Source organism: Equus quagga, chromosome 7 (assembly GCF_021613505.1).
Source record: "Equus quagga isolate Etosha38 chromosome 7, UCLA_HA_Equagga_1.0, whole genome shotgun sequence".
NCBI lineage: Eukaryota > Metazoa > Chordata > Mammalia > Perissodactyla > Equidae > Equus > Equus quagga.
Genome location: NC_060273.1, coordinates 83,267,030 through 83,411,208, shown reverse-complemented (window position 1 = coordinate 83,411,208; position 144,179 = coordinate 83,267,030). Strand labels below are relative to the sequence as shown.

The 144,179-nt window shown below is 37.9% G+C and overlaps 3 protein-coding genes across 7 annotated transcripts in view; 1 reads left to right on the top strand and 2 right to left on the bottom strand.

The window, feature by feature from the left end:
• The window catches only part of PPP2CA (protein phosphatase 2 catalytic subunit alpha), a 22,364-nt gene extending 4,836 nt beyond the window's left edge, over positions 1-17,528 (bottom strand). Inside the window, exons 1-3 of the mRNA XM_046666975.1 lie at positions 17,199-17,528; positions 3,178-3,387; positions 112-285 (exon numbers count right to left, since the gene is read on the bottom strand). Of these exons, the coding sequence (XP_046522931.1) occupies positions 112-285; positions 3,178-3,387; positions 17,199-17,300 (486 nt within the window). The 5' untranslated portion in view covers positions 17,301-17,528. The remainder of the gene's footprint in view (positions 1-111; positions 286-3,177; positions 3,388-17,198) is intronic.
• A 6,993-nt stretch (positions 17,529-24,521) lies between these two features.
• CDKL3 (cyclin dependent kinase like 3) lies at positions 24,522-125,190 on the bottom strand. Of its 5 annotated transcripts, XM_046665506.1 has the most exons (13): positions 125,054-125,190; positions 124,469-124,651; positions 120,582-120,776; positions 111,638-111,816; positions 97,029-97,141; positions 95,519-95,658; positions 90,312-90,400; positions 88,243-88,396; positions 87,807-88,135; positions 86,581-86,674; positions 85,133-85,295; positions 84,253-84,350; positions 24,522-24,921 (listed from the first exon to the last, which is right to left on the bottom strand). In XM_046665506.1, the coding sequence occupies exons 2-13, from the start codon at positions 124,631-124,633 to the stop codon at positions 24,889-24,891; spliced, it is 1,752 nt and encodes a 583-aa protein (XP_046521462.1). In that variant the 5' UTR covers positions 124,634-124,651; positions 125,054-125,190; the 3' UTR covers positions 24,522-24,888. The 5 variants fall into 5 exon arrangements, with proteins under 5 accessions (XP_046521462.1, XP_046521461.1, XP_046521466.1 ...); XM_046665505.1 differs by lacking the exon at positions 125,054-125,190 and having other exon boundaries at positions 124,469-125,044; XM_046665510.1 differs by lacking the exons at positions 124,469-124,651; positions 125,054-125,190 and adding an exon at positions 122,602-122,645.
• Positions 125,191-125,444: 254 nt separating this feature from the next.
• Positions 125,445-142,592, top strand: UBE2B (ubiquitin conjugating enzyme E2 B). The gene is made up of 7 exons (XM_046665661.1): positions 125,445-125,463; positions 128,554-128,622; positions 130,732-130,812; positions 132,104-132,129; positions 135,893-135,982; positions 139,796-139,884; positions 141,266-142,592. The coding sequence occupies exons 2-7, from the start codon at positions 128,579-128,581 to the stop codon at positions 141,392-141,394; spliced, it is 459 nt and encodes a 152-aa protein (XP_046521617.1). The 5' UTR covers positions 125,445-125,463; positions 128,554-128,578; the 3' UTR covers positions 141,395-142,592.
• Positions 142,593-144,179: the final 1,587 nt, after the last annotated feature.

The following is a 144,179-nucleotide window of genomic DNA, read 5'->3' as shown; positions in this document are numbered from 1 at the left end:
AGCAACGGATGTTAGCTCAGAGTGAATTTCCTCACCAAAAAAAAAAGAAAGAAAAAGAAAGCAGATTCTTGAAAATAATTAGTAATATAAGTTTTAAGAAGACCTACATACCTGCCCATCCACCAAGGCAGTGAGAGGAAGATAGTCAAAAAGATCTGTAAAATATTTCCAAACATTTGCATTTCCATATTTCCTTAAACACTCATCATAGAAACCATACACTTGTGTGATCTGTCTGCTCTCATGATTTCCTCGAAGAATGGTGATGCGTTCACGGTAACGAACCTGAAAAAAACAGAAAACAACATGAACAGCTGGCTCCTTCAAAAACCAAATGACAATCCAGCAAACATTCTATAGGGAAATCCACAGTTCCAATTTTGTTGGAAAAAACATCCTACACTTCCACATCATACCAAACTGAAACCATGCATCTACAAACATTTGTCCATGGAGTATCTGCCAACCCCATCTCAACTAAAATCAAACTCTTGCTACCACCTTTATAAGCATAATCATCAAATGTAAAACTCCATCTATGACTTTTTTTTTTAGATTTCAATGATTTTTGGTAGATTCTTAGTTATGCAACAACCATCACAATCCAGTTTTAGAACCTTTCCATTACCCCAAAAAAGACCTCTCGTGCCTGTCTGCAGTCACCCCTGACTCCCACTCCCAGCAACTGATGAATTGTTTCTGTCTCTTGAAATTTGCTTTTTCTAGAAATTTCATATAAATGGAATCATACAATATGTAGTCTTTTGTGTATGGCTTCTTTCACTTAGCAGAACACTTTTGAGACTCATTCATGTATAGATGAGCAGTCTGTTCCTTTTCTTGCTGCACAGTACTCCACTGTAAGGCTATACCACATTTTGATTCTTTACTCACCAGTAGTATGAACATTTGGATTGTTTGCAGTTTCTGGCTATTAAGCATAATGTTGCTATATCATTTGCATGTTAAGTTTTTATATGGATATATGTTTTCATTTCTCTTGGGTAGAGTCCTAGTCAAGGATAATTGCTGGTCATATGGTAGGAACAGGTTTAACTTTTTGAGAAACTGCCAAACTTCTTCAAAGTGGCTGGACCATTTTACATTCCCACCAACAATGTATGAAGGTTCTAATCTCTCCATAAACTCACTAACACTTGGTATTATCAGCCTTATTGATGATAGCCATTCTAATGGGTGTGTGACTTTAATTTGCATTCCCTTGATGATTAATGATTTTGAGCATCTTTTCGTGTGCTCACTAACCATTCATATATCTTCTTGGGTGAAATATCTAATCAAATATTTTGTCGCTTTTAAAATTATTTATTGTCTTACTGAGTTATAATAGGTTTTAAAAAATATATGAATACTTTTTTCTTAGTGATGTCTTTTGAAGAACAAAAAAAATCTTAATTTTGATGAAGTTCAACTTATCAATTTTTTAATGGATCATGCTTGTGGTAGCTAGGGTATCTAAGAAATCTTTGCCTAACCCAAGGTTACAAAGATTTTCTCCTATGCTTTATTCTAGAAGTTTCATAGCTTTAGCTCTTACATTTAGGTCTATGATCCATTTTGACCATTTGTATGGTATGAAGGATCTAAGCTCATTTTTTACATGTAGATATCTAACTGTTTCAGTACTATCTGCTGAAGTTTCCTCCCCCGACTGTATTAGTCTGCTGAGGCTGCCAGAACAAAGTACCACCAACTGGGTGGCTTAAACAACAGAAATTTATTTCCTCACAGTTCTAGAGGCTAGAAGTCCAAGATCAAGGTGTCAGTAGGGTTGGTTTCTTCTCAAGGCCTCTCTCCTTGGCTAGTAAATGGCCATCTTCTTCATGAGTCTTCTCATCATCTTCCCTCTTCATCTGTGTCCTAGTCTCTTATAAGGACACCAGTCATACTGCGTTAGGGCTCACCTCTATGATCTCATTTTACCTTAATTACCCTTTAAAGGCCCTATCTCCAAATACAGTCACATTCTGAGGTATTGGGGATTAGGACTTCAACTTATTGGGGGGGGGGGGGCGCACAATTCAGCCTATTAACACCTTCAAACATGAATTCTTAAAGGTAGCATATTCATTCCTCCTCTGAGCACTGGGATGCTTACTGGACTTTAAGTACAGGTTAGCCTGCAAAGCTGCTTTCACTGTATCTAGAGTCACAGCAGAAACATTCCATCATTTAATCCAACTCCTTCATTTTACAGATGCAGAACATAATAACCTGCAAAAGTATTTTGTAGCACTTTGCATGATTCAGACTAGTAGCTTCATGAGCACATACATTATATTGCCTAAAACATTAACTGCCTAAAATTTAGCTCTTGCCAAAACCACATCTCACTGCTTCTCCAATCTTAGAAGTCTCTGGCAGCCATTTTATCATTCTGCATATTCTTTAGTAAAATCTTCTCCCCAAAATGTAAAGTCAAGCAATTTCTTTTAAGGGAAAGGCAGAAGCCTGCCATCCTAAAAGCTGTTTACCTTTTTTTGTTTCACCTTCAGATCTTTCTATACTTCCCAAAGCTACAACTGGTATAAAAAACAACTTGCTTTCCTTATCATTTCTATTGTTTTACATTATCATGTAATGTTTAATGGCTGCAAACTAGTCCATCAAGATAAATCATAATTTGATATTCACTTACTGTTCAATATTTAGACCAATTCTTTTTCTGATATTAAAGATAATGCTGCAATTCATGTTTTTATATAAAGTCCTTTTCCTCTTGACTTTCTTCCTCAGTAAAATTTTAAGTATATGATTACTATGTCAAAGGATATAAATATTCTGACATTTGCTATGTTTTGTTCCTTTATAATACTCAAAAGTATCTAGAAAGGTAATTATATTACCTCTCCACACCCCATTTATTGAACTAAAACTTCTATTTGACCAGCCTCTAACGTTTTTCAAATAATCTGACTGAGGCATTCTCTTCCTTAGAAAATAACCTTTTTGTTTTTATTCTATTCCATCCTCTCACTGAGAATGAAGGCAGACATTTATAAGTCCCAGCCCTGAATATCTGCATTCCTAAACGTGGAGTTTTATTCTAAAAACCTAACACTCAGATGGAGAAAATCACAAATCAGCGGGAAGAAAGAACATTCAAGAGGTCTGTCTTACCCAGTTCAAAATGCCCAAACATAAAATTAAAATTACCTTAAGAGCTACAAGCAGTGTAACTGTTTCAACTGAATAATATCCTCTGTCAACATAATCTCCCATAAACAAGTAATTTGTATCTGGTGATTTGCCACCAATTCTAAACAGTTCCATGAGATCATGAAATTGCCCATGCACATCTCCACAGACGGTGACTGGACATCGAACTTCTTGCACGTTGGATTCCTTTGTCAGGATTTCTTTAGCCTACGGATGGAGAAAAACCAATACATTTGGCGTTAAACAACATTGACAAAGATATGTTGACTCACACTTAATGTAGCTTAAGGAGCAGACTCAGTATAAGATGAAATTGCAGGAAATTATGATCCTACTAAACAAGAGGGCAAGATATGGCTGGGTTCTAGCCACTGGCTATCTTAACCCCTGATACCTAGAAAAAAGTGCATCAAAATGCATAACCCCATTTCTCTCTTCAGTATCAGGAGGTTTTAGGCCTATCAGCTGCCATCTAATAAATAAATGCTAAAGAGATTATTATTAGCAGCCATATAAGATCAATGAAAATAGAACAAGACATTCAGGTACCTAGTTTCTTAGCTTTAGAGTTCTATAATGCAGGTACTCCAGGATTCCAGGCTATGAGGCAAGCTTTCTTAGTTTTGCTTGACTTTTAATTTTTGGAAAACATTAAAATTTTATCTGTATTTTGATGTATTTTTTACACTCTATCCCTAAATGCAAATTTCTTGTTTTACAATTGTGGCTATATGGTTGGGTTTTATGTTGCTTTTAGAAAATTGCTTGGCAGCATATGCATTCCCCCATGTAATCACAAATCCAAAGATACTTTTAAGGGTAATATAACAGTTCACTCAGTAGAAACCATATCATTCATTCAATATACACTTATTGATCATTTACTGTGTGCCAGATACTGTAAAGTGCACTGGGAGATAATCATTCATGTGCTCAACCATCCAAGTGGTGTGTGTGCCAGGCCCTGTGTTAGGCACTGGAGGTAGAGAGAACAGGATAGGTAATTCCCATGCAGGTGGGGAGATTTACAAGTAACCAAATACAGACTGTGTTAAGTGCCACGAGAGAAAGGGAGAGAGTAACTGGTGGAGACCACTTTAAATAAGATATCACAACAAAGAAGACAGTTCATAAAAGCACAATGGAGCAGGAGAGCCAGACAATAAAACGATCATTACGAAAGAAGGGCCAACTGCTAAGACACGCTAGAGTAAGCAGCAGTGTTCCAGGATCACAAACAGTGGAACGGCCAGGAAAACTGCTTGAGATCCAAAGAATGGGCAAGACGGGAAATGGGAGGAGGTCTAATACAGACAGATGCAATTATATGTAAAAAGTCCCAGTAGTTAAGAGGAAAAGGCTAACATGGCTGAAGCACAGCATACAAGAGTGGAGAATAGGGGGGGACCTGCCCAGTGGTGTAGTGGTTAAGTTTGGCATGCTCTGCTTCAACAGCCCAGGTTCACGGGTTTGGATCCCAGGCACAGACCTACACCACTCATCAGCCATGCTGTGGCAGCGACCCACAAACAAAGTGGAGGAAGACTAGCACAGACGTTAGCTCAGGGCTAATCTTCCTCAGCAAAAACAAACAAACAAACAAACAAAAAACAAACAAAGCCCCAAAAAGAGTAGAGAAGAGGGTAGACTGGGGTGGGAATAGGGTGACTGACTACTCTGATTTTAGCACTGAAAATCCCACATGCTAGGAAAGGCCTCAGGTGTGCCCAGACAAACCATGATAGTTGGTCACCCCAGGCAGGAAATGCAGGGGGAGAAAGGGGCATGGTTATGAACTGAAGAACAAGTCCAATCAAAGTAGTATTAGAATAGAGATCCACTGGCAGAAAATATAAGTGAATTTAGGATTTCAGAGGTAGGACTATGGATGTGGATTTCTGAGATGGAGCAGAGCTTAAAGGCTACTAGTATTCAGTGACCAATCCATCAACAAGTCTTGCCTAGTCTCCTTCTAAAACATAGCTCAAATCCATCTGCTTCTATCTTTTTTGCCACTACCCTGGACCACCATGATCATTTCACCTGGATTTCTGTGCTAGCCTCCACATTGAACTCCATTTCCATGCTTCCTGCCTTCAATCTTCATGCAACAAAGTGACACTTTATAAAAGATTCACCAGATTCATTTTATTTAGCACTGCGTATACAGCATCTCACCAGAATAATGCCTGAGACGCAGAAGGCACTTAACACAGATTTGTTGAGTGAGTCAAGAACTTAAACTGAAATACTGACTAGGTCATCTTCAGAGGCAGCCATGGATATCACCCAGGACAACAGCAGAAGTACAGGCCTAGAAACTGGTACCGAGTTCTCTGGAGAATGAAGAAACAATAGGTAACAGCGGTAAAGAAAGATGCCTAGGAATCTAGGTAAAGGACAGAAGCCTGAAAAACACAGGGAATTTTATCCTTCAGTAGAGGGAAGCAGCTGGGAGGACTATTAGAGAAGGTACATGACATCCTTAGGATAGCCAGATTTCAGTTAAGCCAAGGTAAAAGAAACTTCTGAGAATGGGTTAAAGGTATTTACTTCACATACTCTATCAACTTTATTGAGCATCTCCAATGTGCGACCAGAATGGTGTTCCAGAATGTACAGTGAAAGGCTGGGTCAGGAGAAGGCAACACATTGCAACATGAGGGTGAAACTATCATAGAGAATTATTGCTAATGAGCCATTGTTCATTACATTTTGAGCGACAACCAAGATGTCAAGCACTAGTTTTAAGGCAGTGGAATGCAATCTTAGCTGCACGTTAAAAATCACTTGGGGGGCTGGCCCAGCGGCACAGCGGTTGGGTTCACACGTTCCGCTTTGGCAGCCCGGGGTTTGCTGGTTCGGATCCTGGGTGCCGACATGGCACCGCTTGGCAGGCCATGCTGTGGCAGGTGTCCCAGATATAAAGTAGAAGAAGATGGGCACGGATGTTAGTTCAGGACCAGTCTTCCTCAACAAAAAGAGGAGGACTGGCAGGAGATGTTAGATCAGGGTTAATCTTCCTCAAAAAAAAAAAAAAAAAAAAAAATCACTTGGGACGCCCTTTAAGAAAAAATCCAGATGCCTAGGCTACTCCTCTCCCAATTAAGTCAGAATCTTCAGGGGTGGGATCCAAGCATCAACAATTTATTTAAAGTTTCCCTTCCCCACCTCACACTGGTGCTTTCTTGGGTACAGCCAAGTTTAAGAACCACTATTTCAAGTTGGCCAACATTTTGGGCAGCCTATTTCAGGACACTCATCAATCACTGACATCCCAAAATTAATTATTAATTTGACCTAACATTTTTAAGTTACGAAAAAATTTCCACCGTGTCTCAAAAAGAGCAATTTCTTAAGAAATATAAGCCATCTCTGCAGAGTAATTCCAATCTCTTCTGATTTATTATTACTAAAAAGCACAAGTTCATTAGGCATATTCCACTACTCAGTCTTTTTGGCATTAATACCATGTCTAGTGTTTTTAGCACCTAGTACATACTAATGAAAATAGCTGTAAATGAAATATAGGTCCTACTTCAAAGAAATTTGCAAAAGTTATTCAGAAGTTTTCAAAGGACAACGATATAAGAAAACAGATGGTCACATACCATGTAAATCTTGCCATGATGTTATTACCACATCTAATTCTATCAGAAGCTAAATTTCCTTACCTGCAAGGCTATTCTCTGTAAGTGATAAAAGGTTGCCATTCATGACTGCCTGAAGTTCCTTATTACAATCTGCACACAATTTCTATTAACATCATGGAAGGGAAAATTAAGGCTAAATGCTATTTGTTCCCTTTATTTTGATTTACACAAATCATAATGATAAACACAGTATCTATCTTTAGTTTTATTTTTAAAACTATACTAGTTAGGGGCTGGCCCCGTGGCCGAGTGGTTAAGTTCGCGCGCTCTGCTGCAGGCGGCCCAGTGTTTCGTTGGTTCGAATCCTGGGCGCGGACATGGCACTGCTCATCAAACCACGCTGAGGCAGCGTCCCACATGCCACAACTAAAAGGACCCACAACGAAAAATATACAACTATGTACTGGGGGGCTTCGGGGAGAAAAAGGAAAAAAAAAAATCTTAAAAAAAAAAAAAACTATATTAGTGAAAGTAATACATTCTTGTAAAAAGAATTTTAGCAGCAGATAAAACTAAATATCTCTTTTGACCATTCTCCACAATCCCACTCCCCCTGGGCAAAGTAACTGCCAATAGCGTTCTGATGCATATCCTTTCAGAACCTTGTTTACAAATTTTACATACATTATAATATGCCCACAGAAACATAAGTTTTCCTTTGCATTTTTAAACTAGAAACAATATTGTTCAGCAGTCTGCTTTTCTAACAATATATCTTGGAGTTCAAAACATACATATAGACCTGCGGTTAATTTCTCATAGTGGATGTACAGTATTCCTTGAGGGCTGACAATACTTTAGGGGGTAAAAACACTGCAATGCATATCCTAGTATTTGCTCCCTCATATACACACGCAGGCACATTTCCTGAAAGAAGATACTTTGAAGTGGACCTATTGGTATAAGCAGTAGTTTGCATTTTTTTTATGTCAACACTATCAAACTGTCCTCCAAAAGGGAAAGGACACTGTATATATAAACAGAACATTTTTAACTTCGAAACCTGGGAAAGACAAAGCTCTTTCTTCCCTTCCTGCCAAATTTCAGATCAGAACAACTGTAGTTAAATCCTAGAGAAAACAGTAATATGTATCAGATGCAATCAACCCAACTATTAAGTATATTTCAACAACAAAAATTCAAGCTTACAAAGGATCGATATTTTAAACATAATTTTTGTTTCTTTGTCTCAAGTTAGTAGCTCTCAGGTGATCACTATACGAAAATACACTACCCCAGAACACCAGAATAATAAGCCAGTAGATGTCCTTACTAAAGATTCTTTTACCATCAGGAAAACTAATCATAGAAAAAGAGAAGTCTGAGAGAAGCTGTACTGTCACAAGAAGTCAGGCCTTCTAAGTTCCCAAAGCACCTAACAGAACACCTCTATGGGTCACCCAAGAACCTCTAGACCTTCATCAACCACCAGTCTCAAGGAGAGCTATACAACCTCAACTCTCTAGTTTAAAAATAAATGGTAAAACCTGACTTTCAAAGTAATTTAATTGACAGAGATTTTAAATTTTTTTGGGGGGGGGAGGGGAGATTAGCCCTGAGCTAACTACTGCCAATCCTCCTCTTTTTGCTGAGGAAGACTGGTCCTGAGCTAACATCCATGCCCATCTTCCTCTACTTTATATGTGGGATGCCTACCACAGCACGGCTTTTTGCCAAGCGGTGCCATGTCCACACCTGGGATCCGAACCGGCGAACCCCGGGCCACCAAGCGGAATGTGCAAACTTAACCACTGTGCCACGGGGCCAGCCCCTAGAGATTTTAAAAATTTTAATAACTACCTTTTCCTCTATGGTATTCTACTCCTATAATTTAAGGCCTTATGTTACCTGAATTATGCACAAAAGCAAAACACACAAACCCCAAATTTTTTCAGCTTACCCTAAAACATTTTTCCACACCTTCAGATGTCTCAGCTAATATATTTAACATTTGAAAAAAAATTAAGATCAAGTTTTTAAAAACAGTGTAATTAGTACATTTATTTTTTATTTATTAGGACCCTACTGAAATTCAGTCAAATCGTACAAACTGACATGAATGAATTCAAGGAAAAAAGATTTGATATAAAACTTCAGAGAACAAGGTTAAAACTGAAATAGGCTATTCCATTAATAAGAGCTTATCACAAGTAACAATGGAAAGTTAAAATTTCATACCATCCTAAAATCTAAACAATTTGGTGATCCTACTTGAAGGAAAGCAACCTTTAGGGACATTAATTTATTATCAATGTGATCACAGCATTCTGAGTTCTAACTCAGAAATCTCACAATTTTATTTTTCAACCTACTATAAAACAATCAGATATAAAGTGAATGATTTGTTTGATAGATATGGGCCATCCCTAACCACCGTAATAACATGAAATTACAAACAGGGCAGACTTACATTAGACCTCATACAGCATCCAAGCCAATAGTTTTCAAGGAAGACAAAAAAACATGAACCAACAACAGATTCACCAACTACTTATCTATTAATTTCCTTAAGGGCACACAACAGCAGTATCATTTCTACGTAACCTGTGCTGTAGAAAAAGCCATGCAACACATTCATACATTTTTATTATTAAATCAAGCAACACCTAAAACACCAAATGATTACAACCATGTAAAAATTCTTTGTATAAAAAGACTGGAAAGCATTAAAATGTTAAAAGATGGTTTATTTCAGCAGTGAAACTGTAGGAATATGGCTGTCTTAATCCTACCACCCAACAAAAACTACTCTCACACTTGTTTGTATTCCCTTTCAGTTTTTATCTACATACGTACAGACCCCTCATGTTTAAAATTGGTCAACGTCCCATTTTATGTCCTAACATTTCATATTCACTAACCCAATTCCCTAGAGCATTATAGTAATCATTTTAAACTGCTGTATAGTATCCTCTTGAACAGATCTATACACATATTATCGTTTATTTGAATTATCCCCTTTCAAGAAATTTTCAATTGTGGGATTACAGAGCAAAAACAGTATGAACATTTTTTTTGGTTTCCTACATACTATTAAACTGGATTATGCCAACTTGTTATGCAATAATAAGTGGAAGAAGGTACCCATTCTCAGCTATTTCAGATATAAAATGTTATGTCCTGATTTAACTCGCACTTTTTATTTTGAAGTTCTTTTTATTCTATGCTTCTTTGCTATCAGTTATTTCTCCTCTTATACAAATTGTCCACACATGTTCTTTGAACATCTATTCATAGACAGCTGATGTTCTTAAATGTTTTCTATTAAAAATCAGGTGAAGGGCTGGCCCCATGGCCGAGTGGTTAAGTTCGCGGGCTCCACTTAGGCGGCCCAGGGTTTTGCTGGTTCGGATCCTGGGCGTGGACGTGGCACTGCTCATCAAGCCATGCTGGGGCGGTGTCCCACATGCCACAACTAGAAGGACCCACAACTAAAATATACAACTATGTACTGGGGGGATTTGGGGAGAAAAAGCAGGGGGGAAAAAAAAGGATTGGCAACAGCTGTTAGCTCAGGTGCCAATCCTAAAAATCAGGTGATTATTAATTCTAATGTTCACAGGAACTCTAGTTCAAGTAAATTTAACATTTCATACTCTAACCATAGTTGAATACATTTTCTACTAATATAGCCAAAAAAGACATAAAAGAAGGCTGAAAAATGCAATAATTAATTTTTGAATTTTACTTTTCATTTTAAGCAGAACTGAAGACATCTGAAGTTTTTTCAAAAGCATAATAAATTTGCAAGCAAGGATAATTTTTCTTCAATATCCTAAGAGACACTGAATTCATACTGCTTTTATGAAAGATAAAAGGTAGGTTTCCTTTGACTTTCATAACTGCAAAAAAAAATTAAGGTTCATGATATATTAGTCTATATGGCTAGATTTTTATTTTGGTGATAGATAAGGTAGGACATATGTATCATAGGACATATGTACACATATGCATCTGGCGTATTACTAGCCCCAAAAGCAAATGAATCTCGAGCTAATTATCTTCAAGTATCAAACCTTTCTTCATTCTACTTGTCTTTCATTAATTATAATTAATAGATGCCTCTAATATTTTAGAAAACATTTTAGTCTTCTTTAAAACCTGTATGATTATACTTTAGGGTCTAACTGAAAGAAAAAGGTCAGTGATGAAGGACAATTCTAAAATATATTAAAGTAAAATACATAATTTGATGTCTTTCCAACTGTTTCTGTCAAATCATCATCCTCACCTCCGACCAAAACGAATGCCCATTTTCTTTAAAGCCATATGTCTCTCATGCAACAGACTGGCCTCAATCTTTACCAATCAACCTACACATGTGCATGAATTAAACATTTCCAATCATTCCTGAATAGGAAAAAAAATGTTAATCTACTAAACTGAGAAATGTTGCTATATACATAGTTTAAAAAATCTCACCACAACAATCCACCATGAATGAGATTCAACCACTCTGGGTCACAGTTTCCTCTCTCATCTGTAAAGAGCGACTTAGCCTAAATGGTCTTTAAGGTTCCTTCCATCACTAAAATTCTACTCCATCCTAAAGCACTTCTTAAGCCTTCTTATTAAAAGTCAGAGCCACCCAAGAGAAACAGATAGTGCGCCTTACTGCTATTTTACAGATGATGGGTTGCAGAGAAATAAAATTCACTTGATCACCACTAGCATAAACATTCTAAAATCTTTCCTATCTAGAGTCTACTACAAGGCCAACCTCCTGACTAATCTGAAGCCCTGTTATTAGAGCAGAAAACAAACAAGTCCCTATGATAATGTTATTTAGACAAAACTAAACAGTGAAAACTAATAATGCATATAATGGGAGCTTAATAAATTTTGGTTGAATGAATTCCAAAAACAAATGTACACTGCCACATACTTAATACCATCACGGACACTCTGACCTTTGTGAACTACACTTTGCATACGACTCCAGCTAGGTAAACAAACTGTCTCCCAGCGGCATTCTAAAAGAAAGGTTCTCAACCTTCTTCCAGCCCCCTCAACGACAGAAGGGTTAAAAATTCTCATCTGTAGTAATAACTAAATGACTAAGGCAGAGGTGAGGACAGAGTGCCAGAATGACTGGCCAGCCGGTCATGTACAGATTAGAAAATACTCAGATTCACATACACAAGTCTCTGTTACTGCTTTGTTCACCCATTCCAAACCACAATACCAATAAACAAACAGGCAATAACAACTTGGCATTGTGAAGAATTTACGCAGTTAATCCCAGATTGTTCTTTACACTTCTTTTAGACCCAATCCCCCAGCCATTTATTGGCAGCCAGACCTCTACTTCAGCCTCTTCTATCACTTTTGCTCCGGAAAAAATGGGGGAAAAAGCTATTTAAAACAACAAAAAATAAAATCTTTCCCCTTCCTAGTTCTAGTCCAATTCAGACCTCACATGTATAGGAGAATGTAGGTTGAGGGTTTTTTTAGACAAAGATGGCAATGAGAAATGAGTAAAGAAGAAAAGTGGAAATAAAAGAGTCAAAGCAGAAGAGAGTGGAAAAAAGGTTTAGGGGCCAGCCTGGTGGCGCAGTGGTTAAGTTAGTACACTCCGCTTTGGTGGCCTAGGGTTTGCCAGTTCAGATCCCGGGTGCAGACCTACACACTGCTTGGCAAGCCATGCTGTGGTAGGCGCCCCACATATAAAGTAGAGGAAGTTGGGCACAGATGTGAGCTCAGGGCCAGGCTTCCTCAGCAAAAAGAGGAGGATTGGTGGTGGATGTTAGCTCAGGGCTAATCTTCCTCAAAAAAAAAAAAAAAAAAAAAAAGAAGAAGGAGGTTTATCTGCCACACATGTTCTCAGCACCCTCAGTAAAGACCCCCTCCCCACCACTACCTCAACCCTAACCGAATGTCTCCTGGTTTTCCTAGCTTATCTCCTCCAAACTAAACAAAGAATACTTCACAGGTAACTGAAAAACTTGACTCACAATGAGATACGGGAAGTTAAAAGGGGGAACACCATACTGGCGATATTAATGTGTTCCCATGCACTCCTCCATGGCCCATCATTCTTTCTACAGCATGAGTTTCACCTTAGCCTTATTGCCAATCTTTGCAGACACAGAACTCTAGGCTCTGACGGAGAAAATAAAGGGAGAGTCGGGGACCTGTGTGTCTGAATAGTAGGACTGTGCACCTTCTCAGTATTTCCTCATTAAGTCAACCCAAAGCCAAACGCATTACTGCTTCATACTTGGGAGATCATGAAACACACATAGGCACAAATAGGTTTAACTGTGAAAGCTATGAGGATAAAAAGAAAGGCATTTTACAAGCTGTAATAAACAATATAAATGCCAGTTATTCTTTACTAGAATATTTTAGAGCTCAGTCTCTGGATCATGATTTACACTATCTAGTTCATTTTCTATGTATTCTCAAAGTTTTCATCTCACCGATCTGAGTGGCAAATGCAGTTAGCCATATCCAAAATTATGGAATAATTATTGTTTCCCCCTCTAGGACAAAATGAGACAACCATATGTGACATGAATAGAAAACTTTCAAGCAATCAGAATAAAAATAAAGCTTTATTTTACAGAACTGTTGATTCTACAATTAAGTTTGGCCCCAACTCACCTACATCCTTCATTATTAACACTACCTCAGAAAAGAGAAAGGGGGGGCTCTGAAGCAAGACTAGAACATTGGATTTAGAATCCATAAACCTAGGTAATCTCAGTTTAGCCCCTGTAGTCACGTCATTTTACCTTTCTGAGTCTCTGGTTTATATCTATAACTGAGAACAGTAACTGTCTCATAAACTTGTTAAGGCAACTGTGTATGCGAAAGTATGATGAAAATAATATTCTGCATCATGATTTCCCTCCAACTGTTTATTCTCAATATTCAAACTAGTTTTATGGAAAAGAGCCAAACAATCTTTTAAATCAAACACACAGACAGACTCACAAAATGTATTATCCACTTCATATAGGAAGTTAACCTTGGTCAAATATCTTGCAGCTCATCCAATTAGAAAAAAGGTTTGTTTTTTCCATAGTCATGTAACAAATGTTCAAACTAAGTGAAGCCTTAATGACTGCATTTTATTTATAGTGCTTGTAGAGCAATGGAAAACAGCAGCATACCTACGTAAAGAACTGCTTTGAAAAAAAACCTGGCTATCAAACAACATTCTCCACAAGTTTGGTAAGACCTGAAAGCACAAAGCCAAAAACCATACCTAAATCAAACCACTGCTGAAATCACATAATAAAAGACTGTTTACTGTAGTTAATGCAAAACCAAATTGATACTATTTACTTCTTTCAATCTGTAGATGGAAACATAGATGTGGCAACGCTACTGACTATAGAACTGTGCCTGAGACAAAAACTGCATTCGCTCATAGCAAATTTTTCAACAATCAAGAAATTATGATCCCCAAAATGATAAGGTATACTGCACACACAATAACCTCGGTTTGGATATAAACCTTAATTACATCTTGGGGGGAAAAAAAGCTTAAGTAGTTAATAACATAAAAACCATATTCACCCCTGTCTATAAATACACACTTGGATTCTCTGCATTTTGAACCCCTACCACTGTTAATTGTTGATGGGATCCCAAATTAATGACCTCTGAATTTTTTAATCACATGACCTCTTATGGTATATTTCTATCTTTACTATTTAACTTTAAATATTTCATTCAGATTCGGCATCTTCAGGTGGATAGAGGGAAGGTTTTTATATTATTCCTTCTTATAATCAAAGAAATGGCCAACTTTTACCAAATAGCTATCCCTAACAAGTATCTTTTCTTTAAAAAGAAGAAAGAAAAAACTACTATTATACTAATGAAAAAAAGTTTTCCCTCAAGATTTTCAGAATATGTAGTAGCTTTCACCAGATGTGCTATTGACCACACAAACATTAACAGGGAAAAGAGAAGTTTTATTTTACTAGAAAAACTTGGACAAAAGATCATTTCAAGTCATGCATCCTAAATTCATCCCACATACCTAAAAAGCTGCCTTCACAGTAATTTAGTTGAGCAGGTTGAATATAGTTCCAAAAGTTGAAATACTTACAAGTTAAAAACAGTATGAAAACAGTGTGATATCCTCCCCAAAGGAGCCACTTCTTGGAAACCTAACTTCAAATACTATTTCCATCTTTTTGGCTCTAAAAACTAAAATCTGGACACATTGGATGAGCAACGGAGATCTACGCATAAACTGATTAATCTCACTACACCTTAATTTTACAAAGACGTGGAAAAGGGTGAACATTTACCAGAAGCATCAAGCTTCAGCCACCCCACCTTAACATCCAAAATTATCTTCTATAGTCTCCAACACAAACCCTCTACTTCTGTGGTCCATCTACTATTGATTTCCAACTAGATTCGGTCATCTTGAGACTAAGTATGATTATTCTTCATTGCTTTTCATTCCTAAGAGTAAGCAATCTTGGATAGTCAATAGATGTTCAATATTTATACACAAAGTACTAATTTAAAATGGAACTGCATAATCTCAGAAGATTAGAAAAGACCCTAGAACATCATCCGTTTTAACTATTTTACAGACAGGAAAGTGTGGAGCAAGTGAAGTGGTTGCCTGAAGGTCAGTCACAATTACTCACTCTACAGCAGAAAAAGAACTAGTGTCCAGGTCTAACGTGAAGTTCACTGGTCTTCCAATTACATCATTACCTCTCTTCTTTTTCCTACACAAATGACTCGTCATCCAGCCAACTGCTGGCTCAGTGTCTTTATATAAAGTGCTAAACTCACTTACAATACCTAGAAATTAAGACCCGACAATATACATTAAACAATTTTTAAAAGCCTATTTCTAAACCTTTAAAACAAATACCATCCTCATTTGATGCAAAAGAATTAAGGGTCAAGAAGCAACACAGTACATGCTACCACTAAAATTCAGCTCAGGAGATGATGTGCCACCTCATCCACTAGTAGGAGAGTTTTATTCAGGCTTGGGATAAATAAATCTGAATTTGACTCACTTAAGTTGCAATTATTCACAGCATAGTTTCTGAAAAAGCCTGTTTCAGGAGCATATACATCAAACTCGTGAACGTAATTTTCACATCAAACCACAAACGAGTCAGCAGAATCGCTAATAACTCTCTTCACTAATACGAAATGCTGATATCCCACAATTCTGTACTAGGAAGAAATGTTGCAAAGTTAATTTTTGAAAAGGGAAGTCAAAATATTCATAGTGGAGATGGCACATTCTATACTTTAGAAAACTGAGTTATGATTTCATAGCTAATAGCTAAATACACTACCTGTTTGCCCCACTCCTAGGGAAAAACAGAACGGAATTAAGATAACTTAAAATGGACTTATTAAATGGACAACATTCCATTTTCAATGTCTGTGAGTTAAAGTTATTTAAACACTAAGCACAACGTCTGGAATACAGTAAAGGTCAACAGACAGCTATTATTACTACTACTACTGCGAGCCACAAAAATACAAACAAGTAACTTTTCCAACACAGAGCCAGGATACAAAATTTACTACTCTTAGTTTATGTTGCTCATTTACAAATAAATGGCAAAATGCCAAATACGTTAAGCTTAGAGAAGGGTTTCACACTACCCAATTTGAGTCAGCATAGATTAAACCGGCACTTGATTTCCAATCCCAAAGCTCCTTATGAAGTATGACTCACCAAATTCTCCATTTCTTCCAACTACGAAAAATAAGTTATACTCTTCCTCTATAACTACCACCATGACCCTCGTAGAAATCAGGTTAGAGATTTATTTTTAAATTCTCTAAAAAACACGTTTTAAATAAGTCTCTCGAAAAGACTGGTCGGTGAACTTAACACAAACCACCCAGGACAGTGCTAAAGCTGTGTGACCTTTAGCTAGGTCCTGGGATCCGGCCTACAAGCCCGCCTTTGGGGGACCCACTGGACAGCTTCGGACCTAAAAATCAGGCCTGAGCACAAGTAGAAAGCCTCTCATCCATCTCACAGGAGAGTCCCAGGCCCGATTCCCAGGCCGTGGAACCCAAGCACCCTTACCGGACCTCATAACCGTCCCCGACCCTGACACGCAGGGTCCCCGCTCCCCCGCCACCTCACCCGGCGCCAAGGCCGGGAGGCTCCGAAGCCCCGGAATCGGGGGAGCGGCGCCATTTTAGGCGGCGGTGGCGGCGACAACCAATCCCTGCGCGGGAGGCAGGGGGCGCCGGGTGGCCCGGGAGCCGCGCCGGGCGCCGGTCTGGGCGGCTGGGGGGCCCGGGCCGGCGCCTCCGCCATGTTGCACCGCCCCACGGCCGCCGCCTCCTCCTCCTCCTCCTCGGCGGGCTCGGCCGCGGGGCGCCCGCAGCCGGAGCGCAGCTCACCTTCTCGCAGAGGCTCTTGACCTGGGACTCGGACAGCTGCTTGCACTCGTTCAGCTGCTCGATCCACTGGTCCAGCTCCTTGGTGAACACCTTCTCGTCCATGATGCCACCCACCCGAACCGGCTGCCGCTCCGCGCTATTCCCGCGCCGCCGCCCGCACACGGGCCACACGCACACGCCGCCGCCGGGTCCCGGGGTACTTGAGTGGTTGCTGGCGGCTGCTCGGCGCTAGCGCTGGCCCACTGGCTCCCCCCGCAGTGCTCGGCCACCGGCCGCTGCCCTCCTCGGCTCGCTCTAGTCCCAGAGCTCGATCTCTGTAATGGCGGCCGCCGGCGTGGTGACGTCACGCCCGGCGTCAGGAGGCGGCGGGGCGCGGAGCGGCAGAAGGGCCGAGACACCGGCTGCGCAACTGCGGAGCCAACCCTGGTCGTCCGCCAGACCCGAGAGGGGGCGGGAACTAGGGGCCAAGGCGCAGGCGCAACGGAGCCGGCTGGTAACAGGCACGGTCGCTTTTAGGGCGTGGTCCCCCAGAAGGGAGGGGTCGAGGGGGAAGGGAAGACCGAGCCCGAGCAAGCGCGGTGCTCGCACCCAGGAAGCCGGCTGATTCCAGGGCACTACGTCCTGCTTGGCGCGGGCGCGGGCGCGGGCCTGACGCAGGCGCGGCCCGGGTGGGAGGGATCTCCTCGCAGCCGGAGACTTTTCCCCTAAGGTTGTAGGCGTCGGTTCTTCATCCGGCGATTGCAGCCAGGTCACGGAAGCGGGGATTGCGACCCCATGAACCCTCCGTGATGCAACAGCGCTGGAATTGCGTGGGATTCCCGCATCTTTGGGGGCAGGAACCGGCGCCGAGTGGTTGGAGCGGCCACCTCCGCCTCTGGGCGCGGCCCGCGCCTTGTAATTAGGTCACTCGTAGGCGGAGGAGGGTGTACCTGCCCCGGGAGTGCCGCGCAGTGCACCTGACTCCCCCGGCACACACCTGTCCCCGGGCCTAGGTGTCTGGTCGGGCGCGATGGCTGAACCTTGGGCTTTTCTCTGGGCCTCGGACCTCGCCTGGCTTCTACACGCCCCGCGCAGCCTCGCCCGTTGTTGCCTTCCGACTAAGGTGTGCGCCTTCCTCCCACTCCGGTTCCTCCTGGGAATGAGAGACCCCGACCCCCAACCCCTGCCCTCCCTGGCCTACTTCCTGGAGGAAAGGCCGCAAGGAGATGGTCGCACCCGTCCTGACCGCGACCAGGTGGTGTTCGAATCGGCTACGATCAGCGCTTTAAAGAACGCTCGGATACCCTAGGATCGGCCCTCGGTCTGGCTATGAATCTGTTTGGAGTTTGCGAAATGTTTTCACATTCCACTGTCTCTGCATTCACAGAAATATTTGGCTCCTTTGAGCGCCGACTATGTGCTAAAGCCCATGCCCGGGAGAGAGATCATCCAGCCAAGGTTCCCTGCCCTGGTGGAGCTTGTATTCTGCCAACAGTATTGCTTAAAAACGGTCTGGGGATAGATAGGCAGAAGAGAGATTATGATGTCTGCAGGACCTGAGAGAGAGAAGCTTTCCAAATGACATTTAACCTTAAAGAGCAAGGCGAGAGCCGAACCTGGTCCCCTGTCTTCTAGACTCCCTACCCGGAAAGCAGGCGACCCTTCCACACGCAAGCACTCAGCGATGTACAGGAGAAGAGTGCTCGCTGCAGCTCTCAGGGCGTTATCCCGACCAACAGGCTGAAGAAGGCCCTGCAGGTCCAGATCAGCCAGTGGCGGAACTGAAAATTGTCTTATTCAAGACAACTAGCTTGGCGAGGCCGACTGGCTTGGCCTTCCCCAGCTGGAAGTTGCAATTTTGCCTTCCCTTCGTCCTTATCAGTGGCGTGCCCACAAGAAAGCACCTCAGATCTAATCCCCAAAAGGATTATACCTAATTTACCGGGCTGGGAAAAAGTTCTTTTAGCCCAAATTCTGGCCATGTTTTGTGGTTGACATCCCCAAGTAATAAAGGAGTAAGAGTTGAGATCATGTAGAATGAATGAGGAAAAAAATCATCACTCAGTGCGGTGACTATAAAGCCACGTCCAGTGTGCTTTCTTGTCTTGTTCTTCACTGTTGCCCTGTACCTGTGTGAGAACTGGTCCTGTCTCATAGGGCAAGAAGCACTCAGACACTTAGAAGAGAGAGCGACTTGCGCAAGGTAGTGGTCAGGATTTAAAACTTCAAACTTCCCAGTGCAAGGTGTCAGTCACATTCACACAACTGACCTCCAAGGACTCAAATATGGAAGATGGTCAATATAATTTCCCTTTGCCTCAATTCTCTTATCTAGAAAGGTGGGGATGATGTTAGTTTGGTATATTAAAAATATTGAGCACTATATATAATGCCATATATATATATGCACCACGTATATATCGCATTATATAATATAATGCTAAGATTATAATGAGCGGGTTTTTCCAAAGTGCTGTGAGCTCCTTGTTGGTGGCATTAATGTAGGTATTATTTATTTTCTCTTGATGCAGATTACTTGGCTCACCACCACTACAAAATGGAGGGAAGATATAATTATATATACTTAAGCCATCCTGCTAAATAATTAGATGCCATGACTTCTTAAGGAATGAGTTCTAGGAAGTGCTTATTAGCATTCAAGCAGTGAAGTAAAGCATACATGATTATAAATAATACAGAACTAAATCAGAATGTCTTTTCCTTTAGATGAAATCTAAAATGTTTCCTTACTCTCTAGAACTCAAAATAGCCAATGGATCTGAAAAATCGGTTTGATTAATCTGGTCTAAACTAATTGGACCTGACTGTCTCAATTCTAATACTTGGAACAAAAAGTTAAAAGCAAACCAAAAGAACTGTCCTTTTAATTTCTTGGCAAATACCAGAGAGTGAATACAGCAAGTAGGCTTTGAGGAAGAATCTTTGCTCAGATGGCAAATTCAGTATACAGTGAGTCTGAGTGTTGCCTATGATGTTCAAACATAGCTATAAATAAAAATCATCTGATGATGGGGGCGGGGTAGGAGGAAGGCAACCTTGAGCAAATAGCTTTATAATAGGCACTCTCGGCCAAGGTATAAAAATTGACATTAAACATGGAGAAGGAATGAGATGTGTCTTGTCAACAATTCTCTTGGCCTTGTGTTGGGTTTATTTTGTTGTTGTTGTTCCTTCTAGTTCCCTGACTTCTAAACTTACGGAGATGGGAAGCAGAGCCATGCAGGTAAGAAATGACTCTAGAGTCAGATGGACCTGGTTTGAATTCTGGTTCTGCAACTGCCTAGTTGTGTGAAGTTTGGCAAATTACCTAACTTCTGAGTCTCAGTTTTCACATCTATAAAATGGGGATAATTTTAATAGCCAAATAATAAGGTTCTTCTGAGAATTAAATGAAATTATGAATATAAAACATCAAACAGTATATAATAAACTTCCAGTAAGTAATAGATATTACAATTATTATTATTTCTAAGTGGTCTCTGATCCTAAGTGGTCTCTAATGCCATTTGGAGCCTCTCAATAACATAATAGTCTTTGGAAACAGAATATAACGGTATCTAAAACATCATATAGACACAAAGCCATTTGATGAAGTGGGGATGGAGGAGGAAATTCAAGGAAAGAGAGGGAAAGATGGAACAAAAAGACACCTGTCCTCTTCCCTTGCCATCAAGCAAATATTCAGAAGGCTTGTGTAGAGAGAAAGTCACTTAGGAATAAGTCCAAGAATTTATACAGTTGGTCAGTCTTATGCTCCTATTGGCTCAGGACCTTATATCTGAAAAGGATGCCTTATCTGATAACATGCTCTTTGCACCAAGGCCTTTTAAGCCCTTGAAGCCCCCAAACAAAGACCTGATTAGTCAACATCTTAGTGGTTCTACCCATGAGAAGCCTGCCAGGCTCTGGCCAACTGGGCCTGCCCAACACCAGAAGATTTCTGCACCCAGGAAATGCAATGAGGCTTGCAACTCATTGGTATCTATCCCTGTTCCTCTCCTTTGTGGCTGTCAGAAAAATTAAACTTACATTGCCCTTTCACCTGGAATTAGAATTTTATAGATGTGGCCAAGATTTTGTGGCTAGGAACTTTGCCACAGATATAATACAGGTTCTTCACCCAGCTATTGCAGTTTGGCTAAAGAAAAAAAGAGAGAGATGGCCACATCCCTTGGTAATGTCAGTGCCATCCAGATACCATTCTCAGTTACAGTAGAAATGTTTTTCTCTGTTACAGAAAAAAAAAAAAATCTCTGAAATGGAAGGCAAAGTTCATCACTCCAGAACACCAGGTAAACCTTAAGAATACTGTCACCAACTTTGCAGCTGTTAAAAATCTTATCATAGAAGTACGTTTATTGACATAGGACACTATTCTCAATATATTATTAAGTGAAAAAAGTACCTTATAAAACAGCAAGTATGATATAACCCTAATTTTATTCAATATACACTATAAATACATGCTTATAAGAGACTTCAGAAAGATTCACAGTGAGGTCTTAACAGCAATTGCACCTGGTGAGTGAGATTGTTTTTTATTTTCTTCTTTTTATTTATTGATTTTTCTGTAATGAAAACATATTGCTTTTATAATTGTGAAAAGAAAATCTTTATAATATCTGAGTAAACATGACAAGGCACTTCTTAGAGGAATCACAGGCTCAAAGAACATGTAGCCAATACTTCTGCTTAATATTCCACTATGCCCTGGAATATTACTCAAGGGCCCCCACTTTCCTGTGAAAAGAAGTCTCACCTCTCCTGTGGCCTTCTCATCTGGCCTCCTCACCCAGCATTTCAATATGGCCTGTTCTCCTGCCTTCCATCTCGGTAAAAGCTCCTCCCCTCAGCTCAGCAGGCCCTCTCACTCTCGCAGACCAATGCCATGCTCATCCATTCCATTCCTACTTTCACTTCCTTGCTCAGCCTGTCACTGCTCCCCAGATAGCCCCTTGTATTTATGTGAACCCTACTTGTCATGCAAGACCAGTTCAAGCCCCACACCCTCTGAAGAGTCTTCTCTGATGACTCTAGGTCTCTGTTGATTGGGAGTGCCCAGAAGACTAGCAGGAGCCCCCCAGAGTCTGATGGATCAGCACAGAGAACTCGCACCTGTCAGAGCAGAGGGGTGTGAATTGGAGGACTTGTTGGTGAGCTCATGTGAGGTGTTCCCTAGAGACTCCCAGAAACGCTGCGGAGGAGGGGGGCATTTTGCAGGGAGCCAGACGGAAAATCTGTTTATGTTTTGTTCTTTATTTTCCAGAGCAACCAGTTCACCAACCTTCTAGCTTGTGACTCCAGGCAAGATTTAGAAATCAGATTCCCCAAAGCAAGTGAATTTGTAAGCACAGAGGGATCTAAGTTTAGTGCTTTGAAATTCATTTGCAAACATAGAAAGATAGGGCCATTCTGCTCTCCTGTCTTATGGAAAGAAACAGACTGTCTCCCACAGGAGTGTTTGTTCCCTAAGCAGTTAGAGGGAATACCAGGCAGGGAGACCCCTCGAATACCAGGTACTTATGTGCTCATCTTTAAATTCTGATTGTTGTGGATGGTAATGGAGTTGAGTCCACAAACAAAAGAAGGAACAAAGAGTGTGTGCAGAAAAGAGAAAACTGATGGGTAATTTAGTGCCTACAGCTTGGTGGTTGGTTCTTAGAGGAAGGATGCTAATCAGTTTTCTCCATCTTTGGAAGAACAAGCAAGAGGAAATGAGGTTCTGTCAAGTAGTAACGATTATAAGGCCTGCATTTCTTTTTTTTTTGAGGAAGATTTGCCCTGAGCTAACTGCTGCCAATCCTGCTCTTTTTGCTGAGGAAGGCTGGCCCTGAGCTAACATCCATGCCCATCTTCCTCTACTTTATATGTGGGACGCCTACCACAGCATGGCGTGCCAAATGCTGCCATGTCCGCACCCGGGATCTGAACCGGCGAGCCCTGGGCCACCGAAGCGGAACGTGCGTACTTAACTGCTGTGCCACTGGGCCAGCCCCAAGGCCTGCATTTATTAAGCACTTACTATGTGTCAGGTACTCTTCTAAGTGCCTTACATATATTACATCATTCCTCACAACTTATGAGGCAGGTACTATTATTATCCTCATTTTACAGATGATGAAACTGAGGCACAAAGGGATTAAGTAACTTGTCTAAGGTAAAATAACTAGTAAGTAGAGGAGCTGGGATTCAAACTTAGACAGTCTGGCTTCAGGCCCAAACTGTTAACTACTGGAAAGCATTTAGCATCAGATGACAAGTGATTTTCATGAAAGGAAGATCTTGACCATTGGACCATCTGATGCTTTCAATGCCAGCAGTCTCCAAGGATAGAGCAATAACTGGTGTCCTTAAAGTTTGCAGCTTAGTAAGCAGCCTGTGGTCCAGCCCAACTCATCATCCTACTCCCTAAATGCATCCATCCCATCCCCTCCACTGTCTTCACCTTGTACCATGCCCCTCTGCTCTCTTTCTCTGGATGTAACCTCTTTCTTTTTCTTCTCTTTCTTTCTCTCCTAATCCTCCATTTGTCCAGCCTGCTGGGATAACCCATAGGCATGGTTTGGCTCCTCTTTTGGCACTCAGAATCAAAAAGGTTGCTGGTCCCTGAGCTACACCTTCCCAATCCACCTTCCTTGGAAATGAGATCTTTCCCAATCCATAGGCTGAGCACATGCAGCCTAGGAAGCAGTGAGAAGAAAAAAAGACCAAACAATTCTGAAAATGAATTGCCCTGCCCTCCCCCCACATCAGGGAATATCAGTTTCTCTGATTGGTTTGTCTTGCCTTTAAATCAAGTAAACAACACAATGTGGATAGCACGCTCTTCCTCCCAGCAACCAGTTTTAGTGTAAAGAAAAAAGAGCTGGGCTCATCCCCACTTCTGCCACCAACAATCTGTATGATTTTGAGCACATCCTTTCCCATCAGTTTCCCCATCCAGCAATGTAGAGATTGGGCTATATTGGGGAGTTCTCAAATTAGGATTCATGGGTAGATTCAGGGGGATCCATCAACACCCAAAGGATAATGTATAGGAATTTTCTTTTTTTTATTGAAATTTTTATTGAGATAATTTTAAATTCACATGCAGTTGTAAGAAATAATACAGAGAGATTCCAGTTTCCCAATGGTAACATCTTGCAAAACTATAGTACAATATCACAACTAGGATATTGATATTGATACCGTCCACCTATCTTATTCAGATTTCTCCAGTTTTACATGCACTCATTCGTAAGTGTTGTGTGTGTGGGGGGGTGTATTTACGGCTGTACAGATGGGAATTTTATTTTGAATGTGCTTTTTTTCTGGGGAAAGGTTCTTAGCTTTCATCAGATTCTCTCAAGTATCAGAGAAGCAAAAAGGGGTTTGATCACCAGCTCTGGGAATTCTAGAAGACCACACACCAAACCTCTATAGCTCTCTGTTCCAATAGCAACATTTAATTAGCACTTACCATAAGGCAGGCATAGGGATGCATGTGGGAGAGAGGTGATGAGAAGAAATGCAGGCAAAGCAGCAAAAACCTAAAGGTATATAAAACACAGTCCAGTGAGCTTATGCTCCAGCAGGGGAAGACAGACAGTCCGACAGGTAAACACATCATTTATTAAACATGTACAGAAGAGGGGTGGCCTTGTTGCTTGGGACAGCTCGGGAAGTATTTCCACAGAAGCTGATGCTTGAGCTACATCTTGAAGGATAATCCAGAATTCTTCAGCTGAGAAGAGAACAAGTAACTGTTAAGTCATTCCTTCTTAAATTATATCTATTCTAGATGTTTTGAAGAAAACATGGCAAACCCTGCCTACATTTGTTTATTCTACAATGTTAAGGTGTCGAATTCTCCAACTCCCTTGTGTTGGTGTTTAGGCCAAGGGATTTTTTCCTCCTGAGTCTACTTTCCACTGTCTGGTCCAAATTGGATACCAGATCCTGCCTGTTTAGCTTGAGAAAGGCATTTTATCTCTGGCACCTTGATCACATCAGAGCTTATATTTAAAGCATGAGTGATGAGAAGAAACCGCAGCTAAGTCCCTGGCTCTGTCCCATCCCTAGGGCATCCTCCTCCTCTCCACTGAAGCTCTGGATGCCAATCCTACAGTGGTGGTGGAGTCAGAGCTGGCCAGAGCCATAAGTAAAACATCTCTGCTCTCCAATCAGTTCTCTAATCACCAGGATCTCCTTTTCCATAAGGACTCATCAGGAACCCTCAGAGGCTGGGCGCACTGGCCCGCCCATGTCTGCCCTCCCCATGTTCAATGGTTGGCTTGAACCATTGAACCACCTTGTGTGGGCTCTGGCTCTGACCCCCCTTGGTGGCCTCTTTTCTCTGTGTGGATTGGAGGTTCCACATCAGGCTGCTGTTCAGTTCCCAGTACTGTTCTCAGGGAGATCCTTCTCTCTGGGGCAGCCATCCCTACATTAGGGAGAACAAGACCCTACTATCGGGCCCACCCTTTGAAGAGCCCTCTGGAAGCTCGATTCAAGGCGCTACTTCTCATGACCTGTGTCCTCATGTAAGTTATTTAACCCCCTAAACCTCAGTATCTTCATCTGTAAGATGGGAATCATAATAGTACCATCCTCATAGGGTTATTTTAGACTTTAAATAAATTAATCCATACAAAGCTCTTAGCACATAACAAGTATTCCATCTACATTAGCTATTATTATTAACATTTTTATAATAAAATTATTTCTGATTATAAAAGAATTAATGATCACTATAGAAAATTTGCAAGCTACTGACAAGTTTACGGGAGAAACAATCATAACATCCAGGGATGAGTGCTATCATCATTTTGATGTACAGTCTTCCCAGCTTTTTGTGTGTGTGCATATATATACTTACGGGAAATAAAAACTGGGTTTATATTGTGTATGTCTATTCTATAGCCTGTTTTATTCAACTGATATATCATGAGTATTTTCCCATAAACTTAAATACTCTTAGAAAATAATATTTTTAAAAGACTACCTAGTTTTCAAGCATATTGATGTAACTCAATTTATGTAACACACCCCTTAGTTTGGTACTTAGATTATTTCCTATTTTTATGTGTATAAATACCATGATAAATGTCCTTGTTCACAGTTTTTTTATGGAACTCTGTTTATCCCTTAAGATAAACGCTTAGAAGTGGAAAGACTTCACCACTGTTGGTGGTGAAGAACACCACTTCTGTTTTTGTTTTTTGTTTTGTTTTGTTTTAATGTCAGGTACACAGAATTGGATTAACCATAATCCTTGGTTCATGAGTCACTCTCATAATTGGTACTGGATGACCAGATTTTGTTAATTTAGGTGGTAATTCAGTAGTTTTAATAACATAATCAGTACCTGTGAATCCACAACCTGAAACAAAAGCTAGGACCTCAACAATAACCGGTATTTAACCATAAAGCCTTCCACCCCAGCTCCCTGTGCTCCCCACCCAAGGGAAGCATCCTGAATCGTACATCATTTCCGTGCTTTTCTTTTTATATGTATCTGTATATTTTCCTAAGGACTAATGTTTAAAATCTGGTCTTAGCTTTGTAAAAAGGATATCTTGCTGTATGTAATCTTTCAGGACTTGTCTTTTTTACTTAATATTACTTTCCTAAAATTCATCAATATCATTGCATTTCACTGTAGTCATTTTAACTGGTGTAAAATACCCCAATATAAATACACCGTGGTTTATTATGCACTCTTCCACTGATGGGCAAGTGCATTGTTTCTAGGATTTAGCTCTTGCTCACACTGCTGCTATGCACATTACTTCCCCTGTTGTACACGTGCTAGAGTTTGTCTAAGGAACCACTTTACACTCCCACCAGCTGTAGATGAGAGATCCTCCGGATCCACATCCTCTAGTAAACCATGGATCCACATTGTAGGCTGCTCTCCATCTGACTGGATCAGTCTATTTCCCTCCAGCAATGTATGAGAATGCCAATTTCTCCAAACTCTTTCAAACCCTAGGGATCATTTAAAATTTTTGACCATTTGATAGGAAAAGATAATATCTCCCTGCTGTTTAACTTTGTGGCAAGGTACTGACTTCTCTAAAAGCTGAGAGAGAAGGAGTTTGGCTCAGAGAATTGTTCTCAGTCTAACTTCAGTGACATTTCTGGTTGATTCCCTAGGGGCTGAGCTGCTTTCCCATGTCCTAAAAGAGGTGATATGTTTGGAAGGAGGCGGGGGGGGGGGGGGGGGGGGGGATGCAGGATGGGAAACAAGCCCAACTCATCACAGTGTAAGCTTGTCTCCTGGTCCCAGCCCCTGCCAGTGTCAGATCACTCCTTCTCCTTGATGAAGCAGGCATTATTTCTCCCCTACCCGGGAAAAGCCAGTATAAGGCTACCCTTTGTTATTTGACTTGATAAATTTAAACCTCTTTCCCTGCTCTGCAGTAAAAGAACTTTCTATTTTGGGCTTAGTGACATAGACAAAACCAAGAAGAGAGCAGCAGGCTGCAGCATGAGTTAACAGTCTTTCTTCAAGGGAGAGAACCCACAACCAAACAGAGGACCTTCCAAAATACACTGTCTGCATAGCAACATGCAGCCTATTTGCCTATCTTTCTGCTGACAAATATAGTTCAAGGTTCAAAACTGAACACTACCTGAGCTTCAGAGGAAGCTGAAGAATTAATCCTGAACAATCAGGTTTCTTAATTCAAATCAATTCTCCAGAAATTTATGGATGCCCCTGTGTGTACCTAGTACTGGACTAGGTATTGTCAGGGAGCAGAATTCTACCTTGAAGGGGAATTCTAGCCACTAAGAATTATACTGATTTGAGGAGTGCCTAAAACATTTGCCTAAGAGTATGCTTTCCTCTGCTAGTCCGTTTCTTTGCCTGAAATCCCCACATTGGTGCAGGGTCCTGGGTCTCAAGAAGCCTGCAAGAGTACATAGAGGTCATGTTTATAAAAGGAGCAATCTATTTAAACCATTGGCACCTGTTAGCACATACCTATGACTTGAAAAAATGGGACGGAGGACAAGTAAGTCACTCTACTCTCTCTTCTGTCAAATTTTTTCTTATAGAGAGTTTCAAATATGCACAAAAGTAGAGATAATAATATAATAAACCTCCACGTACCTATCACCTGGTTTCAACAATTATCAACACATGGCAATCTTGTTTTATCTGTACTCCACCCTTCCCTCATCTCCATTTTACAGCCAATTTAGAACAAATCACAGATACTTTCATATTTAAATATTCTCTATGTATCTGTAATAATTAAGGACTCTTTTATCAATAACCACTGTATCACATCTTAAAAATTAACAATTCCTTAATATCATCTAGTATCCAGTCAGAAGTCAAATTGCCCTGATTTTCTTAAGTGTCTTTCTGTAATGGTTTATTCTAATCAGGAGCCAAACAATGTCATTTGTATTTGTTGATATATCTTTTCTATCTCTTTTAGTTTATAATTTAAAAAAAATTTTATTTATAACAGTTTCTCCCTTTTTTATAGCTCCCCTTTTTGGTGGTGGTGTGGATAATGGGTCTTTTAGTTACCATTGCTGTATAACAAACCATCCCAGACTTAGTGGCATAAAACAAGCTCCAGGTTATTGTGCTCATGGATTCTATGTGGCAGGAATTCAAAAAGTACACAGTGGGGCTGGCTTCTCTCTGCTCCAACCTGTCTGGGGCCTCAGATTCAAAGTCTCGTGATAAGTTCACGACTGGGAGCTACACGCAACTAAGACTTGTTTAATCACATATCTGATGTCTGGTGTCTGGAGCACTCAAAAACTAGGACAGCAGAACAGAGCACTACACATGGCCTCTCCATGGCTTCCTCACAGCATGGTGGGCTCAGGATAGTCAGACTTCTTACATGGCAGCTTAGGGCTCCAAGTGCAAGTGTTCCAGCTTACAAGGTGGATGCTGTATCACGTTTTATGTCCTAACTTCAGAAATTACATTATCGCTTTTGCTGTGTTCTGTTGGTTGCAAGCAATTCACAAGCTCACTCAGACTCAAGGAGAGTGGAATCCGACTCCACCTTTACAGGGGCAGGGACAAAGTCTCAGAAGAGCATGTGGGATGGGATGAATTGAGGGTTTTCTTTCCTTCTTTGCAGTCCCTACTTTTCATTAACATAGCTTTTATACTTTGATCAAATCCCCAGGGAAGTAAATGCTTTTGTGTCTGTTTATGGCTATCAAGAAAATAATATAGATAAAGCAAGATAATTTCCAAGGATTTTAAGGACCAGGATAGCATCAGACATCCTTGAGTTTGATAAAGGCAGGCATATTACAGGGCAGTTCACTCAAGTCTAGATAGAAATCTCTGTCAATGAGATTATTAAAAAGCTGTGATCATGCTGATCAAGCCATACTGGTGGTCAACAGCTGGACTGAGGAAAGCCTCAATTGGCAAGGCTCAGGGCACTTAATATATACATATAGTTCTTATTAGGCCTCAGGTGTGGAGTGTTAAATTAATCACACTTTTCAGTTCCTGGCACATTATACTATAGTTGGTCCATACAAGGCTGCTCCTTTGTTTTATGCATGGGTGCATGTATTTCCTCCTATTCCCACTCCTCACTCCTGTCCTTCCGCCACCACAAGCAACCATTCTAATGTGTTTAATTATATTTTTTGGCTTGTATATATTCATGTGGAGTGTATGTTGTAGTCTGGTTTGCATCAACAGCATTGTGTTATAGATCTCATTCTGTCTTACTTTTCCACTCCATACTTTGTTTTTAAGACCTATCCATGTTGCTACGTGCTCATCCAGTCCGTCATTGCTGACTGCTGCAGAGTACCCCACTATGTGCACCCAACACATTTGGCCTCTCTGTTCCCCAGTAATGGGCACCCCTTGTGCTTCCAACTTTCTACTACCCAAAACAATGCTGCCATGAGCAGCCTCATGCGTGACCTATTTTGGACTTGCGTGGCAATCTCTTTAGACAACTTCTCGCCCATATGGTGTCTTTATGCACATTAGAAAAGGCACCTCTTCAGCAAGGCAAAGGGCCTAGGCATTTCACTCGCTCACATCGTTGTGGAGATGACAGAGAAACATCTTTTCCCTTTATGTTGCTGTCACAGGACACAGGTAAAGTGATTGGCCTCATATCCACAAGGCAGCAGCTCTGAGCGGCTTTGCCACAAATGGTGGACATCTGGCACTGAACCATCCTCCCTTTGCCCCTTGGTGAGCATCCTGTGATAGACAAATAGAAGAACTGACAATCCTCATTCAAGGTCACCTGGACAGGCTTGGATTCAACCATCTAGGACAACTCCTTTAAACAGGTCAGGTTTAAAATCCATCAGAAATTCTTAGTGACCATTCAGATACATCTAAACCCTCCTAAAATAACTGAATGTGGAGCTAAGTGAAACACCTAAGGTATAAAGAAAGCGCTATTTTCATGCTGTTTTCTCAGCTGTCAAATGAGGATAATCACAAGAACTTCTATAAGGAGACAGAAGACAATTTTATTTTTTAGGAAAAAAATCAATGGCATTTTCACGAGATTTCTGGAAGAAAGATGATCCCAGAAGTCAAACTATTACTATGTTTCTGGATTGTACTCGTGAAGTTAGAACTAAGCTTCAGTACTTATAATAAGGGTGGATAATAGCCAATCATGCAACAATGCGAGCCACACTGAATACCATAGTTGTTATCATTATTGTGTGCAATTGTCAGTAAGCAAGGAGGTGGGCTTTGAAACAATGCAGAGGAACAAAAGTACAAATCAGTCGTGTGCATTAACAAACATCAGGGTCTGGAGAATATTGACCATTAGTGGGCCTGTGACATAAAAACCATAACATAAGCTTAGCATTCAGAAAGAGGATTACAAGTTAAAACCTGGAGATGATAAGAAGGATCCAGAGATTCACAAACAGCCTGGCTTGTTCACCCAGAACGAGGAATCCACCATCCAGTGGGGCCTGACTTATTCTTCTCAGTTGGCTCCATCATGGCTTCACCTCCTTCCATCCCTTGCACCAGAAATTCATCGTCCCTTCAGGGTCCTCAAGCCTGCCTGTTCCCACAGTGTCTCGTTAGATCCTCATTCCTATATCCTAGACATCACTAACTCACATCATTGGCTTGTTGATGTTCCCTTTAAAAAGGTCTGAGGTGGCTTCTACTCCATGTGAATCCGGAGTCAGCAGCTCTCCCTGCTGTGGCAGCTCAGGCTCCTGTTCATTTATCATTAAGATGATAGAGACCAAGAGAAGATTTTAAATGTTCTCACCACGAAAAAGAAATGGTAATTATGTGACATGATGCAGGTGGTTAGCTAACTCTATGGTGGTCATCATTTTTGCAATATTTAAGTATAACAAATTGACACATTGTACACCTTAAACTTATACAATGTTATATGTCAATTGTATATCAATAAAGCTGGGTGGGAAAAAAGAATGCTAAAGACCAGAATTGGCTCCTGTGGCTCACTGCAAGGTCTCAGGTTGGATTTGGATTCTCAGGCTACTCTTCCTACTCTCTTCCCTACTTTATTCCAAGTCTAAGGTATGCCATGTTTGCGTATTTATGTATTTGTTTATTGGATTTAAAAGTATCTTTCTTCTGAGAGGATCAAAGCTCATAAAAAAATTTCAAGGGGCAGCTACTTAATAATGATCAAGAAGTTGTTGTGTCACCAGATGAATAATCAAGAAATGGGCCCAAATTAAGGCAAGGAAGATTTGAGTTGGCTCCTAATGAAGTATTTGACAAAAGAGGAAACAGACTGGACTAGGCCATGGGCAGGAGGATGGGAACTTCTCAGTCCAGAGCCCTTCAAGGAGCACAGAGCAGATGACCTTGCAGAGTCTGACCTTGGGGCATACTTGCCTGCAAGGAGGGAAAGGCCAAGGTTCCTTTTAGATCTGGTAACACTTCAGAAGAGTAGCTAAATGCTCTAGCAAGCTGAAGTTTTCTTCTTTTTTTTTTTTTAAAGACTTTTTTATTTTTCCTTTTTCTCCCCAAAGTGCCCCTGGTACATAGTTGTATGTTTTTAGTTGTGGGGCCTTCTAGCTGTGGCATGTGGGATACCGCCTCAGCATGGCTTGATGAGCGGTGCCATGTCCGCACCCAGGATCCAAACCGGTGAAACCCTGGACCGCTGAAGCAGAGCACGCAATCTTAACCACTCGGCTGCGGGGCCGGCCCTGAATTTTTATTCTTTTTTTTTAAAGATTTTTATTTTTTCCTTTTTCTCCCCAAAGCCCCCCAGTACATAGTTGTATATTCTTCTTCTTTTTTTTTTTTAAAGATTTATTTGTTTCCTTTTTTTTCCCAAAGCCCCCCAGTACACAGTTACATATTCCTCGTTGTGGGTCCTTCTAGTTGTGGCATGTGGGACGCTGCCTCAGCGTGGTTTGATGAGCAGTGCCATATCTGCACCCAGGATTCGAACCAACGAAACACTGGGCCGCCTGCAGCAGAGCACACGAACTTAACCACTCGGCCATGGGGCCAGCCCCTGTATATTCTTCGTTGTGGGTCCTTCTAGTTGTGGCATGTGGGACGCTGCCTCAGCATGGTTTGATGAGCAGTGCCATGTCCGCGCCCAGGATTTGAAGCAACGAAACACTGGGCCGCCCGCACGAACTTAACCACTCGGCCATGGGGCCAGCCCTCTGAATTTTTATTCTTAACAACTGAACAAGTTCTTTCTAGAGGGAAAAGGAGGGTTGAAAGCCTGTCTAGGATTCCAAGAGCTCAGATTACCTGCCCTGGCTGCCCTCCTGAGCCCCTGGAGCGTGAGCCTGTTCACTACTCATTTTCTTAACCACTTTTAAGTGGCTAAGGGAAGAGGAATCTTAAATGCTAATATCCATTTAGTGGAAGAACCTTTCAAGTAGACGAATCTTACCTGTTGTATCAAAGCCACTTTGGCTAATTATCTATGCAGAAGTGCTATAAAAGGTTTCTCCCGGGGCCAGCTCCGTGGCCGAGTGGTTAAGTTCATGCGCTCCGCTGCGGCGGCCCAAGGTTCGGATCCTGGGCGTGGACATGGCACCGCTCGTCAGGTCACGTTGAGGCGGCATCCCACATCCCACAACTAGAAGGACGTGCAACTAAGATATACAACTGTGTACGGGGGGGTTTGGGGAGATAAAGCAGAAAAAAAAAAAAAAAAAAAGATTGGCAACAGTTGTTAGCCCAGGTGCCAATCTTTGGGAAAAAAAAGAAAAAGGTTTCTCCCAAAGAAAACTTCCCAAAGGTTTTGAACAATGCCAGACAGAGAAGACAGGTGATCACTGTGGTTCTTGGGGAGCTCCTCAGAGAACTTAAGTGTACAGTCCATCCCAACAACTAGCAGCTCCCCAGCCCTTCTTAGCTGGGGCCCAGCACATGCATGAGAAAGTTTCCTTCTGTTCCCTCAACCAACAGTTAGGGAATCCTAGCTCTGCATACCAGGCTCCTTAGGCAATGATAAATCTGCTTGACTTCCTCCTCTATTTCCTAACCAAGAGCATAGTTCCAGTTTCAGTGTGGAGGCCAGAAAGGGTTGACGACATCACCTCCTCCCCACAGTGGGTCACTTAGCCATCTTAGCAGGTTGCTTAACAGGTAAACCACCCCCCCCCCCCAAACTTCCTTTTGAAAGCCAAAACTAGATATTACAGTTCTTAAACAGGGCACTCAGCATATCCCTTGATTCCTATCAGACTAAAATTTTCAAAACAAACCTCCAAAGTACATCTCTAGGACATTGGTGGAGGTGGGGAATTGGCCTGTAGTACTGAGACCTGGCTTTTAGTATGAGCCCTACTGCATAACTGTATGACCTGGAGCGAGTCCCTGCACATTCAGGGCCTTTGGATAACCTTTAAAATGATGCTATGACCTTTCTCAGCAATGACATTTTCTAGAACTCTAAGCTAAAAGAGGAAAAGGGCCTGCAGTTGCCACAGAAGACTTCTGGCAGCAATTTCACCTACTCAGAAGAATTAGAGCTGTGTTGGAGCCACACTGCTAAGACTCAGACCTAGGGTTGTGGGCATAGCCCCCTGAGGACAGGTCCACAGTCCCTACTACTTGGGAACAAATTTTGGAACAACCACTGGGTCACTGGAGAACATGGCTACCATTCTCATCCCTGTTTCCCTCCTTTTTTCCTCCTCTCCCTTCTCCCTCCACACTGAGACTAGATCATTTCTGTTTTACAGGAAGAAAAAGTATGATGTATTCCCCCTAGCTTCAGAGGGAATCACTGTTGGTGATTGAATTGAACTCAGATGATAATCAGCATCCCTTTGCAAGCCTTTTGAAAAATATTGGCTTATACTGTTTGAGCTCCTATCTTATTGTTAACATTTTATCATTCTTGAGAAACCATAGTCCTCAGGGCCCTGGAATGAAGAGCTGGTTACATGGGAAGTCCTGCCATGATGAGATTCCTAATCTAATGGAAGAGACAAGCCAGAGGTGAGAAAGCTCTAGGAAAACAGATAAAAGGCCCAGGCAAATGCACAGGAAACTAACCACAGTTCTACAAAGTTAGTGTAGGCTTGGAGACAGTGATGGACTGGACAGTGTTCTGCACATTAAGAAGAGAAATTATCAGACATGCACATTTTTCAAGAAACAATCCATCAGTATTTCTCCTTTTTCACTGCAATACTCAACTTAAAATCTAAACATTGCTAATTCTGCCCTCTACCTTAAAAATGATCATTTTGGGGGCTGGGCCCATGGCCAAGTGGTTAAGTTCACACACTCCGCTTTGGCAGCCCAGGGTTTCACTGGTTCGGATCCTGGGCACGGACCTAGCACCAGTCATCAAGCCATACTGAGGCGGTGTCCCATATAGAAGAAGTAGAAGGACCTACAACTAGAATATACAACTATGTACTGGGGGGCTTTGGGGAGAAGGAAAAAAAAAGATTGGCAACAGATGCTAGCTCAAGGCCAATCTTAAAAACAAAAAGATCATTTAAAAATTACATATAATTTCAAACATACACAAAAGTAGACCTTTCAAAAAGCTGATAATTATTAATTAATTTATATAGTGAATAGTAAATGATCCCCCATGCACTCACTCATTATCTAGCTTCAAAAATCTTCAACTCATGGCCATTATTATTCTACCTGCACCCCCACTTACCTCCCCCATCCTGTGCTATTTTGAAGCAAATCCTAGGTATCATATAATTTCATCTATAAATATTCAATATGTATCTCTAAAAGATAAGAACTCATTTTTAACATAATCACTCCTGCACTTGAAAATAATAACTCCATAGTATCTGGGTGATCATGTTTTAGGCAGCAAATGAAAGATATTGACCAGTGGAGAAATGTGAAATCCTGGCATTCCCATGGTTCTGTGGCTCAACAGGACATGTTTCTGATAAGACCTCAGAAACTAGGTGGTGAGAACTGTCAACCTAATTCTTATTATTTGTTTATTTGAAACTTCAGGTTGGGGAATCATGGGGTGAAATCCCCCTGAAAGGAAAATTAGAGAGCCTGCCTCCTCATGAGTGACTCTCTTTGGACAAGCGGAGACTCCATGTAATTAGCCAATGCCATGGTATCACTCATTGCCTCAGAGCTACACTCACAGCTCAGGAATGAGAGCGAGCACCGTGGGCGAGGGAATTACTTATAGATTCAGAGCACAGTCCAGAAGCAATAGTCTATGCGAGTTCCAGTGCTTAATTCTGTTGGTTTCTGTTTCTTTGGAAATATGTTAGGAATTTATTGGACATGTACATAGTATCATTTAGTGGCATTCATAAGGGTAAGAAGAGAAAGTAGAGTCATGTAAAAAAAGGGTTTTCGTTTTTAGGGATATATACATATTCCTTTGTAATGATTGATTGACAAATGTTCCTTTAAGAATGTTACATAGGGGCCAGTCCGGTGGCATAGTGGTTAAGTTTGTGTGCTCCCCTGCTGCCGCCTGGGGTCCCTGGGTTTGGATCCTAGGTGCAGACCTACACACCGCTCATCAAGCCATGCTGTGGTGGTGTCCCATATACAAAATAGAGGAAGACTGGCACAGATATTAGCTCAGGGACAATCTTCCTCAAGCAAAAAAAAAAAGAATGTTACATAAACATAGGCTGGTTTATGCAGTTCCCAAAGATTTATGTGCAAAAAATTCTCTAAACCAAATTCTATTTTAAAAGCTTTCAAACATAGCACATTTTGTAAAGCTAATAATTATTCCCTAATTTACGTTCTTTGTGAATCTAGAGTTTTGAACATGTTTTGCTTTTCTTAAGATGAAACAATCCCAGCTAGGCTTGCAGGAGGAAATCACACATTCTCAGGGCTATGCATGCCTTTTCACTCCATCACCACTACTGCAATAGCCACCTAACTGGTTTTTGTGCCTCTCATCCTGCACCTTCACACTGAGTTGTCTTCCTAAAGCACATATCTAGTCCTGCCACTTCACTAACAGGCACTTAATGCTTCCTTCACCTTCCAAAAATCCCCAGTTCCTCAGTATGGCATTCCAAGTTCTCTGAGCTTTGTCCCTAACTTACTGGAACAACCTTATTTCCCCCTGCTCTCCACTCTCCACATATTCTCCAGCCACATCAACTAGCAAATGTTTTTAGAACATGGTCTATGTTTTTCCAAATATTGAACCACTGAATTAACTTCCTAGAATAAAGGACAATATAGTCCAGTGTTTAAGAGCATTCCCTTCACATCAGACTGGATTGAATCCTGGCTCTGTCACCTACCAGCTGTGTGACTTTGATAAAATCACTTAATTTGCCTGAGCCACAAGTTTCTTCAACTCTAAAATGGGGATAATGTTAGTACCTTTCTCATAGAGTTGCTGGGAAGATTCAGTTGGATTAAGCACGTAAAGTGCTTAGCACAGTGCCTGGCACATAATAAATATCCAATATGTGATAGCTCTTATTTCAATCTATCTGTCAATCTATCTGTGAAGAGATACCATCCCTTGACATTGTTTTAGTTCCCCTAGCTGAAAGCCATCTTTCCCTCTTCTGGTATCCTGCAGATCACTCACACCTCTTTCTCAGCACTAACTACTTTCTGCCTCGTATTATTATTATTATTATTTAGATACACATTGTCTCTGCTCTACTTTACTGAGTCCCTGCCATGGACTGAGTGCCCTGGGGAATAAAAGATGAAGAAAACTTGGTTCTTTGACATACAAGTGCTCATAATCTAGTTAGGAAACAGACCGGCAACTCAAATACAATTCACCAATGTTTGTTGAATACAGCTGTGACTCATTATCATTATTATGATATTCTGTTTCCCTGAGGTTCTCTTCTACAGAAGAATCTCAAAGTGTGAGCTAGATTTTTAAAAATGATTTTATTGAGTTATAATTCACATACCATACAATTCACTCCTTTAAAGTGTACAGTTCAAGGCTTTCAGTATATTCATAGTTTTGCAACCATCATCACAATCAACTTTAGAACATTCTCCTAACTCTAAAAGGAAACCTCTCACACTTTAGCTGTCACCTCCCCTCCCCTATTTACCCATTTCCCACACTCCCCCCAGCCCTAGGCAACCACTGATCTACCTTCTGTCTCTACTGAACCACTCTAATGAAGGAAGCAGTCAGTGGACATCAGGGTCCAAGTGGACACTAAACACATATCTTTGATGGTTGGAGCTGTTAGACTTTACAGTATCTGATGGAAAAGTCTAAAGTTTCTAAGTGTGATTGATTAGAAGAATGAATCTCATCAAAAATAATAAGCTGAAAACAGCCACAAATTCAGTATGTGGAAGAGTACTCTTCAGCCATTATCAATTGTATGCATCAACCATTTGAGGTCAGCCCTGACCTACTCTACTCCACCTCTTTGCATGAGAGATGTTTAAAAGAATAAAATCTATGATAAATTGCTTATAGTTAATGGAACTGTGCATTGTTCGCTGTGCAAAATCCCGTTTTGGCCAGTCTATGTACAGGGACTTTGCTAGTATACATCGAATGGCTCTACCCTCAAGGAGCTCACAGCACAGAAGAGGAGAATGGATGTGTATAAACAAATAAGTGTAAAATAATGTCAAAACATTCTGGGTACAGCGTAGAGGGGACGTACAAGGACACTCAGTTTTGCCTAGGGACACTGGTGGGGAAGGCAGATGTCAGAAACAGCTTATAAAGGAAGTGACCCCAGAGATTAGCTAAGCATTAGTAATGCTTGGGAAATGGGAGAAGGGAATTTAGGTAGAGGGACCAGCATGTTCAAAAGCATGGAGGTAGGAAGCATCCTAGACCCTTTGCACATGAGCAGATAAGGGTAGGGTGTTCATAGGGAAGGCAGTGAGGAGGATGTTGAGGGCAGCCAACCACTGTGTGAAAGTTACTATGTGAGATGCCTAAGAGGTTGGACTTTACCCACTGTATTAGTCTCCTGTGCCTGTTGCAACAAAGCGCAACAGGCTGGGTGGCTTAGAACAACAGAAATTTATTGTCTCACAGTTTTGGAGGCTAGGATTCCAAATCAAGGTGTCCATGGGGCCAAGCTCCCTCTGAAACCTGCAGGGGAAGGATCATCCTTGCCTCTTCCAGCACTGGTAGCCCCAGAAGTCCCCTGGATTGCGGCAGCATGATTCCAAGCTCTGCCTCCATCTTCAAAAGTTGTTCTCCCTGTTTCTTTACATCATCTTCCCTCCATGCATGTCTGTCTGAGGCCAAATTTCCCCTTTTTACAAGGACACCATTCATATTGGACTAGGGCCCACCCTCATGACCTCATCTTAAGTTGATTACTTCTGTAAAGACCCTATTTCCACATGAGGTCACATTCTGAGGTACTGGGAGTTAGAACTTCAACACATACATTTTTAGGGGACAAAATTCAACCCATAACGCCCACCATAGCATTAGGATGTTACTGAAAGTATGAGCTAGATTTTAACCCAGGGACCATTTCCCATACTACTAAACAGAATTTACATCTTGAGAGCAAATACAGTGAAATATAATTGAACATAGCTGAGCTTATGCACCATCGAGGGAAAAATATGTAATATCAGTGACATTGTCAGATTCAAATGAAATGATCAAACAATGACTTCCTCTGCTCCCAAAACTTTTGCCAAAATAAACATACACAGTGTTGGACCTAAAATATGGTACAGGTCTAGAAGCAGTTCTAACCTCCTTTTCCTGATGATACAGTTGTGATGCATATTCTTTATGTATTTGTAATTCAAGGGCAGAACAGATGGTGAAAGCTGCATGTCCATGCTGCATCCTTTAACCCTGCCTATCGATAGTCAAGACAATGAGGTCAGTGACTACCACCGGGTTTTAGCTGCAGGAAGCCAGCAGTCCTACCTGGTGAAGGAGTCCTCTGTCTTGTACTAAATGATAATTTAAGGCAGTGCCATGTTCTCAGTGTCAACAAGACTTCAAGTGAGACTACTCAGGTTCCTGCCTCACCCAAATACCAGAAGAGGACACCTACAATGCCTACTACCACAGGAAACAATGCAGCTGGACAGCATATTTTGACCATGTGAACTGGGCACATGTCATCAAGGTGGCTCCTCATGAAATAATTGCTCTAGGCTGCCAAAGCCTAAATATTGAGTAACTGCATATAACCATCGAGTGGGGTATTAAGAAGAAAGATATGTTACAGGAGTTCTTTACACAAGGTCTATAAAAAGGACAAAAAACAACATTATTACAGAGTTAAATGGTTATCAGTGATTTACAAACCAGGCATCTGTGGAAATGGCTGCTGGTTTCCACAAGCCACCTACAGAAGTTTAGATTCTCAGCCCATCAATGGAGTGAGCAAGTTACCCTTCACTCAGAGTGAGATCTTCAGCCCCAACATGTTCAACAGAGCTTCACTCAATGCCTTGCACAGGGTAGCCCATCAGCAATTAAAAAAAAAAAAATTGAAACGGAGGCTTGATTGAAACAGAATTTAAAAATATGAGACTGTATGGAAGTTTGAATACTGATTACATATTTGAAGATACTAAGAAAATATTGGTAACTATTATAAAGATATGTAATTATACCTTTGTAAAAAGCGGCCTTAGCTTTTAGAGATACATATTGAAATATTTAGGGAAGAATTATATGATGTCTGGGATTTGCTCCAAAATAATAGAAGAGGGGAGGAAATGAGGGCTGATATTTCTGCAAGAAATTCAGCACCTAAAGGAACCAACAAGAGCCAAACCTCTGTCATGGTTCAAAGGGATATTTCCTCAAATGATAACTTAGGAAAAAAGACTAGAGAAGCCCAACAATTGGCCTCAGAAAAGGAAAAAGAAGATTAAAAAATTCAACAATTGTTGGTTTGATAAAAAGAGAAAGCTCTGGTTAGGACTGAATAACAACACAGTCCTACCAGAGACTCTAAAATTCCCACTTCTAACCATTACACATGCTTTAAACCATTGGTCTACTGACAAAATGATAGCATTCACGTATCGATATTGGTGGGGGAAATTAACAAGGCCACAAAAACTGCCTACCTCACTTGTCCCTCTTGTCCAAAACACAACCCAGGGAAGCCTGTTTGTACTGCTCCTGGACATTTTTAACTGCCTAATGGACCATTTGAGGTTTGGCAAGTGGATTTCATACAGTTGCTCCCATCTCGTGGATGTAAATATGCTTCAGTCATGGTCTGTATGTTTTCTCACCAGACTAAAGCCTTCTCTTACAGAGAGGCTACTGCCTCTTCTGTGGCTAAAGTCCTTTTGGAAAAGATTATCCCTCCCTGGGGAACTCCTCTCAAACTTCATAGTGATCAAGGAACCCACTTCAAGTCTATGCTCTTTGTCTGGTTTTACAACACTTTCACTGTGCTTACCACCCTCAATCCTCAGGTTCAATCAAACATGCTAATGACATTAAGACTCAATTGGCAAAATTTGTAGAGACTCTCCAAATACCTTGGCCAAAAGAATTGCCATTGGTCCTTCTAAATCTCAGATCCACCCCCTTTGTAACTCATAAACCATCACCCTTTGAGATAGTCACAGGACACCCAATGCATTTGGTTCTTGCCTCTTTTGACCCACAGCTGATAAAAGGAGTGCAAATTGCAATATTGCAAAGACTTAATTGCTTCTATTTAAAAAACCAGCTTTTGGTAGAGCAGTCTTTTCACATTGTGCTCTAGGAAGACAAAGACCTTAAGCATCACTCCTTGCAACCTAGAGATTTCATCTCAGAAAAGATACCTCTAGAAGGATTCTCTTCAACCTCACTGGAAAGGCCCCTATCAGGTACTGTTTACTAACCCTCGTGCCACAAAACTCCAGGGAATAGACTCTTGGGTTCACATGACACAGCAAAAGAAAGCACCAAACCCTGACTGGACCTGCACATCAGCTGGTGACTTAAAAGTAAAGATTTCCCAGAATTGAAGCAGACAACATCTGATGAGACAGCTTTTCCAAGACATCTGGACCAGGCCTGTTGGAAATTTGTCTGCCAAACCTTTATGATGACATAATGCTTTAGATGATCTCCAATGTCTATGATCTTGATAACATATAGACTTTAGATAAAAAGTGCCTGAGAGTTCTCCCTTCTACCCCTCCTTGTCACTCAAATCTGGCCACAACAGGTTTCTAATTGGTGCATTTTCCCTTCCATGTGGGACATGGTCACCCAGGAAAGATCTTTCCTGGCATTGAGGGACAAAAGCTGCTAAAACCTGAAAAACCTGACTCTTGATCAGCCATGCTTTCAGGGAAAGATCCCAACCAAAAGGGGAAAACTGTGGAAATAAGTAGAAACCTCTTTAAACTGGAGTCAGAAGGCCAGAAGGGAAAGCTCTCATGCCCTATGTCAATAGCAGAGCCCAACAGGAAGAGAAAAACTTCCTCTTCTTGACCTGCAAGAAGCTCAGCCAATGAGAGACTGTCCTAACTTAGCCAATGAAAAGCCACTGCATCTCAACTCTTGGTTTACAATAGCCCTCCCAACTTCCTCTTCCCCTCTATAAAAGAGTTCCTCCCCTTTGCTGCTGAGACTTGCATGTGGCTCACCCTGGTTGCAGACCTCAAATTACAATTCTTTGTTGATCCCAAATAAACCTATTTTTGTTGGAGGCATAACTCGCTGTCTATTTTTTAAGGTCAACAAGTCCACGAGCAAGACTTTCTCTAGGGCAACCAGCAAGGAGTGGAACAGTTGGGCACAGGGTGTGCCCATCTATAACTTTACTAGATAATGCCAGATTTTCCAAACTAGTTGTCCTAATGTACACTCCCATCAGCAGTGTATAAGAGATCCAATGCTCCATATCCCCACCAACACTCTGTTGACAATTAGTTTTTGCCAATTAGGTGAGAATGAGAACTGGAATCTGTGGTTTTTATTTCCATTTCTCTGCTTACTAATGAAGCTGAGGCTCTTATCTTATTGGCCATTCATCTTCCTGCTTTTCTGAAATATCTGATTCTGTCCTTTACTCATTTTGGGGGGATATGTTTTCTTTTTCCTTATTGATTTTTTTTTAGAAATTTTCTATACATTCTAGATATAATAATGAAATTATGTAAGTTCCCAGTTGTGCCTTGCCTTTTCACTTTTTAAAAGGTGTTCTGTGATGAAGAGTAGCCCTAAATTTTAATATAGTTAAATACGATCCTAATTTTCTTTGTTTTCTTTTGATTTTTATGTCAAGAAATATCTCTATACTCAAATTATATCAAATACTTTTTTTCTGCGGAAACTAAAATAAACATTTACTACCCCCCCTTAATCTGTTAGAGCAGTAGACCATAATAACAGATTTCTTAATCAACCTTATATTCTGGGATAAACCCAATTTAGTTGTTACATATTATAATTTTTATATATTCCAGATTTTGCTTGCTAATACTGTGTTTAGGATTTTTGTAGCCGTTTATAAGTGAGATTGGGCTGTTACTTTCCTTGTTTTACTGACCTTACCTGGTTTTGGTTTCAAGACTATTCCATGTGTTACTTATTCATTGGACAAAAATTTTTTTGAGTGCCCACTCTGCACAAGGCAGTATTCTAGGCACTTGGAAATATTATGAACAAAAGAAAAATACCCCTATCCTGATGGAGATTACATTCTAGCCTCATAAAATGAGTTGAGGTATGTTCCCCTTTTTCTGTTCTCTGGAAGAGCTGTATGACTCAGGAATTATCTCTTCCTTAAATGTTTGAAGAACATATTTGTTAAACTCTCTGACCCTGGGTGTGTTGTTTTTTGGTGGTTTTTATTTTTATTTTTTTGTGAGGAAGACTGTCACTGAGCTAACATCTGTACCAATCTTCCTCTATTTTATGTGGGATGCTGCCACAGTATGGCTTGATGAGTGGTACTAGGTGCACTCCCAGGATCCAAACTTGCAAACCCTGGGCCGCTGAAGTGGAGTGTGTGAACTTAATCACTATGCCACTGGCCCAGCCCCTGGCCCTGGGGTTTTAACGATTGATTCTTTTTCTTTATTGGTTATAGGATCATTCAGGTTTTCTATTTTTGAGTCAGTTTTAACTAATATTTCATAGGAATTTTTCCATTTCACCTAAATTTTCAAATTTCTTGGCCTAAAGTTGCTGGCAATGTTCTCTTACTGTTTTGTTTTTGTTTTTATTTCCCCTGCATCTGTACTTATGGCCCCATTCTCATTCGTTACCTTGTTTATTTGTCCTTTCCCTTTTCATTTCTTCTTCTTTTTTTCATTTCTCTGAGGAAGATCTGCCCTGAGCTAACAGCTGTGCAAATCTTCCTCTATTTTGTATGTGGGTTGCCACCACAGCATGGCTGCTGACAAGTGGTATAGGTCTGTGCCAGGGAACTGAACCCAGCCGCCAAAGTGAAGTACACGGAACTTAACCACTAGGCCATGGGGCTAGCTCCTCCCTTTTTTGTCTTGGTCAATTTCACCATAGGCTTGTCAATTTTACTAGTCTTATAGAAAAATCAACATGTGGCTTTGCTCTCTATTGTATTATATTCTCTATTATAACTCAATTTTTCATTTCATTAATTTCTGTTCTTATAGTTATTATTTCCTTCTATTTTGGTTTTATTCTGTTCTTTTTAAAATGTTTTCAGTTGGTGTTTAGTTCATTAATTTTCAGTTATTCTCTTTTGATAGAAACATTCAAAGTTACACATTTCCTTCTATTTATCACAAGTCTGTCTAAAACTTTTCTAAAAATTATAACACAAATATACAAAAATGTGAAAATCATAAGAGTTCAATGAATTATTACAAAGTGAACATAACACGTGTTAACTCCTAGGCAGGTCAAGAAACAGAACATCGCTAGCACACCTGAGGCCCTCCTCATGCCTCTCCCAGTCACCATCACTGTTTTCCCCACAGGTAACCACTATCATGACCTCTATCACCACAGATGAGTTTTACCTGTTTTTGAACTTTATGAAAATACAATAATGTAGTATGTATTCTTTTGTTTTTGGCTTCATGTATTCAATACTTTATTTGTGAGACACATCTAAGTTGTTGCATGTGGCTATAGTTTGTTCATTTTTATTGCTATATAACATTTCATTACACAAATAGTCCAGAATTCATTTATCCATTTTACTGTTGATAAACATTTGTATGGTTTCCAGTCTGGGGCTATTGCAAATAATGCTGATATGAATATTGTCTTCCTTTATTTTGAAATAATTTCAAACTTGTAGAAAAATTACAAGAATAGTACAAAGAACACTTTTTTCCCTGAACCATTTGAGACTAAGTTGCTGGTATGATGCCCCAAATAACTTAGAATTTATACATAATTCCTACAAATAATGGTATTTTCTTACTTAACCCCAATAAAATAATAAAAAGCAGGAAATTAATATTAGTATATTACAACCATCTAACCCACAGACCTCGTTCAAGTTCTTCCAATTGTCCCAGTATTTCTTTCACAGCAAAACACTCCAGTCCAGGATCACATGTTTTATTTAACTTTCGTTACAGCCTTGTAACTTTCTACAGCCTTGACCTTGACCTTTCTGAATATTACAGGCCAGTTGTTTTGTATAGTGCCCCATATTTTAGTTTTTATGATATTTCCTCATGTTTAGATTGAGGGCATGTATTTTTGGCAGTAATATCAGAGAAATAATGTTGTTTTCCTCATTGCATCGTGTCAGGTGGTAAATTATGTCAATTTGTCCTATTACTGAGAATATTCACTTTGACCAATTTACCAAGGTATTTTCTAACAGGTTTCTCCTCTGTAAAGTTACTTTTTTCCCATTGTAAGTAATAAGTATCTTGTGGGGAGATACTTTCACACTATGCAAAAGTCCTATTTAGTTTTAGCATTCATCACTGATTCCTATCTGCATCAATTATTAGTGTGATGGCAAATGATGATTTTCCCCTCCATCATTCCTTCTATATTCATCAAATGGAATACTACTTTAAGGAAGAGCTGTGTCTTCTCCCCCATTTACTTATTTTTTTCAATTATTTATTTATATGTATATAGACTCATAGAGACTTTTTTTTGATTGGCACCTGAGCTAACATCTGTTGCCAATCTTTTTCTTTTTCTTTCCTTCTTCTTCTTCCCAAAGCTCCCCAGTACATAGTTGTATATTCTAGTTGTGAGTGTCTCTGGTTGGGCTAATGTAGGATGCCACCTCAGTGTTGCCTGATGAGCGGTGCCATGTCCACGCCCAGGATCTGAACCGGCGAAACCCCTGGCTGCCAGAGTGGAGCGTGCAAACTTAACTACTTGGCCACAGGACCGGCCTGAGACTCATTTTTATTTATACATTATCCTCCACTACTATCATTATTTGTTTTGTTGCTCCTATTTTCTGGGATTTGACCATTAGGAGCTCCTTCTAGCTGGCGTCTGTGTCCTTTCAACATTTTTTTAAAGGACTTCCTTAATTTCTGGCACAAGACGATGTTCCAGGCTCATCATCTACTTTCCCTGCCCCAGCCCTGGAATCAGCCATTCCTCCAAGGAGCTCTGTCATCTTTTATTGTAGTATTTATAAGTCAAGATCTGAGCACTAGGTGCACTCATTGCTACTGGGGTGTCTCAGCAGACAGAACTAGGAAATACACACATATATACATCTACATCTAATAAAACCCATGAGTTCATTCCACAATATACTTATTTACTCAGCCCTATAATACACATAAAATACACAAAGTTTCAGAATTATTAACACATGCTCCTGTGAAACATAAAATTTACTAACTAGAGGACAATATTTGTGTACTGTTCTTTTTGTTTTTAGCCCCACAGTAAATAGGCAAAGTCTTCTTTTCCAAAGTTATCTAGGTTCGTTCTATTCTTTCCTACCCTCTCCAGAGTGGTTATTTTATTTATTTGTAATATAATTAGGTTCATTTGTTATTATTGGTATTCAATTTTGGGTTCTACCCCCACCACACACACACACACACACACACACACACACACACACACAAACACACACACATGCCCCTTGTTAAATCAGTTCGATGGGGAAAGGAAAGTATTTTTAATGAATGGTGATAGAATAACAAGATAACTGATTGGAGAAACAATGAGCCTCAATCTATATTCCACTCCATATGTAAAACATTTATTTGAGATTAGATCTAACCAAACACTACTACTGTAAAACTTCTAGAAAAATACATAGAAGAACATCTTTTCAACCTTGGGGTAGGCAAAAATTTCTTAGCTCATAGAAAGCACTAGCCATATAAGAAAACATTGATAAGTTGAACTTCATCTAAATTAAATATTTCTGCTCATCAAAAGATACCATTAAGAAAATGAATAGGTAAGCTACAGACTTATGTACTGGAAAAATATTCTCAGTACATCTATCAATAAAGGACTTGTATTCAGAAGACAAAAAGAACCACTATAAATCAACAATAAAAAGATAAACAAACCATTAAAAGTGAACAGAAGTTTTGAACAGGCAACTAAAGAAGATATACAAATGGTCAAAAAAGATGCCCAGTCATTATTCATCAGGGAAATGAAAGCTAAAAACTACCATACACCCTCCAGAATGGCTAAAATAAAAGAGATGACAAACGCAACGTTGGTGAGAACATGTAACAACTGAAACTTTCAACTATTACTTTGGAAAACTGACAGCTTTTTCTATAAAGGTAAACAAACATCAATTCTGTGACCCAGCAATACCACTTGCAGGTATTTACCTGAGAAAAATGAAAACATATGTCCACAAAAATATTTGTACAGAAATGTTCACAGAAGTATTGAAATCTGTCAACAGCCCAAACTGTATCAACTGGAGAACAGATAAAGAAATTGTGGCATACTCATACCATGGACTAGTAGCAATTCATGAGCTACTTTAAATGGATGGATTTCATGGTAGGTTAGATATATCTCAATAAGGCTATAAAGAAAGGAATGAATTGAAAATACATGTAAATACACTGGTAAATCTCAAAAACATTGTCAAACGAAAGAAGCCAGGTACAAAAGAATATATACTATATGGTTCATTTACATATAGACTATATGATTCCATTACATAGTGTTCAAACACAAATAAAACTAATCTGTGATAACAGAAGTCAGATTGTGGTTGCTTCTGGTAGGAGGCATTGAATGAAAGAAGGTAAGGGATGATGTAATTGTTCTATATTTTGCTTTGCATGGTTGATTATATGAGTATATTTGTCACAACTCATGAAGCTAAACAGTTAGGACCTGTGCATTTTATGTTATGTAAACCACACCTTAAAAGGAAGATATCATTAAATGAATAGACAAACCCACATTGGGAGATAATATTTACAATGCATATGTGTGACATAAGACTTATGTCCAGAATATATCAAGAGCCTCTAAAAACTATCAATAAAAAAGCAAATATTCCAACTCAAAATGTGCAAAATATTTGAACAAATGCTTAACAAAAAAGATATAAGGATGGACAATAAGCATGTGAAAAGATGCTCCACATTATTACTCATCAAAAAAATGCAAATTAAAACATCAATGAGACACTATTATACATCCATTAAGATGGGTAAAATGAAAAAGATAATATCAAATATTTGTAAATATGTGGAGCAACTGGAACTCCCAACCATTGTGGTGGGAGTGTAAACAGTTCTCTCATTTTAGAGAATTGTTTGGCAGTTTCTTATAAATTTAAACATACATCGACCCTATAAGCTAGTAATTCCACTTCTAAGTATTTTCCCAAGAAAAATGAAGGCATATATTCACAAAAAGAGTTGTACAAGAAAGTTCATACCATCCTTAATCATAATAATTAAAACAACCCAAATGTGCATCAACTGAGGAATGAATAAAGAAGTTGTTTTCTATTCATACAATGGAACACTATATAGCCATAAAAAGTAAAAAATGACTGATAAATGCAAACCATAGATCAATCTCAAAACACTACACTAAAATATACATACTGTATTCTATTTGTATGATTCAAATTTCATGCAGTTTAAAACCAGGAAAACTAATCTATCATGTGAGAAATCAGAAAGCTTTTGCACAGAGGGTGAGTAAAAAATTGATTGGAAAAGGGACTGGGATAATGGAAATGTTCTATACCTTGTTTCAGGTGGTGTTACCTGGGTGAATACAATTGTGAAAATTCATTCAGCTGAAGACTTAGGATAAATTCAAAAAGCCCTCAAAATGAAGATGAAATAAAGATATTTTCAGAAAAACATAAATGTGTGGATTTGTCACCAGCCAGTCTACACTAAGGAAAATACTAATGGTTATTTTTCAGGCAAAGAAAAATGATCCCAGATGTAAGCTTGGAGATTCAGGAAGGAATAAATAGCAACAAAAAAGGTAAGTATTAACTGTCTAAAACAATAACAATGTATTGTAGAGTTAACATTATATAATTAAAATATATGACAAAAATAGCACATAAGTTGGGAGAAAAGTAAAAGAAGTTAAAGTATTCTAAGATCCTTTCATTGTCAAAAATAAACTAAAAGAACTAATTTTATTAAACTCTGGTAAGTCAAAGATGCATGTGATAATCTGGAGAGAACTGCAAAAGAATATGTAATTAACAAACTAAGAAAAGGGAAATATTGAGTAAGAAAAATACTCAAATCCAAAAGAAAGAAATAAAGGAGAGAAAAAGGAAAATAGAATAAATAGAACAAATGTAAAGTAAATAGTAAGCTGGCAGATTTAAAATCAAACATATCAATAACTACATTAAATATAAATGGCTCCAAATAAAATGCTCCAAATAAAAGATATAAATTGTCAGACTAGATTAAAATAACTTAAACCCAACCATATGCTGCTTATGAAAGAACTATTTATATGAAATATAAATATATAGGAATATGGAAAGTAAAAGAAAATAAAAATATGTGCCATACAAACTTTTTTTTTTGCTAGGAAAGATTCACCCTGAGCTAACATCTGTTGCCGATCTTCCTCTTTTGTTTTTCCCTCCTTAAAGTCCCAGTACATAGTTGTATATTCTAGTCGTAAGTCATTCTAGTTCTTCTACGTGAGCCACCCCCACAGCATGGCAACTGACAGATGAGTGGCATGGTTCTGCGACCAGGAACCAAACTAGGGCTGCCGAAGCAGTGAGAGCACCGAATTTTAACCACTAGGCCATCAGGCCTGGCTCTACAAACTCTGAACAAAAAAACTAGTGTAGCCGTATTGATAACAGATGAAGCATTACTAGAGATGGGAGATATTTCACAGTGCCAAAGGTACAATTCACCAGGAAAATGTAACAAACCTAAATTTTATGCACCTAAAAACACAGCCTTAAATGTATACAAAGAAAAAATTGATAGAATTAAAAGAATTAGACAAATCCACAATCATAGTTGGAGACTTTAACATACACCCCTCAATAGCTGTTAGAATAGGCACATGCTGAAAAATCAGAAATGGTATAAAGATTTGAACAAGACAATTAACACTCTTGACCTAAGTGACACTTATAGAACACTGTACCCAACAACTAGAATATGCATGATTTTCAAGTTCAAAAATTTACCAAATGCTGGTACATAAAACAAGTCAATAAATTTCAAAGGACTGAAGTAATACAGAGTGTATTCTCCAACCACACTCTAATTAAGCTAAATACTAAGCTTAGATTTCAAAGATTCTCGTGTGTTTGGAAATTGAGAAATCTATCTGGATAACTCATGGGTCAAAGCAGATATCACAAGGGAAATTAAAAAATATCTTTTACTGAATAATAATGAAAATGCTGCATACAGAAACTTGTGTGATACAGTTAAAGCTTAGAGGTAAATTTATAGCTTAAAATGTTTATTATAAAAAAGAACAGTGGCTGATAATCAATGATTTAAGTTAGAAAATGAACACAAAATTTAACCTAAGGAAATTAGAAGAAAAAAATAATAAAGATAGAAGCAGACATTAATGACATAGAAGACAAACACACAATAGAGGATCAACTTCACTGGAAAGGCTTTGAAACTGATAAATTGCTGTCAAAACTTAAGAAAAAATGAGAGAAAACACAAATTACTCATGTCAATAATAAAGAAGGGGACTTCACTACAAATCCTACAGACTTTTGTAAGATAATAAGAGGATATCATGAACAACTTTATACTGACAAATTTGAAAACTTAGCCGAAATGGACAAATTCCTAGAAAAATATAACTTACAAAATTGACATAAGCAGCAAAAAAAGTCTTAATAGATATTAACTTTCAAAAAAAATGAGTGATAATTTAAAATTTGCCCACACACTGCCACTGCTGCCAACGTCATACCAGCCCCTTGGAGTCTAATGGAGTCAGGTAATGCTCTAGAATGAGTGACAAGCCAATTTGAGGGAAGTTTGGATCCAGCCTCTTCTAGACTCACTACCAGGTATTTGGTAACAACAACCCCATCTAGATGCAAAATATCTTGATGCATTTTGCCATTCTGAGTAGGACAGCAGTTCCAGGGGAATCCTGATCTCATGGAGGTTTTCCAGATTTTCATTTCAGAAAATATAGTATGGCACCATAGCACAGGACAACTACCGCATATCAAATAGTTGCATTCTCAGCTTAGGGCCAATGTAAACCCCATCTTTTTATTTAAATGTATTACTGATTCTTAGCTTTGCACCAGTCACACATTCCGGTTTGTCCTCTACGATTTCAGCTGATCTTCTCCCATCCACATGACCATACTATATCCTCCTCCTTCCTCTTCCTGATACAAGTCACAGTCCCCTAGATACTCCAAAAATCATGCATGTGTAAGTAGGGTTGTTGTAACAGTGATGCTGTTGCCACTGAGGAGTCATACATTATATCTGGATTCTACTTTTTATCTGACAGAAGTTTGTGTGGTACCAGCATAAGCTTCAGAAAGAACACACAATGGACTTTTAAAAAATCTACTGAGAAGTTTCTTTAATAACCAAAAGAGGTGAAGTAGATAATTCACAGCCCAGTACTAATTTGTTCAGATGTATGAATTCTTCACTATAAAACCAAACCATGAAAACTAAAAGAAAGAAAGAAAAGGGAAAGAAGAAATTCCCACAAAGAAAACTCCAGGCCCAGATGGTTTCACCGGTAAATTTTATCATGTAAATAAAAATAAATAAATCCAATGTTACACAAAATCTTTCAGAGAATAGTCAAATTTTGCTATATTATGCTGTGGAAACAAACAATCCCCAAGTGTCAGTGACTCAAAACAACAGAGATTTCTTTCCCATGTTATATGTCAGATGTAAATTAGCTTCAGCTCTTCTCCAGGTTGTACGTATGCTGTGTCTCTCATCCCTGTGTCTTTTTCATTCAGGATCCAAGCTGAAGGAACAATCCCCATTTGGGACTTACTGTTCTCATGCTCTAATGTTGGAAGACAAAGAACAAGAGAGCTGGCAGAAAGACATATGGCTCTTAATGCTTTCTGTTCAGACATGGTGTAAGGTCTGTCCATTCATATGTCATTGGCCAGAGCAAGTCACATTTTTAATCTCAACTCAATGGGTCAGGGATAATACACTTCTTTCACAGGCAGCACTGCAAATCACATGGTAATAGGCAATGATACATAATCTTTTTAGAGAAAAAGGGAATGAATATTTGAATATCAATAAATACACTTCCCTACCAGTTTTACTAAGGTTGACTTTGATCGAAAATCTGGCCAAGGACATTATAAGAAAGGAAAATTACAGTTCAGTCTCACTCATGATATAGATGTAAAAATTCTAAACAAAATACTAGCAAATTGATTTTGGCAATATGTAAAAGCATGAGAAAGTCTTTAATTTTTCATACGTGATACTGGTAATTGAGTTTTCTTTTTCTTGATCACTCTTATCAGGAATTAAACGATTTTATTAATCTTAGAAAAAAAGCTTTTGGCTTTGTTGATTTTCTCAATTGTACCTTGCTGATAATATTTTCTTAAGGGTTTTGTGTGTATAATCATGAAGGATATTGGTCTGTAGTTTCTTGCAATATCTTTGTCTGGTTTTGGTATAGTGTAAAGTTGGCCTCATGATATAAGTTGGGAAGTCTTCACTCCTCTTATATTTTCTGAGAGTTTGTTTGATAGAATTCATTAGTGAAATCATCTTGGCTTGAAGTTTTCTTTGTGGCAAGGTTTTAAATTAAGAATTCAATACCTTTAATACAGATGTATGGTTATTCTGTTTTTCCAGTTGTTCATATATATGTCTTGGTAATTTGTGTCTTTCAAGGAATTTATCCATTTCATCTAAGTTGACAAGTTTATTATCATAAAGTTGTTCATATTCTCCCTTCAACATCTGTAGGCTATGTGGTTATGTTTCTCAATCCTGATATTGGTAATTTGTGTTTCTTTATTTCTTGACTAGTGTAGCAGGTTTATGAATATTTTCATTCTTTTCAAAGAACCAGCTTTTGGTTTTATTGATTTTTCTCTAGTTAGTGTTTTCTATTTCACTGAATTCTGTTCTTTATTATTTCCTTCCTTCTACTTACTGTGGGTTTCATTTGTTCTTTTTTAGCTCCTTAAGGAGTAAAGCTTAGATCATTTATTTTGGACCCTTCTTTTCCAATATAAGCATTTAAAGCTATAAATTTTCCTGTAACCACTGTTTTGGCTGCATTCTACAAATTTTAGTATTTTGTGTTTTCATTATCATTCAAGTTAAAAATATTTTCTAATTTCCCTTGTGATTTTTTTTTCTTTAATACATGGATTGTCTGGAGTTGGTTGTTTAATTTCCAAAATTTGGGAATTTTATAAACATCTTATTGATATTAAATTCTGATTTGATTCCACTGTGGTCAGAGAGCATATTCTGTGTGATTTCAATCCTTGTAAATTTACTGAGACTTGTTTAATGGCTCAGCATATGGTCTATCTTAGTGAGCGTTACATTTGCACTTGAAAAGAGTGTGTACCCTGCCACTGTAGGTAATAGTCTTCTATAAATGTCAGTTAAGTTGGTTGATAGTGTTGTTCAGATCACCTGTCTTTACTAATTTTCTGTTTACTTGTTCTATCAATTATTGAGAAAAGCATTGAAATCTCCAACTATGGTTTTGGATTTGTCCATCAGTTTTGCTTTATGTATTTTAAACCTCTGTTATTACATACATACATGTTTAAAATTGTTATATTTTCTTGATGAGCTGCCCTTCTTATTATTATAAAATCCCTGTTTATCCCTGATATTCCTTGTCCAAAAATCAACTTTGTCTAATAATACAGCCACTCCAGCTTTCTTATGATTATTGTCAGCATGGTATAACTTTTTCTATCTTTTTACTTTTTTTCTATTGTGATAAAACACATATAACATAAAATTTACCATCTTAACCATTTTTAAGTGCATGGTTCAGTGGTATTAAATACATTCACATGGTTGTGCAACCATCACTCCCATTCATCCCCATAACTCTTTTCATCTTGTAAAACTCAAACTCTATACTCATTAAAGAATAACTCCCCATTCTCCCCTCCTCCTAGCCCCTGATAACCATCATTATACTTTTGTTTTTATGATTTTGATTGCTCTAAGTATTTTATCTAAGTGGAATCATACAGTATTTGTCTTTTTGTGACTGGCTTATTTCACTTAGCATAATGTCCTCAAGATTCATCCATGTTGTAGCATATTGCAGAATTTCCTTCCTTTTTAAGGCTAAATGATATTCCATTGTAGGTATATACCACATTTTGCTTATCCGATTATCTGAAGATGGACACTTGGATTGCTTCCACATTTTAGCTATTGTGAGTAATGCTGCTATGAACATGGGTGTACAAATATCTCTTCAACACCCTGCTTTCAATTTTTGTGGGAATATATCCAGAAGTAGAATTGCTGGATCATATAGTAATTCTATTTTTAACTTTTTCAGGGACTGCCATACTGTTTCCACAGCAGCTGTACCATTTTACATTCTAGACAACAGTACACAAGGGTTCTAGTTTCTCCACATCTTCACCAATATTTGCTGTTTTCTGGGTTTTTGGTAATAGCTACCCTAATGGGTATGAAGTGATATTTCATTGTAGTCTTGTATTTCCCTAATAATGTGGTAACTCTGGAAATCATAAATTTCCCCCTTCCCCAGGGTTATCCTTTTATTTTTAACCTATCTGTGTCTTCATATTTAAAGAGTGTTTCTTGGGGCCAGCCCCATGACTGAGTGGTTAAGTTCACGTGCTCTGCTTCAGTGGCCCAGGGTATTGCCAGTTCGGATCCTGGGTGTGGACGTGGCACCACTCATCAGGCCATGCTGAGGTGGCATCCCACATAGCACAACCAGAGGCACTCACAACTAGAATATACAACTATGTACTGGGGGGCTTTGGGGGAAGGGGAAGAGGAGGAGGAGAAGGAAGAGGAGGAGAGAAGAAAAGAAGATTGGCAACAGATGTTAGCTCAGGTGCCAATCTTTAAAAAAAAAAAAAGAGTGTTTCTTTTAGCATAGAGTGAGATATTGCATTTTCCCCCCAACTGGACAATCTTTATCCTTCTAATTGGAGTATTTGAACCATTTACATTTAATGTAATTATTTCTGTGTGGTTGGGATTAAGCCTACCATCTTATGTTTTTTCTATTTATCCTATCAGTTCTTGCTTTTTTCTTCATATGTTGCCTCCCTATGGAATAAATATTTACCATTTTATCTCTACTGTTGGCTTATTAGCTATACTTCTTTATGTTTTTTAAGTGCTTGCTCTAGGGTTTCCAATATGCATCTTTAATTTATCACAGTCTACCTTCAGATAGCATTAACCACTAAATGTATAATATAAAGGTCTGACAACAATGTAGATCAATTTTCCCTGTTTTTTTTGTGTGTCATTCTTGTTACATCTTTTACCTCTACATATGTTATATAACCCAAATTATATAATTAGTTTTTACTTAAACTTCTTAGAATATTTCAAAATGAGAAAAATTTCTTTTATCTTAACCCACGTATTTACAAATTCCAGTGTTCTTCATTCCTTTGTGTAGATCCAAGTTACCATCCGGTATCATGTTTCTTCCACATGAAGAATTTTCTTTCCCATTTTTTTCTAGTACAGATATACAGGTAATGAATTCTTTCAGCTTTTTCTGTTTGAAATGTATTTATTTCACTTTTGTTTTTTAAAGATATTTTCCCTAGATATAGACTTCTGGATTGACAGTTATTTTTTTTTTTCCTAAAACTTTAAAGATGTAGTTCCATTGTTTTCTGGCTTGAATGGTTTCTGACAAGAAGGCTGTTGAATTTATCTCTGTTCCTCTTTATGGAATGGGTCCTTTTCCCCCTGCTTTTTTTTTTCCAATATAAACTTGTAAATCTTTTTTTTAACACTCTTAAGATATAATTCACATGCCATACAATTCACTCATTTAAAATGTAAAATTCAATGGTTTAGGATATTCACAGACATGTTCAACTATCACCACACTCCATTTTAAAACATTTTCATCACTTCACAAAGAAACCTTGTACACTTGGCTATCAACCCTCTACTCCATACCCATGCCCAGCCCTAAGCAACAATTAATCTACTTTCTGTCTCTATAGGTTTCCCTGTTCTAGACATTTCATATGAATAGAATCATATAATATCTGGTCTTTCATGGCCAGCTTATTTCACTTAGAAAAGTATTTTCAAGATTCATTCATATTGTAGCATGCATCCGTACTTTATTCCTTTTTATGGCCATGTAATATTCCATTGTATGGATATGCCAAATTTTGTTTATCCATGCATCACTTGACAGACATTTGGGTTGTTTCCACTTTTTGACTACTATTAATAATGCTGCTATAAACATTTTGTACAAACTTCTGTGTGTATAAATATGTTTTCACTTCTCTTGTGTATATACCTACAAGTAGAAGTGCTGGGTCAAGTGGCAACACTATGTTTATTCATTTGAGGAACTGCCAGACTGTTTTCCAAAGTACTTGCAACATTTTACATTCCCACAAGCAGAGTATGACCGTTAAATTTCTCCAAATCCTCACCAACACTTGTTATTATCTGACTTTTGGATTCTAGTCATCTTAATGGGTGTGGAATGGTATCTCATTGGGGGTTTGACTTGCATTTCCCTGATGACTAATGATGTTGAGCATATTTTAAAGTGCCTATTGGCCATTTTATATCTTCCTTGGAGAAATATCTGTTCAGATCCTGTCTTAGTCAGCCTGGACTGCTGTAACAAAATACCAAAGACTAGGTGGCTTAAATGACAGAAATTTATTTTCGTAAAGTTCTGGAAGCTGGAAGTCCAAGAAGAGGAATTCAGCATGGTTGTGTTGTGATGAGGACTCTCTTCCTAGCCCACAGACAGCCACCTTCTCACCGTGCCCTTACATGGCCTTTCTTCAGTTCACGTACATGGGAGGAGAGAGAAAGATCTCTCTTTTCTGGTATCTCTTTTCTGGTATACCTCTGGTGTCTCTTCTTAAAAGGACACTAATCCAGGGCTGGCCCCATGGTGTAGTGGATAAGTTTGGGCATGCTCCACTTTGGCAGCCCAGGTTCACAGGTTTGGATCCTGGGTGTGGACCTATACCACTCATCAGCCATGCTGTGGTGGCAACCCACTGACAAAGTGGAGGAAGACTGGCAATGGATGTTAGCTCAGGGCTAATCTTCCTCAGCAAAAAAAAAAAGGACACTAATCTTATTGGATCATGGATCATGGTCCTAACTTTACTAGCTCATTTAACCTTAATTACTTCCATTAAGGCCTTATCTCCAATATAGTCACATTGGGGGTTAAGACTTCAACATACGAATTCTAGGGGTGACATAAGTCATTCTATAGCAGATCCTTTGCCCACTAAAAAAATTTGGTTATTTGTCTTTATATTATTGAGTTGTAAGAGTTCTTTATATATTCCAGATACTAGTACCTTACAACATATATGATTTGCAAATATTTTTTCCCATTCTGTGGCTTGTTTTCCTCTACTTTTAAACTTCCTCCATAGCCCTACATATTAATCATATCTTTTTATTCTGTATTTTTGATGCTCTGGCATCTTCAGGTCTTGCTGACCCTGGAGGGACTGCCCCTCCTAGGGCTAGCTAGTTCCTAGATATAGTAAAGAACTCACCTGTAAACATGCTTTTCATACCTAAACAATAAATCCTGAGTCCATGCCTCAACTATCTCCTTTATCAGGGTCTTACACTCTAGGCCACTATTCCCCTGCCCTAATCACTCCAAGGTCAGGTATGAGACAACTAAGAACAGCCCCTAGACCCCAGGGCCTGCTGAAATTATTCAAACTAGTCAATCCTAAGACTGCTTACTTGGCTGCACACACTTCTTCCTGTGGAAATCACAAAAAGGATCTCTCCCAGGTTTACCCCTCACTGCCTCTGCCTCCTGACCAATCCTGGTGCTTCCCCATGTGGCCTCCTGGAGCATGGAGTACCCCCTTCTCTTGAGATCTGCGAGTATAACAAACTATATTTTCAATGACAATTGTCTCCTGATCTGTTGGCCTGACCATTCCTGAATAATACACCCTGGTTTTTAGCAATTTGATTATTACGTGCCTTGGTGGAATTTCCTTTGTACTTATCCTGCTTGGGGTTCATTGACCTTTCTGGGTCTGAGGACTGATAGTTTTCATCGCATTTGAAACATTTCAGCCATTATTTTTTCAAATATTGTTTCTGCCCCTTATTCTCTCTCCTCTATTTCTGGGAATACAGTTACATGTATGTTAGACTGATTAATACTGTCCCACAGTGATTTTGTTTTTATTTCAGTATTGTTTCATCTTATTTCAATCTTCCTCTATGCTTCGGTTTGGATGGTTTCTATTGCTATGTCTTAAGGACACTGATATATTCTACAGTATCTAATCTGCTCTGGACTCAATTCAGTGAATTTCCGTTTCACTTTAGATATCGTATTTTTTAGCTCTAGAAGTTCCATTTGGATCTTTTTTTATATTCCATTTCTTTCCTCATTATGTTCATGTTTTCCTTTAAAAACTTGAGCATTTTATAATAGCTGTTCAAAAGTCCATGTATGTTAATCCATCATCATTTCTTCTTCTTTTTTTTTTTGGAGGAAGATTAGCCCTGAGCTAACTACTGCTAATCCTCCTCTTTTTGCTGAGGAATACTGGCCCTGAGCTAACATCCATGCCCATCTTCCTCTACGTTATACGTGGGACGCCTACCACAGCATGGCCTTTGCCAAACGGTGCCATGTCCGCACCCAGGATCCAAACCGGTGAACCCCCGGCTGCCAAGAAGCGGAACGTGTGGACTTAACCGCTGCACCACCGGGCCGGCCCACCATCATCATTTTTTTATCTCTTTCTACTGACTTATTTTTTATTTTCTTTATGGTCACATTTTTCTGGGTTGTTTTCAAGTCTAGTAATTTTAGTTTGAACAGCAGGCATTATGACCATTACGTGGTTGTCAGGATTTTTTTTTTTTAATTTTACTTTAAAGAGGTTGAAGTTTGTTTTGACAGGCAATTGAGTTACTTGCAGCTTGGTCTGGTAGAGCCTGTTTGTAAGCTTGTAAAAGTAAATCTAAATCAGCCTTTATTCTAAGGCTAGTTTAGCCCTTCTACTAAGGTATGATCCTTCTTGGATATCTACTGAATGTGCTGGCTGTTCAGCAAGATCTTTCCACATTGGCTGTCAGAAACTTGAGTCTCTCCTAGGCTTGTGTGATCTCTAAAAATTATCCAGCTCATAGCTCCCTGGCAGATATTCTTTGAATGGCCTTGTAAACTTCACCCTATGCGTGCCTTGTCGTCTGGGTACTCCAAGGAACAAATGCCAAGGAAGAAGGGGATTTGACACATAAGAGATTTACTGAATTGAAGTAAGTGCCTGTAAGGAAAAATGGGAAGGGAGCCAGGGGTAGCTAAGAGAGTCATAAGATTGCAATACAGGTCTGACCCTTACAAAGGAGAGAGGAATGAAAATAAGATTGAGTGGAAGACAATCAGACTGCACTGCAGCTCTAAGGAAGTTTGGGGAGCTAACAAGGAATTCTCGACCCTGAGTTTCCCATGAGCAAAGTCCTGCATTTCTCAGGATTGGGCCTGCCTCATATCCCCGATGAACTCAGTCACTAGCTACAATTAACACGTGGGAAGTGTGGCTTTAGTGCAAATATGGTGCTGGATTTCAGAGTGCAGCAGCTGGGGCCACTAGCCAATTATGCTCTTCACAGTCAGAGATCTAAGAGGTACATTTCTGAGGCCACAGAGATTCACCCATTGTACCACATAGATCTAGTTCTCCTCACAATTTGGAGAGAGGCTACTCCATGATTCTTGTTATCCTTTCTTCCAGAGAGGAAACTCAGAATGAAAACAATGACATAAACTACAGCCCTCATCCCTGCAGTCGATCTCAGGGCTGCAACTGGCACTCATCCTCCTCTGTGATTTATTCTGAATTTTCGTCACCCACAGCTATCATTTTGGCACGTCTTGGTGGCTTACCAAGTAGTGTGACCCAAACCTATATTCCTGGGCAGTCTGAACCCTTGGTAATCATACCCTTCTCAGTCAGAAGTTGCTACATGTCCATTCACAGTTACAGTAGTGTAAGGGAGTACCAAGAGCACTCAAATGGATAACCTGGGTTTAACACATATCCCACCCTGCCCCCTTCATTTAACAGCAGTCCTACCTCCTCCTGCTGATCAATTACCCCTATCAATATGGTGACTCCTCTGCTTGCCCACTAGTCCCTGGGTACAAGGAAGCCAAAGTTCTATGGTGGAAATTGTAATTTTTAGTTCCTTGGGAGTCTTGTTGTGGCCTCTAGCAACAGTGTGCCCCGTGTGGAGACCAGGAACTTCAGTTCTGCCAAAGCCCAAGGTTGCAAGGATGGGAAGTACAAAATTCCAAAGTAGGTCATGGGAAGTGATGATAAATGGAGCTACTCTTCTTTCCATGCCTTGATTCCCAGATCTATGGGGATATAGCACCCTGTTATCCCTTTTGTGGATATAGCACTCTATAAATGTCTCTGATTTAATGCGTATTCTGTATCCTAAAGAACAGCACGTCATCCTTTTATAAGATTGCCTCTGAGTTGTCACTTCAGCTGCACCTTATAAAGGTTGGTCCAGTGTTCTATGAGGCTGGCTGCTTTAGGACGGTACTGCATTTGATGCTACCAGTGAATCCCGTGGTTATGGGACCATTCCCACACCTCCTTCAATGTGAAGGGGGTGGATGTTATGCTGTGTGTATTTTCATGCTTGTGGATCAGGTATTCTGTAAGCCCCAGGCTACTGAGAATTTGCAGGTAGGAAAGAATAGCCATATTCAGAATAGGTATATATCTCTGTGAGGATGAAACCCTAGCCCTTCAAGGATGGAAAGAGCTTGATATACTTGACTTGCCACCAAGTAGCTGGTTGATCTTCTCAAGGAATAATGTCATGTCAGGGGCTTAGCATTAATCTCTGTTGCTGTAGTTCTCGGTCTACAAGTTTTGCGCTTCTTTTCACCAGGGCATTCTTAATGGCCTTGGTGAATGATATGTCCCCTAGCTCCTCCCATGGAACATTATTCTCCGGTTGGTCTTCTGGTCTCATATAATACATTTATTCTAGCATGCCCACTCCCCTCAGACTCTTTATTCCTTCCTCTGCCATCTTTAAGGGGAACTCAGGTATTTCTGTTTCCCTGAGTGTTGGCCATAGCTTTTTCCAGGCTTCTAAGAACCACCTCAGCAATGAATATGCCACATCCCCTAAGGTCCTTGCTAGTGTGTTAAATCTCATGTCCTGAGAAGGTGTCCTCAAATCAATGAATTCTTGCTTATTTAGGCTTACATTCCAGTCCCTCTGATCTAACACCCTAAACATATATTTCCAGGGGTATCTGCTTGGCTCCTGCTGGCAAGCCAGCTAATTCATGCAATTCTTTTGGTGTGAGGTCAATTACACACCCTGCAGTTGGAGCTCTAGGAGGTGCATTTTCATGGCTGCCACACATGCACAGATAAGTATTCAGCCAAAGGTTGGAGGGGAACCCAAGCACATTTCTAAGCCCCTTTTCCACACAGCTTTCTCTTCTCTAGTACTGTGCCTTGCAAATTCTAGCCAGCTTGGCCTCCCCGAGCTTATATCCATACCTCACCAACTCACCCAAACTGCCAGGCTCCCCTTGGGTCATCACGACCCTGTGTTGTGATCCAGAAATTGTAGAAAGCCTGTGTGATCATAGTGATTTCTTTGCTCATTTTCCTTCTATCAGGGATTACAGTCCTGGGCTGCCCAATGTCTAAGACAGTTGTTTCATATATTGTTTTTTATTATCTTAGCAATTGACTACAATAAAGCAAAACGTTTGACATGTTAGAGTTTAATACAAATTACTACTTTCACTATCTCTCTGATAATGCTGGCTGTAAGGAAGACTAGGAAAAGTAGTTTTTATTCCAGGTATTCATGTGCTCAGTTAAAAATCAGGGACTTTATTACAAAAGAAGCAAGAGAGAACAGACATTAGGAGATGACTACTAATCTGCCTCGGTATTACAGATTTGCAGCTATTTTCTCTTTGTCTTTGGAAGAGATTTCCCAACTGTCTTCTGACTTTCATTGTGCTGTTCAGAAGTCAACTATTATTCTACCTGTCATTCATTTATAGTGATCGGCTTTTTCTCTAACTGTTCTTAATTTTTTTACTTCTTTGGTGTTCTGTTCTTTCATGATAACGTATCTGAGAGTAGGTTTCATTTTAGTTTTTCTTAGGATTCACAGGGATTCCTGAAGCTGAGGAATCCTGTTTTTTATCAATTCTAGAAAATTATCAGCTATTATTTCTTTGAATATTGCCCTTCCTCATTCTTTCTATTTCTTTCTTTTGGAATCCTAATTAGTCATATGTTAGACTTTCTCAAACTTCATCCAAGTCTCAATTTCTATTTTACCTTTCCCACCTCTTTGTCTCCCTAGGCTATAATCTGGGTAGTTTCTTCACCTCTATTTTTCAGTTCACTAATTTTCTCTTCAGCTCTGTCTAATTTACTATTTGACCAATTCACTAGGATTCTAATTTAATTGTTACATTTTCATTTTCTAGATGTTCTATTTAGTTCTTTTTCCAAACCTACCTGATTATTTTTGATAGTCTCTTATTTTTTAATTATACAGTCAATATTCTATTTATTTCTTTATATATAGTAAATAAAGCTTGGTATATTATGTATCCAGCAACTTTAATTTATAAAGTCTTTGCAGGTTTGATTGTGTTTGCTGTTTCTGTGAACTCTCATTTATGCTGGCTTATTTCTTTGTGTTTTTGTAACTTTTAGTAGTGAGCTCATGTTCACAGGAAATTTATCTGTGGAAATTCTTTAAGACTCCAGTTTAAAGTGCATTCCTCCAAAGAGGATCTATGTTTGCTTCTGCCAGACATGTGGTTTCATTACTTATCCAATAACACTTTAAACTACAATCTAATCTTGGGTCTGGGGGTTCACACATGTAGTGTGAATTCTGACACCAAGCTTACATGAAGGATGGTTATGAATTCTCAGGAGAAAGGTTGTTGTGGGTTTTTTTCCATCCAGAGCCAAGGACAAGACAGACAATTTTCTCTGCAATCTCTCTTTGAGGACTAGATTTCGATGAATTCACTCTTAACTAAGGGTAACAATTTTGAAGGACGCAACTTTACATGTAGTTTTCAATACAGCTTCCCACTTTGCTTAGGCCTGAGACTTTATCTCCTTTCACCTGAGTGACCTCCTAAAATCAATTCTTTAAAGCACCAGTAAAGTTCGGCCTTTGATGAGAAGTTTTATAATTAGAATTTTTCAGGGTATCTAGCACATATATTGTGAGTCCCAATCACACAAGAGAGGCTACATAAGCTTAAGCATGAAAAATTAATACAAAGTGAGAGGATCAAAATGTGTTAGAAAGAATGAATCAAGTAGAACTGATGCCTGAATGGCTACCAGATATATAACTGAAGATCTCTAGTACATATACTGCCAGAAATGAAAAAGTAGATTTGCTTTTGATCTAAGAAGGCTGAAACTTAAAAAAAAAAAAAAACTTCAACTACACCTTCCTAAAGGCAAACAGAATTGTGAGTGCTCTGAAGTTTTAAATAGGAAGTGCAGCATGGCACCACTAACTCCCATCCTAAGATTTCTTCTGACAAGCTTGCTCAGTGACATCCATGCCTCAGATTCTTACTGGTCACTTCTAACACCATTCATTGATTCTTCAGCAAGTCTCCAGACTACCAAGGTCGTTCTGAATTTAAATTATTTGTTCCACACATATTAAGGTACATAACTATATAAAGGCACTTGGAGTGGGGTGGTAAAGGTACAAAGACATAAATTAAAAGGTAACCAGCATCACAAAGCAGGATGTGAAACATATAATATTTGTTTATACATAATAAATATAATATGAACAATAAAAAATGGGAGTCTAGAGGAAAAATAGATCACCTTGCATGGGAAGAGTCCCAACTACACAAGAGAGGCTACATAAGCTTAAGCATGAAGAATTACTACAAAATGGGAGGATCAAAATGTGTTAGAAAGAATGAATCAAGTAGACCTGATGCCTGAATGGGCTATCAGATATATAAACTGAGAAATCAAGCTGATGCCAAGTTTCAAGCCAGGGAAAACTGTGGTAACATTTTAAAAAGAAAATCTAGGAGGGAAGGGAAAGATAGTTTGGGGAGAAATTAACCCAGTTTAGATATGGTAAGTTTGAAGAAACAGCAAAATGATAAAGTCGAACTATTAGCAAACATGTGGAGACTGGGGCTTCAGATAAATGTCAGTGTCAGAACTATAGATCTTGGAGTAATACCCCCAAACACCCTCAGAGGTGGCAGTCAAGCTGTAAGAGCAGCACTTCTTTCAAGGAGGCAGGGTAGAGTGCAGGGCTTAAGAATGAAACTTCACAGAATGCTGACAGGGAAACAGATGGGAAGATAAATTATCAGTAGAGTGGAAAACTGTTTGGAGGTGAGAAGAAAATGATGACGTGACAAAAAAGATGAGAGTGTTTCAAGAAGGAAAAGATGATTCATGGCGTCAAGTGTAACGGAAAATCAGGGAACGTAAGGAATTAAAGAAAGTCACTGAATTTGACAATTAGGAGATAACTGGTGCCCATAAAAAGCAAGGTTTTATTACTGTGGTGAAAACAGAAGCCAGACTCAATATTTAATGGATCAAATTTGAATTTTATTCTTCAAGGTGTTAAATGCAGCAGAGTGCTTCCTATCACTATGACTATATTCTATGTTCCTTCTTCCAAATAAAAGGAAATGAGTGCCACAGCAGCAACCCACTGACCTACCAGTTCTAACTCCTTCCACTTATAACAACAACTCCACCTGGTCAAAGGAGTGGAGACAGGACTCCCAATTATCTCCTGAATGTCTACCCAATAGATTTCAAAAGTTGACCTGTTTGATAGCCAATTCAGCTGCCACTGCCTCCGCCATAACCCACTTCTCTGCAAGACTTCTGGTGGTCACCAAGAACCAAGTAACGGCAATCTAATCACCAGGGGCATATTTGCCAAGAAGCCAGTGTAGATCCCTCCCTTGTATAGGTTCCTTCCAAGGCCATGAGAACAGCCCTAGCAATTTTGTAATTGCAATTTTGTATTCTTTTTCTCAAAAAAGGCCCTCACATATAAAAGGTTCAGGCTCCATAAAACCTGGATCTCCCAGTAACTCACCCTCTCAACACCCTAACACAGCCATGTTTGTAACATCACCTTACCTGCTCCACTAATGCACAAAGACTCTGAGAAAATCTAATGTAGCCTCAAAGGAAAAGAGCTGGGAACTGCTAGTCTAGAGTTGGTTTTCCCAGGATGGAAGAGAACTACAGTACTAGTATCTTCCTTTGACATGGCACGAGTCCAAAAAAGTGCTACTGAGTCTGCAGAGATTAATTTTCTTCCTAACCACAAAAGGAGATACATGTTGTACAGTTCTCTTTGAAAACTCTGCCATATTTATTCTTGTATCTAATGGACAATTTTATACACGTATAGCAGACATTTGAGGTATTTGTCACCCAAGCCAACTTCATATCCAAACAAAGGGAGACCAAGGCACAGATACCCTCAATTTCACAGGCAGTATGCAACAAGAGTAGAGGGCCCTTCTAGACCTAATTTATTGCCGAAGGGAATGAAGTCAGAATAAACTCGCACAACGTGGACAACAGAACTAAAATTAAAAGCCATAATTCTGCACCTTTGAAGGAGATTCCAAAAGCCCCGTAAACAACTAAATTTCATCACTGTAAACCCACTATGCCCTGTGTGTATTAAACCTTACCTCAATAAGTCCTCACACTATCTCTAAGAGATAAGCTCTTCTTGTCCACATTTTCAAGCTGGGAGAACTGAGGCAACAAAATACCACACACATACTCCCCAGTGAAGAAGTGGTAAAGGCCATGAATCTAATTCAGGAAAGCTGACACTAATCTGGACTCTACTACACTATATGGCTTTTAATAAAAATTGAATGTTCATTCAATAAATATTTTTAAAAAGAAAGAAGCCCCAGGAGTTTCTGGTATAGTTTCAATAAATATTCTGATATTACCAGATATTCTGTCTGGAGGATAGAAACTAAAGAACCAATTTTCCAAACTCAAATCTATCAAACTACAATCCAAGGAAGACTACTGATGGCAGAATTATTCCATAATAAATCTTGTTTTTAAAGTTTCTCATGAGGCATCAGATGCTTTAAACACTGTAATAATACTGTTCCATGTAATAATTAGTAGCCACAAAGAAATTACTTAGTGATGCCCAAGATATGCTGCCTGAAATGTATATAAATAACCTAGGACTTGGTTTGAAATATCCTAAGACTTTGGAATCATTCTTCTGAGGAAACTCAGTTCCTAGCATGCACTTTTATTGCATCTCTCATCTAGGGGAGCAAAAACTATTGATTTAGAGCAAAAAGCATTGCTGTATTAGTACCTCATCTTCATACTAGTTCAGTCCAACAGGGGACAAAATGTCTTGTCCTCTGTTAGACCAGGGCAGAGACTGGCTCCAGGCCCTCAAAATGCTGGAGGCTGAGCTCCCTCTGGAGGAGGTTAGGACTATCTGACTTCAAAGAACTTCAGGGTCATCTTCACTCTTTGGAAAGAGGGGCAGATAGACTATGTAATAGCCACTGGATACCCGCAATCTATATACCACTATCCATTAAATGAAAGCTAATTGTGAAGAGCAAGAATCTTAACCCACACTCCGTTTGAAAGTCAATCTGAGGCAAACTTCATTTTGTTTGCTTCTTTGAGCTACACATTTCACAGGATCGTTTATTCTTTCAATACCATACATATCCATCCAATTAAGCAAAGAAATCATTTCACTTATTCTAAGCCAAGAGAGCCTATTGAGAAAGAGACCTGTATAACATTGAGACAGTACTCACACAATTTCTCACTCTACAATTTCTACTAATTTATGACTTCCCTGGTCTCCTGACACACAGTGGTGAAAGAAACAGAAATGTGGTGACTTGAGGTGGAGAATCTGAAAATCTGACCTATATACTGTAGCTCACTTTGCAGAGCGTTATTTTGTTTTACCCTTTCACTTGCCTTATCTGAATTTCCTTGTCTCTTTTCTCTTCCTAATTTTTGAGAAACAATTTTTATAACTTATCTGAGGTTCCTCCGAATTCTGTTCCTAACATGCATCCTTCCGTGTTATCTCTATAAGTAATTAAGTTTCAATTCCTTCATAAAAATACTAAGTTCACCTGATCTCCTTCACCTTTAAACTCCCTAATGAATCACTGCCACTCACTCCTTGTTCAGCCACTTGAACAATTGTCGGAATGCTATAGAGAGAACATTCTACCCCACTAATAAAATTGCCCCATATTTTATTCTCCTTTTTTTCAAGTTATTACTATGTAGGGTGTCTAATAAATTCATTTATTCACTCACAAAGCAAATATTATTGAGTGCCAAGATATACTAGGCACTGTTCTAGGTATTGAGAATACAGCAACGAACAAAACTCTAAATTCCTGTCCTCATTTAGTTCATATTTTAGTGGAAGGAGACCATTAATAAACAAAATAAATAAGTAAAATATATAGCTTGTCAGATAGGGAAGTGCTATATGAAAGAGTAAAACAGAAAAGGGGAATAGGTATGGAAAAAGTTGTAATTTTAAGTAAAGTGGTAGAGTAAGCTTCATATATGAGTAAAAACCAGTAAGGAGGCTGTCCTGAACAATAGGAATGAGGTAAAGGAGGGAATCATGCAGTCACCTGGGGAAAGATATTTCTAAGCAGAGAAAACAGCAAAAACAAAGGTGCTGAGGCAGAAGCACAGCAAGGTACAGCAAGAAGGTCAGTGGGCCCAGACAGAATGAGCAATAGGGAGAAAAGTAGCAAATAGGGTCAAAGAGGGAGCTGAGGCATACCTGTGTAGGGCTGTGTAGGTTACCATGATTTCTGTGGCTTTTACTCTGCGTGAAGTGAGAAGCATCAGGGGTTTTGAGGAGAGCAGTGACATCATCTGATTTCACTTTTATTAAGAACACCCAGGCAGTGAGTGGATAAGAGACTGAAGGGTGAACAAGGGTGCAAGCAGGGAGATCAGCTAAGAGACTACAAAATCCAGCAAGGAGTGCTGTGAACAGCAGTAGAGGGGTAAAAAATAGTCCAATCCTGGAAATATTTTGAAGGTAGAGTTGAAAGGATGTAGGGTATGAGAGAAAAAGAGAAGTAAAGGATTACTCCCAGATCTTTCTCCTGGGCAAGTGGAAGAATGCAGTTGCCCTTAACCAAGATGAGGAAAAGATGGAGGAGCAGGAAGAAGGGTGGAAAAGATCAGGACCTTAATTTTGGATATGTTAAGTTTGAGATACCAATTATATGTTTCAGCAGAGCTCTTGAATGGGCAACTGGAAATCTGATTCTTGAGTTTAGGGGTCAAGTCTAGGCTGGAGAGAGAGAACTGAGAGTCATTAGTACATAAATGGTAGTTAAGGCTATGAATCTGGATGAGCTCGCCAAGGAAGTGTAAATGGAAAAGAGAAGAGTCTAAGAACCCAGCCCAAATATTGCTGATTACTTGAACTACAAAACCATTATATCTCTTGCTTTCCCTTTGTTTACAGAGCTCATTAAGCTATTACTAAGCGAAACTAACCAGATAAAATAAATTCATAATGATTACTATCTACTGTTCCTCCAGATGATTGTAAATCACCTGTCTGGTGATTCTTTCTGGTCTTCAGGTTTCAAAATCGAGGCGAACAAATCTGTTCTTTTTTGCCAATGATGTTTTAAAGAAAAGTGCTATGTTTGTCTGCCCCCTGAGAGGTTTCCCAAACAACAACTCATAACTAATCAAGAACAACTATTTCTTAGCAATCTGAGAATGAGTGACAATATATTAGACAACTTTGACTAGACCGCAGCTTTAAGAACTCTTTAACTAGTTTTGTCCCCTTCTCCTTCAGTTTGACTTCCATCCCACCCATCATAAGTGCCACTTTTGGGTGTCTGACCTCAGGATCACTTTTTCAGAAAAGAAGAAAAATCATTATAATTCTCTGCCTTTACAGGGTCATCAGTTATCAGCTTTCCCCAGCCCTGTGGGAGGAGATGGTAGGCAGATAGGAAGTTAGTAAAATATTTTATTTGTTTCTATATTTTTGCCTCTTATTAAAGAGAAAAGAACACTTTCTTGTTGTCTTGTATCATCTTGTAACTTATGGCTTCCACATCACCTAAGATTTCTTGATCATTTCCCTATGCAATTCCGCTACCTGTTTTAGCAACCTGGCCCAATTTCTATTTAGGGCCCTTTAATTTACACTTTGGACAGCTATATGATTCTGTATTTAGCTAATTTGTCCTCTTCTTGGCATTCCTATGTACTGATATAGTTTGTTCCTGTTTATAGAACTATGTGTTTAAAAAGTCTGACTTTCTTAACCTTGAATTTGATGAAAATGTTGACTCTGCAGCAGGAGTCTATCAGATTTGTGGCCTTAGTAGGCACTGAAACTACACTGTACACTACTGTAACTTAGGCCCTGGAAATCCACCTCCTTGGGCATGATGAAAGTGCTCCAGGAAGGGAATGAAAAAAATTTAAACACAGATACCAGTACTATAGCTTCTTTCAAAGATTCTCTGAACTTTATCCTTCTAATGTCATCATGTTCTAGCCACCATGGGACATTTTCAGTCTTGATGTAACTCATTACTTCAACTACTTGCTCAAAGAAATAAAGTGCTTTGTAACAAATACTAACAAGACAGAGTCATATGCAGAAAATGAAAACAGACCAGAAATACAACTCAAACACACTTGCCTGACTAATACCTTTTGAGAAGTATTATCTGCCAATAAACTATCCTTCCTACCAACTATGTCCATTGCTGAAGTTTCATTGGCAAACTTCATACTTTTGTAATCCAAACTTTCATACTGTTGGCAAAGAATTCACAGAATGTAATGATCATTACAATAACCAGAATAAAAACAATAACAGCAAAAGTATGGGCAAGTCCCTACTTATAAAATAAGGAGACAAATTCCTGTTCACATATCCATATCCTTGGGGGTGGTCTTAAACTAAAACAGCAGACAATCACTCAGGGACATTTTATATGAGAAAGAGCTGTAACTTTTAGTAGTGACTCCAACAGTTCTTTAAAATTCTTAAGACAAATGTCAGTATGTTATTCAGTAGATTTTCCTTATTCAAAATAGTGACTAAGTCTCCATTTCCAGAACTCTTTAACTGAACTTCTAGTTCCAACAATGATGGAGTAACAAGTATTGGTCTTGGTTTTAGCTTAAACAGGACAAAACATATAACACAACTGTTTTCAGATACTGAATAGCAGATAAGGATCAATTTCATCAGAAATATGATAGCCCTAACGGGCAGAGCAAAATGGTGGGGTGAGCTGACCCAGGATTCTCTCCCCTCCAAAATACAACAAAGGATTGGAAAAACTGAATTTCAGAGAATAAATCTAATGCCAACACGTTAGAGACCTACAATACCAAGAAGGCGGTGATCATAAACCTTGCTGACGGCCTCGGAGGCACTGGAACGGGTAGGAGAGAACGTTGCTCCCTCCCCTAGAGTCTGCGATCGCTGCTGCGTGGGTCGGGAAGGAGCAGGAGAGGGGCCGCACGGGGGATCATCCAGGACTCCTGTTGCTGGTTCAATGGGAACCCGCTGACGGGGGAAAGCTTCCATGTTTGGGGAACCCATAAACCCAGGGCCTCGGGAGACCAGAGAACAGAACTGATCTGAATCCAGATCGGGTGCGCCAGAATAGCAGCCCCTCCCTCCCAGCAAAGCCACTGGGTGCTGCCATCTTGCCAGAAGGCGGAGAGCTCAGAACACGTGGCTCTCGACCCCCATCTAGTGGCGACAGGCTGTAACTGCAACCGAATTCTACCACGATGCGAAAAAACCGCTCCTCTACCATCCAGTAATTTATAAAAGCCCCAGATCAGAAGGAAAACAATAAAAACATAGAATTAAGTCCTGAGGACTTGGAATTAGGTAAACTAACTGATAATGAGTTCAGAGCAGCTATAACCAAAAAACTCAATGAGGTAGAGAGAAAGATAGAGAAACAAGCCAATGAGTTCTGGAGTTACTTCACAAAAGAGATTGCAACCATAAAGAAGAATCAAACAGAATTACTAGAGATGAAAAATACAATGGACCAGATGAAACAGAATACGGATTCCCTGAATGCCCATGTAGACACTATAGAAGAGCAAATTAACATAATTGAAGATAGACAGGCTTAATGGCTCCAGACAGGAAGAAAGAGAACTAAGAATTTTAAAAAACGAGGAAAATCTCCGAGAGATAGTGGATTCAATGAGGAATTAAGGATCATAGGAATTCCCGAGAACGTGGAAAAGGAAAATGGAGCAGAAAGTGTGCTTAACGAAATTATTGAAGAGAAATTCCCAAATCTAGGGATTGATGGAGAAATGCGTGTAGAGGAAGTTTTCAGATCTCCTAGATTTGTCAATGTAAAAAGACCTACTGCAAGGCACATAGTAGTACAATTGGCAAGAAGGAAAGATAAAGAAAGAATACTCAGAGAAGTAAGAAAAAAGAAGAGAATAACCTATAAAGGAGCCCTTATCAGACTTCCAGCGGATTTCTCTACAGAAACCTTACAAGCTAGGAGAGAATGGAGTGACATATTCAAAGCTTTAAAAGATAAAAATCTTCAGCCAAGAAAACTCTATACAGCAAGAATTTCCTTCAGATATGAGGGAGAAATTAAATCTTTTCCAGACAAACAAAAGTTAAGGGAATTTGTAACTAAAAGCCCTCCACTACAAGAAATCCTCAAGAAGACTCTCATACCTGAAAAAAGAAAAAAAGGGAGAAAGGGGTCACAATCCACAGACTAGGGAGACCAATGGATAGAACCAGAACAGGATAGCAAATATTCAACTATAGCATTAGGGTAAAGGTAAGGAAACTACCAAAGCAAGGACGATCTTATCACTCTAACTACAAATTCATAACATGAGTTGGAATAAGAAATGAAAATAATTATTTAGGAGGGGAAGAGCAAAGGGTCTAAATCAGTATTGGCCAAGTAAGTAACAGACGACCAGAGATTAGACTATATTATACACGAGATTCTAAATACAAACTTCAGGGTAGACACTAAAATAAAATACAGAACAGAGTCACAAATCATAAATAAGGAAAAATCTAAGAAACCCAGCATAAGAAATTGCAGTATTAAATGGGTAGTCTAAAGCACACAGGAAAAGAAACGCAGGAAAACAAGATAATGAGCGACAGATTGACAGCATTAAGTCCACATGCATCAATAATCACTCTCAATATAAACGGATTGAACGCTCCAATAAAAAGACACAGAGTGGCAAAATGGATTAAAGAACAAGATCCAACAATTTGTTGCCTCCAAGAAACACACCTCAGCCCCAAGGACAAACACAGGCTCAGGGTGAAGGGGTGGAGGACAATACTTCAAGCTAACAGCAAGAAAAAAAAGGCATGTGCTGCAATTCTTATATCAGACAAAGTGGATTTCAAAATAAGAAAGGTAAAGAGAGACACAGAGGGACAATATATAATGATCAAAGGGACACTTCATCAAGAAGAAATAACGCTTATAAATATCTATGCACCCAACACAGGAGCACCAAGATTCATAAAGCAACTATTAACAGACCTAAAGGAAGATGTTAAAAACAACATAATAATAGTAGGGGACCTCAACACCCCACTCACATCAATTGACAGATCATCCAGACAGAAAATCAACAAGGAAATAGTGGAGCTAAATGAAAAACTAAAACAATTGGACTTAATAGACATATATAGATCACTTCACCCTAAAAGAGCTGAATACACATTCTTCTCAAGTGCACATGGAACATTCTCAAGGATAGACCATATGTTGGGAAACAAGGCAAGCCTCTACAAATTCTAAAAAATTGAAATAATAACAAGCATCTTCTCCAATCATAATGCTATAAGGCTAGAAAGTAATTACAAGAAAAAAGCTGAGAAAGGCACAAAGATGTGGAGACTAAACAACACACTACTGAACAAGCAATGGATCATTGAAGAAATTAAAGAAGAAATCAAAAAATACCTGGAAACAAATGAAAATGATAGCATGCCATACCAACTCATATGGGATACAGCAAAAGCTGTATTAAGAGGAAAATTCATCGCAATACAGGCACATCTTAACAAACAAGAAAAATCCCAAATAAGCAATCTTAAACTACACCTAACTGAACTAGAGAAAAAAGAACAAATAAAGCCCAAAGTCAGCAGAAGGAGAGAAATAATAAAAATCAGAGCAGAAATAAATACTATTGAAACGAAAAAGGCAGTAGAAAGGATCAATGAAACAAAGAGCTGGTTTTTTGAGAAGATAAATAAAATTGACAGACCCCTAGCCAGACTTACAAAGACAAAAAGGGAGAAAGCTCAAATAACAAAATCAGAAATGAAAGAGGAGAAATAACAACAGACTCTGCAGAAATACAACGGATTATAAGAGAATACTACGAAAAACTATATGCCACCAGAATGGATAACCTAGAGGAAATGGATAAATTCTTGGACTCATACAACCTCCCAAAGCTCACTCAAGAAGAGGCAGACAATTTGAACAGACCAATCACAAGGAAAGAGATTGAAACACCAATCAAAAACATCCCAAAGAATAAAACCTCAGGGGCTGGCCCCGTGGCCGAGCGGTTAAGTTCGTGCGCTCCGCTGCCTGCGGCCCAGTGTTTCGTTGGTTCGAATCCTGGGCGCGGACATGGCACTGCTCATCAGACCACGCTGAGGCAGCGTCCCACATACCACAACTAGAAGGACCCACAACGAAGAATACACAACTATGTACCGGGGGGCTTTGGGAAGAAAAAGAAAATAATAAAAATCTTTAAAAAAAAAAAAAAAAAAAAAAGAATAAAACCTCAGGAGCAGATGGCTTTCCTGGGGAATTCTAACAAACTTTCAGAGAGGATTTAATACCTATCCTTTTCAAGCTATTCCAAAAAGTTCAGAAAGATGGAACACTTCCTAACACATTCTATGAGGCCAACATCACACTGATACCAAAACCTGACAAGGACACCACGAAAAAAGAGAACTACAGGCCAATATCACTGATGAACATAGATTCAAAAATTCTAAACAAAATTTTGGCAACCAGAATTCAGCAATTCGTCAAAAGGATCATACATCATGATAAGGTGGGATTCATACCAGGGACACAGGGATGGTTCAACATCCGCAAATCAATCAACGTGATACAAATCAATCAATGTGATACACCACATCAACAAACTGAGGAATAAAAACCACATGATCATCTCAATAGATGCAGAGAAGGCATTTGACAAAATCCAACAGCTATTTATGATAAAAACTCTGAACAAAATGGCATAGAAGGAAACTACCTCAACATACTAAAGGCCATATATGACAAACCCATAACCAACATCATACTCAATGGGCAAAAACTGAATGCCATCCCCCTGAAAACAGGAACGAGACAAGGATGCCCTCTATCACCACTCTTATTCAACATAGTACTGGAGGTCCTGGCCAGAGCAATCAGGCAAGAAAAAGGAATAAAAGGAATCCAAACAGGGAGGGAAGAAGTGAAACTCTCGCTGTTTGCAGACGACATGATCTTATATATAGAAAACCCCAAAGAATCCATTGGAAAACTCTTAGAAGTAATCAACAACTACAGCAAAGTTGCAGGGTACAAAATCAATTTGCATAAATCAGTAGCATTTCTAGACTCCAATAACGAACTAACAGAAAAAGAACTCAAGAACACAATACCATTCACAATCGCAACAAAAAGAATAAAATACCTTGGGGTAAATTTAACTAAGGAAGTGAAGGACCTATATAATGAAAATTACAAGGCCTTTCTGAGAGAATTGGATGATGACATAAGGAGATGGAAAGACATTCCATGTACATGGATTGAAAGAATAAACATAGTTAAAATGTCCGTTCTACCTAAAGCAATCTACAGATTCAATGCCATCCCAATCAGAATCCCAATGACATTCTTCACAGAATTAGAACAAAGAATCCTAAAATTCATATGGGGCAACAAAAGACCCCGAATTGCTAAAGCAATCCTGAGAAAAAAGAACAAAACGGGAGGCATCACAACCCCTGACTTCAAAACATACTACAAAGCTACAGTAATCAAAACAGCATGGTACTGGTACAAAACCAGGTGCACAGATTAATGGAACAGAATTGAAAGCCCAGAAATAAAACCACACATCTATGGACAGCTTATCTTCGACAAAGGAGCTGAGGGCATACAATGGAGAAAAGAAAGTCTTTTCAACAAATGGTGCTGGGAACACTGGAAAGCCACATGTAAAAGAATGAAAATTGACCATTCTTTTTCACCATTCACCAAAATAAACTCAAAATGGATCAAAGACCTAAAGGTGAGACCTGAAACCATAAGGCTTCTAGAAGAAAACGTAGGCAGTACACTCTTTGACATCAGTATTAAAAGGATCTTTTCTGACACCATGCCTTCTCAGAGAAGGGAAACAATAGAAAGAATAAACAAATGGGACTTCATCAGACTAAAGAGCTTCTTCAAGGCAAATGAAAACAGGATTGAAACAAAAAAACAACCCACTAACTGGGAAAAAATATTTTCAAGTCATATATCTGACAAAGGCTTAATATCCATAATATATAAAGAACTCTCACAACTCAACAACAAAAAATCAAACAACCCAATCAAAAAATGGGCTGGAGACATGAACAGACATTTCTCCAAAGAAGATATACGGATGGCCAATAGGCACATGAAAAGATGCTCATCATCGCTGATCATCAGGGAAACGCAAATCAAAACTACACTAAAATATCACCTTACACCCGTTAGAATGACAAAAATATCTAAAACTAATAGTAACAAATGTTGGAGAGGTTGTGGAGAAAAAGGAACCCTCATACACTGCTGGTGGGAATGCAAACTGGTGCAGCCACTATGGAAAACAGTATGGAGATTCCTCAAAAAATTAAAAATAGAACTACCATACAATCCAGCCATCCCACTACTGGGTATTTATCCAAAGAGCTTGAAGTCAGCAATCCCAAAAGTCCTGTGTACCCCAATGTTCATTGCAGCATTATTTACAATAGCCAAGACATGGAAGCAACCTAAGTGCCCATCAACAGACGAATGCGTAAACAAGATGTGGTACATATATACAATGGAATACTACTCAGCTGCAAAACAGAACAAAATCATTCCATTTGCAATAACATGGATGGACCTTGAGGGAATTATGTTAAGTGAAATATGCCAGCTGGAGAAGGATAATCTGTGTATGACTCCACTCATATGAGGAATTTAAAAATGTGGACTAAGAACAGTTTAGTGGATACCAGGGGAAAGGTGGGGTGGGGGGTGAGCACAAAGGGTGAAGTGGTGCACCTACAACATGAATGACAAACATTAATGTACAACTGAAATTTCACAAGATTGTAACCTATCATTAACTCGATAAAAAAAAAAGAAATATAATAGCCCTAAATATACGTGCACCTAATAACAAAGCTTCAAAATGCATAAAGCAACTACTAATAGAACTGAAAAGAGAAAGAGACAAATCCACAGTTACAGTTGAAGATTTCAATATTCCTCCCTCAGCAATTGATCATGAAAATCAGCAAAGATATGAGACCTAAATACATTATCAACCAACTTGACCTAACCGCCATTTACAGAACACTACACTCAACTTCAGCAAAATACACATTCTTTCAAGTGTAAATACAACATTCATGAAGAGACCATATGCTGGGACACAAGACAAGTCTCAAAGGATTTAGAAGGACTGAACTAACACAGAGTATATTGTCTGACCACAATGAAATGAAATTAAAAATCTATAACAGTAAGATATTGGGGATAACTCTAAACAGTCAATAATTGAACAACACATTTCTAAATAAATGGATTAAATAAGAAATCCAAAGGAAAATTGGGAAATGTTTTTAAATGATATAATACCACTGAAATTTGTGGATGCAGCTAAAAGGAAAATTGAATGTTTATATTAGAAGAGAAGAAAAGTCTCAAGTCAATGACCTCAGCTCTACCTTCAGAAGGTAGAAAAAGAAGAGTAAATGGAAAAACCGATTCCTTTATTCATAACATGTCTGACACTAACTACCTGGAGTTAGTACAGACCCCACAGGTTAAGGGCTCAGTCCCACAAGACTGCCCCCCACTTCAGACTCCAATAGCAAGTCTGGGCCTCTTGTCCTTCTAACCAACTGGCTATCAACTGAATGTTCCGACACCCCCTTGTCAGGTTTGATAATTTGCTGGAATGGCTCACAGAACTCAGGAAAGTGCTGTACTTACTATCATCAGTTCATTATAAAGGATAAAACTCAGGAACAGCCAAATGGAAGGAAGAGCTGCATAGGCCAAGGTGTGTGGGAAGGGGTGCAGAGCTTCCATGTCTTCTCTGGGTGCACCACTCTCCAGGACTTCGAGGTGTTCGCTGACTCGGAAGCTCTCCAAATCCGTTCGTTTAGGGTTTTTATGGAGGTTCCATTACATAGGCGTGATTGACTAAATCATTGGCTGTTGATGGACTCCATCTCCAGCCCTTCTTGTCTCCCCAGAGGTCAGAGCATAGGGCTGAAAATTCCAACCCTCTAATCACATGATTGGTTCCTCTGGTTACCAGCCCCCTTCCTCTAAGAGTCATTTTATTAGCATAAACTCAGGTATGATTGAAAGGGACTTACTATGAATAACAAAAGATGCTCCTCTCATCCCTATCAATTGGGAAATTATAAGGGTTTTTGGAGCTCTGTGCCAGGAAGAGGGGAATGAAGACCAAATATATATATTTCTTATTATAACACAAATTAAACTCAAAATAAATAGATGAAAGAAACAATAAAGAGCATAAATCAATAAAATAGGAAATAAACAACAGAAATAATGAATAAAACCAAAAAATGTTTTTCTGAAAAAATTAGTAAAATTGATAAACGTCTAGCTAGACTTTCCAAGAAAAAAAAGAGAGAGAACATAAATTCCCAATACAAGAAATGACAAAGGGAACATGACCATAGATCTTACCAAATTTTAAATGATAAAAGGGAAAATGATAAACAATGTTAAGCCAATAAAATCAGGAACTTTTAATGGAATGGATAAAAAATTCCTCGAAAGAGGCAAATTACCAAAACTGATACAAGAAGAAGGAGCAAATCTAGATATCTCTATATTTATTTTAAAAATTTAAGAAAATTGAATTTGCTTATAAAAATCTTTCCACAAAGAGGGGGCTGGCCCCCTGGCCTAGTGGTTAAGTTCAGCATGCATCTGCTTTGTTGGCCTGGTACAGTTCCCCGGGCACAGAACTACACCTCTGGTCAACGGCCACACTATGGCGGTGACCCACATACAAAGTAAAGGAAGACTGGCACAGATGTTAGCTCCGGGCGAATCTTCCTCAGCAAAAACAAAAACAAAAAACTTTCCACAAAGAAAACTCCAGGCCCTGGTGGCTTCACTAGTGGTTTCTAACAAACATCTAAGGAAGAAATAAAATCAATCCTACACAAATTCTTTCAAAAAACAGAGGAGGAGAAACACTTCTCAATTCATTTTGTGAAGCAAATAACACATAACATACCAAAACCAGACAAGGACAATATAAGAAAAAAAAGGGACTAAAATCCCTCATTAACATAGAGGCCAAAATCCTTAATAAAATATTAATCAATCAAACATAATACAATATGTAAAAAAGATCAAGTGAAGTTTAATTCTAGGAATACAGGGTTGATTTAACAATCAAATATCACTTCATCTAATTCACATTAACAGAATAAAGGAGGAAAATAATAAGAACATCTCAGTAGATGCAGGAAAAGCATTTAATAAAATTTAACACCTGTTCATGGTAAGGACACTCAGGAAGAAAAACAGAAGGAATTTTCTTCAATTTAATAAAGGTCATCTACATAAAACCTACAACTAACATCATACTTAATGGGAAAAGGCTGAATGTTTTCCCTCTGGTATAGGAAAAAAGTTGAGGATGTCCTCTCACTGCTTCTGTTCAACATTATCACATACCCCAGTCAGTACAAAAAGGCAAGAAAAAGTAATAAAAGACATAAACATTGGAAAAGAAGTAGTAAAACTACCTTTATGTGTAGATGTTATGATTGCCTAATATGAAATCCCAAGGAATATACAAAAAAAGAAGAAGGGAGTAAGGAACAAATGAATGAATGAATAAACGAAGGAATGAAGGAAGGAAACCTATTGGAACTAACAAGTGAATTTAGCAAGGTCTCAGAATACAAGATCAATATAGAAAACCAAATTGTACCTATGTATACTAGCAACAACCAACTAGAAGATAATACTGAAAAACAATACCATTTATAACAGCATCATAAAACAAAACACATAGGAATAATTTTAATAAAAGATATATGATTCCTATAAAGTATTAGAGAAAGAAATTAAAGAAGATCTAAATAAATGGAGAGTTTATCCACGCTTGTAGATCGGAACACTCAGTATTAGGATAGCCAGGGGGCCCGCCCCATGGCCGAGTGGTTAAGCTCTCCAGCTTTGTTTCAGTGGCCCAGGGTTTTGCTGGTTCGGATCCTGGGCGTGGACATGGCACCACTCATCAGGCCATGCTGAAGCGGCATCCCACACGCCACCACTAGAAGGACCCACAACTGAAATACACAACTATGTACTGGGGGGCTTTGGGGAGAAAAAGGAAAAATAAAAAATAAAAATAAATAAAAATATTAGGATATCCATTCTCCTCCAATTGATGTATAAATTTAACACAACCCCAATCAAAATCCCAGTAGGTATTTTTATAGAAATTGAAAAGGAATTGACAATCCTTTGATATTGATGTAAGGATCAACAAATATATAAATGCAACAAGCAGTGGGCAGACTTATACCTGTGAAACCCACCAGAGGGAACAACTCTTGACTTTCTTGCAGGAGATTAGTTGCTAAAGCTAACAAGGAGTCTGTTAGAAAGGTACATCATATATAATAACCTCAGCTATTAATTCTAATCAACTTTTTAATGAGATGAAAAGAGACTATAACATTGTAATAAAGAAACTATGTTTTCCTTTGCTTTCTATGTCTATTTAGAAAACACAAAATCAGGTAGAATCCTGGTAAAACACCAGATAATCCCATTTTACTGTTTTTTGAAGAATAGGACAATGAGGAATTTTGGTAGTATAATCTCTTCTGGGTTGTACATAATTTATTTTATGAAATCGCAAAGTCTGTACCACATAAAAGGCACTATTAGATGGAACTAGGAACTGGAAAAATGCTGATAGTTGTTTAAAAGGATAAAAGAATTAACATTTGAATACCATATAATTTTAAGATATTTTATAAATATTATAAATGCTTTTACAGCTGACTAACAGAACATGTTTTTAATCATGTAACGGTAATGAACAGATTTTTTTTTTTAAGATTTTATTTTTTTCCTTTTTCTCCCCAAAGCCCCCCAGTACATAGTTGTATATTCTTCGTTGTGGGTCCTTCTAGTTGTGGCGTGTGGGATGCTGCGTCAGCGTGGTTTGATGAGCAGTGCCATGTCCACACCCAGGATTCGAACCAACGAAACACTGGGCCTCCTGCCGCGGAGCGCACGAAGTTAACCGCTCGGCCATGGGGCCAGCCCCATGTAACGAACAGCTTTTAAAACAATGGGTCAGATGTTTCATTAAGAACTCACTGCAGGAAGCCTGAGCATTCTAGGAAATAATTGACACTTAAGATTACGTCACTAGCAGAGGGCAGAGATCAGTATAAGTACAATGGGCGTCCTATGACAGGATGGGCTACCTACTCAGTAATCATGGAAAGTAAAGAAGCAGGCAGAAAGGAAATCACTTTATAATTCCAAATCAAAGCATCACGTCAACAGAATTTTTAGAAGAAAGAAAGAAGAAAACAGTGAATGGCTTGCTAACAAAAAAAGTTGGATGATGCTAATGCAGACAAATGGCTGTCTTAACAGTTCATAGTACATTTCTACTGTATATAAAATAAAAAGGGAAGACATGCCGATTTGTATTTTTAATATTTAAAAGAAAAGACACCACAAGTCAAAAATCTGTTCCTCTTCAAACTTTTCCCCTCACAGTAGCCATCTCCACCCTTAAGTTAGAAACCAAGCCAGTAAGAACCAGGGATAAGACTGTAAATACATGCTGCCAAAACCTTGACTGTCACTAACGTTAAATTACATGCAACAATACATTCTGTGTAAACTACTAAATGATAAACATGCTGGTCAAGCCAAAAGTTCGGCTTCAATGCTTTGCTCAGTTTCCATCCTTTTATAAACAACCTTCATGATATGTTTAAATGCTGTTCCAGAATGTTCAGTGTGGAACCAAACCCATGTTTCATGCTTATCAAATATATTTGTTCAGAAATGTTTGGTGCTCCCAGACACTGGGATCTCACTTTATTACACATTTAGAAACTTTTCCTTCTACAATTATAAAGTTCTGAACCAAAGCTACAAATAACCACTAATCAAACATAACTGAGACAACAGATCATCAAATAAAATTATATGACTTAACGTAAGCTGCAATTTTATTAGGATGTACCAGTCAGGCAGTTTTTATAAATTAAATGTTCAAATTAAGAAAAAATGAATAACTTAAAGAATAGTAAATTTAAAAATAAACTTAGGTGAATATACACATAACTACACAGAATTTACAATATATCTGTAGAATTCTTTAGTCAGCATTTTTGCATACGTAATACTAATAAAAAGGATATTTTTCTTAACCATCCAGTAATTCTGGGATTCCCTGAATTTTCAGTTGCTGCATTTTCTACTCTACATCTGTCAGGTTCTTCTTCCTTTCAGTTTGTACATTTCCTATATTCTAAAAAGTAAATAGAAACAGGACCTTCACTGAGGAAATAATGAGTCTTTGGTAAGGACACAGACCCACAGGCAAGTCCTTGCACTCTGTACCTGGGGGTTGTTTATAAGGTACAGGGATAGTATTTAGCAAGGTTTTCCTCATTATCATCATGAAGTAGAATTGAAGGTGGCTTCTGTATAGATTCTCTTCTCTCTTTCCTAACTCATTCATTAGAGTAATTTAGAGTTTCTAGGTTATAGAGTCTATTCAATGCACGTACACACTATTTCCATCCTTTTATAAACGATCTTCATGATATGTTTAAATGGTGTTCCACATTGTTCAGTGTGGAACCCAACCCATGTTTCATGCTTATCATGAACACTAAATGCACACTATTTCACTATGCATTTAAGATGCCTGAAATTTTAATGTGCAACTGGGAAATACCTGGATCTGATTAGGCAATTCAAAAACAAGTCAATGGCAGAGCCAAATAAGTTTGTAGTCTCTCTCTTATGTTTTTAAAAACATGTCATATTCTCTTGTGTTCTAAAATAAACTACCAACTCAAAATTTAGGAAATTTTCTTACTTCTGACATGAATTTATTAAAAGTGTTTAGACTAGCCTTATATGCAATTTCAGTCACTTGTCAGAACTGCATTTGAATGGGCAGTACAAATAAACTATAACCATTATTGATGACCACCTGTTATTTCTAATAACTACAAATGTTTCAAGGTCACTCTTGAAAAGGTCATCTTTTCAGGAGTTCTACACCATATGAGCAAGAAGTGATTTTTCCCTTCCTATTTACTTATGTATTTTAAAAATGACAGAAGGTAAAATTTCCTTAAAGAGTTCCTCTTTTCCTTAAGACAGACAGTCCAAGAGTTCCTTTCTTCCTGCATTGGATGTAATTTTAGTTCTGGGGGCTTTCATAGGACACTAGGATAAACACATATAGCACATCACCAGTCTCCCAAACTCGAGCCCTAACTCACCCAATCACTCAAAAAATGTGCAAATGGTATGCTGTGCAACATACTGTGACATCAGTAAGTTACCCAAGTTTAAAAGTTTAAAGCCACCTTATTAGTTTTTATAATGAACTAGAAGATGACTAATAATGGCTTTCTTTTTCTATCTAGAAAATATCTCTTTTCTGCCAAGTGGATTGTGGAGTTCTTAACAAGTTCTAGACCGAGAATAAAGCATAAATGTCACTGTGAAATATATCTAACAGTGTCTGATAACTCTTTTATCTGAATGTTGCAGAGATTGAATAGAATTAGTTAAAACGTCTTCTTACACAGTTTCAGATAAAAATTTCTCTATTTTTCTAATTTCTTCACATGTGCTAATTTTATCATGAATTAAAATGTAATCAATTTTATTTTAAAAACAAGAAACAGATGATAAAGTCGATGACCTCACAAGAGTGCAGAATTGAAGGCCATCTATGTGATTTAACTCAGGGGGTGCTCAGCACAATCCCCTTCCCTTAAAAGAGTACCTTTAGAGAACCTTCATTCGGGTATTGAGGGCTTCAAGATTTCCAAAGAAAATTCAAGACTCCCTGGTGGGTAGGGACTGGGACATTTCAACAAGATCATCTGATAGCTAGTTGAGAGCAAATCCTCGTGAAAATAGGACAGTATAGGTGGACAGCAGAGATGGCAGAATTGGAGAAAAAACAGGAAGGAAGAGTCTAAAGACAAACACATATGTTCTTGTGGCCAGTATAACCGTATGTTTATACCATCGTTCATTTCCTCTGGCATAGTTTACCTGCATGATAGCAGACAATACACATAACATACATACTATTTTCCTTGGGCACCGTATATTCTAATCACTCAACATTCAAATGAGGGCTGGTATTCACCACCCCAAAAAAATAACATTTAAAAACTTTCAGTAATTGATTATCCTAGGAAAATATAGATCTGTTTCTCAAGTTTGAACACTACAGAATTTTTATATAACTTTCTAATAGTAATAACTAAATTTGCATACCAAGTCAAGAGTTCTAAACAGCATTCCTTAGTAACAGCTATAAACAAAAAAAGTTTTACCTCTTGTTTCTCTTGATTTTGATCCACATTAAGTAAAGTTGGTATTTTAGATGAATCTGTTTTCTTCGATTCCCTCTTCAGCACTTTTATCTGTTTAACTTTTCAAAAATATATACAATAATGACAACTTGTTATTCCTGCCTTGAAGCTTTACTTTCCTTTTCAAGAGTTTCAAATGGAAATTCTGAAATGCATTAAAGTCAGTTCCTCAGTTTATCATAACGGAACTGAACAAATCCTGAGTTGTAACGGTAAAATGTGCCAATCATAAATGATTTGTTTTATAAATTTATAAATAGTCTACCAGGTATTAAAAGAAGACATTTATTTTTTTAATTCTGAGTATAACTGTTAAGTGGATCAGATAATTCCTCTTGAGCTGTGCAAGTACTATAATCTTGCTATTATATTAACTTTTCACAAGGTGTCGCTGTTCTTCAAAGTAACATAACATTTACTCTGTTAAAAAAAAGAAAAGTCATTTTAAGAGCTTAATACATGTTCTAAATCTTAATCTACTAACTCCGTGGATGCCTGAAGTACTATACAGGCAAAGAATCATGGAGAAATCATAGGAAATTGATTTACTCCAGGTCATATACTGAACTCAAACCAAATTCCCCAAATACTGCTCTAACATTTCAACAATATTGAGTTAATGAAAATTTACCTTTTAAAGTTTTCTTAACCCTTCTTTAAAATTATCTCCTTCAAGTTTCAACCCTTATTTGGCTATGGAAAAAAATTCTCATCAGCTGAAAATATTTTTTGCAGCAATTTACTATTTCTACCTAAATTACATTATAAAATGTTAAATTACCAAAAAAGGTCTTGTAAAGCATACATCTGGAGATTGTAAAGCTATGCAACAAATGTGTACCTTCCATTCTTTTCATCTCCTTTGAATGTATTGTGAAAGGCAGTTCTGGGAAATGGAACTCTTTCCTGTCAGATCTGGAGAAATTAAGCTTCCTTTTGTTTCTATTTGCCATTTGGTCACTTTGACCCATTTGCTCATTAAATACGCCCTTCTCCATTTGGCTCTAAGCAAACAAATAAACAAGAGTTAATTTAAAGAAAGAAGTATAACTATTTATTAAATGACAAGCCTAGAACTGCTAGCCATTTGGATGGTATCACAATGCATATCTTTGCAAGATTACTTTAATAATTAAGCAGAATACAATACCATTAAACATGTAAACAGATCAAACTCCGATAAAAGTTTCATTAAGCAAACTTTTTTTAGCATATTGAATATTCTGAGAATAACCGTCTTGATCATGAGAACCACAACCTTAACTTTTCATTTTAATCCTATTCCTTGTGCTCTGGCTTTGGGCAAATTGCTTCAGTTCATCTTAATAATAATTTACTTTCTTATTTACAAAATGATGTGGTCTGGACACTGGGAAAACCTAAAGGAAAAAAATTATTTGTGAGTCCAGCATTCTGGAAAACCTTTTGTGTTACCTGTTTGCTCATTTGATAACAGATGATAAAAACTTTCCTAGGTTAATGAACACTTTTCCACAGTGTAATCCCACAGTGTGGGATCCCACTGTGTGGATGTACTCTAATGCACTTAATCAGCCACTTGCTCTTGGATGGATTTGTGTTGTTTTTCATTTTTCATTATAAATAACACTGTGCTTCAATTTTGAATAAGCTACTTTCCTATGTAAAAAATGAGAGAATGAACTATACTGATCATTTTTTCTAGTGAAAAGGAAGATGTATCTATTTGGCAACTGCTTTTAATCTATAAAGTAAGATACTAAAAACATTTTTTGGAAGTGAAAAACCAAAAAGTCATGTAACTTTTAAAGGTGAAAATCTTGACTTTTTCCCCCCTAAGTCAAACTTATTAAATATTCAAATCCAGTCACAAGAAGTTAACTAAAATTGTGAAAGCACTAAGGAAATGATGGCCTGTTTTCATCTCAGCAAAAAAAAAGGAAACTAAAAGCATTCGTTTTTTTTTTTTAGGAAGACTAGCCCTGAGCTAACATCTGCTGCCAATCCTCCTCTTTTTGCTGAGAAAGACTGGCCCTGAGCTAAAGTCTGTGACCATCTTCCTCTATTATATATGTGGGATGCTTACCACAGCATGGCTTGCCAAGCAGTGCCATGTCCACACCTGGGATCCGAACCAGCGAATCCCAGGCCACGGAAGTGGAACGTGCGCACTTAACGGCTGTGCCACCGGGCTGGCCCCAAAGCACATCTTTTTAAAATGTTCAAGGCCCAAAGATGGAGAAAAGGACCAGGGTTTGGGGGGATAAGGTTGAAGGAGGGCATATTTTAATGACTAGCTTCTTGCCTTACTTGAGTGGAACCTGTATCCTCTTGCCTGCTATTAGACACAACTTGTCCAATAGACTGTAAAGACGTGCGTCTCTTTTTCGCTCTTTCAGTTGACCTATTATTTAAAAATGAATGAGAAGTTATTAGAACTCCCCAGAAGTGCTTCTTTTAGCTTTAGTAATGACTACATTATACCAGGGGAGCCTACTGTTCCAACACTGAGTGCCAAAATGCAATTGTCAGTCCTTACGTGCCAACTGCTCTAAGAAGAAAGGTAAAAACAGAGCAGAGAACAACGCACTTATGGCTAACATCAGTGGTGACAACCATGTTTGGGATTACTCCAGCTGACCTACTTGGTCCCTTTTCTCTGTTCTGATCCTGGATCTCTTAACTACTGGGTTTCTGAATTTCTGAGTTTGCTGTCCAAGGCTGGTTTACAATCACAGTTATTGTAACTATGGTTTTGGGGCCACCTCAAGAACTATTGGGCTCTTTCTGTCTGTAGGCTGTTGTACCTTTGGACTGACACAGACATGTCCATGTGCCCAGCTCTGCAGACCACAAGCTTTACAACTTATAGCCCAAGCCAGTCTGCTAGGATCAATTTGGGATATTGAAACTAGTCTCCCTCCTCATCTACATTCCTGGTTTCCCTAAATTTAGAACTGGTCCTGATGCCTTGCTAGACAGACCCTTGGCATCCATCACACTGCCCTTGATTAACAAGACTCATAGTACCAATCTCTCAATCTGTATCAGTAGCTAAATCTAAAAGTGACCCAATATACTGTTTTTCTCCCCAAATATTTGACCTTGAAAGGCTATTTGATTATAAAAGATTATTTTCAACTATCCTTTCTCCACGTAGAAAATTCGCTACAATACAGAAATAAAGCTTATTTTGTTATACCAAGGCACATCATTACCAGAACTTAAGTCATATCACCTTTCTTCTCTTCAAATGGGAAGAAATTTTTCTGAGGATCTTTTTTTTTTTAATGAGGTTTTTCCAAAAGGTATTAGTGAAAAATTAAGCATATATATATAGCTAAGAAAAGTTCATTTCTTCTATAGCATTCATAAGAAGCGCTCAGTAATGGCCCATTATATGTTATAATTTTAATATATCTTCAAATTCAGTTTATATACAGACACTATGAACTTGATTCTTTGAAACACCATTATATAGTAACCTTGTATTACTTAGGTCCATTTCCTTAAGTCTCTTTTCTGTTAGAACTCACCTTGAATTGGAGTGGGAAAGTTTTGAATTGGTATTTAAAGCCATCAAATTACTGCTAGTTAAATTGATGGGTGGCATCATCATACTACCTCCAGCATGTGGACTGTCTTTCATGCCGTTAGAGTTAGTGCTGGGATTGACAGGGTTTGGTGATTCATTGATTATAGGGTTTGCATCTTGAGACATGGTATGAGCATTTTCAGTTGCCTCCTGCTGACAATGTCTACCTTCACACTCCATCTTTTTCGATTCTAAGATATCTCCTTTTCCTCCTTTGACTTTAATAACTCTGACTTTGATCTCCTTGGGCTTTTTCTCTTTTTCCATTTCCTGGAATAGATATACCCAAAATCTGAGTCAGGAGAACAGTTATTTTTTATCATTAGAGTGCTAACTACAACATAGTTATACTGGTTGAAAAGAAAACCAGTTTTTACCTTTCCCAAAACTGAAGTACTTAGCAATGTATTGGTATAAATTGTTTTTCGTTCATTTTTCATAAGTTCATTTGCTTTAGAATTCTCTTTTGGCTTTATGAATGAATTGACTTTTGCTTCTTGTAGTAATTTAGCTCTCAGTTCCGGTATGAATCTGATAAAACAAGCAATATCAACCAATGATCTTTTATTTATGTAGAGTATTTTATCTCTAACTGACCATTTAATCAATTAATTTACATTTCAGCTACACCATAAATAAGTCATCAATGATGCACACCAAGAGACAGCACAATATTTACCTAATATCAATTGCTTCCTGGTAAAGATACATCTTTCAAAAATTTTGCCAAGGGAATTTACTACATAAAACTTTTACAAAACAGACAAACATGAATTAGTTTCCTTGTGTGATGCAAACTTTACTCAATAAAAGTAATTGCTTTTAATTTTGATGACTATACTATTCTTTCCAAGGAAGACTCGGGCTACTTTGTCCTTTTTGTGGTTCTTTAAAGTAACGATACTTAAAAGATGAACTAACTAGTTTCTCTAATCTTTCTCTAGAGAAATATTTTCAGTACAAAATGTAATGGAAAACACAAATATTAAAGGGAGATTGTTCTGATTTTAGTTTGACATTTTTTTTAACGCTAATTATTTTTGAATAGAAAAGCCATTCACATGGCTCAAAATTCAAAAGGCTATACTTAAAAGTCTACTTCCCACCCCTGATCCTGAGTTGCACAGCTCCCCTTCTTGAAGCAACCACTGCTATCAGTTTGGGGAAGTTTTAAAGTATCAGTCCATGAACAAATTCTTCCCTAGTTCAGCCCAGTCTTGCCAGTGCTGTGTAGGGTACATGTCTAGTAAAGGGTAGTGCAACGAGATGAAGAAAATAACCAGTGCTGTTTAGATACAGGCAAACTGTTAGTTTGGCTGAATGAGAACATGTCACACTTGTGCTAAAACTCCCTTGCATTGCAGAAGGTCCATGCAAGGAAGAGGCCTCTTATCAAAGGAAAAGGTCTTGCCCAAACATTTTCTGAAGGTATGATAATTGGAACTCAAGAACTTTCACCCGACAATAGTAAAATGCTAATATCTAAATACCCAATAGAAATCAACTTGGTCTATGTAGAAATGATAGGAAGCAACTTTTTTTATTCAACAACTGGCACTTTTCATCATTGGCACTCTCAATACATCTTCTCTTCATTCTTTGTTATAGATTAGAATTCCTCAAATGCCTGAAGTTCTAGTTACTCACAAGGATTCTCTTTTCTTTGCCTTTTTCTGTTTTAGTCTATCTATCTTCAATGGTATTCCTGGACTTTTCCATGACTGAGTTTACTCCATCACATTTTTAATTGACGTGCATCTTTCTGACCTCACATCCAAAGGCCAAGTGAATGGTTTTGTCATTAATAAGAAACTTTTCCTGTTTCTTTCAAAGCCCAAATAGAAAATGGTAGCTTTTTTAGAAGTATGGCTGATTTATGAATCTACACTGTCATTATTTATTATATATACAATATGGAACATAGAAAGGCTTTAAGAGGCATGGTCCCTGTCTTCAGGGAACTTCCAATTTTGTGGGGAGAACAAGACAATAGGCATTGCAACAGAGAATAAGTAAAGCGGAGAAAAAATCATTTGGGAAATGAATGCTAATTTTAATATATAAATCTGAGATACCATCAGAAAAGGAAAAACCAGACTATTATTAGTTAGAGGTCCAAATAGGAATAAAGCTAAAAAGTAATGATTATTTATTTAATGTTATCTCTGACCTAGAATGACCATTGAAAATGTGTGTAAAGAACTTGGCACACTGCCTAGGACATAGTAACTGTGTACTAAATGTTAACAGTAATTATTTTTATTATTAGAATTTTCATCATGACACCTGTAAGTCTACCATATACTTACTCAATACAGGAAATCAGTATGTTTTTGTTAAATTGAATTTTTCTGTTGTGTAACATTAACCTATGTAGCAATTCTCATGCTAGTAAAATTTCCTAATACAAAACACTAGAAATTCCACACTCACTAAAAATGCTTACTTTTCAACAAATCCATCTCTTGTAAAATACTCATGATGCAAAAGTTCAGTAGATGATATCCTCTCAGCAGGATCAATTTGTAAACAAGCCTAGACAATGCAAAAAGATTCTAATGTTAAGTAAGCTCTTAACAGGGCTCCATAAAGTAAAAATTAAAGCAATCCGACAAATGTAGAAGTAATTAAGTACCCAGAACTAAAAAACTTCTTGAAAAGATTAAATTAGACCTCAGGCATTTCTGACAATGAATTCTGAGCAATTATTTCCCTAAGAAATTTGTACTTGTAAAGCATTATGACAGGTTAAATGTCCTATGATTCTAGCCAAAACAGAAGTCAATTTGTTTCTGATGGAATTAGCAAAAATTAATTAGCTCATTTTGATCCTCTTATCAGCACTGTAGAGCAGAAAGTTCATAGATTATCATTTCCATTTTACAGAGCTAGAAGCATGATTAGTGATTTGCCAAAATAGAATTTTAACTCATCTTCTGATTCCTAATCTAACACTCTTTCTATGGCATAATACAATTTCACAAATATTCAAGCCCCCAAATCTTTCAATAATCCATTATTAGAATGCCTCTTTCAGGGCTGGCCTGGTAGCGCAGTGGTTAAGTTTGCACATTCCCCTTTGGCAGCCCAGGGTTTGCTGGTTCGGATCCCGGGTGCAGACTGGTAGGGCTTGTCAAGTAATGCTGTGGTAGGCGTCCCACATATAAAGTGGAGAAAGATGGGCATGGATGTTAGCTCAGGGCCAGTCTTCCCAGCAAAAAGAGGAGGATTGGCAGAAGATGTTAGCTCAGGGCTAATTTTCCTCAAAAAAAAAAAAAAGAATGCCTCTTTTCTGTTTCCCTACCTTAGGAGTACTTCAACTGAGTAGAGAAGCAACACAAAAAAACCCACAAAATAAAAACAGTCAATGGAAGAAAGAGTTTTGGATAATAAGTTGCACATAATGAATCTATATGTAATTAAATAACTACAATTATAAATAGAAAACATTTCTTTAATCAAAATATGAAAGATAGAATCTGAATAAAAGCCATTTACTATATAACTCTCTTTCTTTCTCTAAAAAGAAGGCAAAACATAGTAATAAAAGGTAACTTTTATTGACGCTTACTGTGTGCCACACAACACTCTATTCTAGCCTTTTCCTATTTATTTATTTATTTTTTTTTAAAGATTGGCACCTGAGCTACATCTGTTGCCAATCTTCTTCCTCTCCGCAAACCCCCCCAAGTACACAGACGTACATTCTAGTTGTAGGTCCTTCTGGTTGTGGCATGTGGGATGCTGCATCAGCCTGGCCTGATGAGTGGTGCCATGTCCGTGCCCAGGATCTGAATTGGGGAAACCCTGGGCTGCCGAAGCGGAGCGCATGAACTTAACGACTCAGCCATGGGGCCAGCCCCTAGCCTTTTCCTATTATTGGATCCCAAGAACAACCCTATAAGGTAGGTATTATTATTATCCCCATTGTACAGATGAGAAGACTGAGGCCCAGAGAGGTCAAATAATTTGTCTAAGATCTCATAAATAGAAGAGCTAAAATTTAAGTCCAGAAAATCCAAGGTAATTGCATATAATATTACACTTTTGTTTATTTCAAAATGTAGATGTTTAAACTGATTCACAGAAAAAGATGTAGAGCTCTGCTTTACAGCAATATGAATATAGTTAACAATACTGTACTATACATTTTAAAATTTGGTAAGAGGATAGATTTCATGTTATGCGTTTTTTACCACAATAAAAATAAAATGACTCACAAAGTGAAATTGAGTCCATTATCTACTTTATGATGTAAGAATACCCAGATCCTTAAAACTGCAACTAGCCAAAAATATGTGCTTATCTTAGAACATAATAGTAATCCATCAATAAAACTTAATAAGAAAAGTGATAAAAGTTCCGCACAAGTCATAGCCTATTCAAAGCAGACAAATTAGTCCTTCTGTGAATAATATAATTCAGAAACTTTAAATACATGCCCTGGTTTGGAAAATGTAAAATATGATATTTGAGAAAGAGACTGGTAGTTTCTTTAAAAATTAAACATACACACATCTTAAACCCACCATTCCACTCTTAGATTTTTACTCAAGAGAAATGAAAATATACATCTATATAAAGACTTGCACATGAATGTTCATAGCAATTTATATGTAATAGCCATAAAAGGGAAACAACTCAAAACAGGGGAATAGATTTAAAAAATTGTGATATATCCATATAATGGATACTCAGCAATAAAAAGGAACAAACTACTGATACCAGCAAAAACATGAATCAATTTCTAAAGCATAAAGCTGAGTTAAAGAAGCCAGACATAAAAGAGTACATACTGTGTGATTCCACTTATACACAATTCTAGAAAATGTAGACTAATCTACAGTGACAGAAAGCAAATCAGTGGTTGTTTGGGGACAGGACTGAAGGAAAGAGGGATTGCAAAAGGACATGAGAACATTCAGGGGAGTGATGGAAATGTTAGGTATCCTGATTGTGGTGGTGGTTTCACAGGTGAATACATCTATCAAAACTCATCAAATTGTACATTTTAAGTATGTGTAGTTTATTGTACATAAATCATGATAAAGTTGCTAAGAACTTTTTTTTTTTACTGAGGAAGATTCACCCTGAGCTAACATCTGCACCAATCTTCCTCTATTTTGTACATGGGTTGCCACCACAGCATGGCTGACAATGCTGTAGGTCCCCATCTGGAATCCTAACCCGCCATCCCAGGATGCCAAAGTGGAATGTGCTGAACTCAACCACTATGCCATGGGGCCAGCCCCTAGAAAATTTAAATCTAGGGAAAAAATACATGCTCTACCCTAGATATTAAGATGTATTTTAAAGTTACAATAATCAATCAAAATGGTACTTATACTAGAATAAAGAGAGAAATCAACGAAATATAAACAGACTCAAGCAAGTAAAGGATTTTGTTTATGATTAATGTGGCTTTACAAACCATTGGATTATTCAAGTTGAAAAAAAGTATTTATAACATATAAAACAAAAGGCTAATATGCTTATTATTTTACAAATCAACATGAAAAAATACTTAACTGACAAATAGGTTAAGGACTCAAAAAATACAAATGATCAATTAATATTAGTAAAATTTACAACCTTTCCTGTAATGATGTAAGTGTAATTTTAAAAAAGATACTATTGGGGCCAACCCAGTGGCGTAGTGGTTAAGTTTGCATACTCTGCTTTGGTGGCCCAGGGTTCACAGGTTCACAGGTTCAGATGTTGGGTGCGGACCTACTCCTACTCATCAAGCCATGCTGTGGAGGTGTCCCTCATACAAAATAGAGGAGGATTGGTACAGATGTTAGCTCAGGGCCATTCTTCCTCAAGCAAAAAGAGGAAGATTGGCAATGGGTGTTAGCTCAAGGCCAATCTTCCGCACTAAAAAAAAAGAAAAAAGAAAAAGAGATACTATTTCTAGCTTATTACATTGGCAAATATTTTTAAAATTATAATATTCAATGCTAGATTGAGATTGAGAATTTAAATGCTATGCTACTTGAGAGTTCTTGAGTATAAATCTGTGAAACTTTTCTGGAGGAAAAATTGCAGAATACATTGAAATTTGTAAAAAGTGTAAACATTTTGGCCCACTAATCACACTTCTATGAATTTATCCTAAGCAAATACTAAAACAAGTTCATAAAGACATATATAAAAGATCTTCACTGTAGCATCATTAACAATAGTGAGGGAAAAAAACCTGAAAGCAAATGTCTAAAATTGCAAAATTAGTTAAATAAACTATAGTATAATCATACAGTGAAATACTATGCAACTATTGAAAATAGTGATGTAGTTTCATATTTATTGACACGGTAGTATGTGTATAATATAGCACTAAGTGAAAATAAACAGGTTACACAACAGTGTGTAAAGTATGACACTTTTTAAACAACATAAATTTTTATGCACATATTTGGTTAGGAAAAGTCTAGAAGGATAAACCAAAATGTTAATAGTAATTTTTTTCTGGATTGTGGGAGTTGGGAAAATCTTAACTTCTCCTTTTTGTTTATCATGTATTTTCTACTTTTTCTATAATCATTATGTATTCTTTGTATAATTAAAACTATGAAATAAAAAAAGAAATTAAACTGAAAATGTAGTAAACAAATCTGATTCTTAATAAATTCTAGTTCTCTCCAGGTACCAATGAAATAATTTTTTTCCTTCAAGAATAGTCTATAGATGTTAAATATCATATGATTAGGTTTATCTAAATAACAGCAACAATAATTAACATTAACAACATTTGCTGACAGCTTACTCAAGGCCCTGTGCTAAGAACATTTCTACCACTGCCTCATTTAATTCTGCAGCCCCAGAAAATAAAGACTGTTAATGTTGTCTTAGCCCAGTAAACTGAGGCACAGAGAATATGTGACTTGCTCAAGGTTACAGAGGTAATTAGTGACAGAGCTGGGTTTTAAACATAGCCTATGTGATTCCAGAGCCCATTCTTATAAACACTATACTTGCTTTGAAATTTAGGTAGGCATTTTTTTTTCTTTAAGGGCTGCTCATTAGAAATTAGATAACTTAGTTAACCCTAGGAAAGGAAATTGGCTGAATAGAGAAAATAAATAGAAGCAGATTTACTTTTCACAGTAAACTCTCTTAAGTTTTGAATTTTGTACTAAGTATGTTGGTATATTTATTACCTAGTTTGAAATGAAATTTAAATTTTAAAATAATTAAAAAGCACCATATAATGTTTTTATTTTCTCCAATTCAAGGTGAATTGTGGCACTGGTGTATCTTCAAACAACAATAAAACTGCAGCTGCCAATGCCCTGTAGATACCTTAGGATCCACTGTGCAAGGAACAGATCCCTGACTTGGGTAGACTGGCTATTAAAAGGTGGTGATAAACATGGTAAGTCCTTAAAATTTTTCCAGTTTAACCCTAATTATCATTAAAATTGGGACAAACTAAAAATAATGAACAAGATTATCCTGGGGGATTTTCAGTTCTAACAGTCTATGAATTTTAATTTTTCTGAACTAAAGACATAAAGACAGAGAAATATAGTAACTATCAACTGATAACTTTACTTTACAAATCCTTCTGGAATTTCATTCAAGTAATATCCTAAAATTGTATTGTAATTTATGTGAATTTCCCATAAATAAGTCCTTAATCTCTTAACATACATGAACTATATCTGCCAACAATCCATTTAGCTTTGGATATTTTTTCCTTGCATTTTTGGGGTGTTGAACTTGAGGAAGGACCACTCCAGCAAAAATGGGATTATTGGAAAAGATATTCTGCAAATGAGGTGTCAAATTGCCTGAAAAGAGAAAAAATGTGTATATAAGAAAGCAGGGAAATTAGTCTAAAATCAAACTAGTCAAATTGCTATGTGGTCTGCCTTAAATTAGTAAAAAGAGAAAATAACAATTATTTTCTTTTAATTTTTTTAAATTGAACAAGAAACTTTCCGAATATAGCGTAAAAAATTGAAGTTTCCCCAGTAATGATAGCACATAGTCAGTAGAGAATATAAAACCATCAGATTCATTTTCTTTTCTCCAAATATAAGACATCATATTTAATGCTACCAGGAAAAGCACATTCAAACTTTTACATATTTCCATATGGGTAACTAAATGGTTTAACTATCAAGCGTTCATCAGCAAAGCCTTACTCAAAACAGCGAAAATATTAAATTACTTTAGAAGTAGAAATTTGCAAAGAAGAAAAAAGGCTCTAGAGTATTAGCAGAATGGAAAGAACTATAAATAGGAGAGGAGAGAGCTAAGTTCTAGTGCCAGTTTTGCTATAACTAGTTCCGTGACCTTGAGCAAATCTCTTCCTTTTCTATCCCTTTGTTCCTTCATCTGTAAAATGACAGAATTGATGCCGTCATCTCTAAGGTTCCTTCTAACATTAATCTTATAACCAGAACTTTAAAGATGACACACAAAAAAATGTGATGCTTTAAGGTTCTGAACTGCATCTATAATGAATACTTATCCAGATTTCACGGTTTTTATAGCTATTCACAGTACCTTCCTCATGATCCTGTAATTACATGTTTATGTATAGCTTCCCCACCATAAAACGGGCTCCTCAAGCTCCACATTCAGAAATACATTTTTTAAAAAAACAAATCATTAAAACTCCATGAACAAGGCTAGCCATAAAAATGTTTTAGTCAAAGCAGATATCAAATAATTCAGCTCTCATCACATAGTTTCTGAATATGTTATTTAGCTATCTGATTATCTACTGTGGTTTTAAAAAAAAAAGTCTTCTCAGTAGGTAATTGATTTTCTATCTCCAAGTGCTTTAAAAAAGCATTTAAATCAACTCTACTGTTTAAAAGTCCTCTTTGAGACATGCAAATATTTGTAGAAACCAAAATTTTAAGATAACTTTCAAACAAATTGAAGTACGTTCCTATTGTATTATTTTTCTTACTATCAACCACCAACATATGGCTTAGCTATTTGCATCCTGGCAGAGAAAATATTATTTGCAAAAACAGAGGAGAATTTTCTACCTTCTTTATCAGCCCAAGGCATCCATCTGCTGCCATCTACCAAAACAATATGCTTCCTTGTTCTTATAAAGAAAAAACTAAATTTGAAAATCAAGCAGAATCGATCTGGCAATATTTATTTTAGGCATTTAACAATATATTTCAGTAATACCTACCTACTTTTAAAACAATTTTATGAAGTAAATCCAAATCAGAGCTGCTAGGAAGATAGGGATTTCCAGTGGCCATCTCAATGATCATACAGCCCAAAGCCCAGATATCCACAGGTCTGAAACAGACAGGAATAAATCACTTTTTCATGGGGAAATACATAAAATACCTTTTCTAAAAAAACTTTCAAAATAAAGTTAACGGCAAAGAAAAAAGAATGGTTAAGTGGTATTACTTACAAATTTTCACTATAATATCATATACCAACTTTAGGATATATATTAAATATTACCACATTTTATTAATAACATTAAATAGTTTATACTTAAATTATATGAGAACTATTGGGTCAATGAATAAATAAAAGGAGAAATCAAAAAATACCTGGAGACAAATGAAAATGAAAATATGACATACCAAAATTTATGGAATACAGCATAGGCAGTACTAAGAGGGAAGTTTATAGCAATACAGGCCAACCTCAAAAAACAAGAAAAATCTCAAATAAACAATCAAACAATACACCCAAAGGAACTATAAAAAGAAGAACAAATGAAGCCCAAAATTAGCAGAAGGAAGGAAATAATAAAAATCAGAGCAGATGTAGTCCCATTTGTTTATTTTTTTGATTGTTTCCCTTGCCCTGTCAGACATGGTAATTGAAAATATGCTGCTAAGAAGAACGTTGAAGAGCATACTGCCTATGTTTCCTTCTAGAAGTTTCATGGTTTCAGGTCTTACATTCAAGTTGTTAATCCATTTTGAGTTAAATTTTGTGTATGGTGTAAGATAGTGGTCTACTTTCATTCTTTTGCTCGTGGCTGTCCAATTTTCCCAACACCGTTTATTGAAGAGACTTTCCTTTCTCCATTGTATGTTCTTGGCTCCCTTGTTGAAAATTAGCTGTCCATAGATGTGTGGGTTTGTTTCTAGGCTCTCGATTCTGTTCCATTGATCTATGTGTCTGTTTTTGTGCCAGTACCATGCTGTTTTGATTACTATAGCTTAGTAGTATATTTTGAAATCAGGGAGTATGATACTTCCAGCTTGTTCTTTTTTCTCAGGATTCCTTTGGCTATTTGGGGTCTTTTGTTGTGTCACATAAATTTTAAGATTCTTTGTTCTATTTCTGTGAGAAATGTCCTTGGAACTTTGCTAGGGATTGCACTGAATCTGTAGATTACTTTAGGAAGTATGGACATTTTAACTATGTTAATTCTTCCAATCCAAGAGCATGGAATATCTTTCCATTTTGTGTCTTCTTCTATTTCTTTCAACAATGTTTTATAGTTTTCAGTGTACAGGTCTTTCACTCCTTTGGGTAACATGATGTGATCTATACAGAAATCAATATGTAATGATGTACACCGAAATTTATATAATGTTATAAACCAATGTTACTCCAATGAAAAAAAAGAAGAAAACTCAGAGCAGAAAGAAATGAAATAGAGATGAAAAAGACACTAGAAAAGATCAATGACACTAAGAACTGGTTCTTTCAAAAGACAAAAAAAATTGACAAACCCTTAGCCAGACTGATCAAGAAAATAAGAGAGAAGGCTTGAGTTCACCTGGGGTTTGGGTGGCACAAGAAGTAGAGAGAAATAGATAAAATCAGAAATGAAGGAGGAGAAATTACAAGAGACACCACAGAAATACAAAGGATAGGGGTCAGGCCCATGGCTGAGTGGTTAAGTTTGTGCACTCTACTTCAGCGGCCCAGGGTTTCATCAGTTTGGATTCTCAGCACAGGACCTATCACCACTCATCAAGCCATGCTGAGGCAGCATCCCACATAGCAGAACTAGAAGGACCTACAACTAGAATATACAACTATGTACTGAGGGTCTTTGGGAAGAAGGAAAAAAAAAAAGAGGAAGATTGGCAACATATGTTAGCTCAGGGCCAATCTTAAAAAAGAAATACAAAGGATTTTAAGAGAATACTATGAGAAGCTATATGCCAACAAATTGGATAATCTAGAAGAAATGGATAAATTCTTAGACTCATACAATCTCCCAAAACTGAATCAAGAAGAAACAGAGAAACTCAATAATCCAATCATTAGTAAAGAGATCAAAACAATCATCAAAAACCTCCCAAAAAACTAAAAGTCCAGGATCAGACAGCTTCCCTGGTGAATTCTACCAAACATTCAAAGAAGAATTAACACCTATCCTTCTCAAACTCTTCCAAAAAACTGAAGAGAAGGGGATGCTTCCTAAATCATTATATGAGGCCAATATTACCCTGATATCAAAACCAGACGAGGAGAACACAGAAAAAGAACATTATAGGCCAATATCACTACTGAACAGAGATGGAAAAAGCCTCAAAAAAATATTAGCAAATTGAATACAACAATACACTAAAAAGATCATACACTATGATCAAGTGGCGTTTATTCCAAAGATGCAGGGATGGTTCAACATCCACAACTCAATCAATGTGATACTCAACAGTGAAAAACTGAAAGCTATCCCTCTAAGAACAGGAACCAGACAAGCATGCCCACTTTTGTCACTCTTATTTAACACAGTATTGGAAGTCCTAGCCAGAGTAATTAGGCAAGAAAAAGAAGTTAAAGGGGTAAAAATTGGACAGGAAGAAGTAAAACTGTCACTATTTGCAGATGACATGATTTATATACAGAAAACCCTAAAGAACCCAACAAAAAACTTAGAAATAATAAACGAATATGGTAAAGTTGCAGGGCACAAAATCAACATACGAAAATCAGTTGCATTTCTATACACTAACAACAAAATAGAAGAAAGAGAAATCAAAAATATAATCCCATTTACAATTGCAACAAAAAGAATAAAATAGCTAGGAATAAATTTAACTAAATTTAACTAATAAATTTAACTAAAGAGGGGCCAGCCTGGTGGCGCAGAGGTTAAGTTTGCACCTTCTGCTTCTCAGCAGCCTGGGGTTCGCTGGTTCAGATCCCGGGTACGGACATGGCACTGCTTGGCATGCCATGCTGTGGTAGACGTCCCACATATAAATAGAAGAAGATGGGCATGGATGTGAGCTCAGGGCCAGTCTTCCTCAGCAAAAAGAGGAGGATTGGCAGTAGTTAGCTCAGGGCTAATCTTCCTAAAACAAACAAACAAACAAAAAAACAAAAAAAATTTAACTAAAGAGGTGAAAGACCTGTATACTGAAAACTATAAAACATTGTTGAAAGAAATCAAAGACAAAGCAAATAAATGGAAACATCCATATTTCCTAAAGCAATCTACAGATTCAATGCAATCCCTAGCAAAGTTCCAATGACATTTCTCACAGAAATAGAACAAAGAATACTAAAACTTATGTGACACAACAAAAGACCCCAAATAGCCAAAGGAATCCTGAGAAAAAAGAACAAAGCTGGAGGTATCACACTCTCTGATTTCAAAATATACTACTAAGCTATAGTAATCAAAACAGCATGGTACTGGCACAAAAACAGACATATAGATCAATGGAACAGAATCGAGAGCCTAGAAACAAACCCACACATCTATGGACAGCTAATTTTCAACAAGGGAGCCAAGAACATACAATGGAGAAAGGAAAGTCACTTCAATAAATGGTGGTTGGGAAAATTGGACAGCCACGAGCAAAAGAATGAAAGTAGAACACTATCTTACACCATACACAAAAATTAACTCAAAATGGATCAAAGACTTGTATGTAAGACTTAAAACCATAAAACTCCTAGAAGAAAACATAGGCAGTGAGCTCTTTGACAATAGTCTTAGCAGTATCTTTTTGACTACCACGTCTCCCCAGGCAAGAGAAACAAAAGAAAAAATAAACAAACAGGACTACACTAAACTAAAAACCTTGTGCACAGCAAAGGAAACCACCAACAAAACAAAAAGACAGCCTAATAATTGGGAAAAGATATTTGCAAATCATATATCTGATAAGAGATTAATATCCAAAATATATAAAGAATTCAGACAACTCAACAACAAAAAACAAACAACCCAATTAAAAAATGGGCAAAGGATCTGAACAAATGTTTTTCCAAAGAAGATATACAGATGGCCAACAGACACATGAAAAGATGTTCAACATCACTCATTATTAGGGAAATACAAACCAAAACTACAATGAGATATCACCTCATGCCTGTCAGAATGGCTATAATTAACAAGACAAGAAATAAACATTGGAGAGGACGTGGAGAAAAGGGAACTCTTACACACTGCTGGTAGGAATGCAGACTGGTGCTGCCACTATGGAAGACAGTATGGAGATTCCTCAAAAAATTAAAAATAGAATTACCATATGATCCAGGTATTCCACTGCTGGGTATTGATTCAAAGAACATGAAAACACGAATGTGTAAAGATATATGCACCCCTATATTTACTGTGGCATTAGTCACAATATCCAAGACTTGGAAACAACTTAAGTGCCCATCAACGGACGAATGGACAAAGATGTGGTATATACACACAATGGAATACTACTCATCTACAAAAAAAGGTGAAACCTAGGGGCCAGCCCCATGGCCTAGTTGTTAAGTTTGGCATGGTCTGCTTTGGCAGCCTGGGTTTATGGGTTCAGTTCTCAGGCGTGAACCTACACCGCTTGTCAGCAGCCGTGCTGTAGCAGCCATCCACGTACAAAACAGAGGAAGATTGACACCAATGTTAGCTCAGGGTTAATCTTCCTCAAGCAAAAAGAAGAAGATAGGCAACAGATGTTAGCTCAGGGAGTAGCTCAGGGAGAATCTTCCTCAGCAAAAAAAAATGCCCCCCCAAAAAAAACAAGCACAGGGGAATGAACTTTTATCACAATAGAGCAATGAGATCTGCTGACCCACTCTCCAGTGAAACAGGTGAAAATTATGAAAAGAAAATCCACAACAATTAAAGCCTCTGGAAATAGTCCTAAGGGCAAACAGCAAGCAAAGAAATATCTATTCAAGAAAATCTATAAAAATTTTTTAAGAAAGGTGAGTCTGTGGTATATGAATCAAGACTACTCCCCCTCCTTCATTCCATCTCAGTAAGGCAAAGACTCTACCTTACACAGTTCCAGCCAAGAAAACAGGGCTTCCTTTTCCCCTAGCTCCCAGTCAAAGGGCTTTATTCCCAGGAGGAGCAGAACTCCAGCATTTCTCATACTGCCCCAGCTACATTTTGCTGAGGCTAAGTACTGGATGAGCATAGTCAAGAGGTGAGGTCCTTTCTTCTGACCAGCCCCTACTCACAGAACAATGGCTCTACCTTGGGAGTATCACAGTGAGAATACTGGGGCCCTAACTACCACTGCCCTGTCCTGGTGGTAGTTCCACACCAGGAAAGTTTAGCTGAGAAGACTTCAGGCTTCTGCCTCCTCACAGCCAACTAAGCACTCAGCTCCTAGAGCAGGAATGTCACTTAGAGAGAAGATTGCCATTAACTCCACCCCAAGTCCAGAACCCTGGCTCAGAGATTTTGCCTGGGAGAAGAAGCAAACCATAAAACAGATAGCTCCTAATCTCTTCCAAAGCAATTGACTTCATTTGCAATAGGCTGTGGAGAAGTTCAAACTTAAGGGTGCTCTCCAGAACAGTGGAGGATGTGGTAAAAGACAATTGGGAAGAGAGTCATGGACACAGCCTAGACTATAGGCCAGCTAGTTTGCAGGCAAGAACCAGAGAACAAAACAATTGGGAGGAGCCCTTCTGGGGTCAGAACAAATATTAAATACTGACCACAGAAACTATTCCTTCAAAGAACTTTAATTTGATTTAAGCCCTAAGGCAATGTTGAAAACAATAGAGCAATCAGCCATCATGGTCAGAGAAAGACAGAAAGATACACCTACTAATAATACTGTCATCCCAGAGTAACTATGGGCCTACTCATAGCTGTGCCTCTCTGAAGAGCAACTACAGAGGCTTAACTCTGTGTGTGGCAGGGGAGGGGGGGTGGGGATGACAGACTTCATAAAATAATCCATCCAAGTCACTATAATATAAACAAATAATAATAAGTCTGGGGAGAAGGGGGTCCTGTATCAGGAGTTGCTAAAATATTTTATCTAAAATGTTCAGGTTCCAACAGAAAATTATGAGACACATCAAGAAACCTATGAGGTATGACCCATGCACCAGAAAAAAAGTAGGCAGCACAAACCACCTGTGAGACTAAACAGATGTTGGATTTAGCAGAAAAATACTTCAAAATAACCATTATAAATATATTCACAGAACTAAAGGAAAGCATGATTAAAATAATAAAGGAAGGTAGGATGACAATGTCACATGGAATAGAGAACATCAACAAAGAAGTAGAAGTTATTTTTTAAAAAGACCCAAGTGGAAATTCTGGAGTTGAAAAGTACAGTAACTGAAATTTAAAAATTCATTAGAGAGGCTCAAAATATTTGAACAGGAAGAAGAAAGAATTTGTGAACTTAAAGATAGATCAGTAGAGATTTATTCAACTCGAAGAATAAAGAGAAAAAAAGAATGAAAAAAATCTTAACAGAGCCTCAGAGAAACAAAGGACACCATTAAGCACACCAACACACATAAATGGGACTACCAAAAGTAAAGGAGAGACAGAAAGGAGAAGAAAAAATATTAGAAGAAATAATGGATGAAAATGGCCCAAATTTATTGAAAGACAATAACCAAAAAGCTCAACAAACTTCAAGTAAGATAAATGCAAAGAGATCCACAGACACATCATAGAGAAAATGCCAAAAGTCAAAGACAAGGAGAAAATCTTAAAAAAAAAAACAAAGGAAAAATAACTCATCAGTTACAGAGAAACCTCCATAAGATTAACAGCTGACTTCTCAATAGAAACAATGTAGGCCAGAAGACAGTGATACAATGACAGTGATAATCAATATGCTCAAAGAAAAAATTAACCCAAAATCCTATATCCAGCAGTTATCTTTCAAAAATGAAGGAGAAATAAAGACTTCCCCAGATAAACAAAAACTGAGAGAATTTGTTGCTAGCACTCCCACCTAACAGGAAATACTAAAGGAAATTTTTCAGGCTGAAAACAAGTGACGCCATACAGTAATTAAAATCCACATGAAAAACGAGCACAGGTAAAGGTACTTTTGTTATTATAAAAGACAGTATAAATTCATATCTTTCTTCTTTATTTTTTTGACTGATTTTAAAAGCAATTGGATAAAATAAGTGCATATAATATATTGTCAGGCCTATAACATATAGAAATGTAATACATGTGTAACATATTTGCCAATAACAGCAAAAGAAGGTAGGAGGGAGCAAAATTGTATTTGGTTATGGAAATGACTACAGATTGTAAAGTAATAATTATAACATTGTATTGTTGGGTTTATAAAATTAATAGATGTAATATGTACAGCAAAAATACCACAAAAAGAGAGAAAAGGGAATATAGCTATATAGGAATAACTTTTCTATGTATATATCACTGGAATTAAGCTAGCATAAATCTGAAGCTGATTCTGATAATTTAAGGTGTAGACACTAAACATGAGAGCAACCACTAAAAAAACCCCTGAAAAACTATAGTAAAAAAGTCATTAAAGAAATTAAATTGATACATTACAAAATATTCATGAAATGAAAAAAGAAAGCAGTAAAGTAGGAACAGAGGGGAAAAATACATGAAAACACAAATAAAGTAAAATGGTAGACGTAAATCCAACTACGTCAATAATAACATTAAATGTGAATAGATTGAAAATCCAATCAAAAAGCAGAGATTGTCAGCCGGAATTTAAAAAAATAAATAAAACATGATTCAACTATATGCTGTTTACAGGAGACACACTTTATATTCAAAGATACAAATAGATTGAAAGTAGAAGGAATGAAAAAGATATATCATGCAAACAACAATTAAAAGAAAGCTGGAGTGGCTACAACAATATCAGACAAAATAGACTTCAAGCAAAAAATGTTATAGACATGAAGAGGGTCATTTTATAATGATAAAAGAACAATTCATCAGAAAGCGGTAACAATTATAAACATTCTAGAACAAGTAGACAGAAGATCAACAAGGAAATAGAAGACATAAACAACACTATAAGCCAATTAGACCTAATAGACATCTATAGAATATTCCATCCAATAACAGAATATACATTCCGTCAAGTCACATGGAACGTTCTCCAGGATAGACCATATGTTAGGCCACAAACAAACCTCAATAAATTTAAAAGAATAGAAATGCTACAAGATGTATTCTCCTATCACAATGGAATAAAATTAGACATAAATAACAGGAAAATTGTGGGAAATTCACAAATATCTGGACATTAAACAGCACACTACTAAATAACTACTGTGACAAAGAAGAAATCATAAGAGAAAATAGAAAATCCTTTGAGGTAAATGAAAATAAAGACACATAACAAAATTTATTGGGACACAGCTAAAGCAGTGCTTAGAGCAAAATTTATAACTGTAAATGCCTATATTAAGAAAGAAGACTTAAAAAGAAGAAAGATATCAAGCCTATAACCTAACCTTCTACCTTAAGACAATGGAAAAAAGAAAGAAGACACTAAAACCACAGCAAGCAGAAAAAAGAAAATAATAAAGATTAGAGTGAAAATTAACAAAATAGAGAATTTTTTAAAATAGAGAAAATCAATGAAAACAAAAGCTGGTTCTTTGTAAAGATCAATAAATTTGACATTTAGCTAGAATTATTAAGAAAAAAGGAGAGAAGACTCAAATTATTAGAATCAGAAATGAAAGAGGTAGCATCACTACCAACCTTACAAAAATAAAAAGAATTATAAAGGAATACAATGAACAATTGTACACCAACAAATCTGATAACTTAGATTAAATGGACAGTTTCCTAGAAAAATACAAACTGCTGAAATTGGCTCAAGAGGAAATAGGGATCTGGCCGGGTGGCACAGCGGTTAAGTTCGCACATTTCACATCGGTGGCCCAGGGTTCACCAGTTCGGATGCCGGGTGTGGACCTACGTGCCACTTGTCAAACCATGCTGTAGCAGGCGTCCCACATATAAAGCAGAGGAAGATGGACACGGATGTTAGCTCAGGGCCAGTCTTCCTGAGAAAAAAGAGGAGGATTGGCAGCAGATGTTAGCCAAGGGCTAATCTTCCTCAAAAAAAAAAAAAAGAAGAAGGAAAAAGAGGAAATAGACGATCTAAATAAACCTATATCAAGTGAAAAAATTGAATTAGTAATCAAAAAACTAGACACATAAGAAAGCCCAGGCCCAGATGGCATCACTGCTGAATTCTACCAAACATTTAAAGAATACCAATTCTTCATAAACTCTTTCAAAAAACAGAAGAGAAAGGAATCCTTTGTAACTTACTTTTAGAGACAAGTATGACCCTGATACCAAAATCAGACAAAAATATCACTAGAAAAGAAAACTAAAGACCAATATCTCTTCCTAAGATCTCTTATGAAAATGGACACACAAATTCTCAACAAAATACTAGCAAACTGAATCCAGGGACATATAAAAAGACACATACACCAACATCAAAAGTGGGACTTGTCCCAGGAACACAGGTTGCTTCAACATGCAAAAATCAATTAATGTAAAAATTACATCAATAGATTAAAAAACAAACTTCACATGATCATTTAAATAGTTGCAGGAAAAGCCTTTGATCAACAACCCTTCATGATAAAAACTCTCAACAAACTAGGAATAAAAGGAAACTTTGTCAACCTGATAAAGAGCATCTATGAAAAACCCACAGCTAACATATACTTAATGGTAAAAGATTGGATGCTTTTCCCCTAAGATTAGGAACACGGCAAGGATATCTGCTCTCACCACCTCTGTTCAACATTATGCTGTAGGTTCTGGCCAGAGAAATGAGGTATAAAGGAAATAGAAGGCATCCAGACCAGAAAAGAAAAAGTAAAATTATCCCTATTCACAGATGACATGATCTTGTATATAAGTCCTAAGGAATCCACTAAACAATTATTAGAACTAATAAGTTCTGAAAGGTTGCAGAATTCAATATGAAATATTGAAACAATATGAAAATGATATTTAAAAAAATTCCATTCACAATAAGATCAAAAAGAATAAAATACCTAGGAATAAATGTAACAAAAGAGGTGCAAAATGTATGCTCTGAAAACTACAAAACATTGTGGAAAGAAATTAAAGATGTAAATAAATGGAAAAACATCCTATGTTCATAGATTAGCAGATTTAACATTGTTAAGATGCCAATACTCTCCAAACTGATCTACAGATTCAATGCAATCCCTATCAGAATCCTAGCTCTCTATTTTGCAAAAAAATTTTCAAGCTGATCCTAAAATTCATATGGAATTGCAAGGGACCCAGAATAGCCAAAACAATCTTGAAAAAGAACAAAGTTGGAGGACTCACACTTCCGGATTTCAAACTTACTACAAAGCAATGGTAATCAAGACTGTGGTCCTGGAACAAGGATAAACACATAGATCAATGGAGCAGACCTAAAGTCCAGAAATAAATCCTTACACTATGGTCAACTGATTTTCAACAAGGGTGCCAAGATCATTCAGTGGGGAAAAATATTCTCTTTAACAAATGGTACTCGGACAACTGGATAACTACATGCAAAAAAATGAAGTTAGACCCTTACCTCACATCACATACAAAAATTAACTCAAAATGTATCAAAGACTTAAATGTAAGAACTAAAACTATAAAACTCTTAGAAGAAAACATAGGGATAAATCCTCATCACCTTAGATTTGGCAAAGGATTCTTAAATATAACACCAAAAGCATAAGCAACAAATGAAAAAAAATAAATTGGACTTCATCAAAATTTAAAACTTTTGTGTCTCAAAGCACACCATCAAGAAAATGAAGAGACAACCTACAGAATGAGAGAAAATATTTGCAAACGTATATCTGATAAGGAATTTGTATCTGAGTATACAGAGAATTCTTCCAACTCAATAATAAAAACCCAATCCAATTTAAAAATGAGCAAAGGATCTGAACAGACATTTCTGCAAGGAAGATATATGAATGGCCAATAAACACATGAAAAGATGCTCAAAATCATTAGTCATCTAGGAAATGCAAACCAAGTCCACAACGAGATGACACTTCATATCCATTAGGATGACTAGAATCCAAAATTCAGATAATAAGTGTCGGTGAGGATGCAGAGAGATTGTAACCGTCATACTCTGTGACATACAGAAGTCCGACTAAGGGACCTGAGCATCCACAGATTTTGGTGTCTTAGAACCAAGGAGGAGAGGAGTCCTGGAACCAATCCCCTTTCGATATCTAGAAACAACTGCATAAGGTTCACTACACTCCAAGGTTTCAGGCTTCCACTAGGGGTCTTGGAACACATCCTCCACAGATAAGGGGAGACTACTGTACACAAGTAATGCATAAGTTAAGTAAAAGTCCTATAGCCCTAAATTTGAATTGGAAGTATCAGTATAGTCCCATGATATATATACACACATATTCATATGCACAGCCATAGCCATCCATCACATATTGTGGTCTTAAAATTCCATTTTCCACATAAAGATACCAGGGCTTCTTGGTTAAATGGCTGACTCCAGGTCTGGGGCAAAAAAATGTGAAAGATGAGCCTGGAACATCCTGTCAGTTAGGTAACAAGGAAACTATCAAAGTGTATATACTAGGTCATGTTAAAAGGACTCAAGAGCCAACTTAAAAGGCTCCCAATAGCCATAGATGGAAAAATCTGAACTTAAATAATAATTGCAGTGCATTGAAACCCACTAAATATGTTTAAGTCCATGCGTTCCTAATGATATTTTAATAAAATTAATTGATCACATTTGAGGGTCACCTTTGGGAGACAATTCATCTTGAAAATTGATAAATCAAGCATTTATCCTACGTTCTCTATATGAACTATATCCCCAGGTAACCAAATAGTAGATAAGGGGAAATGTCCTTTTATAAATGTATTATAAGTAATAAATAAAACAGAGATGATAAAATTAAAATACCACCATTTTGCAAACCCCAATGAAGTGATAGATCTAGTCATTAATCATCAATGGCTACTAACGTCACAAAAAGAGAGACATTCAGACTTATGTGTCTTCTGATGAAAGAAGACAATACTGCCTATAGTTTTGCCAAAGGGATTGAACCTCAGACTAATCCAGCCTCTGGATCCAGCTGCCAATTTGTACAAAATATAAAGGACAGAGAAACATGTTGAACTCCACTGTGAGTATGCAATCAACAAAATTCAGGCTGTTAGCAAGGGTCTGAGTTCTTCAACAGGCAAGTTGTAAGAAAAAGAAAGGAACAGAGGAAATTCCTGTAGTTTAAAAGAGAATTTAAAAACATATCAAACCTTATTTAAACAAAAAAGGCAAGACTAGTTTTGACAACTATACCAGTAGCGTAAGATTATAACATTAAAGAAAGCAGAAATTGGGTGAGGGCTATATGGGAATCCTGTACTATCTTTGCAAATTTTCTATAATTCTAAAATTACTCTAAAATAAAAAATTTATTTAAAAAAGAAAGGCTAGGAATGCTATAAAAAATGGTAATAATGATTGTTGGCAAGGACGTGGAGAAATTGTATCCCTCATATTCTGCTAGTGGGAATGTAAAATGATGCAGACACCTTGGAAAATGGTCTGGCAGTTCCTCATAAGATTAAACATAGAGTTGCCATATGGCCTACAATTCCAATTCCTAGGTATACACCCCAAACAAATGAAGACACATGTCCATGCTAAAACGTGCACACAAATGTTCCCAGCAGTATTATTCACAATAGCCAAAATGTGGAAACAATCAAAATGTCCATCAACTACTGAATGGGTAAATAAAATGTGGTATGTGCATAAAATGGGAATTACTAAGCCATAAAAAGAAAGGAAGTACTGACATATGCTACAACATGGATGAACCTTGAAAATAACATGTTAAGTGAGAGAAGTCAGTCCCAAAGGACAAGATATTTCATAAGTCTATTATATGAAAAGTCCAGAATAGGCAAACTCATAGAGAATGAAAGTAAACTGGTAGTTACCTAGGCCTAGAGGGGTTGGGAGGAAATGGGGAGTGACGGCAAATGGGCATTAGGGTTTCTTTTTGGGATGATAAAAATGTTCTAAAGTTGATTATCGTGATGGCTGCACAACTCTGTGAATATACGAAAAACCACTGAATTGTATACTTTGAGTGAATTGTACGGTACGTGAATCATCTCTCAAAAAATCTGTCATGAAAAAAGGCAAGATTAAGTAGATGTATTTTTGGGTGATAAAACTATAAAGAAACGCAAGGAACTGGTTAGTATAATAAAAATGAATATCATGGTTACTTTGGGGGGAAAGGAGGTGTTGTATTGGAATAGGACACACAGACAGTCTTCTAGAGTGGCCGGCAAACTTCTATTTTTTGATCTGGTGGTGGAGCTGTACATTTGTTGTGTGAGCTTTTCTTGTATCTGTTTTATAATCAAAAGATTTTTCTAAAAGACTCACCAGCAAATATATTTCAAACACAATGTAAAGCCTCATAGAATCCAAACTTAGCATGTACAAAGTACCAACTTTGGCTCTGTGGAGTACAAGAGATTATACCTGTCCTCAAGGAACTCATCTTTCAGCAAGAAGGATAAAAAAAGAGCTAGAGTAGACTAGGCCATATTAAATATTTACTGGCACAAAATTTACAGACAGTGTACAAGAGGGTTTAGAAGGGGATATGGGATTTGGGGGCAAAGGACAGGGATTAGGTGGTGCAACAGAAAAGGAATTTAAGCTACACTCTGAAAAGAGTAAAACTGGGACATAGAGAGAGCTTATGCAGGCTATATTCATTGAGCACTTAATATATTTTTGTCTTTTTCATTCATTAAATCATTTAACCCTCACAACAAACCTATAAAGCTGGTCCTATTATTATTTCCATCATACAGATAAACTAACTGAGGCACAGACAGTCTGCGTAGGGCATCAGTGGGAAGCACAGTGGAAAAGGTAGTCTGGATTGACTCTGGGCAAATTAGTTTACCTTTCTGTGTCTGAGTGTCCACTTATTTAAAATGGGGATGATAATAACTCTCATTTCTTGTATTAAGTTGTACAACTTGGTCCCTTTGTGTTCTTCAGGGTTTGTTATTTATATATTAGATTGCTGTTTCATACAGTGTTTCTACTATTCCACAATAGAACGAGATCATGCTATGTTTTGAGGCATCTAGAACAGTACAGTTTAAAAATTATTATTGCCCATCTTTGCAAAGAGGGTGCCATATTCCAGGAATTAGGAAACTTGGCAGTTCCTATGATAAGACTGGCACAGTGAGGTAAATGATTTTAAAATCTTTGCAAAATGTAGAGGCTAAAGATAAGCAGAGGAGGCAACTCTACCAAGGGTGGGGCACAGCTTAAAGTGAGCATGGATACAGCCTGAGGGATGTCTGCACAGGTCTCCTGGGGCTAGGGCAACATCAATAGCCAGCAGGGCAGGTGCCTATAGGGTCTCTCAGTTCTATTTAGAGGTGTCCCTTTCTTAGCCCCAACCCAGATACAAAAGACAGAGGGTGTCAGTAGTACGGGTAACAGACACACCAAGAGAAAAAGAAATAGCTAGGAAAGGCCAGGCAGGATCCCAAAATATACATACTTTCCGTAAGAAGTATCTTTTAATACTAATTCTGGAGCTCTATACCAGCGTGTGGCTACATAGTCTGTATAAATGTCTCCAGGAGCTGCTAGCGTTCGTGCAAAACCAAAATCACAGAGTTTAGTAATTCCTGACTGGGATACTAAAATATTCTCAGGTTTTATATCTCGATGAATGATCTAAAAAACAAACAGAAGATGCAATACATTAAAATAAGGTTTTGTTATCTAGAGAATGTCTCAAAAATTATACAGAGAAAATCTAGCTAATTAAGACAATAAAGCTATTTTCTGACTACATGCAAAGGATTAACTACACAATGCAAAAGCTAAATAGTTATATATGTTCAATTCTTACGCCATCCGTCATCTCAAAATGAAATGAAGTCAAGAAAACAGACTTAAAACTAAAAAGGTAGATCACATTCCTAAAAGGAAAAGTAATCAAAAGAACTTAATGAAAAACGTTTAACGTTCCTCTAATTCCCTGTCACGTGCCAGGTTCTGCCTTTTCTCTCTTTCCTTCACAGGTAAACCTCTTGACGACATTATCTTTTTGCAGTCTTTAGGTTCTGATCACTCAACCATCCATCAAGGTAATGTAATCTGTCCTCTCTTTCCATGTTCCATTAAACTGCTCTAGCCAAGGTCATCAACAACTTTGTTGTTGCTGTATCCAATAGACACTCCTCAATACATATCTTACTTGATATCTTAGCGTAAAAATGTTGCCAACCACTGCCCCGTTCCTGACTTCTGGGACCTAAAATTCTCCCAGTCTCCTTCTATCTCTGTGGCAGTTCTTCTTTATCTGTCCCTTAAATGTAGGGTTCTGGTTTTATGCTTTCTCTTCTCCTACATCATGTTTCCCGGGCAATCTCATCTACTCTTTTTTTTTCCTTTTGACCACGTTCTTCACTTAGTTATGGGGACACCATACTCTCTTGGGCTTCTTCCCACCTATTGGCTGCTCCATCTCAACCTCATCTATCCTAATAGCTTTAGTAACTATCCATATACTGATGATTTCCAAATTTCTGTATCTAACCAAGATATCTCTCCTGGTTTCCAGAAGGAGTGGAAGCCCAGAAGAATTCCCACAAGGCTGACCCACACACCCTTCAAACCCAGTATATCCAAAATTAAATGCATCATCTTCTCCCCCAAACGTATTTGTTGTCAACAGTCTTTTAGCTCAGTGAGTGGAACTAACATTGACCCCGTGGCTTAAGCCAGAAACCAAGGCATTTTTCTCTGTTAGTCCCCTACTCTCTTAACGTATCTACTTCTCTCTCAAGTCCCCTCAGTTCACCACTAAATTACTATACTACCAACTGGTCTCCCTAAATTCACTCTGATCCCCTCCAATCCACTGTCCGCAATGAAGTCACAGTACTATTTTAAAATTACATGTGTGATCATGTCACTTCTCTGCTTAATATCCTTCAAGGATTCCCCATCCCACAGGACAAATTTGAAACTCCTTAAAATGGCTTGTAAGGCCTTGAAAGATTTGGCCCCTGCTCACCTTCTCAACCTCCCTTCCTTTCAATTTTTCGGGATTTTTCTCATCTCTGCATTTGCTGATGCTGTTCCAACTGCTTAGAACACTTTGCCTGGCCAACTATTTCCTCAGTCCTCAGCTTAGATGTTTGCATTAGATGTTCCTTCTATATGTTCTCACATCATTCTGCACTTCCCCCCTCAGTTTTTGTCATGCTATATTATTAATTGCCTGTTACAGTCTGTAACTCCCACCAGACTGTAAGCTCCATGAGGGCAAGATGTATGTATGTCCTGTTCAAGCTACATCCCCCAGTGCCCACTACAGTGCCTAAAACAAAGAAGGCATATAAAAACTTTATCAAATGAATGAAGCATATTCTCATCACCAGCAAATTATCATAGTACAGCGAAAATATCTCAGTGACAGAAACCTGGGATCTTTCCTTGTTTATACAACTTACTGTTATAAGTCTTTGGGATTGGCTCTTGCCTCAGTCTCTCTCCATAAATTGCCAAAAAATTAACCTAGGGTAATGAGCCACCTTGAAGATACCATCTAGAAAGCTGTATTAGTTCTTTTTTTACTTCCACAACTTTTATTGAGTGACTAGTATATGCCAGACATTATGCCTAGATCTGAGGATTTAACATGAGCAAAAATAGACATGGAAAAGCACATTAAGGTACCACTTCACACATTCTGCCCACCACACATCTATTGCCCTCCTCCTCAGTGTTCTAAACACGTGGCAGAAAGATCACCCAGTTGATACCTTAATATTCTCACTCTTTTCAACGAATAACCCCATGACTACATGTGGAATTTTGTTATCCTTGAGAACAAAGTACTCTCTGAATCCCACCTTTTAAAATTCTGTTTTGACAACACCCTCCTTGGTCTTCTACTATAACACTGAGACCTCCAAAAACACAGTATTTCTATTTGTTTAGGCCTTCTTTAATGTCTCTCATCAATGTTTAGTAGTTTTTGGTGTATAGGTCTTGTACATGTTTTGTCAGATTTTCCCTAAGAATTTTTGATGCTGTTGTAATGCTATTGTTAATTTTAATTTCTGATTACCTGTTGCTAATATATAGAAATACAGTTAATTTTGGTATGTTGATCTTGTATCCTGAAACTCTGATAAACTTGCAAATTAGTTCTGCACACTTTGTGATAGATTCCATAGATTTTCTACATAGATGACCTGCCATTTGTCAATAAAAACAGTTTTACTTCTCCGAAAAAAAAAAATCTGGGGCTGTCCCGGTGGCATAGTGGTTGAGTTTGTGCGCTCTGCTTTGGCTGCCCAGGGTTCGCAGGTTCGATCCCTGGCATGGACTTATACACTGCTCATCAAACCAGGCTGTGGTGGCATCCCATATATACAAAATGGAGGAGGACTGGCACAGTTGTTAGCTCAGGGACAATCTTCCTCAAGCAACAAAGGGGAAGATTGGCAACAGATGTTAGCTCAGGGCCAATCCTCCTCACCGAAAAAAAAATCCACTTCACACTCACTAGAATAGCTATAATCAAAAAGACAATAACAGGGGAGGATGTGGAAAAACTGGAATACACTGTTGGTGGGAATGTAAATAAAATGATATAGCCACTTTGTAAAACAGTTTGGCACACTCCTGGTAGCTTTGTAAACCAAGAGCCCCCCAAATCTTGGTGAAAACCAGTGGCCTAGCAGCCTAGGCAGGGAGTAGAACAGGGCTGTTTCTTCTCCAAAGCCTCATTCCCAGACAACTGTCATCATTTGACCTGTCCAGCAGGTCACTGGAAAATCCTACTAGAAGGCTTGTCTTTATTTGACCTAACTCAGAGCTGGCCTAATGCAAACAGCCCTTCTCCTGGGGCCTTTGTCAGAAATAATTAGCAGCTACTGGATAACATTATAGCCACCTGAGGCAGCTATAACTGCACAAACAACAAGCTGACCAAAATACTTAAAAAGAAAGGCTGGGAGTGAGATGTCCATGAAGGGTGTGAAAAGCTCCAACATATTCCTAAGAATCAAGAAGGCCACATGCAGAGCTGTGCACACGCCCAGGAAAGACCTGAGATGATCCTAAGCTCTCACTTCTGGCTGACTTTGAGGCTCTGCACAAGCAGGAAGGTAAGGCTAAGGCAGAGTTGTAAACTGCCTGCTTGAGCGTCAAAGGCATGTCCCAACACACAGAGAGAGCTCCTCGGTAAATACGGCTGAGAGATTTATTAGTTTCAGGCATTTAAGGAAATCTCTGTCCAGTCATTAGCGAACCCCTAAACTAACTGAGCAGAGATTTCAGTGGTCACACATGATGAAGAATACAGACTTCACAGAATTAGTTGAGAAAAGTAACTAAACAAACGGGCACGACAACAAACAGCAACAACAACAAACCCTGAGAGATGGGAAACTCTGATTTCCAGAGTCGCCCAATTATGTTATTTTAAATGTGCAGTTTTCAACAAAAAAATTACAAATTCCAAAAAATTCCCAAAACAAAAAGATATGTGAACAAACAAGTATGGCTCATACACAGGAAAGAAAAGCAGTCAACGAGAAACATTGAACTTGCTAGACAAAGACTATAATCAGCTATTTTAAATATGTTCAAAGCCATAGAAACCATGTCTAAAGAACTAAAGAAACACTTTTTTGCAAATATTTAATAAGATACACAAATATTAATAAGATATACAAACATGAATTTGCCTGTTCTGGACATTTCATTTAAATGAAACTTATACTAAGTGGTCTTTTGCGTCTTTTTTCACTTAACGTTTTCAAGGTTCATCCATGTTGTAGCATGTATCAGGACTTCACTCCATTTTGTGGCTAAATAAATGCCATTATATGGATATACCTCATTTTGTTTATCCATTCATCAGCTGATATACCATTTGAGTTGTTTCCACTTTTTGGCTATCATGAATAATGCTGCTATGAACATTCCTGTGCAGGTTTTTAAGTGAACATACGCTTCCAATTCTCTTGGATAGATATGTAGGAGTAGAATTGCTGGGTCATATGGTAATTCTATGTTTAACTTTTTGAGGAACTGCCAAACTGCTTTCCATAGCAGCTGCACCATTTTACATTACCACCAGCAGAGAGGTTTTCCATTTCTCTATTTTCTCGCCAACATTCATTATTGTCTGTTTTTAAAATTACAGCCAGCCTAGTGGGTGTGAAGCAGCATCTCATCGTGATTTTGATTTACATTTCCATAATGACTGATGATATTGAGCATCATTTCATGTACTATCAGCCATTTGTATATCTTCTTTGGAGAAATGTCTACTCAAGCCCTTTCCCCATTTTTAAATGGGATTGTCTTTTTATTGTTGGCTTGTATTTTATAGATCCCAGATACTTGATGCTTATCAGATATGATTTGCAAATATTTTCTCCCATTCTGTGAATTGTCTTTTTACTTTTAGTGTCCTTTGATGCACAAAAGTTTTTTAATTTTGATGAAGTCCAATTTGTCTATATTTTCTTTGATTGGTTTTGCTTGTAGTGCCATACCTAAAGAACTATTGCCTAATACATGGTCACACAGATTTTCACCTATGCTTTTTTCTAAGAGTTTTACAGTTTTCGCTCTTACATATAGGTCTTTGATCCATTTTGAGATAATTTTTATATATAGTGTAAACTATCAGACTTTGGATTCAAACAATGAGTTTGATTCTCCTTTACTTTATAGTGGAATGCTTCAGAACTACGTAAAACTCCATATTACAATCTGATTTACAATACCTCTGCTCTATATAGCCCTATTTGCTTGAATTTAAACACCCATCTAAGACAGTTCGATTTCCATACCCTCTATAACAGCCTCAGGGAGCTTAGTTCTAAATCACCCAGAGCTTCAGTTTAATTAATTTTCCAGTCAAATTTTATACAATTAATTGCTAATGCATATAAAAAATGAGCCAAAAGCTTCCAGAAGGAGACTGAATAAGAATGTCTGAGGTAGACTGCAAGATTGGGAATTTCCTATATGCCCTAGAAGCCAAATGGAAAGTGCAGTCCTTGACTGTTTTCTGATTTTAATAAATCACTGGAAAAGACACATTAGGAACAACTGGGTAAATTTTAATATAAATTTGGTATTGGATGTTATTAAGGAATTGTTAATCGTGCAGATGTAGAAATGATTCTGAAGTTAAATAGGAAAATGTGCTTTCTTAAAGACATACATAGTATTTAGAGATAAAATGTCAGGTTTATAATTTACTTTAAAATACTTCAGAAAACAAAACAGATGAAGCACATATAGCAAAAAATTAACAATATATTAAGTAACATTAAAATGTTAACAATAATATTATTCAAGGAATTTCAAATAATTCCTTGTTTGGAAAACTATGAATTTAAAAGCCAAAAGTAGAGTTATGCAAAATATGCAAAAAATACGCAGAAGTGGCCTAAATTTAGGGAAGCAAGGCTTTGTGGAGTAGGAGGTGGGGTTGGGGCCTAGGAAGATTGACAGTCCTTAGGTATTAATCAGAATTACTCAGAATTCATAAAGTTTACCGAAAACTGGATAAAATTTAACAAGCTCCATAACGGTAGGAACCAAGTCTTTTATTCAAGGCTGCACCCTCAGCACCTACTAGAATCAATATTTGCTACCGGAGGATGCTCAATAAACATTTGTTGAATAAATGAATGAGGGAATAACCATTTCTCCCCCATAAGTGGCCAAATATTTGCATTTAGACTCTGACTGCTTCCAAAATGGTTTTGAAGAGGCTTATAATATTAACCAGATCAAAATTTTAAAATTAAAAAAAAAAAACAGAAAGAAAAGATAAACTAGATTCCTATAATTAGTTACTGCTAGTGAGCATTAAATTTTTATCTGAGCTGCCTAGAAGCCAATATAAAAAAGTAAATATATTTTCATTATTAAACAAAAGAAGGTAAACAAATACTTCTGGAGATAAAAAGCTTTTTCTGGTACTGAACTGTATTTGACTTCATGAATTCTTATTAAAAGGAACATGGGATATCACGGTAGACCGTATCGCAGACATTTCAGTTGTATAAAAACCCAGTCATCTGAAATTTGGAGATATTAGGAAAATAAAGTTCTCTTTTCTTGATTTTTGGCAACATGAAGATAACCTTAAATCATCAAGGCCAGAACCCAGATACCCAGATAATAAGTATAATAAGATTCTAATGAGCCACTTCATTCACAGTTGCTTTAATTCTCCAAGGTAACTAACTTTAAAACACTCTTTGGGGTGAGGGATGGGGATAATTTTACTCCAGGTCCCAGATAAGACCAAGAGAATAAAAGAATGCAGGTGCTCCTGTCTAGGCCTCTTTCTCTGCTGCCCCTGACAGCCCCACGGATATTCTTCCAGACTTGGTGCTGCAAACTACCTTTTACTTTTCTCTCTGTCCCCTGGAGAGTGATCCATCCTTACCTCTTCAACCATGGTCTCTACCAGGAAGGTTTCAAAATCCGTATATCCAGTTCTGACAACTGCCTAAGACCATGTTAGGTAATTGGTTAACCACTATTTTTACTTAAAAATTTCCACTGTCCCTTAAAATATATCAATATATCTAAAAGCAATTCCCTCTTCTAAACTCAAGTTACTGCTGACACCATAATTATCCTGCTCTCAAATTTAAAATCTTGTAATTATCTTTGATTTCTCCTTGTTTGCATCCATCACATATCTACTTGTTTCTCAAATCCTGTCATTTCTCTTTTGCAGTCTTTCCATCCTCTCCCCTTGCCATCCTTCCCTCCTTACCATTGCCACTATCCTAGTGCAAGCCCTTACCACTTCATATCTGGACTGTCACAGCAGCCTCTCACCTGATGTCTCTGTCTCTATCCATACTTGTTCCCTACTCTTGCCAAAATTAAGCTTAGGTTTTGTTTTTATCCTGTTATAGCAAAGCTCAAAAACCTCCCATGGTTTCCCAGCGTCCTCAGGAAAAAGTCCAACCTCCTCAGGATGAATTTCAAGGCTCTGGAAAACCTCTCCCCAGGGGCACCTGTGCAGTTTGATCTCCCTTTGCCTGGTCTCTGTAAAATGACTATCACCACTCTCAACTCCCCTACTCAGGGCTCCCTCTATTCTCACAGTGGTACCCCATCTGGATGTATTTCCTCTTCCCATGAAATCCCAGCTACAGTTCAAAATTCTACTTACTTTAGTTTCACCTCCTCTTTGAAGTCTTCTACTCTCAGTCTAGCCCATACTAGTGTCTCTCTTTATTCCAAAAACATTTTTAAAGTCTACTATAGACAAGGCACAATAAGGATACAGTTAACACAACTATTCCTGACTCCCTACCAGGACTATTTATTGAGCACTTAAAATGTGTGTGACACAGTGCTAAACATTTTATACCTACTCCTAATTTGATCTTTACAAAATACCTGTGAGGTACTATAGTATCACTTTACAGATGAGAAAAACAAGGCTCAGAGAGGTTAGATAACTTTCCTGGGGCCACAGAGTAATGGGGCTACCATCTCTCATTGTGCAAGTTATAAACTACACAAATTGTGTGGTTATACATAAATAAGCTGGTGGGTGAAAACCCAGGATAGTCTGATTTCAAAGACTGTGTGCTCTCAACTGTTACATTATGCTGCCTCCCCATGGGTCCAGCTGGCAAGGAAATCACAATCTGAATTCCAGTTGCTATTACAACCACATTTTTCAAAGCTGCAAAATAAGATGCACCATTAGCAAGACAGAAGATTAGAAATTAAGATATCTGATAAAGCCTGGGATATATAGACGTTATGCCTATATAAATTACTAATAAAACTATTTTCGAGGCTTTTACTGTTATTTCCTGAATATATACCTAACTTTCTAGAAAGTAGAGCTCATGCTGGGAACAAAATATCTCCATAAAAACCTGCTGAGCTAAACACTTCCTAAGCAATGCTGAAGGCAACACTTTTTAGTGTTTAGTGTCAGAACAGTCGATCTTCTTTCTTTTCTTGATTTTTCATAAGTTAAATGACAAGACGCTACACCTCTCAGCCATTTTATTTCTCCTTTCTTTCCCTAAAGGCATCCACATTCTCTTGCCATTCCCCTGGCCTAGTTTCCAGTTCCTACCTCCAAATCTCCTTTCGTTTCAGCTAGCCTGACTGTCAATATTTTAATGTACTGTCTCTAATAAAAGCTGCCCCAGTTGACTGTTGATTCCTACATACCAAATTACTGACATCTCTGATCTCTTCTTTAGCATCCCATACTTGGTCTGCCCTATAGTTATAATTATTGTGTGCTCAATATGTTTTTTGGTTCTGCAACTAAATTGTAAGGTAGTGACACTATTTTCAGGATGTCAATTAATACTGTACAGAAAAATAATTTTAGAATACTGTTTAAGTAGCACTTACAAATCACATACATCCTATAGTTTGGCTTACTCTGAAGCACTTACATTATTATCGTGAAGATACTCAATCGCTCGGAGGATCTGGAAGAGGTATTTTCTAAGTCGTTTACTCTCTAGTCCATGACAATAATGTTGTAACTCATCTAATACTGTGTGGTCAATAAATTCAAACACCAAATGAATTTTCTTTTTCTGTCTAAAAACTTCAATCAGATTGACCAGATTTTCATGACGAAATTGCTATTGACAAAAGAAATGGATTTTTAACAAATTATTTCATGCACAATATTTGTACATGTAACACCTACATAATTTTTTTTAAAAAGCAGAAATATTCTCAGCTTCTTTTCCTCCATACATTTCAAAAGAAATTTCTCAACTAATTTGCTTACATTCCTATTTTAATAAAATGTTACTCTCTTTCATAATTAATATTTATAGAACAAAGGGAGATTATTTCTCAACTAATTTGCTTACATTTCTATTTTAATAAAATATTAATCTCTTTCACAATTAATATTTATAGAACAAAGGGAGATGTACTGCTTTACTTCAAATTGGCATGTGTTTGCTTATTAAAATAATTTAGAATTAATGTACTATAACACAATTTGGTATGCCGCTAAGAGATATCTTCCTATCCTTTAACTTGGTTTGTGGCTAAATTTGAAAGGTCCTTATATTTTCAAATGAGCCTGGATTTCAACGCCACTGAGTATGTGATCTGAATTTATAGAAATTACTTATTCTCTGAGTTTGGTCCTAAACTCTAGAGAGTAAAACATAAGTTCCAGGCAGACATTATAAATTCATTACATTGTAACAAAAGAGTATAAAAATATCTAGAAACTTTTCAGATATGTGAAATATCAGTTTATAGCTATAGGAACTTTACATAAATATACAATTATTTGTGGGTACTTTTTTCTTCATTGTCTGTAATATTGTATTAAGCAGCAAAACACATTTTTAGAGTGGTAACAATCACTGTTAAAATACTTTCAAAATGTCACAAATGGCATGTATCAGCTTAGAAAATAAATGAGGTTGAAAATTTTATGCTGTTTATTCTATTTTTGAACACAGTGACTTAATTACAACTGAGTCTCAAATATTTAACTTTTTCAAATTATCAAAAATACTTATTCATTTGGCTAAAAATTAAGGAGTATATTTTCAATGTTGGATTCATTAGAAAACTATACTTTTATGAAAAAACATTTGCCTTTATTCCAACGGTACAATATCAATTTTTCTACTTATCTGTACTAATACATAGACCAAAATCCTTAAAACACGACTAATAGAAAAACATGCCAAAATACAATGCCAGATTCCTTTCCTATTTTTGCTCCCAATTTCCCTGGTTGGCAAGATGCCAGAGTGCTGCAGTGACAACATGCTGGCAGTAGTACAAAGAACTGATTGCTTTTGGAAACTACAAGATTAATCCTTCAACTAAGGAAAATTACTGGTTTCCTGTTCAATCTTTATTTTAAAGGCAAAAGCAGAGAAGAGTTATATTAGTTACTAAGCATTAGGGAAGATCCACGCAGGGGCAAGGAACCAGGTACTTCCTCAGATAAACCATGAAATCCCTAGAAATGCTTCATTACTCCTTTTCAAGTTGTTTACTTTTGTTTTCCTTCATTACTAGACAATTTTTATACAGATATTCTCACTAATTACTCTAACTGTAATTTATTTAATGAAATTCTACCAGATAAAAATTTAGTTCAAATCAAGTCATTATGGCAATCTTTTTAGACTAAGAATCAACTAATCCAAGAAATGCCTCTTGTGAAATCAGATTAGATCAAACTAAAAATACTATAAGAAATAAATCAATGAGAATAAATAGTTAAGGTGTCTCAAAATAGTCTGCATAATAGTTGTAATAGTAAAGTACATTTTCAAATTCATTTCTGTGTTCTTGCCACATATTGCTTATTTTTACAAAATGATTATGTAGAAAAAAATAATCAGCTTAAACACAACATAGTTGAAGAAAATGCAAAAGATAGTGCCTGGGAAAAGGTCTCCTTCTAATCAGATTTTCACTTACGGTGCACAACAGTTGCCTTACAGTATTATTATGTTTTAGGTGATCAGAATAAGGACTGGTATCTCTCACAAAATCATAACATCTTTACTGCCTTCAACTTTCCTTTTGTGTAGATACAGAGTATTTCCAACAATCCACAGATGCCTACTATTTCCTCTATTTAGAAAGCAGATTGATCCATCATGTCTAATATAGACTTATAAAGAAAGAATATTACTTTTGTATCAGATAAAAATGAACAAGAAGAGTATCTTTCTTCACCACATAAAACATCTAGACTACCCTGTCAAAGTCATAAACCTTAAAGCATCTAGATAAATTCCAATAAAAGACATATAGGTACTTAAGTATTTTTTAAATCACTTGTTTTGTACCCAATCCTCAAGGAATGTTAACACTCTTTTCTTCACACTTGTGAGTTCTTTCCCCTGGGTTGACCTGTCATACCTTCTCAAAATTCTATCTCTCCTGATATTGTTCCCCATCTCTAAAAGCCTACTGGTCATCTTTACTTAACTGTACTCCTGTCACCTCAAGTTCAACATTTCTAAAACTGAACTGGTTCCCAAACCACGTCTCTTTCGGGTCTCTCATGTTTCCATCAATGAGAGCAGTCTCTGAACCTCAAAGATCCCTTTGACTCCTCCCTGTCTATTTCTTTCTACACTCTTTCATGTCTTGTTTTGCAATACATTATGTTCTAACCTTATTTTCCATTCAAATTGCTGCATTCCAGCAAGGGCCCTCATGACATTTACCAGGATTCTTGAATTAAACTCATAACAGACATCTTTTTACTCTCTCAGTCCTCCAATCTATTCTAAAAAATAGAGCCAGATTAATATTTATAGAGTTTCTGCACTCTGAATTCAAAACCTTCCACCCTTTACAAAATCAAGTTTTGACTCCTTAGCCTAAAAGACAAGACTTTAAAACCTAGCTACAATTTACTCCTCTAATCAGACTTCTTTCTATTTCTGTATAGGAAACTCTACAGGCAGGGCTGGCCCAGTGGTGCAGCGGTTAAGTTTGCACGTTTCACTTTGGCAGCCCGGGGTTTACTGGTTTGGATCCGGGGTGTGGACCTACGCACCACTGGTCAAGCCATGCTATGGCAGGCGTCCCACATAAAATAGAGGAAGATAGGCATAGATGTTAGCTCAGGGCCAGTCTTCCTCAGCAAAAAGAGGAACGGTGGTGGCAGATGTTAGCTCAGGGCTAATCTTCCTCAAAAAAAAAAAAGAAAAGAAAAGAAACTCTACAGGCAAATGTCTCTGCTCTGTTCTTTGTCCTGCTTTAGCCTCTCTGAGCTTATGCTGTTCCCCTAACCTAGAACACAACAGTTTTTCCCTCTTATCTAAATTCTACACATCCTTTAAGGCCAAATTCATGTCCCATTTCCTCCAAGAAACCTTCCCTACCCAACAGGACTTTGTGTTAATCACTTGGCATTGATTATGAGCCACTTTTCATTCAGTATTATTTTTATATGCCCTCCTGTCTTTCTGATTAAATAATAAATGTCATGAAGAGCAAGTACTGTGTTTTACCCCATTACAGTCTCAGCATTGGGCATAATGCCTTGCAGAAAGCAGACATTTATATTAAGTATTATACGTAGGTGGATATTTCTGAATAATTATTTTGCAGTATTTAGCATAGCTCTTGTTACATTATCCATAAGCACATATATCTTCTATTCACTATAAAATTACAAAACGTAGACAGTAAGGTAGAATATCACATTTGTTTTTCAATTACATGCCTTAATACATGTGTTAACTGAAATATTCCCTATGTAATTCTTTTATTCCATAACAATTTCTCTTTTGACTTACAGAGAGCAATTAAGGCAAAAGAAGCAAACCTTCAGAAACTTTATTTCTCTTGTTGCAATTTTGTTGACAGATTTTTCCGGTTTCTCATAAAATATCTTAATGGCCACTATCTGCCCAGTTTCCTTATGTTTACACTTCATAACTGTTCCATAACTTCCCTCTCCCACTTTTCCAAGGCTTTCATACATCTCCATTTTCAAGCCCGGCTTCTTCTTCATAGAAATAAAGAAAGAAAATGTTAAATTTTATACTCTTATTTATTCAAGCTGGATAATGCATTTCCACAATAAATTCCTTCTTTAAAATATAGACACATAGAAAAAATAGGAATCTTTTCACAGACCCTGATTGTCTTTGGGAATTCTTGTGGAGTCCAGCCCGCACCAAAACTTGGGGAGCCCCCTGCTGTCTCGGTCATTCCATCACCACTAAGATTTACGATTCCCTCACTACAGGTCACCAATCCTTCACGGGTGGGGTCCCCACACTTCCCGTCACGTCCCCATCAAATATGCTGTTCCCGCAATGCTGCGGTTGCCCACAGACCACGCCCCAGGACCAAAGAAAACCTCGGTCCCCCCCCCCCTCAAACCAGACGTCTTAGTGTCCCGGACCAGTGGCGCGCCCCTTGCCCCGCAGTCGGCCTCGTCTAGGCAGACGCCGCCGCCTCAGCCCATGCTGTAGTCACTGCGGCCCGGCTCCACGCAGTCCCAGTCCGGTAACAGGACGCAGATCCTATTTAGCCCGTGGTCCCGGCTAGCGGCCGGCAGCCCGCTACCATGGCAACGGGGCCGCGGGCCTTGCGCTTGGGGCCTAGAGCGCAAGACCGGAACATGGACGCGGCCGGGCGACCCGGAAGGGAAAATGAGAAGCTGCGACAATGAGTTCCCGGCGGGCGCTAGGGGGAAACTGGCATGGGGGGGGGGGGAGTGGAGGAGTACGGGGCGCTGTCGATCAACTTAAGGCCTCCTCACAAGGTTGGCCTTGAGCCGAGATAGGGGAGGATCCGCGTTTTGACGGCAACGTGAGTGACTGCTTATTCTCTAGGGTAGGGGAACCGAGCAGCGGCTTGTCCCAGCTGCGTCGCGGACGCTTCCAGGCCAGAGAACACCTGCCGCTTGGGGAGGGGGGAGGGGGAAATCCCAAAAGGACGGCTGGTGTCATTAAGCAGAGTTGTAAAAAAGAGATTTCCGAGGAAGTCTTGTGTAATTATAGTTTTCTAAGCTACCTAGTTATGTTAATATTCCATAGACCATAGAGTTCGACCTCAGCTTTCGACATTCATCCTTAAAACGGGGAGAAGATGGTTCTTAAATCAAGAACATTCCTTGAATACGTGCTATGTCCTTTTAAATTTTTTCAAATTTATGGTAATCCTTCTTTTTAAAAACTCCCTTATTACCTGTCAAAACTCTAAAACTCCCTCTTTGGGAAAGCAAATAATTCAAAGGGTTCTACCACACGGATTGACATACAAGGGCATAGAAGGCCAAAAAAAGAAAAAAGGCCGTTACCTAATTGCATAAGAACTAGACATGGGGTTCTGCTGGCTGACAGCCTCTAATGAATAACAAGGATATCAATGGAGCAAGTGCCCAAGAGTGCTGTCTTTCTTAGGGGTTTCATTTCTCTTTCCTATAAAATAAGTTAAATGTAAAAGGCCAAATCTCACTCTCATTCCCCTAAATAAGAGAAAGCATCATTATTATCCAATAAATTCTAGTCCAGTTGGTCACACCCCACCATTCACATTAAGATCACACCTGGAGAACTTTTAAAAAGGCCCCACCTTCAAAGATCCTAATTTAAATGAGGTAGGGTAAAGGAATTGGTATTTTAAAAGCTTCCCAAGTGTTTCTATGCTGCTAAGGTTTATACTGAGAAAGAACTGGGAGAGAAAGGAGAGGTGGTCATGGTTTTTATCACCACTAAAATATTCCAAATTGCCATTTCTTTTGAAAAGTTATTCAACCATCTTACAAAATACTTTCTGTGAATAAGAATGTCGTGGTAAATCTTATAGTGGGCCCAGACTTGCTATAAGCATACTAATTATTTTTTGTGGGCTAAATGTTTGCAAGAGACAAAGCATGAATCAGCCTCTGCCATCAGTGAGCTCACAATCCAGAGCTACAGCATCACTAGAGTATAAAATTATAGCTTTAAAACTATTCTTTCTACAAATAGGTTACGGCAGGGCTGCTAACCTGGACAGTCAATGATTTCTGCTTATACACTGCTCTAAGACTTTAATGAAACACCTTCACTGATTTTGTTGAAAGTGTTACTTCATTTTGGAAAACCATAAACTGTGGGTTTCCAAAACAAGTATAAATTGCTAGTCAAATGACATAACAGAGATTTAAAGAAAAAAAGTTTCTCTTTAGGATTTCACTGCATGTAACCCCTACTGGTGTGTCTTCATCCTTAGCTATGGGGAGGATTAGGATTTCTACGGCGGAAAGGCAAAAAAATAACATTCAGCTTTTGCCTTAGAGAATCACATTTGTGAATGCAGAGCAAGACTTATCAAGAGTTAGGCCTAACTTGATCACCAAGGCAGCTACTAAAAGCAAGAGACAGAACTCAGAGTTTGAAGAAATGGAGGTGTGAGGAAAGTTAGCCCTTTCTGGTTCCATGGGACTATGGGCAACTTGGGGCAATGCTAAGGTCCTTATTTCATCCTCCTATTCGACCTTGGGCTGAAGAATTACCCAAAGGGATATGAAAGAGCTCAGAGTCCTACTGACCAACCAAGACCTGAAGCCAGGAATTGGAGGCAACAGAGGGAAGGAAATGTCAGAATCCCCAGGGGTCAATACCTCTGAGACCCCTGGTGGGGAGAATTTCATGCCCATTTGCACCTTACTTACTAGTGTAGAAATCCTGAAATGAGTTATCCAGGCTAGATAAATAAACTCTACCCGTCTGCCTGATCTCCCCCACAGATTTGAATCGCATTTTTAGGTTTCTTTGACAACCACCCACCCATCCACTTGCTCTCTTGAGATCTCATCCCGACATTTCTTGATAAATACAGCGATACATCATCCTAGCCAAATCCATGACCTGTTCCACAAACCGTCAAATGAGAGCAGACCCATAAAGGAAAAACAAAATTCCGTGAATCAGTAGGGATTGTGAACAAACCTTGGACAATTTGTACACTGTTCTTCTATCTTTGCCCAGAATTTCCAACCCTGGAAACCCCAGGGTAATGCACATACAGGTTATTTGGTGGCCCTAAGGAAGAATTTCAGATTTTACTTTGTGTGGGCCTCAGCATTCAATACTGCACTTAGAAAAAGTTGAGGTCCCTTCCTGCTACCTTTCCCACGTACCAGGGTTGATAAGCCATTGAACCAATCAGAGGATTTTAAATCCAAATTATTTGGGGCTCCTTTTAAAGACAAGCAAAACAAGCTTTTGCTTCCGCCACACCTCTTCAATTGCCGTCCATGTTCATGGGACAAACTGGAGGGAAAACTAATAAAGATTTATCCCCACCCTCAGCCCAGTAAAATTAACTACCCATTTCATAGACCTGGCTGAGACTCAGACCCAAGCGACGCTCTCACGTGATCCGTTCTAATGGCGTCATAGGGACACGTGGTTCTAGATACTTCGTCCCCTCCCCCTCAGGGGTGGATTGTTGACAACGTCGCCGTCGGTCACGTGATCTTACGTCATCCCACCTCCTTTCGCTGAAATCTCTGGCCCCGGATGTGTCCCTCTCTCTCCACCCGGTCGAACCTAAACTACTGAAAGGGGGAGAGACAGAGTGGTATTTCGGTTTCGCTGTCTCTTAATCCACAATCTCCAGTCTGATCACGGAGAACACTAATTTGTTGATTAGTTCAGGAAGACAAAATGAATAGGGTCCTGCTGAAAGGCTCCCATAACGAGCTCTCATACGGCCCACCCCCTCTTCCCCCACCCCCTCTGCCCCCACCCCTCACTCTGTGGTACCGGCGGAGGGCGGAGGGATCTGGAGGCGGCGGAGGGAGACGTCATTGCAGGGTTGTTTGTGCAACCTCGGCGGCGGCGGTGACCCACAGTGATTCGGCCGCCGCGCCGGGGGGTGGGGGGGCTGCGCGGGACTCTTTTCTTTCAGACTGACCGCGGGGCAGCTGCGGAGCATGTCGACCCCGGCCCGGAGGAGGCTCATGCGGGATTTCAAGCGGTAAGGGCCCTCTTCTTCGCCTGGATGACGGCTCCTCCCCAAAGCTGCGGGACAGCAGGGCGGGGATCCGGGACACCGTCCCCTGACCCTAAGAGCGCCGGCTGTGGGCCCAGCGGGACGGACGGAAGCCCAGTCCTGGCCGCACTCCCTCATCCTTACTTGGTCACTCTTTCGACGTAAAAAATTTCGAGACCCCATTTCCCCCGCCCCCCCGAAAGTAAAAAGGTGGTTTTGGGCTGTCCTAGGATTCCCTGCTGCTCATTTGGACCAGCTGCTCGACGTCTCGCCCTAGAGCGCAAACCTCATCCCCCGCCTGTGCGCCTGCGGTGCCCCCTCCCGGTCCCGTAGGAGCGAGTTCTTGCAGAAGCGTTTTGCCCGCTTGCCGCACCAGTCAGCTTTGTTCGATGGCTTTGCGGTCTCTTCTGAGGGGCAGGATTGGGACGACCCCCCCGCCCCCCGCCGCAGTGAGGGTGGGGTCTGCAGCGCTAGGTCCGGAGGTGGTTAACCCATCCTCCGAAACCCGACTCTCCCCCGCCCGCCGGAAAGGACCTTGAGAACTGGCTTGGAGACTGCCTCAGGCTGGCAACCCGGCTGCCAGTACCTTCTGGAATTTAGCTCGGTGGCCTGCTGTATAAAGCCCTGACTATAGCCTCCACGGTCTGGAAAAATGCCTTCCTTGAGACCGGCGCTAACTGATACTCCCTGGGCCTGCTTTTGTAAAACAGGGTTTTGTTAGGAGGTGGTGGGGTTAGTGAGGAGGAAGTGAGTTTTTTTAGGTTGTTTACCCTTGATTGAATATTTGGAAGTACGGAAGAAAGTGAGAAAACTTAGCAGTGCTATCCTTTGCACATTTTAAGTGTGTTTCTGGGGAGATCTGCCCTGATTGAGACAAAATGTCTGGTGTAAAAACTTACTATCAGCCGCTCAGGAAGTAACCTCTCAACTTCGCCATTATAAAGCCGAAGGTGAGGCGTTTGGAAGCCACTGTTTTGGGCTTTGGCCGATTTATCGTTAAATATATTTGTAACTTCTCTTAGCCGTTTGCCTTTGGTGGACATCAGGCAGCATGATTCCTTTAAGGCTCTGTTCGTCGTGGCCTAATCTGGTTGAGGTTGACTACAAGAACAATTTTTATGTGGACTGATTTCATGATAGTCACTACGTGTATATCCCTATGTAAAATGTAGTGTTTATTTTTCCCTGAGATGACAGTCTTTTAAAGGAGATGGGTTTTTGGTGCAAACCTCGTGTTCTAAAGCTTAAAATCAATAGACTTCAGATCAGCTTCCATGAGTGAAATTCAACTACTAAAACATCCAGTTTGTGTCTGTTTTTACCCTGGTTTCTTACTTGGTTTCTCTGTTTAATTCTGAGTTGGACACATGGCACCTCTGGTAGTTTTCCAAGGGTCTTCGGGTTACAAGAATTTGACTGTGGCAAATGTCTGAAGGTAGCTTTGTATTGTCTTCTGATCGCAAAGGTAAATTTAGTGTTAGTGTAGAGCCTTTACAATAGGGGCTAATGGAAAACCTAACTGAAGCTTTGATTACTTGAAAAGCCATTGCTAATTGAGGCTGGTGGGGTAAAGTCACTCTCCTGCCTAAAACTAGTTTCCTTAATTAAATTGAATATAAGTGTTTTCAGTCGTTTAGTATTTATACTGAGAGTTTTTTTGTTCTGGGGTGTTGTTTCTGGTGGCCATGTTGTACAAGTAGCTGTGGTCAGGACTCTCACAATCTTTGCTGATTACAGCAGTACAGTTGATTGTTCTGTAAAAATATTTTTGCACCTTGAGGGTTTTTTTTTTGTTGAGGGCAGTCTATATACATCAGTTCTTGAAGACATATCTTAAACTCAGTGCTATTTGAAGAGGGATGATTCTCAAGCCTGTTGCAATTTTAGATAATTTGGAGAGGTATTTAATAAGTATATACCTGGTCGATTTTTTTTCTAAATAAGGCATTTGGTTTGTTCCAGCTCAGCACAAGAACAAGAAAGTGGATTTAGTTTCTCTCTCAAAGTAGATAGTATAGAGTCCGTAGGTGTTCTTTTTGGCTGCCTTTGTGGCCTTAATGTTCAACTTTTAAAATTACTACTCTGGATTTCTAGATTGCAAGAGGACCCACCTGTCGGTGTCAGTGGCGCACCGTCTGAAAACAACATCATGCAGTGGAATGCAGTTATATTTGGGTGAGTTGAAAGATAAAACAAGTGATAGGTGTGGTGATTCTTCAAGAAAAGTGGATGTATAACAATTAGGAAAAGAGACTGAGGTGGAATTAGGGATCTTACAGAAACTTCAAGGATAAGTTAGAAAAAAACATTCTGGTAAGTGTTTTGGCAGTTACAAAAAATTTTTTTTTTAATTTATTTGCGTTTTGATGTAATTGTGTATGATTTTATAATCACTTTGGGTTTTACTTGATAAAAATACCATTTGAAACTAAAGGAGAAACGATAGATTATTTTGTACAAAATGTACCAAGCAGATGTTTTTGCTTGCATTCTGTTGGAGCTGTAAAAAGGCTAGGAACCAGAAATACTGAAAACTTGCACTGTGGCAAGAATTTAAATAAAAATGTTTCACAGCCCAGCATGAAATAACTGAATGAAGCCTTTTGAGAAGCAGCTGTGTTTTACATGTTAAATATATTGCATGTATACTTGTTAATTCAAAATTTCCTTATGTCTTTTCTTTGGTTTCCCTGGACTTGATCTTTTTTTCTTTCACTCTTTTAAAACTAGTTTTTGCACTAAAACTTTAAAGGAATATTTTCCTTAATAGAATTTTGAGTTGCCACTGAATCGGTTAATAAACATCTATATTAAAGACTCAGAAAAACGAGCATTGTTTTCACCCTTCTAAAAGTAAAGCAATCATGTTAGATTCAAACTGTTAGAGTGCTTCTTTGAGATCTTGAATGTGCCTTGCAAGTAATTAAACTTCAAGCTGCTGCTTAGGAAAGATGAAATTGGAATATGGAGGCAAGGAAAAGATTCGCGCAAAAGAAACTGGCTTTCTTGGTGACATTAGTTATGTCCAGCCAATTTGAACAAGAGATACTGCTCTGTTGAAAAGCAGGACACTTCAGTTTGATGTCATGATTATCTTAAACTAAAGGATATTGATTTCCATCTTATTGATATAAATTGAAAATATGAGTTTTTAAGAGTAAACATATTTACAAAATGACTGGTTGGTAATTATGAACTGAATTGAATTCTTTTTGTGCTAAAATTATGACAGGTTTTTTTGTGAAACCACCCTAAAAGGAAAACTTAGAAAATGAAAGTTCCCTTTATTGCCTACATCTATAAAATCCAGGGCTAAGATGATATTAAACTAACAATATCTTAAAAACTCCACACATCATTAGAATGAGCCCCTCTTTCTCTGTTTGAGTTTATCCTTTCCACTCTTGAAAATCAGGGAAAAGCAGAATGAAAAACTTCTTTTAATCAGAAATCTTCTTGTTTTCAGACCAGAAGGGACACCCTTTGAAGATGGTAAGTGATTTTCATTTTGTTTTTACAGTATTAAGAGACTGCTTTTAAGTAGGAAATTGTAACACCAATGTATCTACTTAAAGCTGTTTTCTATTGTGAATAAGTCAAATTAAAACTAAATAATGCCACTGAGAATTTGTAGTTTACAGAGGACTTTCTTCCCACATCAGCTTAATCACTTCCCTTGCCAGTGCCCTCTGTTACTTTGATATTTGGCTGTAGAACTGTAAGCTTAGAGGCTAGAGTCTGTGTTGAGAATAGTTTAAATTTAGAAGGCCTTGTAGCATGCTAAAGATGTCCCTGAGGTAAACACTAGCATGGTAATCATGCGTTTTTAACTTTATCTATATTGATAGAGTATTGAGCTGAAATTGTTCTTAAACATACTAAGCTGCCAGTAGCTTCATATATAGCTAGCATTTAACAGCCATAAATAGTCAGCATTCTGCATAATCTTTTGCATCTTAAATTAAGTATTTTCACCAAAAGCCAGGAAAATGGGAAGCTAGTTCTAATATGTATTTATAATTGAGCTTCTCAGGTTGATTTTAACCAGGTACCGAGATTTTCCCTAACCACGGCATGGATTTTTTAAAAATTATTAAATAAGTTTGTTTTAATTATCAAAATGGCTCCAGAATTAACCCATCAAGGATATTTGTACAGAGATATTGATTGCAGCACTATTTTTAAAGAGGTAACATGAATGTCCAGTAAGGGAAATAAATGGTTGAGCAAATTATGATATATCTAGACTCTGGAATATTATGTACCTGTTAAAGAATAAGGTAGTTGTGGACATGTCTGAGGATACAAAAAAGTTGCAGAATAATGTATGTTGTAGTATTTCACTTTTACTAAATACATACATGCAAGTATGTGTATTTGTGTGTTAAAGGGTTATGTACCACATATCTAGGTGGGGGTGAGGAATTGAAGGGAGGAGTACTTAAGGGCTTCAGCTTTTTCACCATATACGAGAGGGTTTTTAAGGGGGTCTTAAACCCTTTAAGATCCCTGAGACCCTTTCAAGGGTTCCAGGTGATCAAAACTGTCTTCATACTAATAGTAAGACATTATTTGCCTTTTTGACTGTATTAACATTTACGCTGATGGTACAAAAGCACTAGTGGCTAAAGCTGGATCTAAACAGTTTAGCATCTTGGCACAAGCCTAGACAGTGGCACCAAACTGTACTAATATTCACCGTATTATTTGCATTTTAAAAGAGGCCAGTTTCCTTTAAAAATGTCTTGATGAAAAGGTAGAAATTATTAATATTATTAAATTCTGACCTTTGAGTATATGTCTTTTTAATATTGTATGTGATGAACTGGGAAATATGAATAAAGCACTTCTCTTGCATACTAAAGTATGATGATTGTCTGGAGGGAAAAGCACTTCTGCAGTTGTTTGAGTTGCAACTTGAATTATTGCTTTTTTCATGGGACATTTTTACTTGAAAGAATGACTGACAGACAAACTGTGGTTATTTAGATTTGAGTATTTGGCAGCCATATTCTCAAAAGTGACCTAAGTGAGCTATTAGGTCAAGGAAAGTGACAATATTTATCACGTACTGATAAAATGATGGCTTCCCAATACTGTAAGACTTCTCTGATGAGATCAGTAGGTGGTATTTCCTATTGTGATTTCTTTTTTTGGTGGTATATAATGAACTATGGGAAATTTAGAAGATTTACGTAGCTCAATGAACCAATATTTTCCAAATGACCAATGTATAATATTAGAAAATTATGGATAGATAAAAAATATATGCAGTGTGCAACAGATTTTAATGTAACTGATGCAAAAAGTTTATTTATATAGTTTCAGATTCTACATTGAAGCTAACCTTTAAAAACCTGCCATTTCTTTGGTGTAATATCAAAAAAGAATATCTATGATTATCTGAAAAGGCTATGAAAATAATCCATCCTTTTTCATTTACATATTTGCATGAGGCCTGGTTTTCTTGATGTACCTCAGTCAGAACAGCATATTGTAACAGATTGATTGCAGAAGCAGCTAAGAGAATCCAACTGTCTCTTCTATTAAGCCAGTCATTAAAGAGATTTGTAAAAATGTAAAACAGTGCTATACTTGTCACTAACTTTAGGGAGGAGTATAGTTATTTTTCATTAAACGTTACTTAGGTTAATAGGTAATGAGTATATAGTTATTAATGAATAAATATTTTAAGGTTTTCTGAGTTATAATTTCTAATACAACAGATAGTGATAGTTCTAGTCAATGGTGTGCTAGAGGCAGCTTGTACTGATTCATGAGAACAGATTGTTAAAAATTTGGGGAATTTTTGCAAGCTGGTCATTAAAGACCCAATATTTTAAAATGAAATTCTTTTTCAGTTTTGGTGGAAATACCATAAAATGGTACGCTATTGCATGCATCTCTTCCCAGCTTCACATTCAGAATTGGAAACTTGGCTGTCGTTGGAAGTAAGAGTGTAAAAGGGTCCTGAGACCCCATAATAGGAAAAAAAAAACCCTTAAAAATAGCTGGTTCATATTTGCATTTGCAAAAATTTTTACTTTGCATATTTTTGTAATTAAAGAACATTAAAAGGTAGACTTTAAAAATACATAATTAGGTATAAGGCTATCTTCACTAATTGTACTTTTCGTAGTATCTCTGTTAATATATAAAAATGTGAAATAGATATCATCTTTGATTTTGCTTGTATCCTTGGCCTCCCTAATCTCAAATTTCCAAACAACAAAAAAAATATAAAGAGGTAGAGTTTGTGTACCAGATTGTATGATTAGTGAAGATAAAATATTTTACTAGATACATACCTCTAATCTTGGTAGACTGAAGCCGGGAGCTTAGAATTTAGACTGAGAAAGGATTTTGCTTTGTGTTTTTAACTGCTTTGATGAAATAAGGACAGAACCTTGTAGAGACATCTGCAATGATTTAAACTTCTACTGACTTGATTAGGAATGTCTCAATTTTTTGAGTATGTCCAAGGGGTTGAAGTTAGAGAACCTCTCCAACCTTTAGGTGGGTTTCCTCAAAATAAAAGGACTCTGGATAGTGAGTGAACACAGAAGTTGTCTAGAAACACAAACACAAAACCATTAATAGTGGTTATTTCTGCGTAATAGGTTTGGAATGGGAGTTGAGAGTTCTTAACTTCTTTGTACACTATAAACAGATTGACTTTGGTACAAATGCATAATTTTTAAAAATGCCTGTGTCTCGGTTGACCATAAAATACTGATTTAGACTGACCAAAATGTACTATGTTGGTCTATAACCAACAGTAGGCAATTTCACTAATATTTACTGATTCTTGGCATATTGAAGGGATTGGTATGGGCACAGAACAGACCTTTCACATCAGTGCCCATGCACTAATCTGAGTCCTTTGTCATATGGTAGTCATTCTCTCTCAGAATCCTTTGGCACCCCTTCTAAGCGGTAATAAACTATCTGTAGTTCCCCAAATGTGCATTTTAAATTTTGATAGCTAGGGCCAAATTCTCTTCCAAAAATATGACAGTCAACATTCCCACCAATAGCATATGAAAGTGTTTGTTCCCTAAGTGCTTGCCAATGCTGTGTGTTGTCAGTCTAACATAAATAGAAGTATATTCACTATGTTTTATGTGCTAAACCAAAATTGACATTAGTTTTTGTGTGGTTACACAAAAACCAGTATGGGGTTGGGAATTTATTGATGAAGAGATTTAAAAGTTACGCTTGTCTTTACAGTTATTTTGGTTTGTTTTCTATCTAGGTACTTTTAAACTAGTAATAGAATTTTCTGAAGAATATCCAAATAAACCACCAACTGTTAGGTTTTTATCCAAAATGTTTCATCCGAATGGTAAGTAGCAATTTATTAGACTTTGCAAATGATAGGGGGAGAAAAGAGTTGTTTCCTTCCTTTTAGGTCTTGCTCTATACTTCTAACTATTAGGGCCCACTTCTACTTGTTGCTTCCACATCAGTATTTGCCACATTTTTGTAGTCTGAAATCTTATCAAGGTTCCAAATTGGAGGTAAAGTTGTTGTAGTAAGTTCTGATTTTAATGTCTATTTGTAGAAATGTGAAAGATGCCAAAAAGAATTTGTCACTTAAAATTTAGCTTTTAAAAAATACAAATAAATGCTCATACAAAATTGAGATGGTGTTGTATCTAAAGTAATTTTTTTATTTACTATGAACATTTTCCCTTATTTAATATTCTTTTGCCTCATTCTCAGTGGCTGCAAAATGTTCTGTTGTATGAGTTTAACCTAATTTAATCAGTGTCCAATTGTTAGTGATTTTCAGTTGTTTACAATTTTAAGCAGCACTTTGAAGATTCTTGAAAATAGATCTCAAATACTCATGAATATTTCTTTAGAATAAGTTTTTAGAAGTAGGATCTGGGTCAAAGGTTTGTATATTTTGAAGGCTTTTTTTAATACATTTTTCCGTTTTTTCCTCTCTTGTTCCTATTTTCACTTTTAGAAGTTTTTCATTACTATTTTCCATAAATGATTGCTGAGTGACTCTTTTGTAATTAAATTTGCTCTTCCCTGACTTCTTGCTCTTTACTTCTACTACATTTACATGCCTGGATATAAATTACTATATGAAGGACTTATTTTCCGAAATATTTAAGCTCGCTCTCCTTTGTGTAACCTTTGCTCATTTAAATGTGGTCTTCCCTGTCAGTTAGCTCACTTTCAGGAGGCGCGTTTTCAGAGGTCCTATTGACTAGCACTGCAGACTACAGAAGTGGGCTACAGGCAGATAGAGCTCCCTACTCAGAGGGGAGGTGTGTTTGTGTATGTGGAATCAAGGTGACTTCCCAATAATAGATTTAACCTGTGGTGCCTTATTGTTGTGAAGTTGCTTTTTCCTTTTAGCTGCCTTTTTTTTTTTTTTTCTAAACCAAGACAGGTTCAATCTTATTTTCTGTTTCTGTTTTGAGGAAATTTCCAAGTCACTTACCATTTATTCCACTGTAGCTTTGTCTGGCTTAGACTTGGAATTGAATCAACCCAGATTGTACTAAGGGGACTCTGTAAAGGTGTAAAGGTGAGAAGGACTGTAGAATGTGCAGGAGGATATATGTGTTGTACAGGTGTAGGATTTTCAACTTTAATGAATTCATAGGGAACTTTCTGGTTTACTTTTTTTAAAACATCTTTATTGAAATACAATTCACATACCATACTATACACTCATTTAAATTGTATAATTCAGTGGCTTTTAGTATATTCACTGAGTTGTGCAGCCATCACCATAGTCGATTTTAGAACCCTTTTTTTTGTTTTGGAGATTTTTTCCTTTTTCTCCCCAAAGCCCTCCAGGTACATAGTTGTATATTTTTAGTTGTGGGTCCTTCTAGTTGTGGCATGTGGGATGCCACCTCAGCATGGCGATGAGCAGTGCCATCCGAACCGACGAAACCCTGGGCCGCCGAAGCAGAGTGCAAGAACTTAACCACTTGGCCACGGGGCCAGCCCCAATTTTAGAACCTTTTATCACCGTTCCCAAAAAGTCCCATGTCTATCAGCAGCTCTGCTCATTTTCCCAGCCCACCTCCCACCCCCCAACCTAGACAACCACTGACTTATTTTCTGTCTCTAAAGATTTGCCTGTTGGACATTTCATATAAATGAAATCAATAATATATGTGGTCCTTTGTAACTAACTTTTTTTTTTTTTTTGTGAGGAAGATTTGCCCTGAGCTAACATCCATTGCCAATCCTCCTCCTTTTTTTTGCTTGAGGAAGATTAGCCTTGAGCCAACATCTGTGCCAGTCCTCCCCAACTCTGTACGTGGGATGCCTCCACAGCATGGCTGATGAGTGGAATAGGTCCGCACCCACGATCCGAGCCCACAAACCCTGGCCCACCGAAGCGGAACGCTAGAACTCTAACCACTTGGCCAAGGGGCCAGCCCCTATAACTAACTTCTTTCAACTAGCATAGTTTTCAGGGTTCATCCATGTTTTAATACATATCTGTACCTCATTTCCTTTTATTGCTAAATGATATTCCATTGTATGGATATACTGTATTTTTTTTATTCATTTATCAGTTGATGGATGTTTAGTTTCTACTTTACTTTTGAATTATTTCTCAATAATAGTTACTAGGTCACAGCTTTAAAATCATTTTATACTTTAATGAGTTTTATAGAGGTGATGATTTTTGCTTTGGGCTTGCTAAGTTTGATGTTCCTGTGGGATAGATGGTAAGCGGTTGACCATGCTGCTTTAAAACTGAGGGTTAAATCTGGTCTAAAGCTAACAATTGGAAGTACCTAGCACAGGGATAGTAACAGAGGCCATGGGAGTGAATAACATTGCCCAGAGGGTGTCTAAAAAGTAAGAAGGAAGAGGACCAAGGATAGAACCCTGAGGAATGACGGCGTTTAAGTGTGGTTTGCTTGTTCTCCCCACAAAAGCCTCACTTATTCCTGATTTTATGTAGAGTGATCTGGCTTGATCCATGAAGCTTTCCACAATTGGGCAGTATCTGTAACATTTAAATGCATTTGCCCTTTGTCAACACAGCAGTTCTACCTTTGGAAATTTATTGTACAGATACATAGTCTTGCAAGTGGATAAAAATTTATGTTTGTTGTTTATGTTTTCACATAATCAGTTCAAAAGAGAAAAAAAGCCTCCCAAATGTTAAAAACTTGTAAAACATATTAATCACTTGATTTTTATTTTTGACTGTGAAAAGAATGCATACTTATTGCAAGAACAAATATAAAGTATAAGAAAAGATAAAGCAAATAAGATCCTTTATAATTCCACTACCTACAGATATCCACTACTTAAATTTTGGCATTTAGTCTTACAGATGTTTTTGTGACTGCATATACTTTCAATGAAAATATTTATATGTAATTCTTTACAAAAATAGAATTATCCTATATAAATAGTTTGAAACTTATTAAGGCAAGACATTGTGGATGTCTTGCTACATTAATCAACATAAGGTAGATGTATATCATTTCTCATGGTTACATGAATGTACCGTTATTTAGTCAGTCCCCTCTTTATGCACCACAAGGTAGTTTCTAATTTTTCTCTCTTATAAATAGTACTATAGTGAACATCCTGTAAATAAAAGTGCATATCCATAATTATTTCTTTTAGAGTAATTTCTGGGTGTGGAATTGCTATGTCAAAACATAAGCTTTTTTGGGCGGGCCCAGTGGTCTAGTGGTTAAGTTTGGCATGCTCTGCTTCAGCGGCCCAGGTTCATGGGTTTGGATCCTGGGCATGGACCTACACCACTTGTCAGCTATTCTGTGGCAGCGACCCACATATAAGGCAGGGGAGGATTGGCACAGATGTTAGCTCAGGGCTAATCTTCCTCAGCAAAAAAACTTTAAAAATAAGCTTTTTTTTTAAGTTTTATGTAAAAATATTTAGAAATATGGAATTTAAATAGATTTGCCATATGGCATGTGTTGAAAAACTTTAACTCTCAGCTTCCTGATGAAAAGTTGCAAAATAAGAGACCTAAGTTTTTAAGACTGGTTTTCCTGTGGGATAGAAGGGTTTAGTGACTAATGTTCAAAACTTCTGACTGGGCCAAGCATTCTTTTTGTGGTAAAGATTTCTTGTAACTGTTAGATATGACAAAGTTAATATGTAACCAATTTTAGTGTTGTCTTTGCAGTGTATGCTGATGGTAGCATATGTTTAGATATCCTTCAGAATCGATGGAGTCCAACATATGATGTATCTTCTATTTTAACATCAATTCAGGTAAGTGTGTGTTAGGATGCATCATAATTTTTCAAGATTCTGTGGGATAGTCAGCTCCTTTAGGAGCAATCTGAAGGACCAAGTCAGCAAACTAACCTTCCTAGCACCCAGTTAACAAATGCCAGAGCTCAGACAGAGCTTTGTCTGAAAAAACCCATGATTTTCAGACAGCTAGTTTGCCTTTTTGTTACTGACCACATTGGATCAAATCCACAGTCATTTTTCTGATCATGTGTAAGTTAAGTGTTCTCACAAGGTCAAGTATTAGTCATGCCCATGAGGCATAGCCAGAGGTTGTAGAGAAGAATGAAAAATTTTCTTATGGGGAGAGAAAGATAATTGCTTAGAAAACCATAGGGACCTCAAGAAACTGCCGAGTGTGGAGAAGCATTGAGTGTGCTGCCCCATCCAGGAAATGCTGTTTTAAAAAAGAATGTGGTGGGGCCAGCCCCGTGGCTGAGTGGTGCTCTGCTTTGTTTGCACGCTCTGCTTTGGCAGCCCAGGGTTTTGCCAGTTTGGATCCTGGGCATGGACCTAGCACAGCTCATCAAGCCATGCTCAGGCAGCATCCCACATGCCACAACTAGAAGGACCCACAACTAAAATGCACAACTATGTACTGGGGGGGGCTTTGGGAGAAGAAGGAAAAATTTTTTAAGAAGAAAGTAGTGTTACTATGTGCTAAAGCACTCTGGCAGAATTTTCAGAATTGACCTTGAATGACAGTTTGGGGAGGGGTAGAATGAGGCATGTTTTAGTTTTGTGGATTTGAGAGAAGCAGAAGAAACATTTTGGTTTGTGACCTTTTTAAAGCTTTCTTCCATTACACTTCCACTTTTATTCAGGTCATCTTTTAAACATTGTTTTCAACCTTTCTATTCCATTCCCTTCCTGCCAGATGTATATGTTTTGTTGATTAAAGGAAACGAGATTTACTACCCAACTTACTGTCAGACATTTGCAAAGTAACCACAGTAATAAAGAGTTTAATTTTGGTTTAAAGAATTTAAAGCGTAAAATGTTAGTTGCTAATCTATGTATAGGTATTGTTTATTAACTAAATCAAGCTGTTTATTTCCTCGTTAATGTGTCAATATGCTGAAGAATGTTCTTTTCCAATTTCTTTGAAAAACAAAGAAGTCTTAAGGCAATTGAGAGCTGTTGTGGAAGCTTAAGTTCTCTAGCAGCAGGAAACTTCTTACTGTATTTATCAAGCCATTTCTGAAAATATTTAGATCAAAATATATGTAACATACTAATTTCTGCCATTTCTTCATTGAATAATTTCTGTTGTTCTGTATAATTTCTGTGCTCCATATCTGAGCCATGTTGATATTAAAAAATAACTCCAAATCTGTTTTTTTCCCCTCTTTCCTTCTAGTCTCTGCTGGATGAACCAAATCCAAACAGTCCAGCCAATAGCCAGGCAGCACAGCTTTATCAGGAAAACAAACGAGAATATGAGAAAAGAGTTTCAGCCATTGTTGAACAAAGCTGGAATGATTCATAATAGACAACTGGTCTGTTAATCTTTTTCATCATTGTTGTGTATAATTTACCTCTCAGTAGAAAGGCTAACAAATTTTAAGTGCCACAGGTTTTAAGGATTCTGCAGAAAAAAGTCCTTCAGTTTAGAACCTACAACAGCTTGTGTATCTTGATTAATGTACTTTTTATTGCATGGTGTGAACTAAGTTATTGCTTACATAAATTTGTAATATATCCTGTTTGTATTTTTTTCCAAGTGTATAATGTTGGTGTGAAGTTTTCATGACAGAATATACACATTTTGTAAATCTGTACTTTTTTCAAATATTGAATGCCTTATTTTTGAATTCTTTAGATTTTTAAATTGGAGAAAAGCACTTAAAGTTTTTTATATATGAATATTACATGTAAAGCTGTTAAAATACATAACTTCAGTGCAAGAGACTTTGTCACTTATTTCCATATCTGTGTAGGAGGGGTTAATAAGTCTCTAGCTCTCCATCAATTGATAGCTTCATTTTCAATATCAAAAGAACAGATTTATATTTTATCAAGAAATTCTTCAAATTTGATTCTAAACACCAGTTATAATCTCAAACTTTAATTTGAATGTACCTCTATCAGTTACAGTTGAGCAATTATAGACATAACTGGTTTGAGTCTGTCCAACTCTGTATTTAGGCTACTTGTTACTGTTTCTTCATGCACTACTTACTGTTAAACTGTACCTTTTGCGATTCACAATTTGCACCTCTATCATGAGGAATTGGCACCTCTACCTTGAGCAGAGAGCTGATGCAACTTACTTTGCTGCTTGATAGCACCTTAAAAGACTTTCATTATAATGAAGAAAGTAAAACCATAAACATTTACCAAAAATCCATGCCCCACTATTAACAATGAATAAGAAATGATTGCATTGTTTTGAGCAAGGCAGATACTTGAAAGGGGTCTTGGTGTAATTTAAATATTTGAAAACTGCCTTTTAATGCAATTGCCTATCTGTTTATTCTGGAAAAATGTTTTAATATTAGGGCCTGCTGAGTTGCTTTCTCTTGTGGAGATTTTTTTTTATCTCCTAAGTTGTATAAAAGTTGTATTGCATCTTAGTTTACTGGATAAATTTAAAATACAGTATTGTAGAAAGCTAATACAAAGCTATCCTATGCCTTCAAATAGTATAGAAAATGGAAAATATACAAGTAAATTCTGTTGAACCACCTGTGTAGTCTTTCTAATAGTTAAAACAGTTATTTCAGTAACTCTAGGAGTTTCTTGTCATTTTCATACTAGTTTAATAAGCTTCTCCATTGGAAGACTGATTTCTTCTCTGTTGGAAGACTGTAGGATAGCCATATCTACAGTTTCTATTTATTAATAAGCAAAGTTTAACACTGGAAAGATAAGTGCTGATATTTCCCTTTAAAAGTTATTACTTGGGGGCCGGCCCAGTGGCCTGGTGGTTAAGTTTGCATGCTCCACTTGGGCGGCCCAGATTCACGGGTTCAGATCCCTGGTGCAGACCTACACTACCCGTCAGCCATGCTGTGGCAGCAGCCCACATATGAAATAGAGGAGGATTGGCACAGATGTTAGCCCAGGGTTAATCTTCCTCAAAGCAAAAAACAAAAAATTACTTGGCAGATTTTGGGGTGAGACAAATAAGAGTTCACTCACTGGAATTATGGCCCCCAAAAAAGATACTTTATTTAAAGGTACTTTTTGGTCATATTAAATGTGTGATGCTTTTATATTTAGCTCTAAAACAAATTAGTTTCTATAGACGTTTATTTACTCCAGTGACTTAAACACAGTAGCTATGAGAGTCTTCTCTTATATTTCATTAAATGCTGTTTAGATACTGCTTCAAAATCTATTTTTATCCTTAATCTCTTTTCCTTTCCCTATTTAAAACTGAAACATTTCAAGTATTGATAGATAGTTATAAGGGCAGGGAGTCAGTGAGTTCTAACTCCTAAATTCAACACATGTATAAAACTCATACCTAGTCCACATTCCCATTGGAGAAAATTCTTAGGAACATTCCATCTCTCACTCTGGACAGTTTTTTTTCAGCCTTGGAACAGATTCCTATTTTTTGGTTGAGTAGCAGCTGTAAACCCTCGATTTACAAGGTTATGTCATACCAAAAAAATGTTTACTTTCAAACTCTGGGTAAATTTATAAATGTATGGTATGGCAAGAGGCTATAGAACTAAGTTAATTATTTATTTATTTTAGATTCATGTTAAAGTTTAAATACATTTGTGATGCACTTCCTCTGTAACACTACTTCTAACATGCAACACTGTACAAGGCACTATTCTAAGCACTTTAACATATATTATCACATTTCAAACTCACAGTAATGCTATGAGGGTAGGTACTATTCTATTACAGACAAAGAAACTAGGTATAGAGAGATTAAGTGACTTGCTCAAGGTTGACCAGCTAGTAAGTGATAGACCTGGGATTTGAACCTAGGCAGTCTGGTCTTTCAGCCAGTAACTTTACTAACCCTTAAGAGAGATTAATGGATTGAGTTCAGTTTTAGAAATTCCACTGAATTTAAGTATTCATCCAATTTGTGAAAATACTTTAGTTGCTTTAGAGTTATATATAGACTTATCTATCCAATGAAGAGGTTTTCTTGACCACCACTTTCCACCTTTTTTTTTTTATGTAAATAAGTAAAGTCTGGATGTAGGAATACTTTCTGGTCTCTGATATAAAGGATTATTACTTACCACATTTTTTTCCCTTCCTGGAAATAACTTTCAGTCTGTACACATACCCCCAGGAAAAAA

What these genes read in the sequence shown, in the direction of transcription:
- UBE2B (XM_046665661.1), top strand. Translation starts at nt 128,579, where the DNA reads ATGTCGACCCCGGCCCGGAGGAGGCTCATGCGGGATTTCAAGCG. An exon ending in CTCATGCGGGATTTCAAGCG is followed by an intron (nt 128,623 to 130,731) that starts GTAAGGGCCCTC and finishes CTGGATTTCTAG; the next exon opens with ATTGCAAGAGGACCCACCTG. An exon ending in TGGAATGCAGTTATATTTGG is followed by an intron (nt 130,813 to 132,103) that starts GTGAGTTGAAAG and finishes TCTTGTTTTCAG; the next exon opens with ACCAGAAGGGACACCCTTTG.
- CDKL3 (XM_046665505.1), bottom strand. Translation starts at nt 124,657, where the DNA reads ATGAAGAAGAAGCCGGGCTTGAAAATGGAGATGTATGAAAGCCTTGGA. An exon ending in AGTATCTTCACGATAATAAT is followed by an intron (nt 111,817 to 120,581) that starts GTAAGTGCTTCA and finishes TTTGTTTTTTAG; the next exon opens with ATCATTCATCGAGATATAAA. An exon ending in AGAGATGGATTTGTTGAAAA is followed by an intron (nt 88,397 to 90,311) that starts GTAAGCATTTTT and finishes TTGTTTTATCAG; the next exon opens with ATTCATACCGGAACTGAGAG.